This window comes from Eublepharis macularius, chromosome 1 (assembly GCF_028583425.1).
Source record: "Eublepharis macularius isolate TG4126 chromosome 1, MPM_Emac_v1.0, whole genome shotgun sequence".
Lineage (NCBI taxonomy): Eukaryota > Metazoa > Chordata > Lepidosauria > Squamata > Eublepharidae > Eublepharis > Eublepharis macularius.
The window spans coordinates 114756335-114888414 of record NC_072790.1 but is presented as its reverse complement, the minus strand read 5'-3'; the positions used below and the strand labels follow the sequence as shown (position 1 = coordinate 114888414).

Sequence of the window (132080 nt, the reverse complement as noted above, 5' to 3'; positions counted from 1 at the left end):
AGCCTCCGTTTGTCCTCTGTACAAGCTTTGCAGAAAAAAAATAATTTTCATGCAGCTATAAGTGTAATTTTTCTTGAAAGGAATGGAATAACGTGGCTCCAAAATAGACGTTGCAGGAAGGTGACGGGGTTTGTTTACACGCGAGAGTGAAGATTCAGTTTCCTCTGCAGTGTTCTTTGTGGAGGGCAAAATAAAACTCTTTTGCCTTCTTACTTATAGTAATTTCCCCAGAACTAACACCAGCCTCTTCGGTTCTAGGCTAAGGTGAAGCAAAAAACAAAAAAAACCCCAGTTGAACAGCTGAGAGGACTCATCAAGAAAATATTTTTGAGAACAATTAATTATTGCAAACCCATCCATAACTGAAATTTCAAAGCTACCTGTTACTTCTCCTTTCCCACAGACTTAACATAGTAGGAAGCCCACTGAATTAAGTAGGGCTTCTTTCTAAAGAACCATATTTAATATGCTTAGCATATGTATCTTCAACATACATATCCAAATAAAAGTTACTAAAATGGGCTTGCCAAACACCCTCCCTCCTTTAAAAAAACTGCCCCTTGACTAACACGTTCTTTGGATGTTTTCACTGTTGCTTTCCGATTATTCATTTTATTGCTATTTTGTTGCTGTCAAAGTTTGGATGTGGACCATGAAAGATTATCCTTTATGACAGTACTAACCACCACCAGCATCTAATGTAAAAGGGGGGAAAAAAGAAGTTCCCTTGCCTCTGCAGTTCTTCCATATCATCATCATTCTTGGTTCTCCTCCCCTGTGTATGGCTTCCTCCACATATACGCTTCCCATATAAGTGGATCCTTAGAACAGAATCATGTCTTACTGTGTAAAGGGCCATGTGTGTTGCTGGTGCTGCTGAATATATAGTTTAAAACAGTAAACTTTCTCATGTGTTAAATCATGTAGGCACCTATCAGCAGCCCATATTTAGAAGTGATACGCAGCAAACTCACTTTGTGGGAGGAAAACTAAAATAAGCCTGAGTAAGATGTTTTGTACCAGCTTTTATTAAAAGGACAGTTGGAAAGGGATACCTATCAATATCATCACCAGCGAGCTACAGTAACTTGTTTGAATTTCATATATTCAATCTACTCTTAGATTTAGAAATAGGATTGCCAACCTCCGGTGGCTGGAGATCTCTCAGAATTTCAGCTGATCTCCAGACTACAGAGATCAATTCGCCTGGAAAAAATGGTCACTTTGCAGGATGGATTCTATGGCATTATACCCTGCTGAGTTCCCTCCCTCCTTAAACCCCACACTCCCGAGACTCCACCCCAAAATCTTCAGGAATTTCCCAACCTGGAGTGGTAGCCCTATTTAGAAATCTGAAGTTGCAAAAACTAAAGCTTCTCCTTATTTTCCTTATCCACGCATGCAAATAGTTAATTGTAACTGATCTTTATTTATGGACAATGAATAGCTTTCATCATTGTGCACCTTACTCTTAGCAAACATGATTCTGTACGTAGCAGGGCCAGTAAGAATTAATATCATTTCGACACATTTTTATATTCTAAAGTTTGCATATTCAAAAAAGATAGCAAAGCAGAAAGCAAAAAGCTCCAGCAAACTGTGGCCCAGTTAAAGATTCAGAATTGTGGTTGTCAAAGGAAAATAGCTCTGAATTTTGTTCTCAGAGAGTAAAATAGTCAATTAACACTCTGTGGTGAGGAACACCACAAAAACTTCCGTTAATTTGTGATCTGAACATGCAATTTTATGTCAAATAGTTCTCGTGATGAGACATTTATGGAAACACATTGGATTCCTAGGAAAAGGCAGTTATCTATTTAAGCAAAAGAAACACGGGGGTTCAAAAACACATTTTATAGAAAAGAGTCCAGTAGCACCTTTAAGACTAACCAACTTTACTGTAGTATAAGCTTTCGAGAACCACAATTCTCTTTGTCAGTGGTTCTCGAAAGCTTATGCAACTGTAAAGTTGGTTAGTCTTAAAGGTGCTACTGGACTCTTTTCTATTTTGCTACTACAGACTAACACGGCTAACTCCTCTGGATCTATGAACATGTTTTTATGTATGCTATATAAAGAAGTGGTTCATTGCTAAGGACAAAACATGGATAGGTTGGAAAGGCATCTTTACATCTCGGACGTATGTTCTGAAGACACACGACACAGCAACCTTGTGGAAGCTAAACACATCTAGGTATGTTCATTATCTGAATGAGAGACCCCTTGAAAACCATAAACATGCTGCCAAATCAATGAAGACAAGATGGAGTTTCAATTAATAGTGCAAGTAATAGCATACTTCTAAATCAATTGAAGTCCATGAGCTTAGACAAACAATCAATTTGTTACAAATATAACCCTCCATCTGACAATGTGAGCCTTCTGGTCCTGCTTGTCTATAGCTATGCCTGTTTCCATGAAGATGAACCCTGCTATACTCATTCTGCCTACTGTTCTGGCACTGAATTCCCACTCTCTTCAAACACCAAATCTGACTCATTTATTTAAAGTAATGAATTACCACCCAACCTGATTTACCAGAACACGATGCTGCCATGTCAAATTATATAGTTAACTGCACATATTTTTTAAATACCAATATACAAGAGAAAAAGTTAACTTTCTTTAGTTCATAGGGGATGGACAAAGTACGTATGTATGTAAGTGCCATCAAGTCACAACCAACTTATGGTGACCCCATCAGGGGCTTTGAAGGCAGGTGAGAAGCAGAGGTGTTTTGGCATTCCCTTCTTCTGAAGAGTCTGCCCTGTTGGTGTCCCATCAATCCTGCTTAGCTTCCGAGATCTGACAAGATTGGGTTATACCATGCTGCCTTCCCTTCCATGGGAACAGTATTTAACAAAAAAAAGATTTATTATCTAGATACTAAAGCCTGATGTTCATGTTGTTATTACTTACTTAGATGGATACACACTTTCTCCCACATAATCCTTATAGCTAAGCTTTTTCTCTGCTGGCTCACTAGTCATGCTCTTTCCTCCCTCCCATAATGCAAGTTCTTTCTCCCTTCCCCTTGCCAAACCATTTGTCTGGTCTTGTTTTTCCTCACCACAGCTGCTAGCCACATCTCCCCTGCCCCCTTGCATCTCCTGTGGTTTCTCATCCCCTCATCTTCTCTCCGCTCCTCCTTTCTGCCCAAGTTTACCACACTGTGAATAGTAAATTACATTGAGCAGTCCCAAAGTCAGGGTAAAAAGAGAAGGGTGTCTCTTTAGTCTTTGGGCTCTGACGCACCTGAAGTTTGGTTGTGTTGCACACATCTCAAAGTCTCTCTTCCTCGCAAGCTCTGAAAAGCTACTTTCTCTCATAGTCAAATCAGGAGAGGTCCCACAACCACTGAGGATCAAAGGCCCATGCCAGAAAATAGCCACCTGCCCTTTTCACTCTCCAAGGGCTTTTATCCTCTGGAACTTCTTCAGAAATTTTCCACTCCCATGGGAGATAAACTTCTCAGTTTCTACCCTTTCTGTCACCATGCTGGAGAAAATATGTCACGATTTTATAAAATATAAATATTTTTACAAGGCTTACATCTCTACTCTGTGAAAAGCTTCAACAGCCTGTTTCCACCATAAAGGAGTATTTTCCATAGTGGTGGTGGAGATTAAATGGTTAGTGCAAAAACTCTGCTGCTTCCATTGCTAGTCTCCATGTGGTGAGTTTCATGGCTTAGTGGCCATTCCAAGAGAAGCTTTCCCACTGTCATGTTTCCGGCATCCAATGGTAAGCAACTCGGTGATGTGGCGAGGCTTTGCCATTAGTTGGGCACTACAAAGCAGGCTGGGATAGCAGCCCAAAGTCTAGGTGGGGAGGTGGGGAAAAGAACACACAGCTGAAGCCAGCAGATGCTGAGACAAGCCAAGATTTGCTGATCTTTTATGGACTCAATCTTGATTTCACTAACTAATCATAGCTAAAATAAGCCATGGTTTCAGGTTATGCCTGAACCAACACAGTGCAACTTTCTCCACACTTGACTGTCTTTCAGCAGAGACCAGAAAGAGGATGTTGAAGTAGTGGGGCTGGCTGGTAATATCACCTTTTGGTTAGAATTTGATAATACCTAAACCTAAGCCTAGTTCCAGCATGTGAGGTGTGTCAGTCTGGAAGCTTTTCTCTGGAACCTTTAAGCTGATGCTTAAAGTGGACATAGCAACATGCCTGTAATGTGTATTAAATGAAGCAGGACAAGAGTCCCAAATGATTACTAAAGTGCTTGAAAATTTACACATGATTTAAACTTGGCAGGATATATGCAGACTGCAAGACTGATGCTTCATGATCCTATCTGGAAAGAACTGAATAGAAATCCAACTTTCTAAAGACAGAAGGAGAAAATTCAATGTCACTATATTGGCAGTTTTCAAAAACAAAACTAAACCACACCCTTAAAAACAAATTTGTGTCACTAATAGATGTTCTTGATACTAGAAATAGCCTTTCTAAACTTTTGAACTGTATTTTTTATGATGTTCTATTTGACTGGTTGTAGCTAAAATTGTTTTAGTTGTGTTCTGTAAACCATTGCCAGTCTCCTAGAAAGAACACTTCTGGGCAAGGATGAAAACCACAGACAGTGGTACAAAAGCCAAGCAATACATATGCAAATTCCATTCATGAAATTTCAGTGAACCCTATCTAGAAAACTAAGAAACATGCAGCTTTCAGTATTTGCATCATAATAAGAAATTTCAAGAATTGTTAGTTTCATCATTTGAAGAAAGATGTAAAAATATATACACATTAAAATGCATTTAAGCATATTTAGTGATCACTATTTTATTTTGCTGCAATAGACTATTATAGCTATCCTGCAAGAATTATGGTCATCGGATTTTGGGCTCATCATTCATGGACCTGGGCTTCTCAAGTTATCTGAGTGGCAGGGTCAGGAGCTACCCTGTAGTAGCTTTTATGCTATAAACATAACGTAAACAGGGGCCCAAAATACATTTTTTTGTACTCAAGGTTTGCAGAAAGCCAGCTGTAATATGAAAGGTACATAACAGTATTCATTATTAATCACAGCCCTTTGCATAGCTCTTTCTGGAGGCAGGTAAACCATTGATGAGAGGCTACATGATTTAGACATTTTTTCTGCCTTTTCTGCTTGTGATAATGGACTGCTGCTTGTGTTTTTGATTTCATAATAATATTTTCATAGTTTTAACTGCTTTGAATATTTGTTAACTGCTATGAAAGCATGCATAAATCTGGATAGAGACATAAGATTCTAGTAAGATAATTGCTCTCTGAATAAATCCATATTTGTCTTGTAATACCATCCTATAACACTCAGCTGCCAAAACACCTGAGATTTTCTGAAAGTTTCTCTTTCCGTTATCAGGGAACAATTGGTTATATGTCAATTTCCTGACCCAGTTCTGGTGCAGCAACAACCAACAAGAGAGCTGGAATTTGCTCGATGCTTTCCCCTGCTGCTCTTGAATGCAATGGGGGAAACAGAAAGAAGTTACAGTCAGCAGTGGCCTTGATGCTGGTTAATATGGTCAAAGATCCAAACCCTCATTATATCTATGTGTATTTGTAATAAATGTGATCAGAATTCTTTCTTAGCTGTAGATGTACAGCTACTATTTGCTTACTTCTTACAAACTTCGTTCAGTGTACAGATATTTCACTTGGTGTGTACTAGAAAACTCATGTTTTATTTTATTGCAGGAACACTCATTGCTAATGGTTCGTGGTATTTCTTAAGTAAACATTAATATGACTCATTTTAATCCCATCATAACTCCTTGCAGATAAACTCTGCTGTGGATGAGAGCCCTACATGTTTAACATAGTCATGTTGGAGTTTTGATTACATTCTTGTCTTCAGCATTCCTCAGTGAGGCAAACAATATATTCAAACAGCATACTAACAGATAAGAAATATTTATATTAACATATACAGATTACTGCACAAATATTTCCATAATAGGAGTTTAGCCAATTAACCTATTTGGCTGGGAGCCTCTTTGACTAGTTAATAGGTACCAGATTCCAATGGAAGACTGTGATGGTTAAGATTCTCAGCAACATTTAAAGGATGCCTTTAGGAATATATTTCAAAAATGCAACCAATTTTAAGAACATTCATTGTGCTTACTTTTTTGCCGCTAAACTAAAGCAATGTTTAAAATGGAGTAATCTCCCCTCCCTTTATAAGAAAATCAATTGTGCTGTTGGCAGGCACAACTAATGTATAAAGCAGCACAACTGGTTATTTTATTTAGTTAGTCATCTATAGAATTTATATCCTTTCCTTTCTGCAAAAGTACAGAAGGAATTAATAGCCCAATACAGAGTGTGTTCGGGAGCCCCGTGGCACAGAGTGGTAAGCTGCAGTACTGCAGCCCAAGCTCTGTTCACACGACCTGAGTTCAATCCTGGCAGAAGCCGGGTTCAGGTAGCCGGCTCAAGGTTGACTCAGCCTTCCATCCTTCCGAGGTTGGTAAAATGAGTACCCAGTTTCCTGGGGATAAAGTGTAGATGACTGAGGAAGGCAATGGCAAACCACCCCATAAAAAGTCTGCCAAGAAAACGTCGTGATGTGACATCCCCCTATGGGTCAGAAATGACTCGGTGCTGTGTGTTACAGTAGTACATTCTGGATTTTACTATGGCATGTGCAGCAGTGAATAGGTATAACAAGACATTTATAAGACATGAATTGTTTTACATTTCTGAAATATATATGAGGAAGTTAGACTTGAATAAGAAAGACGCATGATTCACACTGGTATTAAAGAAATTATTCTGCTTTATCCTAAGGCTCACCTGATCCTTCCCCCTCCTTCCTTCTCCCAGATGCAGCTTGAAAATTAAACACTTCTAATTTCATTGTTTATATCTAAAACACAATGTTTATTCTCTGTTTTCCAAATCATGATTTAATTCTAGTTGAAATCCTAGTTTGGAGAGAAGTGCACAAGGCAGTTTTCAGTTTGAATAAAGTAACAATCTGTGTTTAGTCATGAATGCAGAAGTGATTAATTAATGGCCAGTCAAGGTGGGGAGTGGGCACCTGGGCCCCAGGATAAACCAGTATTTTCCTTTAACAGCAAACTGTGTGAATCAAGCACTGTACAATATACACATTTGTGTGACCAAAGCCTATTGAGGTTGTCAGTTCCAGGTTGGGAAATTCCTGGAGATTTTGGGTGATGGAGTCTGAAAAAGATATGGTTTGGAGAGGGGCGGGTCTTCAGTGGGGTATAATGCCATAGTCTACCCTCCATAGCAGGTATTTTCTTAAGAGTAATTGTTCTCTATGGTCTGGAGATCAGTTGTAATTTCAGGAGATGGGAGATCTCCAGCCACCACCTTCAGGCTGGCAACCGTAATTGAGCCAATAAACTTTTTAAAAGAGATAACAATGAAGCTTTATTTGTCCTTTTTTCAAAAAAATTATATATTAGTGTAAAAACATTAAAAATATATTAAAAAGCAAACAAGAGAAAAGGGGGGGGAAGAATACCATGCTGGCTACAAAAACACTATTGACAAATCTATACACAGGTATCTCTAAAAAAGTTCCAAATATCTTAATATAAGTTCATGCACAGTTGCCTTCAATATGCAATGCATTCAAATGTTGATAAGTTTATAAGGTCTTCAATTCAGTGATTTACAGGAGGTGAACTTTTGTCTTTCTAATGTTGAAGTATAAGTCTTTTAGCAACTGTAATGGAGCTGTAATTTCCATAGACCGCTGGTTAGATTTCAAGAGACAGGCAAGTAGTTTAACAGTGCATTAACATCCTAAAAAATTAATGAGTTTTCTAACACACAATTAGTATGACTAACAACTTCCTCCCAAAATGGCTGAATGACTGAACATGACCAAAGCATATGCTTTGGAAATGCATTTTGTGAATGCCAAAAGTTAGACACTGTACTTAAACCTTTAGTAAAAAGACACTGTGGAATCCAGTATACCTTAAACATAATTTGTTGCTGTGTATCTGTGTATCATATTTATTAACCAAACACAAATATTTATATACAAATATTGTAGATTTCACTTTCTGTATTGATTCAATAAGAATCTTCAAAAGTGGAGGAGCTTCTGAAGCATTCAAAGCTGCAGGTCCATATTTGGACACCAGCAAATGTTGTAAATACTGCCATTCAGCAGAAGTTGGCAAATCGTATTTAGATCTCAGTTGGAAAAATGACAAGAACTCATCATCATTACCTATCAATTGATCTAAAGTAAACATTCCCTTATCTACCTAAACCTTCCATAAGACAAATTTCTTCCCAATTTTTAAAGTGGAATTTGTCCATAATGTTAATTTAGCATGTGAGAACGGGTCGAATTGATATTGTCATGATATTATGTGCCATACTTCTCTAGCTGCAGAGATTGTTGGAGGAACAAAACCCATTTTAACATAGGTAGACGCTAATGCATTCCACTTTAAAAAGTGTTTCCAAAAAAGAGGCCTCTAAAAGAGCCCAAAATGGATTCTCCAAGTGATGGGAGGGATTCCAGTAATGTCTACAGGCTAATAAATATGCCTGATGGTAAGTACTGAGATCTGAAAGACCAACTCCTTTAATTTATTAATTGCTTATTGCATCCTCTTTAAAGAAATCTTGGGTAGTATTGAGCCCCACATAAATTTACAAAACTATTAATTTTATGACTATATCTACAAGGTATCTAAAAAGGGATTACATGCATAACATATATAATTCGAGATATAATATTCATAGTGACAGGTTTAAAGTTGCCCATCTATCCAAATCCAAGGATATATCCAATAACTTATTACAATTCAGTGAATCATATCCTTAATATTCCCTGGAATCAATATTCCAAGATAATTAATAACATCTGGGCACCATAAAAAATGTTCCTCAGTAATTACACTCTGTGATATATTGTCTCCCAATGGCATCAATTCTGATTTTGTCCAATTAATTGAATAACCAGACAGATCACCAAAATTATTAATCAAATTCATTAATTCAGGTTCATAAGTCACTAATAAAAATAATCTGCATATCAAATAATTTTATGTTCTAAAGAATTATGTATAAAGCCATGTATATTATTACTTTGTCTAATATCACATGCCAGAGATTCTAAACATAGAAAAATGAGAGGCGAAAGAAGACAACCTTGCCTAGTACCTCTTTCTAGAGGGAATGATACAGAAAAATACCATTGGTCAGTGCCCTAGATTTAGGGAATGAATGCAGAATTCTAATCCATTTCAAAAAATTCATGAGGGAAGCCAAATTTAATCAATGTAGAGAAAATAAATTTCCAATGTATTTTGTTTAATGCTTTTTCAGCATCAAGTGAAAGAATAGCAACTTGATCAGATCTGTTTCTATTTAATGCATTAGGATCAGTGACCAATCTAAGATTATCAGTTCCTTGCCTACTTTGTATAAATCCTACCTGGTGTATATGCACCAAGGTTCTAATCACCTTTTGAAGTCTGTTAGCAAGAATGGCCATTTATATCTTAGTGTCCACATTCATCAAAGAAATAGGTCGAAAATGTACACATTGAGTGTCATCTTTGCCTGTCTTTGGAATGACAGTAGTATAATCATCCTGCCTATAAACTTGTTTCTAATAGGTAGTAAATAAAAATATATTTTAAAATTCAGCTGTAATAAGTGTTACGAGTAGAGCCCTTCCAAACTACAAAGAGGGGGCTTTGGAAGGTAGTTTTTTTTAAAAAAAAAACTAATACTTTTATTTATTACAAGTAGAAAAATACAACACACCAAAAAAAACAAACCCACAACCCAAAGTTAACAAAAAGAACATCCAAGATACAGCCAATGACACAACACAACATGACCACATCAATACTGGTAAGTAATAACTCTAAAAATATATCATATCTTGGTAAAATGAATCTTTAGGAGAAGGTCAGCTTCTGTCATATAGCTTATTAAAGGGTGCCATGTTTCTACAAAGGTAGATTTATAGTTGCTACACACTGGACTCCGCATTTTCTCTGACAATTCCCCTAAAATAAAATAATCCCATAATCTACTTTGCCAAAGTTCAACTGAGGGAGGTAGTTTGCTTTTCCAACGAAAAGCTAGAATAGATTTTGCTATTGATAGTAAAATAGAAACTAACTATTTGGTTAGGAGTTCCTAATAACCCAAAGTTTAATCAAACTGCCTGAGGAGAAAAAGGCACTTCATAACCTGTTATCTTTTAAATCTGTTGTATTATTTTCTCCCAATAATTCTGAATAAAGCCACAAGACCATCAACAATGTATAAAATCACCACGATGGCCATAACCCTTCCAGCATTTAACCGCAGAAGAACCAGTTATCCATTCGATCCTAACTGGAGGTAAATAACGAGTTACAATTTTTATCGACTGAAAATGGACATTAATAATATTGGAATTAAATGCTGGAGAAGTCCAAATAGAGTCCCAGTCATCTATACTGACTCTGTTTTCACAGTCTTTTTGCCACTGAACTTGATATTTTGCCAAATGAATGCAGTCAATACTAAGTAATATCTTATAAATATTAGATACCAGTCCAGCGAGTTTTGATGAAGCAGCTTTGATAAGTGATTCAAAATCTGTCAAAGGCCTATGAAGAAATTCTTTTAAGCTCGGAGCATTAAACAAATGCCTAAACTGTGCATAATATAACCAAGGTATTGAATAGCCTAACTTTTGTTCCAAAATTACTTTATCCAACAATTTCCCAGCTTTAACAATATCGAAAACTCTATACAGACCCATTTCATGCCATAGTTGAAAAAAAATGTATTCAGAACCAGGCAAAAACCACACTTGGTTTAAAAAAGATGAACATGGAGATATTTCTGGTGCTAATTTCAACCTCCGTCTATCCACGATTTCAATAAAAGAATCTGCAAAAGGATTATAATTAATATAATGAGGTCTAAATTTAGATCTTCGCCAAAGCATGTCAATCAAGGGGGAAGAAAAAATACTGATATTCTCTATTTTAATCCAAGCCACCAGAGAGCAACCTTACCATATTTGCTAGTGACGTGGCTTCATAATATAATTTAAGATTGGGAACTCCAAGACCTCCTTAGGTTTATATAAAACTATCGATGAAAATCTTGGGCGCTTATAGGCCCAAATAAAATCGTTTAATATTCGCTGCCATTTGGCCAGTAATGAAAATGGAATTTTAATCAGTAAGGATTGAAAAAGAAACAATAGTTTTGGAAATATAAAGCTTTTAATCAAATTTAAACAATCTGGCCAGGAAAGTGTTTTAGCATCCCATGATTTTAATTGTGTCTTAATTTTTTCAATAACAGGGCTAAAATTAAATTTTATTAAGTCTTTTAACTCTAAAGGAATAATAACACCTAAGCGTCTCCATGAATTTGTGACCAGTTTATAAGGAAAATTACTGTTTATAGTGTCTAAAGTGTCTGAATTCAAAAAGGATATACCTCAGATTTTAGAGAGTTTACACATAATCCTGAAATTTGACTAAATTCGGAGAATAAAAGTTGAGCCCTTGATAAAGAGTTCATAGGATCCATTAAGTAAATAACTAAGTTGTCGGCATATAAACTTATCTTTTGCTCTGTGCTTCCTATTTTCATTCCACAAATTAATTTATCGTGATGAACCATTTCAGTTAGTGGTTCCATGGCAACTGCAAATAACAAAGGCGAGAGAGGGTTGCCCTGCCTAGTACCCCTAGTAATATTAAATTTATATGAAGTGATGTTATTAACTCAAACTTGTGCTTCTGAACTACTATAAATGGCTCTGATTGCATTGAAAAAATGCTGGCCAAAACCCATTGCTTGCAAAAGCGTAGACAAATATGAGGCTTCTAATGTATCAAACGCTTTTTCAATATCAGCCGAAAGGATGACTGTGGACTTTATTTAGTTTTCCATAGTGGATAACATTTAGAGTACGACGTATGTTATCTGCAAGACTCCTACCTGGAATAAACCTTGTTTGATCTATTTCATTATAGGAAGAGATAATACCCTGCAAACAATTTGTTAACACTTTAGTGAAAATTTTTGCATCTGTATTCAATAAAGTAATTGGCCTATAAGAGGTTGGATTCAAATGATCTTTTTGTTCTTTGGGGATCACTACTATTGTGAACTGGGACCAAGTATGTGGCAGTTATCCAAAGATATTGCTACAGTATTTGATAAATTTTATGAAGATATATATTTCTCTAACAAGCCTGACCCAAAATTAATTTCTGATTATTTATTATCATACAAACCATATAAAACTTTACCAGCTGAACACAGGAACTATCTGGATAAAAAAATCTCCCCTCAGGAAGTGCAAGAGGCTATTAAGCAATTAAAAGGGAATTCATCTCCAGGAAATGATGGATTTCCAAATGTAAAGTATATAAAGTATGTAAAATATAAAGTATTCTCTAAAGACCTAGTGGAACCCTTAACCATTGTTTCAAATTATATTCTTGAGACTGGAAGGTAGTTTTGAGGGGACTTGTGTAACATCAATAAGCTAAACTTTAGAGATAAGCAAAACAGATCTGGAAAATGTCAATGGTCAATCAAACCTTTTTTTTTTTTTGCTTCCCTAAAAACTCTTCAGGTTTTTCACTTGCATAGGAACCCCACATTTGATTCAAATTGCACTTAAGTAATATTTTGGTAGCAACTCTCCACCTCAACTAACATAAGAGCCCCTATTTTTGGCTGGAGGATGTTAGAAGGTATGTTTAAATAATTTGAGAATTGCAGTTCTGCTCTCCTAGCCTACTATTCAACAAATGTTACTGAAATAAGGAAAAATGAAAAGTGCTACAAATTCAGAACAGATTTTGCTTTTGGGCTTTTATGAAGTGAAGAAATAAGATCTGGAATTACTGGGGTTTCCTATGTCATTGTTTCTTTTCTCCAAGGACATCAAAAGTTGTGAAATTGTACAGAGACAAAGTTCTTGTGGTATTGCTGGGACATTTTGTACTTTTAGTCAGTGACGACTATATGAGTTGGTGAGGATATAATTGATATTCTTTTTAACAAGAATGCAGGAGAGTATTGTCGAAGGCTTTCACGGCCGGAGAACGATGGTTGTTGTGGGTTTTCCGGGCTGTATTGCCGTGGTCTTGGCATTGTAGTTCCTGACGTTTCGCCAGCAGCTGTGGCTGGCATCTTCAGAGGTGTAGCACCAAAAGACAGAGATCTCTCAGTGTCACATCTTTTCCACACTGTGACACTGAGAGATCTCTGTCTTTTGGTGCTACACCTCTGAAGATGCCAGCCACAGCTGCTGGCGAAACGTCAGGAACTACAATGCCAAGACCACGGCAATACAGCCCAGAAAACCCACAACAACCAATGCAGGAGAGTGTTCATATGTATCTGACTTCTTTTACACCAGATGTAGAAGATTTGCCTTCTTCCTGGCACAGGAGATTTAAAAATGGATGGAATGGAAAGCATGAATGAATGGAATGTCTATCCTCATTTAAGATTTTTCACGTACTTTGTATATTCTTCAGAAAGTCTTTCTTTATGAAGAATTTTCCATGCAACTAGCATTCTGAATTACTGAAATATCAAATTATTAGAACATTAAAGGCAGCCCCACATAATGCATGTTGCAGTAATCTAATGTAGATGTTACTAAAGCATGCTAACTGTGGCCTGATCATCTTTCTCTAGAAATGAGCGCATTTGGTCTGTCAGCCTAAATGCCCAGAAAGATTTCAAAACTGCAAACACAGTGTTTCAAAAGGAGTACAATCCACAGCACTTCCATCATATCTGGATGGGTTTGTCCCATCCAGCTCTCACTACTTCTTAACACCAGGCTAGGATTTGCACTGTCCCTGGAACTGGATGAAAAGAAGAGCTAACATATTGATGACACCATATTCCAGATTCCTCATCTAGCAGTTTCATGGAGAAATAGCATGGGACACAATAGAGCATCCTGTCAGCCAATGGCAAAATGCAGGAGCAAATAAATTGGATTAGGTCTGTATCAGATCTTCATTTGACCATTTGCAATATGAAAAGTATGCTTTGGACATGCAAAAGGTTTCTTAAAAACTTGATATACCAATACACTTCAGTAATCCCAATTTATTGCAGACTAAAAGATGAATATAATAACATCCTAACAACCATCCTACATGTCAACACCTTTAGAGCAAACAAAGCCAATCATATTGTCCTTAGTGCTGAAGTGGAAAAGGAAAGGAATGCATCATCCCCATTACAGAAGAAACTGGATCAAAGCTCCCTGCTTGTATATTGTCTTTTTTTCAAATTGCCCATCTTTGCTGTTGCTGGTGCAATGCACCATTGTAGCTAGCCTACTTGTCTTTACAACCAGGACAAATTCTCTTTAGTCCAGACTCACACAATGACAGTGTCTGTTTTCTTTCATAGAGCTCAGTGATTAATTTCCAGGAGAACCACTTTGGCAGGGAGAAAAAAAATCACACACATTTTCTCTCCTTGCCAAAAGTTCCCCTGCTAGCACCACATTCCCACCCAGCCCCAAATTCAATTTTACGGCCACTAAATTCCTTCAAGCTCCACATTTCAGTGATTCAATACCACTTATAGCTGTCTAGCTGTCGAATAACCAATCCCATGTGGATTCCTGAACAGATTTGAAGACTGCAGCAACATCCAATCTACATTCAGAGAACTAATGGAACATTGGGGAAAGTGCAGGGAGTTGACAGTTGGAGATCTGACTGAGAGAGACTAGATGAAATACAGTTAAGGCCTATTTCTGGGGGAGTGCAGACAGATTATAAAAAGAGCCTGTTTCATGAGTGGAACAGACTGGGTAGATTAGAACTTCCAGGTAGAAGCAGATCTAATCTGTTACAAGTTAGTCCTTCAGAAAGAGGGAGCCTGGAAACTGTTAAGACCGTGGGAGTCTGAGAGAAATTAACTGATTAAAGAGGAAGCCTCAAAATAATTCTTGACTGAAAAATTATCATTCAGTGGTACAACATCAATAGAGGCTTTGTAAGCTATTGAGTTAAATTGTATATAAAGCTTTCTGATACTATAAACTGTGAAGACAAAAATGTTTCCATCAGCCCAGGCTGTAATATTACTTTGGTTTTTGACTAGTTCACCATGCCTGTGACAACTTAAGCATTTGAACCATTCAGAGAAGAAAAATAAAATACAGTTGTTGTTTTTAAAGCTAGGCTCAGGACAGGAGTCACAGTGTCCTGAAAGAAAATAAAACCTACTTCACGTTAGGCAACCCAGTATTCAATCGGGGGGAGGGGGGAGCTTTAAACACACAATCATAGAATACCACCTTGGAATAGGTGGGATCAGGTTCATAACAACACACACAAATCCTCCTAAAGTTGTAGGAAGCTGTCACACATGCCTTTGGATCAGAATGTAAACACAGAGTTGTAAACTCAAAGAGTTTGTTTCAGGCAACAAGGTTCACAGGGTTAGCAATGTGCATGGGAGCAGCTTGGCAGGCTAGCTAGCAAGGTTCCATACAAAATCATAACACTAGATCCTGCCTCACTGCAGGCTTATATACAGGGAGCTTCCCTACAGATGATGCTGGGTCCAGTTAGGCTCAGCTCACAAACAGAGTCAGTTCATCGACTCATGAGAAGTGATGGGCTTAGATCCTACAGTGACTCTTTAGTCTTTCCTGTTGCTTCCTCAGCGAGGGGAGCTTTGGGCTGTCAGGTGTCCACTCCTGCACCAGCCCTGGCTCTTCGCCTTCTCTGCTCCTCTGGGAGAACATGGTGGGTCTGGCTGTTGGCAGGCCTATGATGGAGCCTCTTGGCTTGAGGGCCTGCTGGCTGAGGGAGCAATGTTGGTGCCAGCTAAGGGCCCCTTCAGGAAGGCACTGGGGAATTCATCTTGCAAGGAGTGTCTGCCAGGGCACGGCTCAGGGGCAGGTCCTCCTCCACTGATGAGGATTCATCATCCCACACTAAGCCAGGGTGGACTATGATAGCAATGCACAGGGAGAAGAGGCCTGCCCTTTTTCTGTACAGTGTTTTCCTGACCAAAAATATCCCCAGGAACTGCTCTTTGGAAGCTGTGTGTGTACTGATTGCTTGTAAGCTGCACATTATGCTTCCCAAATGGGGCAAATAATGACTCCCTGGGGCCAGGTCAGGAAAATGACACAGTAGAAAGATCTATCTCCCTATGCACCATGGTCCTGATCTGACTCAGGTTCACACACGTGTGGAAAGAAATGGACTCCAGAACACGTTTCTCAACCAGATACTCCCCAAAATGAACCGAGATAGTCTACATGTTGGAAATACTAGCCCTTGTTATTCTTTTTCTTTGTATAGAAAATAAAATCCTCCACTACGACAGCATGTAAAATATAAAAAGCTTTGAGGAACTTCATTTGGAAAAGCTATCATTCGAGTAGCTGGAGGCTGTAATGAATCTGGAGTTAGCAATCCTAGTCTGGGCCCTGGGCAGGTGCCTTTCTTGTCCTGCCCTAGTTGCCCTATCCATATTGGTTTTCAGGTCCCTAAGACATGAGGGCTACCTTATGGCAGTCAGGGAAGGTATTTAAAGAAAAGCTGTTTACAGACTTTCTGTCTGATCCAACCAGACATGTCTAATGTCACTCATGATGACTAGACTTGCTTGTTGAATTTAGTAGGGAGGAAACTTTCCCAGGATGGATCAGTGAAAACAGAAGGAAAATATTGTGGTTTTGAGGAAGTATATGGGCAGTATGAAAAGCATTAAAAATACAAATAAAAATCTTGAAAAATATTATTGGGGTAAATGTCAGTACACTTTATTGGAAGTAGGCAGACTAAAACTGCAAGAATACTTAAAGACTTACTAAGAAATTTTTTACTAACTCCATTACCAGACGACACAGAAGCTATCCCTCACTTAAAGTTTTGTTCTACGCAACTCCTTCAGAAAGCACCTCAGTGACTGAAACACAAGGCTTTTATGACCAACGGGTAGAATTTGATGGACCATCTGGAAGTAATTTAAGAGGCAATCCTTGACAAGATAAGTTTGACTTGGCCTTGGAAACCATTTTACTCAGTATATTTAGCCCCAACCAATTATTAAAAATAGTTGCCTGTTCACTGCATATGGCTGTGTTTCTGATTGCTTCATGCTTGTGTTCTGGGAATAGTTAAAACTTTCAAATTTTACTAACTCCACTATTCACATAAAGTTATTTTTGAAAGATTAAGCACCAGCTCTCTAAATCTACTGACCAATATAAAATTGTCCATTGAGATATTTTACATATCTGTTTGAGGTATTTGAAGTATATGCAGTAGTAGGTAGTTACTAAACATTTCTCTTCTAGAAACTAGGATTTACCATATTCATTCACATTCCCAGAAAAAGCAACTCCTTGCCAGAACCGAACTCAATTGAATTGGCAGATAGCTGGACAAGTATGTTAAGTAATGAGCACTTCTGCCCTAAAATGTGACTAAACGGCTGGGACTGTCCCAATTAGGAAATGCACAAATCTTCCATCCTGACGAATCAGATTAACCATGCAAATGGTTCAAATGCAAACTGCTTTGCCAGTGCTAATGGAACAACAAAGCTACTGTTATACACCAATTCCTTTTACATAAACTCAAAGAGTGTTAACTGGAAACTCCCAACTTTCAGCTTAAGGCCCTGGGCCTAAAACATAGTAGCTATTCCATTCTATATGGTCATAAACTCAATTACATCCATCTGTTAGTAGATGAAATTGAGATATTCAGGAATATCAGATGTTTTGTGAATTCTTGAACACCATATTATTTACAAAAATAGATTTTGTTTATGAAACTAATTTTGTGCTCTGACATGATCTTTATTTTAATCCCCAAATCAGTGAAGTCAAAGATTAAACACAAAACACTTTTAAAAATGTGATCCTACTATCTTCAGTAGAAGATGCCACCTATACTGATGACAAATAAATAAATAAACAGAAGTCTAATGACACCTTAAAGACCAACAGCATTTTAACATGAGCTTTCATGGGCTTGACTCCACTTCCTCTAATGCCCTTTTAACAGAAGGCTAAATATGGAAATGCAGCTGAAGTAGGGTTACCAGGTCCCTTTACCCTCCCACCAGGAGAGGGGGAGACCTGGCTCTGACCTCTTTCTTCCCTTCTTTCTTCTTGTTCAAGCTGTGCGCACGCGGTCCCTCGGCTGCGCATTGATATCACTTCCAATGATATCACTGCACAGGCAAAGGGGTGCATGCCCACTTTACAGCAGGGGTGCACGCCCACTTCATAGCAGGCCAATGTAGCCCATTTGGGGCTCAAATTGGCCTGCAGCAAAGTGCAGGAGTGCTCCCTGGGCAGTACAATGATGTCAATGACATTGTCACGCCCCCAGGAGCACACCCAGGAGGACCGTTCCCATGCCTTCCTCCCCCGCTGGCCAGGTTAGTGGAAGTGGGGAGCAGAGGATGAAAATGGGGGATTCCTTACCCCCAACGGGGGAATGGGATCCCTAAGCTGAAAGTTTTGTGACATGGAGGTAAAGGACATCACCTGGTATTTACCGATATTAAAAGGACAGCTAGAAGGACCAGTTTAAAAGTTGACAACCCTATCTAATGTAACATTTCTTACAGGTAGAGCTTTTATGTTGGAGGTGTCAGAATAAACAACAAACACCAGAGACCATGAAATGCTGGAAGTACAAGTTGAAATGTTATTATACTAAATCCAAATCTTGTCAAGAAAAGTATAGAGATCATTCATTAGCTTTTCTAATTAGTAGAGTGTCCTAAGTTTTCCTAAGCTATTTAACACCTATAGCGAGTAAGAAATCCCAAGTCTTTGTTCAGCTTGTCAGGAGAATCTGGTCTTTTCCGCATGGTCAAAATACCCCGATTTGGATTCCATTCTGCTTCTCTTGACCTACAGAGTTCTGCATGTGAAAAGAAGGCATGAGAGGCAGAATAAATTTTCCTCTGGCTTTTCCCTAACTTTTTCTCTGCACACACACTGAGACTTTTTTTAAAGCCCATGTTAAGCTGGTGTTAAAGCATCTTATCTGTGGGCAGAACTCTTACTCTGGTAGGGTTTGTCTTCTCTCTTCTTCCTTTCCCCTTTGCACTGACTGGTTGACCACCAATTGGAAACCACTCTTACCATCCCCTTCTCTCTGTGCCCCTCCCCCTTATTGTTTAAAAAAATGGTTGTAATGCTGGGACTTTTAAAAAATTGTAAATATAGCCATATTGTGAATAGAGATGGGCACAAATCGAATTATGACCCAAAAAACCACACGTACCTGGCTGGTTCATGGTTCACGAACCAGTGGTTCATGGAAGCTCATTTCCAAGAACTTCCATGAACTGGTCTATTGATTCGTTTGGGTCATATTAAAGGGGCAGTTTAAATGTCCATTTCCCCAGGGAAATGGCCATATAAACTTTTCCTGCCACTTGCAAGCAGCAGGGCCCTTTAAACTATCAGCTGGCAGGCAGCAGAGTGGAATCCGCTTGTAAGCGGCAGGGCCCTTTAAACTGCCCAAACCCACAGCGGCGGCTATTTGAGGGGCGGGAAGGCTGTTTTCGGCTTCCTCTGCCGCCCTGCGGGCCCACACAAGGGCAGAAGAAGCCAAAAATGGCCTTCCCGCCCCTCATGACAGGAGGGAGACGGCACTGTGAGCCACAGGGCAAGGTAAGTGTGGGGCTGGGGCAGTTTAAAGGGCCCTGCCATTCGCAAGTGGCAGGTCCATTTAAACTATCAGCTGGCAGGCAGCAAGGGGGGATTCCCCCCCTGATGCCTGCCAACTGATAATTTAAAGGGACCTGCCACTTGCAAGGCAGGAAAGGGCCTTTTAAACTGTCAAACGCCATTTTCCCTGCCGCTGCTAAGCGGCCAGAAAGGGGCATTTAAACCCAACGAACCACAAACTGGTTCGTAAACCTGCCCCAGTTCGTGGTTCCTGGCTCGTGAAAACTCACGAACCACAAACCTCATGGTTCGGGTTTTTTTGTGGTTCACGCCCATCTCTAATTGTGACTACATCTGTCTTCAAATGAGGAACTCAGTAATCTGCCAACAATATCCACAGAATTATTTGTATGTTTCATTCATTAGTGTCCAGAGAAACCATCCAAGCACCTCCTTTTTTTCACAAAAGGGTTGTAATGCTGTAATGTTTATGCATTAAATGCTTTTAATAAACTGTCCATTCCTGTTGTGATGTCGATACGCATTCATCACTTCAATCACTTTATTTTTTCCATTTCTTTGGGTTCAGTCTAAAGGCTTATGTAAAGGTAAGTGGGAAATGGAAGGCTGTCTAGGGAAGCAGCCAATGAAAATGCTGTTTGTAAAGGTTTGAACTGGCAGAGAGGTGCCATTTCCCACTGCACCTTCAAACAAGCAAGAACTCTTCCAAGATGGCTGCTCAAAAAGCTGCTGGTGGCCAACGCATTTCCTGGTGTGAGTGGGAGACACTGGATCTCCTGGATGTATGGGGAGAGGAAAAGGTGGAGGAGGCTCTGGCTGTCTCTCACAAGGGAGCATGTTAGGATGACCTTGGAGTGCAGGACTAAAACAAAAGCCGTGCAGCAGGAGTACAATTGGTGGTTGCACACAATGGCCAATCTGGAAACTCTCCTGTATCCTGTCCCTTTCCCCACCATCTGCTCCTCATTCTGAGAGGAGATGTGAGCATCAAACCACATCAGGTAGTCAGGAGCCTTTCCTTTCAAACTGTGGATGAGGCGCAAGGACAACTAGTAACTGTTATGAAGCAGATAATTCAAAACACACCAGAGTAATAGCAAACAACTGCAGTGGCTGCCAGAAAAGTCTTCAACTGAATTAAGACAGAGCATCATTTATGCCCGGGTGGAAGAGGGGGAGGAAACAGGATGATGCTGGGCAATTTTGGGCCCAGCATTGGCTGGCCTATCAGCCAGGTGGTCTTCAAGCATCTTCTGACAGCCCTGCCACCCACAAGCCAGCAGGGAATGGGGGAGGGGATCATCTGATTCAAGGGCTTCAGATTTCAATCTTGTCAGTGGCTCTTGTTGAAAAGGAAGAGGCAGCAGATTCGCTGGGCATTCTAGAGCTCTCTCCCGGCAAAGGCAATCATCCAAGCTGCCCCTCTATTCTCAGGTGATCTGAGCAAGCTTTTCTGCTGCCTCCTTTCCTGTCACTTGTCAAAGCAAGAGGTAAGGTACAGGTGCCTCACTCACAACTGAGCTGTGTTTTGGTGGTACATTCAAAAGGAGACAGAGCCCTTGCTTCACTAACTCAGGCTTTATTGTAAGCAAGTCTGGTACTACTGGTACTACTTCAAACTGTGATACTGGATTTAACTGTTTATTAGTTGATGTTTGGAAAATTTGTGACGGCGTATGGCTATAGACAATAAACTCTTTGGTACTTGGTACTGGCTGCAACAACAACTCCTCCCTTAGTTCTCTGACCACTGAGTAGAAGCTGCATTTCCAGTTCCTTTCTTACTAGATGTGGTCTTTGTTGCAGCACCCTCAGGATATCTATCTATTCTAACAGGCCGTATTCCTTATTTGGTTGCTGGAGAGAGCCATATGGTGATATTGGGGGGGGGGGTTAAGTGATGCTGCAGCCCCCCTGTTCTAGTTTTGTCTCCTTTTCTTGCCTGGAGGTATGGTTGTGTGGCCTAGCAGGGTAAAGGAAGGCAGTTCTATTTGTTTCCTTTGCTGTCCTCTTTTGTTACTGATAGTTTACTGAGATGCACTCCTGACCAATGGAATTCCCCTCCCCCCACCCCCACACACACTGTGAAGAAACAAGGCTCAGCGCATTAGGCCCAATGCATCTAGAAGACTAAGTATCCCCAGGGGGTCGGTTGGGGGTGTGTGTGCGGAATTCTGTGGCATTGGTTAACAAACAAGAGCCAACTGCTGTCCAGGAATGGAGTTTTTAAGGCAGGAGCTCTTGCTCCACAGCAGCAAGAGTTGATTTGACTGGGGCTGGGGGAGTGGGAAGGCAGCCACTTGTCACAACATGCATGAGGAGAGTGTGACTGTGCCTCTCCAGCTTCTTACGACAATATTGTTGAACTTTGGCAGCAAGCACCACACTGGAGATTGGGGGGGGGGCGTGCTTTGACCCCAAGCACTAAATTACAGAGAGGGGAAATTCAAGGGCACAACTGGAAATTGAAATGGCCTTGAAATAGTTGGCTGAAAGGCCTCCATGCAGAGCCTTGGTAAGGTCTATAAGTTCAGGCAGATCTCCTAAGAAGAAGTGAGTCAGAGAGCAAGTTTCAATTACTGGCAGATCCACCCAATGATCTAAGTCAAAACATGACTTAGGGAAAATGAAGGGGTGAGAGATGAGATACAGTCAAGATGCTTGGAAACCAGCCCCCTCCTCAAAGAAACTAAGAGAGGGAGAACATAGCATTCCCTTTTGAACTCCATGAAAAAATGCAAGGGAGTTTCTGGTGGCTGGGGTTGTAAATGGGCGGGCTAAATTACTACTCCCCCCACCCTCTCCCCCAGATTTGTTTGCACCTTTGATGGGCTGTTTCTGATTCCCCTTTTGGGGGATAATGCCTAATGGTAGCAAATTGAGTTTAGGGAAGAAGTTGGGTGTGCGACTCCCACCTAATTTGGCAGGGCTTGAGAGGAAGAAAGCAGCAAAATAAACTCAGCCCCTCTGGACAGCTTCTCCCCCTGCAAGGAGAATTAATATCACTCAGGCAGATTACGGAAAAATAGGGGAATTGTGGGGTACGTGATGGTGGTCATGTCGCCTCTCTGCTAGACTGACAAAATTGGAGGATTATTAGTCCAGGAATCTTTTTGTTGGTGGGGGCTACATACAAGTGAAATTCTATATTTAATCTCTATAAACAAGAAGACACATTGCATTATACAGACAAGTGCATAAAAGAAATCAAATGTAAATTCAGGGATACGTCAAGTAGCAAGTAGTTCCATAGCTGCCATTCTTTATATAATCCATAATCAGGTACTTTCTACAATATGAAACCACAAGGAAGAGTTCAGTGCAGTGGCTGAGAGTTCCCTACAGTAAACTTCAACTTGTTGGAATATAATGACAAACCAAAAGTAACCTGAAATCACAATTAAGCTTTCAAGTCACTCTAATGGTGTAGTAGTAGTGCTCCTCACCAGCAGATGGCTACATATAAGGGAAGTAGTTACAGACAAGGGAAGTTAACTAGTACTGTCGAAGGCTTTCACGGCCGGAGAACGATGGTTGTTGCGGATTTTCCAGGCTGTATAGCCGTGGTCTTGGCATTGTAGTTAACTACGCCAAGACCACGGCTATACAGCCTGGAAAATCCGCATTAACTAGTACTATTTATATTTTCTATGGACATAATAAACACATCATATGGACAAGCACACAAAAATGCAAATTCAAGTTGATACATCATGTTGAAAGTAGTTCCATAGACAAACTATTAGTCCAGGAGCACTCCTTATTGGGGGGAGGGGCGCTATATGCAAGGGAAGTTCTATGTATCATCTCTATAAACACAAAGAACATATTCTGTGATACAGACAAGCACACGAAAGGGGAAAAATGCAAATCCAGGGGATGCATCATGTAGAAAGTAGTTCTATAGCCATATAGTCCATAATCGAGTACTGGCTACAACTGGACAGCCTTTTTTTGCATGGGCAGTTTTTGACACTTTGGGCCCCATGCCTCTTCAGGTTTTCTTCTGAATTCCAAACACTTAACTCCCCCTTCAGATTTCAATACAGAGTTCAAAAAACAGAGGCGGAAAACTAGGAAAAGAACCTTTGAAACACCACATTGAAATTTAAAGGGGGAGTTACACATCTGGAATTAGGAAGAAAACAAAAGAAGCATGGGACCAACAGCGGCAAAATCACTCGTGCAAAAAAAAAGCCAACATTTGGAAACCACAAGGAAGATATCAGTGCAGTAGCAGAGAGTTCCTTAGCGCCCCCCCCCCCCAGTACAATTCCACCTGCTAGAATTTGGGTGTCAAATGAAAGTAACCAGAAATTACAAAAGCACTCAAGTCACATAAAAAATGCTACCAATATCAATGTGTAATTATGGGGCGGGGGGGGGGGAGTAGCAATACAAGTGACATGCAAAGGATTACATAACTCCAAATATACACTTTTATGAGATTCTCTTGCATGCCCCTTTTTCTTATTAATAAGGGTGGGATTAAACACAAACCGCAACTACCAGACAAAAATTGGTCAGATCTAACATTCCAAGTCCATGAATCTTATGGCACCCAGAAAGAAGCACAAGAAGGTGCCGGGCGGGGGGGGGGGGGGTGCGCATGGCAGCCAACTTAGGGGCTGACACATTGAGTGCCCCAAGGAGGATGGAGATGGGTAGGAATAGCTGTTTCTGCTGCATCCAGCCCTAACACCAGCCCTCTTCCCATGATTAACCCAACAGGCAGGTTGGGGAATGTGCTGCTGATACAGCAGTTGGGCTGTCAGTTATGCATACTGGTATTGCTGGCAGCAGTTGAGCTGTTAGCTGTGTCCATTGGAGGTACTGTGAGCAGTTGGGCTCTCAGCTACACTCATTGCCCCCAGCCTATGCTGCACCAAGACCTGAGGAACTTGTAATCAATAAAGTTGTGGCCTGATTTTCCCCAGCACAGTGTGTCTGTGTCATCTTTTCCCTCCCAACACCCCCATGGTAGGTCCTACTCCAGGCACAAGGGGAATGCTCCACCGTATGGCTTTCAAATACACTCAGAATGATGAAACTACATGTCAGTTATCAAACCCACAAAACATTCCTCCAGTAATATTTATAAAGCCCAGAATTTTAAAAAAATAATAATAACAATGCACGATGCTTTACATTTACATACATTCATTTTACATGATAAAAGTTCATTACTCATAATTCCTGATGTACTGTTTTAGTATTCAGAACCACTTACAATCATGTGTTATTTGGTGAAAGCTTACATTTAGAAGTTTGGTGCAACCTGAATTCCAGATAACACCAAAATCAATAATACCAAAATCAGACTTATTTCAGTAGATGTTCCTTTATTATCAATTGACACACACTCAGTAAATAATAGTTTCAAACGTTGGCAGAAATGTCTTTAATTGTAGAATATCAGGAAGTGACTGGTTTCTCCCATGATAGAAATCTAGACCCGTCAAAAGCTCCACATCACGGACACGTCCAACATGAGCCTGCATTCTTTTTTCAACCCACAGGATCTCTGGGAGGCCATTCATCTGAAGCAAACAAGCACAAAACTCAAACTTAAATAATTTCCTATTTCTATATACAACATGGCTGTAGCATGGGTGATGGATCTTTGCTCCTGGAACTTGTTTGCTCTTTAAATAGTTAATTTCCTTGCAGCCACCATGATATATGAGTATTTACCCAAAGGGTTTATCCTGTTTTCTATCTTTGAGAAGAGGGCTGGGAGGCAAATACTGCAATCAAACAGTGCAGAGAAATCAGAGCACTATTGTTAGGCTATGTCTGTATTTCAAGTACTGCCACTGCAAAGCAGAAGAAGGCAATGGTAAACCACAGCTTACTTAGTGTTAACTGTAGACCTGGTGCTTTACAGATTCTCAGGGCTGATATTACATGTGTATTTTCAAGCATTTTAATAATGATCGATTTAGTTAATAAACATCAACCACTGATTGAAAGTTGTGTTTTCCTCCTTTTAACGGTGACATCCTAAGCAGGGTTACACCCTTCTCACTCCATCAATGTCAAAGGTCTTCTTTTTTTTTTTTTTTTTGTAAAATTTTTATTGGGTTAGAACATTAATATTTTTACATTACATTGCATTCAATTACCCTAATTTTTCGTTTCTAACCCCCTCCCTTTCCCCCCCTTTTGTTGACTTCCAACAGCTTTCCCACCCTCTGTCCCTTTTCCCTTACTTCTATTAATTTCCTCTATCTAAAACAAATATATATTCTCCATTATATTAAGCAGTACATCTTTAACTCTTTTACTTACTAAACATCCAAACTATACTTCTTTAGATAAACAATTTATCCCATTTTCCAGTTTTGAATATTTCTGTATGTCATAAACCATAAAAATTTCCCACATTTAAATCAAACAATTTGATTTGTTCTCTCTATATTAATCATTTCTTCTTTTTATAGTATTTCTATATAACTCATCACATAGTCAGTCATTTTAACTCTTCTATACATTCAGTTTGGTGCATATAAGTCTTATCAAGTAAAAAAAAATATTGTTAATTACTCAATCCTCATGTTTAAACCGTTAATTATTCTCTATCAATATTCTATCAATTAACCTTTACATATCTATATATATCTCAATCAATTAATTAATCTAACTGCTTATAAATTCACATTTCTCTTCCTCCCCCGGTAAAGTCACCCCTCTCTTTTATACTTTTATTGTACTTCAGTAGTTCTCAAACTGCCACAGTTTTCCTCCCACCTCCCACTTCTTCTCCAGATATTGTTTCAGCTTCTCCCAGTCTGTGTTAAACTGCCCTGAGTCCAGATCTCTCAGTTTTCTTGTCATCTTGTCCATTTCAGCCATATACAGCAATTTGTAGATCCAATCTTCAATAGTTGGCACTTCTTGTACTTCAAGCTTCCGAGATCTCTGGAAGTTTGGTTTTCTCCAAATATGATGCTATTGATTCTTTGGTTACTTCTTTTTTATTATACAGCTTAGCATAAAATTTATAAAAGGCTCTACTAATGGTAGTCTGCTCCAGGTACGTTTTATTTTCTTCACAGATTTTATTTATTATTTTCTTTTCCCTTTTCTTCTTCAATTGCCATGCCAAATATTTCCCAGGTTTATTAGCACCCTCAAAAGCTTTTTGATTCAGTCTTTTAAGGTTCCACTCCAATTCTTTATTACTCATTGCTGTTAACTGTTCTTGAAGAATTTTAATTTCCTGATGTATTTTCTTTTTCCCTGGTCTCTTTTTTAACTGTATTTCTTTGGCCTTTATTTTCTCCTCAATCTCTTGTCTTTTCTCCTCTTTCTTTTTCCTTGCTCTGCCATTTAAGTCCATTAGTATGCCCCTTACAACCGCCTTGTACGCGTCCCAAACTTTACTGGTTGGTACTTCTTTATTCACGTTATATTGTATAAAAAACTTTGTCTCTCTTCTCAATATTTCCATATTTTCACTTTCCTGTAGCAAGTCCTCATTTATTCTCCAGGCTTTCCTTTTTCTCCTTTTTCCAAATTTCCACATAATTGGATTGTGATCTGAGCCTACCATCGGCATTATTTCTACCTCCTTAGTCCATAACGCTAAGTCCTTTGAGGCCCAGATCATATCAATTCTTGATAATGTAAGATGCCTTGCAGAATAAAAAGTAAACTGTTTGGTTTTAGGATATTCTCTCCTCCATACATCTTCGAGAGTCTCTTGTTGAATCAACTCAAAAAAAAGCTTTGGCAATAGTCCTCTTTTCTTTTGTGCTGTTGTAGTCTTTTTATCTAGTTCCAAATCTGTCACTCCATTAAAATCTCCAGCAAGAATTATCTGGTCATATACAAGATCGTCTAAATGCTTCCTTAAATCCTCAAAGAAGCTTTCCTTTGCACCGTTAGGTGCATAAAGTCCGACTACCAACACTCTCTTTAAATTCCAATTACATTCCACCGCTACAAATCTAGCTTCCACATCTCTCATAACAAATTTTGGCTGCAGCTCCTCTTTTATGTACAACACCACTCCTCTTTTTTTCTTGTTAGAGGCCGCTACAAATTCTTTGCCCAATTTTCCAGATTTTAAATATTTTACATCCTGTTTTCTAATATGGGTCTCCTGCAAACAAACAATATCACATTTTTGTTTTAGTAGCCAATGAAAAATATTTTTCCTCTTATTCGGTGAGTTTAGTCCATTTACATTCCAAGATAATACATTACACTCCATATTCATGGTTTTGTTGGTAAGTCTTTTTCATTGTCCTTGATAAATCTCTCCATCTCCCGCTCAGATCTGATGCGTTTTTTTGCCCCTCCAAACTCAAAGGACACTCCTTCCGGTAACTCCCATCTGTATCTGATATTCATGTCCTTCAAAGTTTGAATTAGCACTCTATATTTTTTCCTGTCCAGTAACACTGATCTGGGCAGTTCCTTCATTATGATAATCGTCTTGCCATCAATCTCCAATGGATCTTGAAATTGTTTTGTCACAATCCTCTCTTTCATGTTTCTAGTTGTAAACTGCACAATCACATCCCTTGGTAGTTTCCTCTGGGTTGCAATTCTCGAGTTCACACGGTACGCCACATCTAGGATAGCCACAATTTCCTCCTCCTCCTTCCCCAGGTAATCAGCCAACACCTCAGTCATCTGTTCTTGCGCTGACTTCCCTTCCACTTCTGGCAGACCACGAAAACGAAGCTGCTTCTCCATGTGTTTAGTTTCTGCAACTGACATCCTCCCCTTCACCAGTCTCATCTCTGTTTGTTGCGTTTCTATTAAATTCTCCATCGCGTCTTCTACTGTTTTAACTCTCTGCTGCGTTCCTTGTAATTCACTACTAATCGTTTCCACGCCTTTTTTCACTTCTGACAGCTCCGACTTTACTGTCTGTGTAACTTCTTTGACCTCTTTAATAAGCTCCAATTTCGTGTCCTTAAGTTCTTTCATCATGTCTATAAGCTTTTTGTCCAAATTTTCTATTGCCGATTGCCACTCTTTTTTCAACATCGTGGGGCTTGCTTTAGCTCGCTCCCACGAATCTGCTCTCTTCCTTAGCTCCGTGGCATATGTTTAAACGTTTTCCTTTTTTTCAAATGTCCCAATCTTTGCCAAAATTAATTTTTTGTATCCAAAATGTCGGGCGTCTTTTCTCTATGGTTTCTCTATGTTATTGTAATCCAAGATGGCCTACTTCCTCTTCCGCTGAAGCCGCGACCCTTCCCTTTTCAAAAATGGCGATTCCCTACTTCCTGTCCGTCGGCAAGGGCCGCTTCCCTCCAGCCACTCTATTGTTGTTACGCACTTCCTGTCTCCCGTCTTCCCACAGCAGGTCTCGCGATGGTGTCTTTTTCCCACAGCTCCAAAACCACAGGTATTCAAAACAATAGTCCGATTTTTGCAATAACTTCTTTAAATTTAGTCTCTTTTAAAATACAACTCCTGCCGAGTCTTCACCTCCTTTTCACTAGTCTGTTGCAGTTTAAAAATCTACTTTCTTTCCTCTCTGTTTTTATCAATCTGTCCCGTTTCAAGAGATAGCGATCTTTACCTTCTCTTCAACTTTCTCGGGTTGTAATCGCTGTTTCGATCTTAAATTCTCCTCTCGACTTCCCTCCCCGATCGAAGCTTGGGTATGTAGGTCTTATGCCAGCCGAATTGGCCCCAGAACTGCCGCAGAGATTATAGCCGACCCGTCGCAAGGTGGGACCTCAAGGATTGGGGGGGAGACTCCTTGAGTAGAGCCCCCCCTCATCCGAGATCTAGCTCACCCTAGGGTCTTGAGCGTTCTTTGCCTGCTCCCCGCCTGAGAGCAGTCGGCCGCGGGTTATTTTCACCCCTCCGGCCGGTTAAAACGGCAGTCCGGTCAGCTCCGCAAATGGAGCTGCGTTAGACCTCCATGAATCCCAAACCGGAAGTCAATGTCAAAGGTCTTATAAGGGTCTGCCGCTCTGCATAGGATGTGACTATAAATGTTTTCCTACCCACTCCAGGTAGTGCAGAAGACACTTCCTCACTTGCCTGTCTTGATTCATATTTCTCTGCAACTTGGACACACTTGCAGGATGTAACTTCCCTTTTCCCATTGCCCAGCTGCCCCACTGCAACTTATTTTACTGGGGATTTATTCCACTTTGGTCTTGGGCAAAATAGATAAGGCTGGAGAAAAACCTTGCAAATTCTCTGATGTGGATTTCCTTCATCTTATTCCATTGAAACTGATGAGGCTGGAGAGAAAGACTTCTCATTTTCATCAATGCTGTATTTTTTCATGTGTTACTTGCAGGGTGGAAAAGACACCAGTGACACTGGCAAGACTTTACCCTGTCTTTTTCACTAGTGACTGGAATGGTCATACCCCAGATAACCACTATCATGGACAAGGAGGAGGAACATGGCAATGGAGCGTCGTCTGATACAATAGTGACCAAAAAGTCACTTCCATTCAGACTAGATAGGTAATGTGTGCAAATGTCATTCTTAGATCTGCACAATTCTGTGGAACAGTACGTGAAAGGCTAAGCGTGCCCTTCAGATACCCTGCATCCATTTACAAGTGACACAAAAAGCTCAGTAAGGCTGAAATAGTACCATAAATCTACTTTGTTTCATAACCATAGTTATAAAGTGATACAAATGCATTTAAAACAACATGTGTCTTTCATACATGCACCCCACTAGTAACAATAAAGCACCCTCCACACCACTCGAGATCCCCGCCCCCCGCCGACCAGCTGAAGCGCAGAAAAGGCTATCCCCTTCCCATGGGCCAGCTGAAGTGTGGAAAGTTTGGAAAGGGACCTTTACACTTTAGCTGGCCCACAGGGGAAATTCCCTTCCTGCAGGGTTAGCTCAAGCACGGAAAGGGCCCTTTAAACTTCAGTTGGCCCGCGGGGGGGGATCCTCCTCTGCCAGTCAGCTGGAGCCAGCCGTGGGGTTTGAAAGTGCCCCGAAGCTTCCTGAAGCTACTCGAATCGCTTCGAGAAGCTTTGATTCGGCATTTCCAAATCAGGGCCAGCATGCTGGGCCTGATTTGGAAATCCCAAATCTTTAGAAATCATATCCGATTTGGGTATTTATCCCGAATCGCACACCCCTTCATATAATATCATCAAGCCAACCGCTAGTTAAAAAGAGAAGGAATAGTAGCTAAATACTAACAACAAACTCAGTGTTTACACAGTACTTTAAAGTGGTCAATGCATGCAAGAAATATATTTGCTGTAATCCTCATGAATCAGTAAAGTATATCATGTCTGTATTATTTGCCCAGTATCCGACCTAGGGAGCTGAGACTGTGGAATTGTGCTTTCCTTAAGAGTAGCTGCTGAGTTCATGGTAGAGGTGAGATTTGAACCAGGGACATTCAGCATTGACAGGACAATCTTAAGCAACTTTACATACTTTTGCACCCCTTAATAGACTTTAAAGGGTGTAACTTTGCTTATGTTTGCAGTGTTAGTCTTGTAACCACTACCATATTTACTTGAAAGGAAGATAACTCTGAATGTAACATGAGGTTGTACATAAAATCAAATGACTCTGAATTTAAATCAACCCCTCCTTTAAAAAGGTTGCAGTATGAACAATTTTTTTATTACACAGTAATCAATATACAATAAATAATATAGATTACAGAAGAAAATGTTATTTTCACTTTTTACATCTCTTTGCACTTAATTGTTCACAAGCAGTATTGGATCACACTGGTTCAAATTTTAAAAGGTAAGAGATCGGCTTTTTAACCACAATTTCAAGCAAAAGCTTGGATAAATTGACCAACTGGCAGTGCAGTCCTAAGCATAATTGCACCCTTCCAAATCTATTGAAATCAAAGGGCTTAGAAGGAATGCCTGGTTTTCTCCTCCACCCCAGTTCACAAGGCTTTCCATAGGCTAGGAAGTCACACTTTTCCAACAGAAGGTGTCATATCTCCAGTCCAGCAGGACATTTAAAATAAACTACTTGTCCTTGGACCAGCAGTTGAATATGGTTGCTGGCTCTTGGCCATTTTGTTCTGGGGCTAGGCTGGAAAGCTAGCCCCTGGTGTTTTGTTCTGTTTGGACTTTGTGACTTGACTTTACAAGGTAACATCTGGTTTACTGGGAACAGGATTCTACTAAGTGATTTAGGCTTTAGTTAAATATTCTTTATTGTTTTACTATTCTGCTTTTGCACACTTTTCTATATATGTAATCTTTTGCTCAACTCTTATTATTGGGTTATTGGGTTTTGGGTTTCAATCTGAAACCAGCACCTTGGTCTATTTAGCTCAGCTACCAGTTAACTGTTTTATTTATTTATATATTTTATGTTACATATAGTTTGGCTTTCTCATTGAGACTCAAGATAGATTACAAGTGTGAGTCAGCACAGTCAATTTCAAAGATATTTCAATAAACAACATAAAAGGGTATACTGAGTGGAACACAGTATACAGGTGGCCTATCTTGCTGGCATGACTTATTGACACCCAGTAGAGCTGGAGACTCTATTTTCTCAGTATCTGAGCTTAGCATTAGTCAGAGGAAATTGGTGGCAGCGGTCTACCCTGGGGTCTGCCCCCAGAGTGTGTTTGTTCTTGCAAACTCACCCCTGGGGACGTAGGAGCAGTGACAACAAACTCATCACAGCTATAGCTCATGCTGTGCCAATTTACTGTAAACCCACTGAAGGCCTGAGTTTCTCTCTCATGGGGGAAAAACTGGCACTACTAGGCAACTTTGGCCTGAAGTACAGGAAAGAAGCAAAAGCTGGTGTGGAGTACTATTCGGAGCCATAAACATGGGTCAGTAAAGGAGCAAACCACCCCCACTGTTCATACCTATTCTTACCATTTGCTAGGCAAGGAGCTGTAATTTCTAAAGTTAGCCAGCAAGTCCACCTAACATCTCCTCTCTCCCCATGAAACTCAAAGCAGCTTGAAAGGCAGTATTTGCAGACTTTCACTGCCTCTCCTCTCTGCTGGTGAATGAGTTGGCCCACTTTCTCCAAAGCTCTTCCTTCATGCACAGTGAATCACCTCTCACACTTAGTGGATCTTTACACCTGAGCAGAAGACAACCCCTCTATTTTAGGAAGCAAAAAAAAGTTTTTAAAAACTCATCTTCTCTTCAAGTAAATAGGATAGTTGCACTGGCTCAATTACTGTATTTAAGAAATGAGTGCAGTGAATAGTAGAAGAGATATTTGCCTTCTTACTTGGTTTCATATACATCTCTTCCAAAATATTTGCCTCTGAATACACCGTACATTCAGGATGTTGTAGCTCTGCTTTTTCCGCATCTGCCAGCAAACAGGTTATAAACACTTAATGTCCTCCAAGTAGTGCATACTTACAGCACAGCTCTCACTGTTGTCAGGACGATGAGGAAGAATAAAAGACAGGACATCCAGGGAGCTGGAGCAGTTCAGTGGAGTGCTAGATTGATTCATACAGCTGGTCAGCACAATAAAGTAATGGGTCGGAATAGGAATCTGTGTGCTGGTTACGTACCTACAAAAGAACACCAATTAATGGCTGTGTACCAAATCTAGACATTTGAAAATTATTTTCTACCATTTCACTGAATAAAATTTCATGTACCTGCCTCATTAAAAAAATCGTTTTAATATTTTCAAGGTATTTCTTCCTCATCTTGTAGCACAAATTATTGCATTTACTCTCTTAGTCTTGTATTATTAATAGGTGCAAAAATGATTAGAGGTCTTTAAATTCTCTAATCATGTAATGTTTGGATGCAACTCCCAGGTCACCCAAGTTAGTCAGATACACATTCTCGAAGAGTCCATTTCGCAACACAAAACTGACAATGGGTGTTTCAGTGATCAGCATGTTACATTAATAGTAGGAAAACAGAAAAGAGACATATACATTATTCTCACACATACATTAGGAAGAGAACTGCTGTAGCACAGTGGTTAAATTGTTCGGCTGCAAATCAGCCCTTTACTGGTTCAAATCCTACCTCTGCCATGAGCTCAGTAGGTGGCCTTGGGTAAGCCACTCCTCTCAGCCCCAGCTCCCCAGCTGCATTGTGGGGATAACAATAACACTAACTTGTTCACTGCTCCGGATGAGGCACTAATCTGTCTAGAAGAGTGGTATATAAGCGCAGTTGTTGTTGTTGTTGTTGTTGTTGTTGTTGTTGTTATGGATAAATACATTGTTACCACAGTGGGCATACAGTGACTACTGTTTCTTTTTATTTCTATCCAGGTGTAGATTCATGGGAATATTCTCTTCACCATATGGGCAGTTGTTCTCCTCCCCCTACCCATATGAGTACACATTTACCTCAGTACATTAGCTGGTGGTAAAACATTGCCTGTATTTATCCAATGCAACTATCTAGATTGATTCTCAGATATAAGATACATGCACCAAATTGATTGTGATCCTGAATTAGTTTATTCTCATTTTATTCTCATTTTATTTTGTTCATATGTAAAATAGCATTTAATCAGAAATAACATTTTAGAAAAATTGTGAGACTGAAATTCTGATACATCTGAGGGAAGGATTTATCCCTAATTGTTTTCTTGAAAGTGCTGCATATAAATATGTAAACCACACAAATCACTGCCTACCAGAAAAGTGTCACAGACATCCATACAAAGTTAAGTCCGGTGTTAATTCTCCATTCAATCAGCAAACAGGATTATCTTGCTATGACTAATTTTGTACACATCTTAACATGTCTGTGAAAACTTGTAAACAACGTTGTGTGGCTGACAGGATATTAAAGCCTTTGACTTGGGAGGAAGTTGTAGCCTGTCATCTTATCCTTCCTCCTACACTGTGGCAGAAATGTTCTCTCTCTCCAAACCATTTCTGACAAATGTGGCATCAATTCTAGCCTAGAAGACAGCATCTTGAGTAACATTAAGGCCACAAGCCTTCAGGCACTGCTTTACACAGCCAAATTGTTCAAGTCCTCTAAGCTTCTGTCCCTTAGTCATTATGTAACTAACATTTGATAGGCTTATGCCACAATAAACATGTTGATCTTCATGGTGCCCCAATACTACTTTTAAGTACTTTAAGCTAATTATTTCATTAGATTGGCTTTGCACATTATATACATTCAGAAGAGACTCCCAATTGATGAGAACTCCTTAGCAGTAGGTTTTAGAGGTACACTGTGACCAGTGATGCATTTTAGGGAGTCTTAGGGCCATGAAACTAGACATGAAAGTGTCCATGTGGTGGCCATGAGGATGCTGTTGCCATTTTAAAGTGATTTTAAAATCTTGCTAGGGCCTGAACCTTATCAGGCCTGCAGCACAGCACTCTCCGCCCTGCCTGCATCTTTTTAAGTGTTGGAACAGCAGCAGTGGGGGTGACCATTTTGGTACTTAATAAGATGCAGAGGGGAACAAGAGCCCCTCAGTCCACCATACTACATGCCCTTGTGGCATTTTAAATGGTGCTTAAAACAAAGGGTATCAAACCTTCCTGTGACCGTTATTTAACATAAAGAAATCAATCAATAAGAAGTCAGTATATGTTATTGTCTTATAATCTGTGATACATCCATCCAGGGGTCATTTCGTAGAAAAAGAACTGCAGGAACTCATTGGCATAACTCATTAGCATATCTCATTAGTATGTGTCATGCCCCTTGACATCACCGGAAGTGTGTCATTGGCATGACTGATTTGCATATGCCACACACCCCTGACATCACTGGAAGTGTGTCAGAAGGCAACACCCACCCCCTCAGGCCCCTTTCCCCAAAAATCTCCAGGTATTTCCTGAAAATAAAGCAGAATGAACTCAGAGCAGCTTACCCTCCTCTGGAGAGCCAGCCCCAGCAGCCCTGCTTGCACTCACTCACTCACTCACTCACAAGTCATGAATGAAAATAAAGCAGAATGAACTGATAGCAGCTTACCCTCCTCTGGAGAGCCAGCCCCAGCAGCTTGGCTTGCACTCACTCACTCACTCACGAGTCACGAATGAAAATAAAGGAGAATGAACTGAAAGCAGCTTATCCTCCTTTGGAGAGCCATCACCGTTTGCAGCTCCCCCGCCCCCCGCGCATGGCCGCCCTTGCCCTGGGTTCCTACCAGGGAATCCAGGAGGCAGTGAGGTGGATGGTGGGGGGGGGGGGTGCTGCTGCTGCTGCCTCTGCCTGCTGCTAAAGACACAGGCAGCAGGGAGGAAAAGGAATCATGTGGGCGGGGCCAAAACCCACATGATCTCTTTTCAGATGTTCTGGAACACTGTTCCGGCATGTTCCCCCTTCAAATGAGCCCTGCATCCATCCAATCAAAGTGCTAAAAGGCCCTAAAAGGGCAAATGACTATGTATTGCACATTAGCACTTCGATTAGATGGATGTATCACAGTTTATAAGACAATAACATATGCTGACTTCTTATTGACTGCTTTCTTTATGTTTAATGACTGTCACAGGAGGGTATGATACTCTGTTTAAGCTTCATTCATATCTGTGGACGCGTCTCTGTTTGGTTTGGGCATTTTAAATGGTGATGGCATGCTCATGGCCACCAAGAAGATTCCGACACACCCAGTTTGGCCCTTATTCTCTATGGCACTAAACCAGGCAGGGAAACTATAATAAGCACAGCAGTTTTCTCTGGGACTAAAAAATGGAAATGTATGCTATTCAAATCACAGTCTAAGCAAGTAGAACTGCTCATATCAGCTGATCAATATATGGCCAGTTGCTCTGTTTTATGTAACTCTATATATTTGTTGGCTTAGAGCCAATCTACACATTTATTTATTTACATTATGTATAGTCTATGTTTCTCACTGAGAGTCAAGGTGGATTGCACATGACAATAGAGTTCCAGGGCAGTAATTTGTTACTTGGTCTTAAAAGAAGCTGCAGAAAGGGGACCCTGACATGCCCTAGGATCATGAAGAAGGGGGGGGGGGTAACTCTTTCTGCCAACAGTGTTATAGTTCCCCTCACTGCTGGTTTAAGCCAGTCAATTTGGCTGTTATTTTTTAAATAATATAAGTTAAACAAATAATAAATAAATTTCCATTCCAGTTTCAAGTTCTGCTATAATGTGATTATATAATATTTTCAATACATAATATTTCCTGATTGCCAATTGAAAACCTTTGACAACAAATAAGTTATTTTGATGTAAATTATATAATTTTCTATTTATTTATGAAAATAAAATTGTCTAGAATGTTGTACAGAATTTGTAAATCACATAGAATAGTCCAAAGGCAGTTGATGCAACTTTATTGATGACGATAAATAATTTTGGTCCTGTAACATACAAGGAAGGAAAACCACTCTGAACCTCCTTGGCTTAGAGAGTGGAATTCAACTGTAAATCCAGAATCAAAAGGCATATCATGGTAATTAAAAAGAATTATCTTTTTAAAAAAACTTACTGTTTAATTTTGTCAAGGGAATCAAAGTGGCCATCACAATCATAATCAAAAATAGGCCCACTGATCACATTCAGTCCATTCCTCTCTTTAGCATATTTTGGGAGTAGTCTTTCATGGAAGTAATTCCATATTCCTGTAGTTAAGAAGACCATGAGTTAGAATTAGCCTCAAAGCTAATAAAGTGTTCTATAGAAAAATTCCAGTTACAGGTGATGAGAATGTAACTAAAATCTCAGGTTCACAATTTGGCCAAAAATTTATAATTTCATTACATGCCCACTAACATTTTAAGCCATCAGATGAACAACATATAGTACTGGGCTGGATAACCTCTAATGAATCCTAAATCTGACTGAAATTACTCCTGGTGCTCACGTTTGGAATGGCAATGGTAAACTCACGAATCTTGTGACTTTAATGCACAATATCTATTCCATGGGGATCAGAGACTCTCTCTACACAAGCCATCTTACATAGGGATGGTCAAGTGACTTACTTTCCGTGTGGTCTTATATTCAAGTGTACTTTGTCTCCCTAGCAATGCATGTGTATTCACAATGGGAGAAGAAGTGTAAGATCTTTCACTTGAGCATCTCTGTGTAAGATATCTTGTGTAGAGAGACTCAGAGTCAGGGCTCATTCTGAGGTTTCCCATAGTTTTTCCTCAAGGACACTCCCTGCCTATAAACCAAGAAGGATTCTCCTACCCCTATCAATGCCGCCATTTCTGGTTTTGGTGGAATAGAAATGCCCAGCAGTCTAGCTGTAGAAATACACTGTTCTCATTAATAGCCAGCTTGATAAAGTTACCACTGCACCATCTGGAGAAGCAAGCTTCCTGGAAGGCCCACCCAGAAAGTCATTAGAAGCAGAAATGTGGTTTTCTATCCCTTGACCACATAGGACAACAGAAGTTCAGGTTGACCAAGAGGTGAGAGGAGCAAACTGCCTTTTATATATGGGCGACAAGAAAGCAAATATTCTTTGGCATGCATTATGGAAGTGTAGATCAATTATATTAAAACTTACTTTTGAATTCTTCATACATGGGGACAATGTTGCTAGTGAGTAAAGCATCATATTGTTCAACATCAGTTGAATTCAAGTCTACAAAATTAATAGTATACAAAAGTTCAAATAAGACAAATTATGTATAGCTTTAAGCTGAACACAGTTTTGTATAAACCATTGAAGGATTTAGTTATTAATCTGATACACTTATGAAGACAGAAGATGTAGGCTCTGTGTTGATTCTGGGTTTGTGGGAAAAGCAACTTGCAAGATTTGATGGTGGAGCTCCACCCTCTAGCCTGGAGGAGTTCAGGATCAAGAACTGAACTGCTGAAGGAGGCAGGGTTGGCAAGCATATATCTAGAACACCAGGAGACTTTGGGAGCAAGGGATGAGAAAAAAGATATCATCAACACATCAACTTCACTTCTGGCTAAAACGAGGAAGTGACATCATCAATACTCTAGTATTTTGCTTGCCTCTATAGTAAAACCATAGATAGCAATAATATCCTAGAGTGGCAGCGATACTACTTCCAGGTTTTAGCTGGAAGTGATGTTGATGCATCAACTACATCCCCCCTCCCCATTTCCTCATGCTGCTTATTTGCGTACCAATGGGGAGTGGCTGTGATTTGGCGGAGTATTGCCCACCAAAAGCAAACAAATGGGACTTCTAAAGGAAACATTTATCAATCTTGCTGATAGTTGATATACTGTTAGCCAGAATTTTGGTCAATTATCTATTCATCTCCTCCATATTTTCTTATTCAGTATAAAACTAAATCTGCTGAACAAAAAATATTTAGATATGATAAAAGAGCCCTGCAAATGACAGTGACTATTGTAGCAAAGCTATTCTTTTTTCTATCATGAAACACCACTGAAATCCTCTCCTTTTTAAAAAAAATGCCACACATCCCTAGTGGGTCATTTCAGTGCTGTGTATGTTTAAACATGCAGCCACATCCAACTGATTAAAACTTTAAGGCTATTTCTATATAAAGAGCTTTACTAACTAGGAGGATAGAGGAAACCGTGGGTGATGTTCAGGTCTGGCTGGTAGTTGGAGCAGTTTTGGCTCTGAGCAGCAGGAATTCTAACATCTGGCCGCAGACAGTCTGTAGCATTGGAAGGAAGAGGAGGTGCATCTTCCAGCTAGAAGGGAAAAGGGTGGTAAAAGAGAAAGAGAGAGGGGGAGCATTACACCCACGGTTGTGGCTAACCTAATACCTTGTATGGTTTGTGACTTCCTAGCACAGCTTTCATTGATTCTTTCTTTTCCTATTTTTGTAATGAATCATGAGAATGCTAGAAATAGAAACTGACGTTTTTCTCCAGACTGTTTATTCTTTGTCCTTCAGCATGTTGATAATGCATGATTGGGGCAGAGCAAAAGAGGCTAGAAGGGATTTAGGCACCTTGTAAAGCAGCAAAATTATAGGACTTTGGACCAAATACGTAGTATGTTGTCTCCTGGAATTTTCCAAAAAGCAGCACATTTCTGACTGTAACAGACTAGTTAAGGGGTATGACTTGCACAAGGGGTTCTTTGAGATTACTTATTGTCACAAAATATGAATGTATTATTTTCCTGAAGGCAAAGGAACATATGAATAAAAAGTGGGGGTGCTCATGGGTGAGAGATGAAAGTATTAGTTTTCTGCTGCTGCAAAGCAATGGCCAGTGGGTGAAGAAAGTTCCTATTACCAGAGGGTTAGCTTGGCAGTGGTAGACAGAGAGACAAGCTTGGAGATTAGCTGAGTCCATTATGAATTGATGATATCATTGGTCAGCAGCCAGACATGAGCTACATAGTACATCTAAGAAGAATCGCTCTCTCCTTCTGTCTACCCGAGTTGCCCTATAGCAACCTTCTCCAGGTACTGATCTCAGTTCCCTCCACAAAACATCACTGTGCTTTGACATGAACAAATTTCAGCTAAACACAATCCCCTCCATACCGATGCAGCAGTGCTAATATACAATGTTTAAACATCTGCATTATAATCTTCTGAATGAGCATAAAGACACACACAATTTCATTGGTGTGCTTGCTGTGGAAATGCATTCTCTGTTCATCACTGCCAATTTTGCTTCAGTAAGCACAGCAAAGCTAAAGAGAGTAAGCTCTATTTAGTTTTTAACTTTTTGTCATGAGATCAATTACAAAAATCATCCAGGTTCATTAAAAATTTTTGCACTGGTTTATTTTTAACATGTATACATATCAATGTTACCTTATCCTATGTAATATAATATCCTGTTCCTAAAGGAGTCATTGAGATGGGAGAACAAAAGAACAGCCTTGGCAAGAAAAGTCAAAGTATCCAATATGGTTAAAAAAAATAGTCTGGAACAAACACATCCACTAACAAACCTTAAGAGGTAACTCAAGTTGTCACCTAATATGTCCTGAAGGGACCCTCTCTTGTATATGACCTATGATCCCATCATTTCAACCTAAAGACATTTAATGTTTACTCATTGCTAAAATGAAGAAAAATCTCAGTTATTCAGGACAGTATCCACTGTTTTTCATTCTAGCCTGCTGGTGATTTTTATCGAAATCAGTTTCATGTAATAAAGTTAAATAATTCTTAGATTTAAGACTATTTTGTAGTTCTGCTGACTGCTGGCCTTTTAATAGTATTGTTCTGTAGCAACATTTTGGACTTCTGTGATATGAAAAGTTATCAAAACAGCATGTTCCTATTTTAATCTTTAAATTAAAAACATGTGAGTACTAATTATTTGGATATCTGGGGAATTAAAATTGGGTATCTAAGGGATTCAAACATAACAAGCTACAAAACACCACTACTGCATCTGTTCATTTCAGCAGGAATTTTGATGGAAGGCTTCCTAGGAAGTGAATGAAGAATGTACAGTATCTGCTAGGTGGACAGAATCCTTGCTCAACAGTTTGGCAGAGAACTAGTATCAAGAGGCAAGGTTTACATTTAGCACTGAATCCTTTCTTCAGGGGGCAAAATCTGCCTGTAGCCAAGATTTCAGTAGATGTTACAAGAGGCAACAGAGCTGCCCCCATCCAGTAACGCCCCCCCCCCCGCCCATTCCTCCTAATGTCCATGCAAACACAGCACATTCCATGACATCATCATCCTTTATGAATTGTTCGGCCTACACAGCTAAAGATGGCAGGCAGCGGCAAGTCAATAGAGCAAGAACAGATCAGTGCCTCTCATAACAGTTTGGTTACGCCTGCACTGTTGATCAGAGGAAAAGTACAGTCGTTGTCTCTGGTAACCAGAACTTGCTTTAAAAAGGAGTCAGTAATCAATGTGTCAAGAGGCATAATTTATTTGCATTTTGTGGGACTTTAAATACAACATTTGGAAGCAGTAGCTGTGGTGTGGTAGGTCATGTCTCAGCCACTTCCAGGGTGTTTTTTTTTAAAGTGACAACAGGAAGAAAATAATATACATAAATAAACCACAAAAAGGACAGATCCTGTGAACTCACTGAACTGGTTGTGATAACTCTATTCAGTTCAAAAATTCTACCAAAATCTCAGTAGCCTTTTGATCTTGTTACAGTACAAGTTTAATTATGATACCAATTTCAAAAGCTCATCTAATGGACCTCATTTTTATACCAGATATATGTGTACATATAAGCTGCATACATTAACGCCCCAGCATTAATCAAATCTCAGAGACAGTTCATATTATCCAAAGCATTTCCAAATACAGTCTTTTCCACTGAAGTCAGTTTCCACATTCAGGTGCAAGTCATAAATTAGGTAAAAGATAAGAATCATCAAGTGTTAAGAAATAACTGGCATGCAAAACATGCATTTATGAATTGGTCCCTAGACCTTCTTGTGAAATAGCCGGCTGTGCACACCCACTACTGTACAAAGTAATCTCTGAATAGTCATGAGTGGACTCAGGAGCACTACACACTTGTTCTCCCAAGTAATGGATATGAAACCTCCCTCCCCAGTACCTTCTGTGTACACAGAGGTAGATGAATAAGGACAATATTTATAGTAAAATGGAATCCCCCTGGTATGGAATGGCTGAATATGAAATCTCTCCCCTCCATCTGCCCCAATTCCTATTCAGAATAATATGAGCAAAATGAGATAAAACACCAGAATTACAACATCTTCCACTTATGAGTATGTGAAAGAGGGTGGTTCCACACAGACATACAATTGTATGTAACTAAGCCCTAATGCTTTTTTTTTTTTAATGAAAAGCAGTTTTGATACAGGCGGACATAGAGCCAAAAAGTAGCAGTTGGGATGGGAGAATGCTAAAGAAAACAGTGTTTGTTTAGCAGGGGTCATTTTGTAGAAAAAGAGCAGGAGGAAGTCATTAGCATAACTCATTTGCATAACTCATTTGCATAAGCCACGCCCCTTGATATCACCCGAAATGTGTCATCGGCATAACTGAATTGCATATGCCACAACCCTTGACATCACCTATCCTGGCTGGTTTGGACCCAATTTTGGCCATTCAGGGCTGAAATTGGGCCCAAAATAGCAAAAAAAGGGCTGAAAATGGCCAGAAACGGGCCCCAAATGGTCAGGATTGGGCCACTGATGAGCGGGAGAGTGATCCACCACCCATCAGAGGCCCGATCTGGGCCGTTTCGGCCCCAATCCAGGACGAAATGGGCCCAAAATGGCCGAGTCAGGTGGGTGGGGCCACCTGACATGTGTCCTCTTTGGAGAACTGCCGGAACTGCGTTCCTGCGCGTTCCCCCTCGAAATGGGCCCTGTTGTTTAGTATGTTGACTGTAAACTGGTGTTGGATCCCATGATGCACAAGGGAAACAAACTGACCAAACAAACTGACCTACAATGAAATCCTAAGCAGAGTTACTCCGATCTAAACCCATAGAAATCAATGGGCTTAGACTGGAATACCTCTGCTTAGGATTTCACTGTTAGAGCAGTTCCACTGTGCAACACCTATTGCTTTCTTCCCTATATACTATAGTGTCCAGAAATTAGTTGCACAAGACCATGCACAAACAGACATGCAAGTAGGAATACTGGGGTCTCTTCCTTACATTTCTGCTTGTGCAAGAACTCTAACACAAGCAAAACTTTTGCATTGGATCAACCCTGGGAGACTAAGGATCAAAGTACCCATGAAGCTCACTAGGTAACCTAAGGCTAGTAACACTATCTGTATGTCTAACCTACCTCACAGGGTGGTTGCAAGGATAAGACAGAACAGGAAGTGCCATTTTTGAGCCCTATGGAGGAAAGGTGGGGTTAAAATGTAATAGACTTGTCTTTCGAGCCATGCAGTGGTCATTTGGAGAAGAGAAATGGCAGGCAGCAAGCCAGCGACTCATCTCCTTTGTCCTACCCAACCATCTCAATTTCTTTGCTGTAAATTTCCCTGACAGATCTTGCATCAGTTATACACAGCTGCAAGTAACATCTTGAAGTTAGCTCCCCAGTATAAAGGATAAAGTCCAAACTTCTGCAACACAACTGAGTAAACATTGCAGATGTTTGTGTTCTTTTTAATGGCAGTGGAGAAAGAATGTGTGTATGTGTGTGTGATTATGTTTGTGCATGTTTGTGTGAGTGTGTGTGTATAAAAGAGTCAGAGGGAGGGACAAGGCGAGGAAGAGAGGTGGGTGGCTTAATGTTACCAAATCCTTCCTCTGTAGGAGATGAATGTTTTTCCTTATAAATGTCACCAAACACCCAGAGGTGAAATCTTAGTTTTTCCTCTCAGTCATGGTTGTATGTCCCAGAAAATCTGCCTGCTGCCTCTACTGTTGTATGTCTGAGTCATGATAAATTGCTTGAGGGAGACTTTTACAAAGAGGAGTGTTTGTTCAGACTATGGCTGGGCTTACAAAATAATAAAATCACATGGAAAACCATTTGGTGATTTATGGTTTACACCGTCCTTTTGACACTTATTATTGACAACATTTATTACTGATACCATCACTGACACCTTAAAAACTCTGTTCAGCTGAGAAGCAATACATTTAGCTAACTATCTGTTTTAAGCTTGGTTTGCTCTGCTGTGTTCTTTCACGCAATGTGCATTTGGATAAATGAATAAACACAGAAATACTGGGCTATAAAGGTAGTGAGTGAGTAGCTGCCTTTTTGATGAGGAGTAGGAAAATGGAAGTGCATTTAGAATGACATGGTAACATTTTGGACACTTACAACTTGTTTGCACAGTTTTGATGCTATTGAGAAGCAACTTTTTCCTATTTCCCTGCAGCATCATGGTGTCTGTTTACTTCCCAGGATTCCGCCTCCTTTCAAAAAATCTTTTCCAAACATACTTTGCTGTGATGTTTGAGATAGATTGTAGCAAATCCAGAGTGGTACCTGTTGTGTACTCGGCTGAGCAAGGCCTCTAAAGTATTTACTGTATTGATTGCAATGCACTATACTGTGCTGAGCTTAAGGTTCAGTCAAGGCTCCCAATGCCTGGATTCTCATTGGTCCTTAATCCCTGCAATATCACAGGTTACTTTCTCAAGGCAGCAGCCAATCGGTCCTCTATAATAAAGACCAATCAGTGGCCTGCCTACTTCAAACATTGTATATAGTTTATGCAAATGATGGTATTGTAAAGTATGTATTCTCATTGGTTATAAGTTATTCTGGGGGTGGAGCTGCTGTATATATATTGAGGGCTTCTGTTCAGTCTGTCAGTATGTGTTGTGTTCCTGCTAAATAAAAAGCTGTTGGTTTACCTCAAGTCTGAACCCACTATTTAACAGTACCCATGTGTGTGAGAAAGTCTGGATCTTCCAGATGCTATCCAAATTCACATCTTATTTTCCCCTTCCCCAGTTCCCTGAAACAGTCATTTCATCCTGCCACCAAAAAGTTTTCCTTTTTTTAAGAAAATGGCAGTTGACATCATTACAGCATTATAATGTGTCTATCTGGTTCTATAAATTCCGTTTTTGTTGTAAAAAAGGTAAATCTCTAGCTCCTTTTGCTATGGAGAAAGATATATCTCGGCAATGAAAAGGAACCTGAAAACGTTATCTAGATAGTCTTCTACAAAGAAGATAGTATTATCTCTGGAGGCTATTGCTCTTCCAAACTTGGTTCAAAGATAACAAAGGCAGAAAGGCGCTTCTGGCATCTACCACAGTCTACTATCTGAATTAATAGCATTTATTCTTAAGTTTCTCACTTTGAAAGCTCTTCATATTCCCAAACAGCTATGTTGGCTTATTATGCTGATGTATTAGAACATTTATATTGCACATTCCCAGAATCTTGAGGCAAATCACACTCAGGTAGCAATTTTCCCTAGGACAGTTCTCCTAGGGATCCTGACAGTGTTTTACCATCTTCTGGGCATGGAAGAAGGGTCACTGTGTGTGGTGATGGGGTGGGGGGAAGGGGAAGTAGTTGTGAATTTCCTGTATTGTGCAAGGGGTTGGACAAAATGACCCTGGAGGTGCCTTCCAACCCTATGATTCTATTATTCTATTTTATAATCACATAACTAAAAGGCACACAATAATATTTTTTTTTAAAAGCCAAGAAAAAGATACAATCAAAGCATTAATTTTCTTGTAAACAAGGACTCCTCAGTCAATTGATTGTCAAAGCTTACTGGCCAAAAGCTTTCCTAACAAGTTGGTATTACAGCCTCTGGCAGCTGGGGGGCTGGATTCAAATGAACCACTTCTGAGAAGTTTCCTAGGCTTTCACTGACTTTTCAGTGAAAAGTTTGAAAACTATTCTGGGAGGGGGTTCTTGAGCAGAATGGGAGAAAAAGGCTTCTGCTCTCAGCTCATTTTTTCTCTTTCACTCCCAGGCATTTCTCTTCTGCTTTCCACCAAAGTGTTACTTTTGCAAATACATGAGGGTTGGGGGGGAACAATTCAAGAGTGAACAGCTGGATCTGCAAAGTAGCAAAGGGATAATGAACCATGTTTGAGAGTGACGTGCAGTTTCCCTTGACAAAACTATCCCTGAGGATCTACTATGTTAGGCAAGTTAGACTATAGTGAGCATTCTTCACCACAGACTATAATTCCATAAATTCTGGCATCCATTTCATTTTCCACTTATCCCAACCTGTCAGCCAGAGCTTAAAAAATCCTTTATTGCTCATTGGTTAAAATAGGGGAAAGGATGGTTAGAACATGTTAGAGCTTCCCCTACCAGGAAGGACCATCTCTCTTGCTTTACAGTGCAATCCTAAACAGAGTTACTCCAGTCTAAGCCCATTGAAATAAATGGGCTTAGATGGGAGTTGCTCTGTTTAGGATTGCACTGCCTGTCTATTCCTCTGGATGTGTTTGAGATACAAAATGATGACGACTGATTTTCTATGACTTTTCAACCCTCCCATGAGCTTTGCTGTTTTAAATCCCACCATAGTTTCCCTAACACAAGACAATGAATTATTTATGCTTTGGCACTGCTCTTCTGTCTACCCACTTACTGATGTCAGAAATCCTCCTCCTCAATGAAAGTCAAGTATCTTTCCCCCTAGTTTTGAGACTATGCAGTGCCTCTAAGAGCGAAACTTCATGATTCACCTGACACGTATTGGGTTCCCACAAGATTACCTGGGGAATGTAGTTGGACCAGCAGCAGGGCCAGAAGGATGGGAGGGAAAGAGTCAGCAAGGGGAGCTCAAAGCTGGCAGACAGCTAGCAATGGCAGAAGGAGTTGCTGAGGCTGCCAACGCCGCTGCAGCTGCTATACTCAACCATCCCTTCTCCCTTCTAATTAATGTAACTTATGAACAAAGTGAGAAAGGAGACATGACATATTTGTATTCTAAGTTATGTATATGTGTATATACACTTACACAAATTAGAACACAAGATATGTCACATTCAATATATTTATTTTCAAAATGTATACCCCACCTTTCTGCCCACATCAGAGCCACCAAGACAGATAATGGATTAAAACATACATAAGAAAAACACATCTTAAAAAAACATTAAAACAAAACAAAAATGCATAATTCAAACAATTAAAACCAAGTTAAAATAAATATACAATACAATAAATACACATACACAAAACTGACTAAGAACAAGGAAAGAAGAAGAGATCACTGAGGGAACACCAGATGAAACAAAAAAGTCTTCACTCACATAAGTGGGCGAGCAAACCTCCCTGGAGAGAGAGTTCCAGAGTTTCAGTGCCACAAATGAGAGGCTCTCTCCCCGTTTGCTACCTTCCTAATCTCAGAAGACGGAGGCATCCAAGGCATGGCCTCAGATGATGACCATAGCAGGTAGGCAGGTTCATAAGGGAGTCAAGGTCCTTCAAATATGCTAGTCCCAAGCTTTAAAGGCCAACACCAACACCCTGAATTGTGCCCAGAAGCAAACTGGGAGCCACTATAGATGGACCAAGACTGGATTGATATGGTCCCTATAACCTATTCCAGTCAACATCCTGACTGCAGCATTCTGCACCAACTGAACTCTTTTCAAGGGTTTCAGTTGGCTAACCAGTTGAAGCTGATAAAATGCATCCCTGGCCACAGCTGCCACCTGTTTATTCTGCTGTAGGCTTGGGTCCAAGAACACCCCCAAACTATGGGCCTGTCTCTTTAAGAGGAGCACAGTCCCATCTTGAATAGGTGACACCTTACATCTGAGGTGTCCATATATGTACCTATATGTCCACAATACTCTGATTTGTAAAGGTTTTTTTAAAAAATACTGTGGGTTTTGTAACAGTTCATGGAGGATGTAGGGTATGGGACAGGGAGCAGATGTGACATCACATGACATGACAACATCATATCTGAGTGAAAATCTAGATATGACATCAGTGTGTCAGCTAGTGTTCTAGAAACTCCAGAAGATGCGCTGATGTCATATCCAGGTTTTTACCCATATGTGACAATGACACATTGTACTAAGTAATTTCTCCCCCCCCCCATTTCTCTCACCAGTCTGAAGCCAAGGGTAAGCAGGAGGACCTAGCTTGCAGGAACATGCCCACCAGAAGTGGACAAATGGCAAATGATAGCACATTGCATTTAATATATGTATAAGTTATAAACTCATACTGTCATCAGATTAATTCTTAAGTGCCAGCAGGATGAGATCCCTGGCAAGATAAAAAAAAAGATGTGATAAATGCACAGGCTGCAGTACAATGAAATTCAGCTGCTACTATGTGCCACTTCAAGTGTGAGGTGCAATTTCTTTGCCAGTTTCCAACGTACTGAGTGAATCAGGGCTTGGGAAATGTCATCTACCCAGGGCTTTTTTTCAGCACGAACACGATGGAACGGAGTTCCGGCACCTCTTGAAAATGGTCACATGGGTGGTGCCCCCCCCCCGATCTCCAGACAGAGGGGAGTTGAGATTGCCTTCCGCACCACTGGAGCGAAGGGCAATCTAAACTCCCCTCTGTCTGGAGATCAGGGGGCGGGGCCACCAGCCATGTGACCATTTTCACCAAGGGTAATTTAAACTTTAAAAAACTCCCCCCTTGTTCCAGCTGACCCAAAGTGACATCATTGTGTGGTCCTGAGTTCCACCACCTCTTTTCCCAAAAAAAAAGCCCTGCATCTACCTACAGTAATATGTCCAAATGATAAAAGCTAGTATGATGCAGTTGATAAAGTATTTGACTTCAGCCAGGAAGATCCAAACTAAATCCTCTTTTGGCTACTAGGTTATACTGGGTGGCCTTGTGCTACCAATCATATCTTAAACTATTTAACTTACGGCACTTTGGGCATACAAATGATTTAAATATACTTGTATCATAGTTTTTTGACTGGTGGCCAGATTTACAATTATGTTTCAAACTCCCTACAGTTTTGGTCTATCCAAAGTATATTTCTAGCCCTTCCCCAGCCATTTTCCCCATCATGTTTTTATATTATTAATCATTCCTCCACGTAGGGAAGGGCCTCTTTAGTCATTGATTTAAGAGTATCATATTTTGAAAGTTTTTAAAAGTGCCACCAAAGGAGCAGGGGTAGGGCAGAAGACTGAAAGTTCAGCAAAGAAAAAGAAACACAGAAGCAGCTGTAGTCACATGAGCTTATTGATTCTGTATTTCCTTATCCTTTTGGCCTCCTTCTATGTCCACAGTCCTCAGACTTTGGAAGGCTTTTTTTTAAAAAAAGAATGGGTTGTACACCAGTATACCTAATAATATTTTACATTATATATATCATTTGTCTCTGTCTGTCCGTCTGTCTGTCTATAAAATAATGTACATACACATAATATAATACTTATTTTTTTACAGATACTTAAAAGTCACTGAAGAATGAAAACTGAGAAGAATAGTTCTGTTGTACATAAACAGAATGGACAAGGATGCTTGCCAGTGCTGTGTATAGGGCAATTGCATTGTGATTTCAGCTAGGGGCAGAAGAGATGGGGAACTAATGAAGAAAGGCAAGGTTATAACTCTAGTTGCACAGCACTACAGGCCACCACTGGAGTAAACATGAGGCTTCTTGCTCACGGGGCAGCAATATTTAAACCTGACAACGCATAGCTTTTGAAGTGTGGTAATGCGCATTAAGCGAAAGGAGGAAAATTTTCAAGTAATCATTACAGTGCTTTAAATTCTTGCCTACTTGAGAAGACTTCTGTGAAGATAAAAGGGAGGTGAACATGCCAAAGTCCTAGGAGAATCCCAGTACACCCCATCCCTCAAGTGCAGCCACATGTCTTATGGCAAAGTCAGTAGCAGAGAATCCCCATTTATCCTGGAACACAGTTTAAAACCGCTGTTCTAGAAACTGGCCTCTACAAGGTCGGTCAGCCCTCCACTGTACTAAAAGTATTTACAGATCATGACATTTAGCAAGCATCTCAGTACGGAAAGTCCAGCAGCATAAACAGTACGTCAGATGTGTTTGGATATAATGCAAACATGTCAGAGATACTATCTAGAGAAATGTGTGCAAAGAAAACTGCCCACGCACCTGGAATTTCACTTGTTTTTCTTCTCTGCAACAAACCCTACAGTAAACAGTAATAGGATCCAACCCCCATACAAGGTACGGGGGTTGCCCCAACACACATCACTTCCTGCAGGAAACCAGAAGCAACATCATCATGTTGCGGCAATGTTTTAGGATTCACCCAATTTTCACACGATGACATTACTTCTACTTTTCCACTGAAAGTGACATTCTACGATGGTGTGATGCCAACCCTTCCAACACACACACTTTTGTCCTGCTGCCCTGTTAAGCAGTGGTGAGGAACACCCCTACTTTGAGACCTCAGACTAACTGTTCTCTTGGTTGCCAAAAGGAAATACTATATTGTAGGCCGGAGTAGGCATGCCACACAGCCTCCATTAATTGCTCTTTACATTTCTACATTCCTGATCTCCTGGTCAGTTGGCATGCCACACGGGAAGACTCAGGACGTAGTTTAAATGTGTAACAATAACTCTCTCATCTTTCACAGAGCACAATATTTCCATACACTCTAAGTAATAATTCTTACATGTCTTAAGGTCCACTGTGTTCCTTTCGCTATGCTTCATAGATAAGACAAAGGCTGATCACAGCATACTTGCCCATCTGCCTGTGACTGGTTTAGAAATGTGTAACTGTTGCTATAGACATATTTGGGCATTGCTCTTTTCCGGGTTCCTGAAAGCTTTCTCAATAAAACTCTCGCCTCCATGTTGGAGGGACAGACTTTGCATCCAGATCGGTCTCATGTCGTTACTACACTATATATAATCAGCCCCCAAGCCTACATGATTTATAAATTCTAGACTTCTTACACTGTCTTTAGCTTTGGCTTTGAAACAGGTCTGTAGTGACTCACTCATACATATTCCAGCCATCTGTGGCATCCCACCACAATTTTTCATGTCTGCCGTGGAAGGAAAAACTTGGGAAAGGAGTGTATTTGTCAGTGCACAGATTAATGAGTCACAATTAGTTCAGACATGTTTTACAAACACTTTATCTTATCGTGTTTGGGGTATATCTTTCATAAACATCGGTCTTGAAAAAGTTTGCAGGCACTGTTGAGAGCACTCCCTATATACTTGATATTAAACAACATTGATATTGCCTGTTGCTACTATAATAATCCAGGATGCTGAAAGATAACACGGAAATAGTATCTGTTCAGGACTAAATAAAGGAAGGATAGAAACAATACACTGAAAAAACTATACAGAAGAGATGGATGGATGACAGACACTTTCAAAGAAGAATCTTTTGACAAAGAACTAGAAATCTTATAAAGGGAAGTAAAAGCTGAGCTCAAAGCAATTGAGAGAAACAAAGCCCCTGGAGTAAATGGAATTCCAATAGAGCTATTTGAAGCTACAGAAAGTGAGTCCATCAAAATCTTAACAAGAATCTGTCAACAAATATGGAAAACAAAACAATGGCCTAAAGACTGGAAACACTCTGTCTACATTCCCATTCTCAAACAAGGGGATGCCAAAGAGTACAGCAACTATCAGACTATAGTGTTAATTTCCCATGCAAGCTAAGTGATGCTCAAAATTCTACAGCAAAGAAACTTACCATATATGGAACACGAAATACCAGATGTTCAAGATGAATTCAGAAAAGGAAGAGGCACTATAGATCACATTGCAAATTTATGATGGCTTAACTCAATAAAAGAAGCTACGTCCTCTAGTTTGCAAGATTTGAGCAAGTCTGTAAACAATAGTACATTTTGGAGGTCTTTCATTCATAGGGTTGCCATAGGTCAGAGGTGACTTGATGGTACATAATACACACACAATCCAGATTTGCTAACAAACCTTGATCTTTTCTTTTATAGCCTGCCATTATACTACGAAAGGTAAATATATCTGAAAACTTACCAGTCTGTCAACACTGTACGAACTCCATAGTGGCATCCAGATATTGTAGCTGTATCCACTTATGTATTTATTATGATGAAGAAGACAATAGGTATTCTGGTTCTGTAGAACATAGGGCCTACCATAAGGCAAATTATAAACCTCTGTCTCCTTTTCTAGAATATAAAGCATAATTACTGAGCTTCACATTTCTGAGATTACAACCAAAAAGTATTGTGCAGAACTGGAAAATAAATACAAAAAAAGATGCAATACAATTGTTTACAAACATATTATGATATGTTTGCTTTTCAGAACATTGGAAAATTAGGGGAAACTACTGTGTATTGTTCTTCATATACAGTGGAATATGAGGTAACAAAATGGAACGTACCACATCAGACTGCAAGTGAGGAATTACACTGTTCACAATTTTACTATATTAATAACTAAGTGGGAAACCCTTGGGGAGAACTCCAGGCCCCACCTGTAAACTGATAACTCTAATTCTGCTACATATTCAGACTAGGCCCAAGACTGGGGTTCCTTTAGACAATGCCCCCTCCCCCGTGACTCTCTGCATAGGCATTCACAGAATTATTCCAGTGACGGTTTTCACAGAAACTATTTAGATGCAAGGTAGAATGTGAATACAAGAAAGAGGTATACATCTTTTAACTTCCAGGTATTTCCATCCTAATCCAAAATATGTAAATACCTTTCCCTTAATTTCATGGAATTTTAGAACACTATCCTTCACCATTGAGAAGCATCTGCAACTTAAAACCTGCTTTTTACTTTCTATGATCTATGCCCTTTTTCTTCCTCCTCCTCAATCTCCTCCTCCCTCCAGATCTTTTAATAAGTCCTCAACACAAAAACCATAAAATGATTGTGATGTGCTGGTGCAAAGATCAGGCATGGTCTATTTATGAGCCAATACCCCTCTGATGAATACCAATGTTGTAGATGCAGTGGGAAAGTAGACAAAAATGTATTATGATGTTCTCCTCCCTAACAACTTACCTCAGTGTTTCCCATATGCAGTAACTACACTTTCTTTTTCACCTCTACTAGGAGAAGGACAGGGAGAAGGCTATGCAGAGAAATAAAGCAAAGCCTCATAAGGGGAGCAGGCCTAGCTCAGCAAGCATCCATCCTTGGCCAGCCTTTTCTCTGTCTATTACTTCTCTTACATATTCTCCTTCCCCACTCCCTCTATCATTCTCCTTCCTGTTGTGCTTCCGTACCTGAGGTCATAATAGAGCCCCAATGCATGCTGGATGGATCCCTCTAGCTGTGCTACAAGTGGACAGATAAGCAATACACACAATTTAATCTATTTAATCTACAATTTATCTATTGTAATTTATTTATTGTAATTGTAATTTATTTATGATTGTAACCTGCCCTGAGCCTGCTTGCAGGGAGGGCGGGCTAAAAATATAATCAATCAATCAATCAATCAATCAATTTTTGTAGAATTCCCTTCCCACAAAAACATTCACTTGGGTTTGTTCTATGACATAAGTTTAGACAAGTTCATATCATGGTGGATTTTTCTGAAAAACTGATATTAAAGTTTCGCTCCCCTCCTTTTAATTTCTGTACTTACTTGCTTCACGGCTGAGATTTAATCTTCGATTCATTGCTTCTAAATCTGTTATCTAAAAAAAGTCAGGACAATTATCAGGCACAAATAGACTAGCTCAAATTAAATGCAAAAACATATCTGAATCTGTCAGGACTTACTGAATCACAGAGACATCCTGAGGTATTTAGGAGTGAAGGGGAGTTGAAGGAACAGTTAGAAGGAGATGACTGCTCCATTGCTGGTAATGGATGGTAGTAAGGAGACTTCAAAAGGTGGTTTAAGCTGCCGTGTGTTCCATTATTTGGTGCTGGCTGAATTTTAAGTAGATCTGTTTAGAAGAAAAAGTAATTGTTTTTCACTGTGCACTAAACATCCAAGATTTATTTTGGGCTCTCTCCAAGATATAATTTGAGCCAGGGTCATATAAAGTTAGCTTTTAATAAAGTATAGACATTTCCAAATATCATTTTCCAATCATACATTAGCATCTTTTCTAGATACCACTACTCTTATTTTAGGGGGACACAGATTTATAGAATTAAAATTATTTATGGTCATATTGATTGGGTACTGGGTAAGAATCTTACTGCTGCAGAAGAGGCAAAAAAGGTGACTTTACTGCCAGCACAGTTCCACTGACAGAAGAAGTATGAGAAGGCAATTTCATCCTCTTCCCCTGCCCCAATGACCCCCCCCCCTGAACCCATGTGACTATTAATCCATGTGGGTTCCACAACCTTGGGAATAAACTTTCCCAGGATTGGAAACAACTGCTGGCTGGGGAGGAAATGTGGGACAGACCAATGATATTTGAGTCTGTTGGATTCCATCCATTAGTTTAGGAGAACAGAAGGGCTACCTATTTCACTTCGCTGTTGTGATTGATGCTGCATGTGCAACGAGATCTCCGGGCCTAGTGCAGTAAGATTCCAATAAAGTTTTCCCTGTCCCGTAGGCAGAACAGTGGATCTGCCTCATCTGATCCTGTGAGAGATGCAAATGAAAAGCCATTGTCCTGCTATACCGCTCCCACCTAGGGTTATTAAGAGAAATTCTCTTGATTCCTTCTTAGCCCATTTCTCCTTGATATCCAACAATCCTTCCCCCCCCCTCTTTTTAAGAATTTGTTGTCAGTTTCTAATCAACTCCATTTTTATCAAAGAGAAATGTGAAGAGAGGAAGGGCAGGAAGGGAGGGTCTGCAAAATTTCAGAATTTCACTCTGTAAATGCTCAGAGGCAGGCAGTGTCTTTCCAAGCCTTCCTATCTTCCTGCTAGAGCACTACCCTGGGGTATACAATATAAAAGAACGGCAAAAGGATGCTCTGATTTCTCTTCAAAGAGAAAAGAAACAGAAATTCCCTCATTTAAAAGAGAAAAAAGAGAAAGTGGAATCAGGGGCTGTATCTAAAATGTAGATTTCAGAAAAAGAAATCTCCATCCCCATAAAAACCCTTAACCCACCCACCCCACACACAGAAGGGCTGCTAGATCAAATAATCTTTGTGTATTCTATTATACATGTTTGCATAATGCCGTTAATTTGGATAATATACTTCATTTGCATGACATGGAAACCAAATGTTATATTTCTACTCGCTGAATTTGCTTTCCTTGTTACAAAATTGGAAAGTAATTGATACTAAACACACAAGGATTGAATAATACTTACCACACATTAAGTTGTAAACTTCAATGTTTTCAAAAGGCTGCACCTCAGTTTTTTCTTTAAATCCTGGACCATGTGCTACAAAGATGGCCTAGATAGTCGTAACAAAATGATGTTACTGAAGTGAGTTACTGGAAAAAAATAATGAAATCAGTGCAGCAGAATTTTAACTCACGACAGGTGTAGTGGAAGCTATTTGAGACAAGAATTTGAGACCATACCCCATAACAGTCCTGTTAAGCATACTTTCAGTCTGTATATGAGCTTATTAAAACAGTTCTCAGCAGATTCCTTTTGCTCACAAAGACTTCACAATGTATTCATTCCATAATTTCAGTTGTGTTAATGATGCATGCCTACCTTTTGTATAGTCTATATTATTAATAATATAGACCATACAAAAGGTAGGCATGCATCAGAGTAAATACATGCCACAGACCATAAGAAGTATTTGCTTATATACATACTCAAACTAGAACATGTTAATATACATTTTTCTTTGGGGTGGGGGACCTTCTTACCTCCATACTTTTGAATTCATTGTCATAGCCATGGTTACCACCATTACAATATTTATAACTTCTAGACCTAAAATAGACATATAATAAATGATAATGAATGAGAAAATAATTCTCAACGAGAATATTTATTATTGAAAATTAGACCTGAGCAAAAGACGGGGCTGTTTCAATAGCATCTTCATCATGGTCAAAAAGCACATGATTTTCAGCTATTTTGTTGTTGCTGATTGCCCCAAAAGGCAATGAAATGTTTCACCTGTCAGGAAGCATGCCCCCCATATACTTTATTTGCTCCTAGATATGTCAGTGCATAGCCAATCTAATTGTACTTCCTGACATCATTGTATTCACCAGATGAGCCCAGGTTGGCCGGGATCATTCTAGGAAGGAAAGGTTTTCGCCAGTAAAAAAAATAGCACTAAAGCATCAAGTACTGACCCTGCTTAGTTCCTGAGATCTAGCAAGACTGGGTTATACCATACCATCTTCCCTCTCCAAAACATTTTAGCTAATTGTCACTGTGAAACAATGAAATTGACTAAGTTGAACTCGACCTTTCTCTCCAAGAGGGACTCAAAGCAGCTTAAATAGTTCACTTCCATCTTATCCTCACAACAACCCTGTGAAGTAGGTCAGTCTGAGAGTGTGTGACTGGTGTGACTATTAGGAGTGTGTGACTATTAGGAGTGATGTTTGCTGCTGGTGAATACAGATGTTTAATAAACTACATTTGATGTTCACATTACAAATTTGCTGTAGGAAATTCTACACTATGCATCTCATAAAGCCTGGGGCTGCTCACTCTCTTCCTGGAATACATCCAGTACTGACTGTAAGTAATATAGTTGTAGAAAGGAAGGTTTGTTTGCTTATTTTAAAACTAATTTTTTACAAATTGTCATTTATTTTTTACTCTTGTTCTTGCCTTGGATATATCAAAGGAATTTCATTATTTTTGACTAACAATGACTACATTTCCCTGAAAGTCCACATTTAGATTATTCACTGGTTTGGCATTTGGAAAGCACAGATGGAATAAGCATAACTGCCAAATAAAGACAGTGATTTATTGATAATATTTTCTGTTTAGTCATATATTTTGAATAGTGATCCTGAAACTAGGCTCACTTCACTAATTAATATCAGCTGTATTTTTTTCATAACTACAAGTACTTCATAAAAATTTACTATGTATTACAAAATAAAACTGAATAATGAATCTACAATAGAATAGATAATGTTTTTCTTCAATCTCCTATTATAGTTTCATGCTACAGGTGCTGGCAGCAGATTCGTGTCTTTAACCCTGGATTGGCCCTTATCACATAGAAAGTGGGAGTGGAGTTTGATTTTAAGAATAAAAATGGCAAGCAAATGGGAATGTTAAAACTCCAGCATTTATATCTTACCTCCAAGCAAAACTGATTTTCTTTTAAAACAGCTCCAGTTTTATAAGTGAGCCTGACTGAAGGCCAAGCTACAAGTGACACTTGACACAGGTTGGACACTTGTCAGCTTCCCTCAAGTTTTGATGGGAAATGTAGGCATCCTTGTCTTGCAGCTTGGCTCTCTGACTGCTGTACAATGGACTTTTCAATTGTCACTTGTCCAACATTCCACCAAGCTGCCTACATTTCCCATCAAAACTTGAGGGAAGCTGACAAATGTTCAACCTGTGTCATTCGTCACTTGTAGTTTGGCCCTGATGCTGCATTCACATATCACTGAATACTGTACTATTGTTGCTTTATAGCAATTATTCATAAGACTATCCATTAGCAAATTATTCCTATAGCCCAACAATTGCACAAGGTTGAAGAATAACCACTTCCCACATTCAGTATCCCACACTAGTACAGGATAATCACTGAGTTAATTAAGAGCATATAGGGTGACTCTAATATTGCCTTCACACTGATGTTTTGTTCCACCTTGCCTCCCAAACTGGAGCACTGCTTTGCTTGCATTATTGACCTGACATCATTATGTAATCACCCACCTTCCAGATTTTCCATTGTTTCACTGCAATCTTTCCTAAACCTGCTTTGGAAGAATCTTTCCTGAAAGTCAGTAGACACAACAGTTTTCCCACCATATGAGCAGGAAGTAATGTTACAAAGGCCATGTGTGGCAACCTGTAGGAGCTTGGGGGATGGGATCATGAGGGATGCTAGCATCACATGTGTCATGACATCACTTCTGGGTAAAACCATAGAGTTCCTGGCAATTCCTAGAGCAACGTGGCATCACTTCCAGGTTTTCCCTGGATGTGACATCATGTCATGAACAATGCTGCTATTTTTTCCCTTCTACAACTGCCTAGAGTGGCAGCATGCAACAATGGTTCCCAGCAGAAAGCCTCCCATCATAGTAAGAGGCCTGGTGACACTAGCAGTAAGGTGCTCCCTGCCCATGTCACTGACATTTTCTCTTGGTATCCCCCTAATGCCACATACATGCTAGCAAAGGATTTTTTGCTGGCTTCTTAAAAAATATTGTCCATTGATGTATCGATATAGCATCATAATGCTATAGGGATATGGCTTCTTCCATTGATATAAAGCCCTCCTGTGGCACAGGGCCAGGGAGAGAATGGCAGGCACAAAGATATACTGTGGGAGGTACAGAGAATATTGCCATGTGCATTCAAAGTGACAATAATCTCACAGCAGGGAATGTGGCTTCAGCCTAAGTGTGAAAGGTTATAAGTGAATGCTGATAAGGAAAAGGATTCCTCTGACAAACCCCTTTATACTGAGCCTGACCTTCAGCCCAGCATATGAATCTTTTTTTTGGAAAAAAATGTCATTCCAGCTGGGTGGGAAAAGAAAAATAATAATCATAATCATGCTGCTGTATGAACCTATGATCTCATCTCGTTTCTGTAAAAATTACATGATCAGATATGCTCTTTTATTTGCAAATGAGATAAGGGTAAGAGATGCCAACTCTGCATAATTATCTGTACGTGTCTTCCTGGGATACTTTAGTGGAATTCTCAAGAAACTCATTAATACAGCTGCTGGCCAAGCATTCTTTTGTGAGTATGAGTCAGCAGTGTTTCATCAATGGGAGCAGATGATTAGGAATTGCCTGGTCATTGGGAATCTCTCTGTGTTTTTGAATAAGAGGCTAAAGAAGCTGATACCCCTCCAGCTGAAAGGAAAGAGCAGAGAGAGCAGGCAGGTTGGCAGCTTTCAAAACTAGAGAGACAATAGCAGCAGCAGAGAAGATGGGGAAGAGAGGTGAGTTTCTAGATGGGGTTAGCTGGAATAGATGGAGCATGTTTGGGGGCTGCCTATGTTGTGTGTGTGTATCACATGCAATCAAGTCACCTCCAACCTATGGTGACCTTATGAATTAACAACTTCCAAAAAATTAATAGCCTTGCTCAGGTTTTGTGTTGCTTCCTATCATTGTAGGACTCCAACACTCTCTTGTTTGATGGAAACTAACTCTTGTACCATTTCCCCAAGGATTTCTCACTGCTTATAGAAGCTGAGTTAGTGAACTTGGATTGAACAAAATCCATTGAAAGTATTTACTTCCGCTTGACATCAATCAATCCAGAATCCTAATAATGGATTAGATAAAGATTACAAACCTTACAAGACATGAGCCTTCCAAATGACCACAATAATACAATTTACCTTTTACACAATTCATCTCATGATGGATATTAATCATTTTAATGGTCTGGGAAAAGTGTGTTTAGAAAAAAAATCTTCACAACCTAACTACAACAACAATAATGTACAATACTATCAATAAAATGAGGGAAGATTATTGAATTGGATGGAATACAGCTTGTGGATGGAAATAGAATAAAAAGCTTAGACTATGAGGAAAATTACAAATATTTGGGTATATTGCAAACGAATAATATTCAGCATACAATAGTGAAAAAGAAGACTCATGCTGAATACATAAAAATGGTTCAAAAATACTTAAGTCAAAATTAAATGGTGGAAATACAATTCATGCTATTAATGTCTGGTCCATCCCAGTACTTTGATACACTGCTTGAATTGTAGATTGGACACAAATCAAACTGGATGCAATAAATTTCAAAATGAGGGAACTCACAACAGCCATTCATGCCCTACATCCTTGAAGTAACATGGATCGATTTTATTTACCATGAAGTAATGGTGGCTGAGAATTGTTACAAGTAAAACAAACAGCCGTAGAAGAAAAAGAGCACCAAATTATTACATCAAGAGCAAGACAGAGAGGATGCTGGCTGATGTTTACAGAGAAGGAATAATTAGAGTTAAGGGTACAAAAGACCAATATATGAAAGAAGTACTGAAAAACCACACAGAAACATGGCAAAGTAAAACACTTCATGGCCAGTACATGAAGAATATTCAGGGTAATGTCAACTGGAGTTTCAAAACACCTATCAGGAAAAGTATATAAAATCTTATTTCAATATGCCACAGAATCAGAACAAGTAAAAAAACTGTATGATAAAATGGATGCAAAATTTTGGGGAAAATATATCTATGAGTCAGTGAGAAAACTTATGGATTAAAGAAATCAGATTTACAGTGTCAAATATTAAGGGAGAATTGGTATAAAATATTTGTTAGATAGCATATTACCCCTAAGGACATAGCAAAAGCTAATAAGGATTATAGTGGAAAGTACTGGTGTGATGGAATTCTCTTTAATGAAAGGTTTCCAGAGTGCAGCACTCAGAAAGTGGAAAGGGAGGAGTTAATAACTTCCTGGAAGGAGAGACTGATTGACAAGCTGCTTCCTCCTCTCTCTGATTGGCTAGTCAAAATGACAGTTGGTGCTGACAGGATTTTTCAGTTATTAGGATTCTGAGTTCAGTTCAAAGATCCAGAGGAGTTAGCCGTGTTAGTCTGTAGTAGCAAAATCAAAAAGAGTCCAGTAGCACCTTTAAGACTAACCGATTTTATTGCAGCATAAGCTTTCGAGAATCAAGTTCTCTTCGTCAGATGCATGATACAAACTGGTCAAATACAGAAGAGGAGGGGGGAGAGGGGAGAGAAGGAGAGGAGGGACAAGATTCTTTTTATTAAAAAGAATTTTTAATAAAAAAGAAAAAAAAATATTCTTTTGCGTAGAGGTTGGCTGGTTTGTCCAATGTACAGGGCAGAAGGACATTGTTGGCACATGAGGGCATATATCAGATTGGAGGATGAGCAGCTGTAAGAGCCAGAGACAGTGTAGTTGATGCCATTGGGTCCTGTAATTGTATTCCCTGGGTAGATATAAGGGCAGAGCTGGCATCTGGGTCTGTTGCAGGGCCTGGTACCTGTGCTGGTGACTCTGCTGGCCAATTCATGATTGTGTGTGAGAAGTCGTTTAAGGTTGGGGGGCTGTCTGTAGGCAAGGAAAGGTCTTCCACCCAGGGCTTCTGAGAGAGAGGTATCATTTTCCAGGATGGGTTGTAGCTCACTGATGATACGTTGGATGGGTTTGAGCTGGGAGCTATAGGTGACAACCAGTGGTGTTCTGTTGTTAGTTCCTTTAGGTTTGTCCTGGAGCAGACTGTTTCTGCTCTGTTTCCTCTACGCAAAAGAATAAATGGACACAAATCTGACATTAGAAATGGAAACGTCCAAAAACCAGTGGGAGAACACTTCAATCTACCAGGACATTCCACCAAAGACTTAAAGGTCGCTGTGGTTCAACAGAAACCTTTCAAAAACAAAATCCAACGGGAGGCTGCTGAATTGGAATTCATATGCAAATTTGACGCTGTCAAGCTGGGACTGAATAGAGACTATGAATGGTTATCACATTATCACAGGTAACAGATTTCCTTTACAGCGGCGTGGTCTGGGGGAGCCCAGTGACGCCTGGTGTGGGCTTTCGGGGACCACAGTTCTCTTTGTCAGATGCATCTGGCAGGGAGAGCTGTGGTTATCAAGGGCTTATAATACATAGAAATTGGATGCTTTTACTGCTGCAAACTAACACGGCCAACTGACTACACACCAAAAGGAGATGTTTACATTTACTAGCAAAGGAATGTTTTGGTTGCCTCCCCCCTAATTGTATCTTGTCCCTCCTCTCCTTCTCTCCCCTCTCCCCCCTCCTCTTCTGTATTTGACCAGTTTGTATCATGCATCTGACGAAGAGAACTTGATTCTCGAAAGCTTATGCTGCAATAAAATTGGTTAGTCTTAAAGGTGCTACTGGACTCTTTTTGAGTTCAGTTCAGAGTGTGGAGTCAGACAAGGAAGGTAAGACTGGTACCTCTCTGAAGTGAGGAAAAAGAGAACCTTTGCCCTAACAGTGACAACATTGTCTTAAGGAGGACTTTCAGTTAATAAGTTCAAATATAAAAGCCAGCACAAATTGAAATCCGTTTACATAGGCAAAATAGAACTGGGTGGGGTAAGGTGTTTTTTTTTTTTTGGCAAAGTGAGTGGGTAGTAACTGGAGACTCTCATTCAGCCAAGTGAACAGGTTTATATATATAACAACAACAACAACAACAACCCCACCAGGGGTGCCACCTTGTACTGGTGGTGGAACTTGTGTGCTTCAATGAGGCTGAGAGCTATGCTGGTGGTAGCATTGCTACCAGCAAGATCACCCAAACCAGACAGGTCTCAACTGAGAAGCCAGACTAAGTGCACCCAACAACCATCAATTATGATGACACAAATAAACTGATATCCATACCGCATTGGTCATCGCCCAGGTCAAAAAGGACCACGGCAGGTGCTATGGCTCCTGGACACCATTTGATTAGTGGGCTACAGGGCTCAGCAGACTCTGTTGAGGAATCAGGACAGGCTGCTGTAGTGCTACTGGAACAAAATAAGCGCACAACTTGGACAACTGCCAAAAATCGAGAAATAATGAAATGTTATAATAAGGCAAATCCATCTGCCTGTGGTTTCCAGAAAATAATGATGCAAATTTGGAAAGAAAATCACCCAAACTATGGCATAACAGAGCATAATGAATCAAAGATGGTTCATTATTCAGAATAAAGTTTTCACAGAACTGGAATTGCAAGAACTGGAAAAACTGGGGGAAAAGAAACAACAAAAAATAATGACCAAAGAATGGAAAGCATCGGGGCTGAACAGACTAAAGCCGCAACAGAAGAACATGCTTTACCAGAAGTACAAGCTATGGTTCAGTCTGATAATAATGATCTGAATGAACAGCAAAGTGTTCTGAAACAAAAAAAATTGAGTCATGTCAGCCAAGGCAGTGAACAACAGACTGCCTATAATACAAAGAAAACAAGTGGAAAATTTACTGAATGTAGCCAATGCTGTCATGAATACAATTCCAACCAACACATTAAAAGAAACAAATCAACTTATGTACAATACAGCTGCTATAATAGCAGCAGAACTCGGTTACAAATTGCCAAAAATAGAAAGCCTGGCACACCAAAATGGAAAATCTGACTGGAAAAGAAGATTAATAAACTACATGAAGGTATCAGTAACCTGAAATACCTGAAAGATAGAAAATTGAAAAATGAGAAGATAAAAGATAAACTATGCCGAAGGTATGATTTGGAAAAGAATTGCTGAAATTATAGAAGAACTAAAACAACAGGTAACAGCAGCAGCAAAGAAAATAGAAAGATACGGTAGGCAAATGAAGCAGTATAAAGAAAATTTGCAATTTTGAAGCAATCAGCGACTATTCTATAAGTCACTGGGAGAAAATGCAGTGCAGAAGAACATTAGAAGATGTCCTGAAATTTTGGCAAGAAATTTGGGAAAGCTCAGTAGAACATAACAGAAGTGCCCCATGGATTAAAGGCATTAGTAAAGAATTTAAAGGGAAATGGATGAATGATCTGGTAATAACAACTGAAATGGTTGCCAGACAAGCGAAGAATGTGAAGAACTGGAGTACACCTGGGCCAGATGAATTGCATGGGTTTTGGTTAAAGCATCTAATAAGTTTTCATCAACACATGGCAGTGCAATTCAATGAAATGCTTCAAAATTCCGCCAGTGAAGAATGGCTCACAAAAGGCTGTACGTTTCTGATTGTGAAGGATGAAGGAAAAGGTAATGAACCAGGCAACTACCGCCCAATCACATGCCTTTCAACAACCTTCAAACTTTTCACAAAGATATTAGCAACATCAGTATATGATTATTTAATGGAGAACAATATGTACCCTGTTGAGCAGAAAGGCAGTTTTTAAAAGTCAATTCGCACTAAAGATCAACTGCTAATTGACAAAATGGTACTGAAAAATTCAAGAAGAAAAATGAATTGGAATGTGGTATGGATTGACTACAAAAAAACATTTGATTCATTGCCACACAGTTGGATTAATACCTGCCTGGAAATTTTTAGAATTAGCAAAAACATCAGGCTGTTCCTTAAGGAAACTATGTGAAAATGGAAAACCATGCTAATGGCCTATGATGAAGAAATTGGGGAAGTTTATGTCAAAAGGTATATTTCAAGGGGATTCTTTGTCGCCTTTATTATTTAACATCTCATTAATCCCCTTGACAATGGTCCTAGAGAAAACTAAAATAGGCTATTATATTTTGTGATCAGGCTGGGAAAATAAACCATCTCCTGTACATGGATGATTTGAAATTATATGCAAAGAGTCCCACCGAACTTGAATCATTGCTTAATATAGTGAAAATGTACTGTGATGATATTCAAATAAAATTTGGCTTAGACATGGAACATGGAAAAGTAAAAAATATTGACGGAATAGAACTTGAAAATGGTGACATTATGAAATCATCAAATAATGAAAATTATAAAATCTTGGAATATTAGAATTAGATAACATCCTGCATGTGAAAGTAAAAGAAATTACTCAGAAAGAATATATTAAGAGAGTATGAAAAATTCTGAAATCAAAATTAAATGGTAGAAATACAATCAAGGCCATAAATACATGGGCAATTCCAGTGATCAGACATCCAGCTGGAATAATAGATTGAACTCAAAGCGATTTAGAAAAATTGGATCGAAAAACGCGAAAACTAATGAACATGCATCACTATTTACAGCCAAAAAGTGATATTGACAGGCTATATTTACCACAAAAAATTGGTGGAAGAGGACTGTTACAAGTACATCAGGTAGTGGAAGAAGAAAAGAGAGACCTGAATAATTGCATTAGTAGAAGTACAAAAAAATTACTTCAGGCTGTGAAAACAGAGAACATATTAAAAACAACCAAAACAAAGGCTGAATACAAGAAGAAACAGTTTGAAAATAGATTAAATGGGTGGAAAAACAAACCCTTACATGGGCAACATCTAAAAAAAACTGAAGGAAAAAGTGACAACAGCCTAACTTGAGCATGGTTGAAGACGGGTACAATCAAGAAAGAAACTGAAGGTCTGATCTTCACAGCACAAGAACAAGCATTGCAAATGAATGTTATGAAAGCCAAAATCCAGAAAACCAGTGAAAATCTAAAATGTCGACTTTGCCAGGAAAAAGATGAACTTGTGTCCCACCTTATTTGTGAATGCAGCAAAATTGCACAGATGGATTACAAAACTAGACATGACAGGGTCGCAAAGCTGATTCATTGGTCATTGAGTAAAAAGTATAATCTGCCAGTATCAAAGAATTCATGGGAACTTCAGGTGGAAAAGGTGCTAGAAAATGATCAAAGTCAAGATCTTATGGGGTTTTAGAATACAAACTGATCGACACCTTGAACATAATACACCAGACATAACAGTTGTGGGAAAAAATCAAAAAGTTTGGATAATTGACATTGCAATTCTGGGGGATGCCAGAGTCGAAGAAAAAGAACAAGAAAAGATTATTAAATATAGAGATCTGACAATAGAAACCACCTGACTATGGATGAAGAATACAACAGTAGTTCTCATTAGCATCGGCACTGGGAACTATTTTGAAAAACTTCGCAACTTACATGGAAAAGCTGCAGCTTTTTGATATAACACCTACAGAACTGCAAAAGACGGTGTTACTTGAAGCAGCGTAAATATTAAACCGACAGCTGGCTGATACTTAGGTCTCTGGTGGAAATTTGTTTCAGCTCAGCAAGGCCAATCAATGATAACATGTGATCTTTATTTATTATTGATTGTGTTGTGTGAAATTCTAATTCTAATAACAACAACAACAACAACAACAACAACTGTGCTTATATACTGCTCTTCTAGACAGATTAGTGCCTCACCCAGAGCGGTGAACAAGTTAGTGTTATTATTATTCCCACAAGACAGCTGGGGAGCTGGAGTTCAGAGGAAAGGCTTGCCCAAGGCCCCCTGTTGAGTTCATGGCAGTAGTGGGATTCAAACCAGTAGAGTGCTGATTCGCAGCTGAACCACTTAACCACTGTGCTACAGCTATGACAAATAATAATTGGCCAGTATCTAGAAAGGGGGTTTGGCTCTAAGGAGGACCCCAGGTCTGTTGTAAAGGAAAAACTGTGTTGAACTAACGTCTGGAAACCTAAGTTTAAAAGAGGAACTCTGGAAAGAAACATTGTTACTGTAACCAAAGGAATAAACAAAACACCTCTCACTATCAAGATATAAGAATAAGAAACTAAGCTTAAAGACACTTATTTTGCCTGTTACTTTTAAAGTGTTTTATTCTACCAACAAATTTTACCTCAGCAATTTCATCCCGTGACTGCCCATGTTCCATCCCTACCTGTTCAATAAAGTTGCTGTTTCTTTTGAGTGTTATTCAGCATCTAGTGCCATTTCATATAAAGAGGAAGAGGGCTCTTGCTTTTCCCCCTGTCAAGTTCCTGGGCTGGGCTAAAAAGCCTAAAATATAACCGCTTATCAGGGTGGGACGGAAGGAATTTTACAACTTTAAAATCACTAACACTAGTAACACTACTTGAGGCTGCTCAGCCAAAGCAGGCAAACTTAGATTTTGGTGGAAAATCTGCCTCAGAGGGGGAGAGTGAAGGGGGGTGGTCTGTTATAGCTGGAAATGTCAATACACAGATGCAACATTCTATCACATGTGGTGGACATGTAAGAAAGCAAGGAAATATTGGATAAAAATACATGAAGAGATGCAAAGGATACTAAAGTTTTGCTTTGTGTTGAATCCTAAAAATATATTATATATCTTACAAAATAACATTGTAAAAATACACAGTGAACAATTTAAATATATGGTGACAGCAGCAAGAGTAGTATATGCAACAAAATGGAAGGCAGAATCTTGTCCAGGTTTGACAGAATGGATGAATAAACTATATGAGTATGTATCAATATCAAAATTAATATCTTATATACATAATAGGCCAATCCTAGAATTTCAGAAAAAATGGAAAGCTTTTTATGATTATGTAGCTGAAAATTAAGAGAAACTAAGAATAATTATCAGTAAAATGGATTATCAAATCAGTAATGTCAAATGTTGAATATAAAATGTCAAATATAATGAACTCTAATAAAAGTAACTAAGGGGATGGAGGGGAGAAACACTATAGTTTATATATTCTGTTATATATAGTTATCTCTGATTCATGCATCTATGTTATATAATTCTTTGTTTTCTTTTTATACCATTTCCTATTACTATTTTGTTTTTCAAAATAAAATATATTACATTGAGGGGGAAAAGTATGTGATAGGTTCCATACCGCACAGCCAACCACTGTCGATCCACCATAAGATGAACTTTATCGATACGAATGTTGTTAACATAATGAAATCTTTTTGGTAAGTTTGAAGTCAAATAGGCCTTGAAGTGTTGATCTGGTTTTCTACACTGAAAATGTCAAAGAAGATTTGTGAGATTTTCATAGGACAGATTAAAAATACCAACAATGAAATCCTGTGAGAGTCTTATGCCTTGTGAGATATCAGTATTCTCAGATATCCATATCTAACAGGCTTCAGAAGAGGCCATTGAACGACAGATCACTGTCAAACACTTCTCCAGCTAGTTTATGCAGGTATGAATGACCCAACCAAAGCCTTATACGTGGCATTTGTCAATCTGGTCACAGCTTTTGATTTGATATTTATTTATTGCATTTCTAGACCACCCTCCCCATCAGACGGGCTCAGGGCAGTGAAACAGCATACAATTTGTAACATGCAGTTTAAAAATAATAAAAACATTATAAATAAATATTAAAACACTATTCCATATACAATAAAAATTCTCAATTGGCAGATATAAATATTAAAATACAGCATTTTAGGTGCAGGGCTTGGCTCTTACATCATGCCCTGCGCCACACTTATGAGCTCCTGCATGGGTAGTGGACGGTCTTCAGTGCTATGGCCAGCAAGAGGACAGCCTAGCTCCCACCAAATGCCTGGCGGAACATCTCCGTCTTGCAGGCCCGGCGGAAAGATAACAAATCCCACCGGGCCCTAGTTTCCTCAGACAGAGAGTTCCACCAGGTTGGAGCCAAGACCGAAAAGGCCCTGGCTCTGGCAGAGGCCAGGCGGGCCTCCCTGGGGCCAGGGACCATCAGAAACTGCTTATTAGCTGATCGAAGCGACCTCCAGGGAACATATGGGGAGAGGCGGTCCCGAAGGTATGCTGGGCCCAGTCTGCATAAGGCTTTGTAGGTCAAAACCAGAACCCTGAACCGGACCCGGTACTCAACTGGTAAGCAGTGCAGCCAACGGAGGATGGGTGTTATATGTGCCATGATTGGAGCTCTGGCAACCACTCATGCAGCTGCATTCTGAACCAGCTGCAGTTTCTGGATCAAGCCCAAGGGAAGCCCTGCATAGTGCAAGTTACAGTAGTCTAATCTGGAGGTGACCGTTGCCTGGATCACTGTCGTAAGGTCATGGGTCGATAAGTAGGGGACAATTTGTCGAGCCTGTCTCAGGTAGAAAAATGAGGATTGAACTACCGCTGCGACCTGTGCCTCCATAGACAGGAAAGCATCCAGGACCACCCCCAGGCTCCTCACTCTCGACACCGGCATAAGTGGCACTCCATCGAGAGCAGGGAGCCAGAGTCCCGCACCCATGGACCCTAGACCCACATGCAGGACCTCCATCTTCAAGGGATTCAGTCTCAGCCAGCTCTGCTTCAACCATCCAGTCACAGTTTTGAAGGCATGTTCCAGGACATGCGGGGCAGAGTCGGGCCAACCATCCATCATCAGATACAATTGGGTGTCATCTGCATATTGATGGCACCCAAGTCGGAAACTCCATGCCAGCTGGGCAAGGGGGTGCATATATACGTTAAATAGCAAGGGGGAGAGTATTGCCCCTTGAGGGACACCACACACCAATGTGTGGCGGGATGACAACTTTTCCCCTAGTGCCACCCTCTGTCCCCGACCATGGAGAAAAGAGACAAACCACTGCAAGGCCGTTCCTCAAATCCCCACATCGGCAAGGCGGTGGATCAACAGGTCATGATCGACCATGTCGAATGCTGCTGATAGATCTAACAATATCAGCAGCGCCGACCCGCCTTGATCCAGCTGCCTACGGAGATCATCCATCAGGGTGACTAGTAATGTCTCCGTCCAATGCCCTGGACGGAAGCCAGACTGGAAAGGATATAGGGATGAGGAATCATTCAGGAAGATCTGCAGCTGCTCTACCACTGCCCGCTCAATCACCTTACCCTGGAACGGGAGGTTCAAAACTGGGCGGTAGATAGGGGACAGCTATGGGAGAAGCTTGCCCAGACTAATATAGATAGCAGATTGTTGTTTCTTATACACGAGCTATATACAGATACATTCGCAAGAATCAGGGTGGGTTTATCAGAAATCCAACAGAGAAGGAATCAAGAGAAGTTAACTAAGGAAATCTCAACAGAGGAGGGAGTAAAGCAAGGGTGTGTCCTAGCCCCTCTACTCTTTAATCTATTTATAAATGATACTGTTATGAAATTATCTGTACCAGAATTTGTTGCGCCAACCGTAGGCCACCAGAAAATGTCAGTATTGTTATATGCTGGCAACACGGTCCTAATTAACAATTAATTACACAAAAATTAAAATAATGGTATTTAGGAAGAGACCGAAAAAGTATCATTGGAATATACAAGGCACTCCAATTGAACAGTGTAGGACCTATAAGTATCTAGGTTTAACTTTAGTGAGACCCTGAAATGGGATGCCCATTTAAAGCTTATAAAAGCTTCAGTGCTCAAGACAACAGGAGCAATAATGAGATTCTGTTACTCTAGGGGTAGTTTTCTGATAGCAGTGGCTAAAAAGCATTTTGTTTCCAATGTCATTACTCATTTACTGTATGGAATTGAGATCTGAGGATGGAAAGAACCAATACTTAGCAATCTGGAAATAATCCAGATTTTTTTTAATGATACATGTTCTGGCCCTTCCAAAAGGGACACCAGCGGCCTTGTTATGGGCAGAACTTGGTCTCCCTTCGATCAGAGCACGTGCCCATTTAGCGATTCTCAAATTGTGGAAAAAATATCAACTAGCAGACACTGGTTCCTTCAGTAATTTGAGTTAGTTGAGCTATCAACTGCTGCAAAGTAAGGACAAAACTCGGTGAGCCTTCCTTAATGATATTGCATCTTGATATACCTACCATTCCAGATGAATTACTTCAACCTTTGGGAAGCAGTGTTGATTTAAGGGAATGGATTTATAAAGAAGATGCCCTATTTGATAAATTTTTAATCAATAAAACAAAATCTGCTCCATGGTACAAAACCATACAAAAAGACCACACTAGAGCTCGTTGCCTGACTGATATTACAATTTATAAGCTCAGGGTAGCATTTACATCATTACGCTTCCTGTCTATGCCAACTGAGATGCTACTCAGGCGATTCCAAAAAAAACCCCCATCAATCAGCGTATACATATATCTGTGGAACATCAACTGAGGACTTGCCACACTATGTTTTAAACTGTCCCTTATACTAGGAATCAAGGGGAAAATTCCTCGCCAATATTTTATCTGGTCTCCATCTTCTGCCTGATTTTGATAAATTACATTTTATACTCTCAGACACAGATCCTTTTATTTCCAACAAGGTGGCACTCTATGCCCTGGCTTCTAGGAAAATAAGGGCAAATGTAGCAACTAGAAAAGTAAACAACTGATACACATTGTTGCCTTTTATTTGCTAGAAACCATTTAATTTTAAAGTTGTTTATATTTTATAGTTTAGGTAAAATGCATTTAATTATATTTGTATTTATTTATTTATTGTATGTAATTATATTTATATTTGTACCCTCAGATAGTAGGTCATACCTCTTGCACAAACAACTTGTAAAGGAGCCAGGAAGATATTTTATCCTGGCATCAAGAATCAGACTCTGTTTACCTGTCTGAGTCAACATTTTTCTCACTGTGCCAAAAATTGTAATGTATATAGAGGAAGTACAGTTAATAGCTCTCTTATCTTGGCACTTTCTGAGTGTATTCTCCCTGAAAGAAGACACTGGTAAAAGATACCATAGGAAGATCAGCCTAACCCCAGCCAGAAGATCACCAGCTCCTGTGTGCCTTGCTTCCAAACAGAATTCTTTTTACTGTGCATGCAGCATTACTTACCCATTTTAGGGACTTTAAAATATATGTGTTTAATACTTTTAAATAAAACTACTCTTTATTTGGAAAACACCCGTCTCTCGTTAGTTTCCTTGGGGATGGGACCTGTAAAAATTGGTGGAAGATCTCGCTTGTTACCCCTTCTGTTTGCTGCTAATTCCCCCAACTTGCAAGGAGACCAATTCCGGCAACAGCACAGGTGAAGTACTTTACATAAAGTCTGCATTAACATACAAAACCCTACCAGGCTTTGCCTGCTTTCTATAAACACTTGGCAGGCACAAGGAAAGGTGCCAGTGAGTACCATGGTGCCTATATAGGTGCCATATTGGAGACCCCTGATATAGTGGAAGCCTTACCTAAACAATATAGGAAATAAAACTATGATTTATTCAAGCACATATATTACATTAGCAGTAACAGGGACAGATGGTGCCAGGGATATTTTTCAGCAAATTCAGTCTGAGAGTGTGAACATGCTCCTTGGAGGTTTGAGAGCTCTACCACCTGCTTGTATGACCCGGGGGGGGGGGTCTTACTGTATCTGAGAGGAAGTTAATGCCTCCTTGAGAGATGTGTTGGTCATCTCAGCCTTGAATTAGGCTGTGGTGCACCCATTACTGAAAACTGTTAACCTAGACCCATGAGATTTCAACATCTATTGGCCAGTCTGAAATGTTCCATTCTTGAGCAAGTTGCTTGAGTGGGAGGCAACTGAACAACTTCGAGCATAAAGCAGATTGTCTGGATCCTTTCCTGTTAGGTTTCAGGCCTGGTGATGGGACTGAAACACCCTTGGTTGCCATGATGGATAACCTTCACTGAAATATAGACAGAGGGAGGACAATTCTGTTGATTCTTCTGGCATTTTCAATGGCTTTTGATACCATGAATCATGGTATCCTTGTGGACCACCTTTCCAGGCTGGGACTTTGAGGCACCATTTTGCTGTGGTTCAAGTCCTATCTGGAGGGTAGGTTTCAGAAGGTGGTGATCAAGTACTGCTACTCATCCCCTTGGCCTTTGACCTATGGAGTCCTATAAGGCTCAAATTTATCTGCTATGCTTTTCAACATCTACACGAAACCACTGGATGATATCATCTGGAAACTTGGCCTGGCTTCTCACCAATATGCAGAGGACACGCAGCTCTATCTTGCACATCCAGCCAATCCCAGGGAAGCTGTAGAAACCCTAAACTAGTGTATGGAGGCAGTTTTGGAGCAGATGCCAGTTGATGATGTGAAGCTTAATCCTGACAAAACAGAAGTGCTACTGGTGAGTGGAAAGTCCAATTCAGAACTTAAGGCGTCACCCATTCCGGATGAAGTTGTACTCTCCTTGAAGGAACAGGTCCATAATTTGAGGGTGCTCCAGGACCCATACCTACTTCTGAATAAGCACATGATAGCTGTGGCTAGGAGTACCTTTTACAGCCAACTGCAGCCTTTTCCTGGGCAGAAAAGATCTGGCCACTGTGTTGCATGCCCTGGTTAAATCTAGATTAGATTATTGGGATGCACTTTATGTGAATGTATTCAAGATGTATTCAGAAACTTCAACTGGTACAGAATGGAACAGGTTATAGAGATCAAATTGCTCTTGTCCTGGCCCATCTATGCTGGCTCCCAGTCTGTTCCTGGGCACAATTCAAGGTGCTAGTGTTGACTTTAAAGCCCTACATGGATTAGGACCAGCATACATCAAGGACCACCTATTCCTTTATGAAACTACCAGGCAACTATAGCCTTCTTTCAAGGATTTCCTTCAGGTGCCCTTGGAAAAGGGCTAGGAGAGCTCAGAGAAGGTTATTGTAGAGCAGAACCACAAGTGACAAAAGGCACAGGTTGGACACTTGTCAGCTTCCCTCAAGTTTTGATGGGAAATGTAGGCATCCTAGTCTTGCAGCTTGGCTCTCTGACTGCTGTCCAATGGACTTTTCAACTGTCACTTGTCCAACATTCCGCCAAGCTGCCTACATTTCCCATCAAAACTTGAGGGAAGCTGACAAGTGTCCAATCTGTGCCTTTTGTCACTTGTAGTTCCGCTCGTAGTCATGGCACCAAAACTCTGGAATTGTCTCCCCAGGGAGTCTGTCCCTTATCTGTCCCCTTCTGTTGCCATCTTCTGGCAGAGGATGAAGACTTTTTTGTTTCATCTGGCTTCCCTTAGTGATCTCTCTTTACTTTCCTATGTTTTAATTGCCATTTTTAATGTTTTTATGCAGGTACTTTAGCTTTGGTTTTAAGGATACATTTTGGTTTGCGTTTAATGGTTTTTAGGACATGTTTTTTATATATGTTTTTAATTTGTTAGCCGCCATGGTGACCCTGATGAGGGCAGAAAGGTGGGTAAATATATAAATATTTGGTGGTCTGCTTCTCCTCAAAGGATTTCAGGATGACCCACATGGGTGTTTTCCCTCATTTTATCATCCCAACAATCTTGTGAGATAGATTATGCTGAGAGATACTGATTGATTTAACATCACCCACCAGGAGAGTTGAGTGGGAATCTACATTCAGATTTCTCTTGTCAGGGAGGGATAGCCATATTGTTCCCTTCCTGATGCAAGAAAGTCTACATAGAGACCTATTAAGGCCACTTCTAACTTTATAATGAGGAGAATCTATTCTTCACTTGACATGAAGTTGCTTAGTCCTTTTATAATTATACTTTTAGGTAAGATTCCTATTTCTGGCAGTTTTACAGTTCCTTTACAGTATCATGTATGGTATTCAGTGCACAGAGTTAAGTAAAACAACATTTTATCTTAAACTAAACTAGATGGCCTCAGAGTGGATAATTAAAGAAGCACAGTGTAGCCACTCATAGGCAAAGTATGGATCTTTTTCTTTGTGGGAGATTCCCAAGGAATGAAAAAGAAAAAATGACATGCCTTGGATGGGTCAAAATGCTAAGTACAGCTGAGTATCAGTCTCATACCACTTCCATCCATATAGCTATTTGGATGGGCAAATACTAAAAGAAAAATAGGCAGTACCTGAAAAACTAAAGTTTGATTCAAATAAAGGAGAGTGTAAATTAGCAATCTGCATAGAGGCTCATTCTTCAAGGGTCAGGAAGACCTCTAGTGGTAGATTATTAAATAGCGCTTTTTAACTTCATAATCAGAATATTCTGTGGTATTGGTTATTGCACAGGGTTGAGTTCTCTAGATTTTCCTACATGAAATGGTTCTTGGAACATATGCCACTCAAGCTTATTATCCTATAGCTAAAATTTCAAGATAGGCTTTTTCCTAAGAGGCCCCGCAAGTCTGACTCATGAGATTTTCTCTGTTCACAGGGTCTTTTAACATCATGGAAGCAGCATGGAATAAACTTGCGCCCCCTCGCCCAGCTGGTGCAGAGTTTTGGACTTGGGTGTCATCAATATGCTGACACCCAACTATATCTGATGATGGACGGACGGCCCGACTCTGCCCCAGCTGTCTTGGGGCGTGTCTTTGAAGCTGTGACTGGGTGGTTGAAGCAGAGTCAGTTGAAATTAAATCCCACAAAGATGGAGGTCCTGCATGTGGGTCTGGGGGCCATAGGCACGGGACTCTGGCTCCCCGCTCTTGATGGAGTGCTACTTGCGCCAGTTTCGAGAGCTAGGAGCCTGGGGGTGATCCTGGATGCCTCCCTGACTATGGAGGCACAGGTCGCAGCAGTTGCCCAGTCTTCATTTTTCTATCTAAGACAGGCCTTGCAGCTTGTCCCCTACCTATAAACCCATGACTTAACTGCAGTGATCCAAGCAATGGTCACCTCTAGATTAGACCACTGCAACTCACTCTATGCAGGGCTATGCAGGGCTACAGCTGGTCCAAAATGCAGCTGTGTGAGTAACTGCAAGGGTCCCAATTAGGGAACAACACCTATACTACGCCAGCTGCAATGGTTACCAGTTGAGTACCGGGTCCGGTTCAAGGTTTTGGTGTTGACCTATAAAGCCCTATGCGGCCTGGGCCCAGCATATCTGCAGGATGGCCTCTCCCCATATGTACTCCAGAGGATGCTTCGTCCAACAAATAAACAACTGTTGGTGGTCTCTGGCCCAAGGGAGGCCTGTCTGGCCTCGACCAGAGCCAGGGCCTTTTTGGTCCTGGCACCAACCTAGTGGAACTCTCTGTCTGAGGAAACCAGGGCCCGACAGGATTTGTTATCTTTCCGCCGGGCCTGTAAGACAAAGACGTTCTGCCAGGCATATGGTGGAGGCTAGGTTGGGCACCCACTGGCCACACTAAAGATCTGTCCAGCACCCTACATATGAGCCAGGGCCTGAAAAGCAGTATTTTATCATTGCCATCTGAAGAGAAGCTGTATTGTATAAAGTTGTTTTAATGTTACTTGTATATTGTTTTATCTGTTTTTAACTGTATTTATGTACATTGAAATGTTGTACTCCACTCTGAGCCCTCCTGGTGGGGAGGGCGGACTAAAAATCTAATATAATAAATAAATAAATAAATAAATAAATAAATAATAAACTTGTGACTAAACAGCTCCTGTACTGCTGCTGTAATGTCTAAAGGCACCTGTGCCTAAATTACAAGGGGATTCAACAGGTAATTCAATATCCTTATTCCTCTTGATGAAATATTATTGAACTCTATTCAGAATTCTATTGCCTTATTAGTATTACCAACTTGTGTGTGTGTGTGTGTTATGTGCTGTCAAGTTGCCTCTGACCTATGGCAAATCTATGAAGGAAGGTTCCCCCCAAACGTCCTATCATTAACAGACTTGCTCAGATCTTGCAAACTGGAGGATATGGCTTCTTTTATTAAGTCAAACCATCTTATTTTAGGTCTTCTTCTTTTCCTACTGCCTTCCACTTTTCTAAGCATTATTGACTTTCCCAGAAAATCTGGTCTTCTCATGATGTGACGAAAGTATGATTTGTCATTTTAGCTTCTAGGGAGAATTCACACTTCTAGACTTGATCTAGAAGCCCACTTATTTGTCTTTTTGGCTGTCCATGGTATCTGTAAAACTTTCTTCATTGCAGTCTCCTTTTTGGTTGATGATTGAGCTAAGGAATAAAAAAATGTTGAACAATTTCAATTTCCTCATCATCAACTTTAAAATTGTGTGATTCCTCAGTAGTCATTATTTTTTGTCTTCTTGCTGTAATCCTGCTTTGGCATTTTCTCCTGTAACCTTCATCAGTAGTCATTTCAAGTTTTCACAATTTTCTGCCAGTGACGTGGTGTCATCTGCATAGCTCAAATTTTTGATATTCCTTCCACCAATTTTCACTCCATCTTCTTCTAAATCTGTTCCAGCTTTCCTTATGGTATGCTCTGCATAGAGGTTGAACAGGTAGGGAGATAATATGCATCCTTTTTTGACACCTTTGCCAACTGGAAACCATTATTTCCTCCCATATTCTGTCCTAACAGAAGCTCTTGTCCAGAGTACAGGTTGCGCATCAAAACAACCAGATATTGTGGCACCTCCATTTCTTTTAACAATATTCTTTTAACAATATTTATAGCTTTTTATGATCCACACAGTCAAAAGCTTTGCTGTAATATATAAAACAGGCTGATTTTCTTCTTAAATTCCCTGGTATGTTCCATTAGCCATCTTAAATTTGCAATGTGATCTCTAGTCCCTTTTCCTTTTCTGAATCCAGCTTGAACATCTGGCACTTCTCATTCCATATATAATAAGAATCTTTGCTATATAATTTTGAGCATCGCTCTTCTTGCATGTGAAATTAACGCAATAGTTCGATAGTTGCAGCACTCTTTGGCATCCCCTGTTTTGGAGAATTGGAATTAGACTGCGCATTTCCAGTCAGTGGGCCATTGTTTTGTTTTCCATACCTGTTGACAGATTTTTGTTAAGATTTTGATGGACTCAATTTCTGTAGCTTGAAATAGCTCTATTGGAAGCTCTATTCTGTAACTTGAAATAGCTCTGTTCCATCTACTCCAGGTGCTTTCTTTCTATCAATTGCTTTGACCGCAGCTTTTATTTCAATTTATAAGATTTCTGGTTCTTTGCCCAAAGATTCTTCTTTAAAGGTATCTGTCATCCATTCATCTTCTCTGTACAGTTCTTCAGTGTATTTCCCTCATTCCTTTATTTTGTCCTGATCTGATATCTCTTTCCTGCTCTTCTGTATTTGGCCAGTATCTGTATCAGGCATCTGACGAAGAGAACTTGATTCTCGAAAGCTTATGCTACAATAAAATTGGTTAGTCTTAAAGGTGCTACTGGACTCTTTTTGATTTTGCTACCACAGACTAACACGGCTAACTCCTCTGCATTTATTTCTGTGTTGATCTTCCAGCATCCCAAGCTATGGCTTGAATCTCCCATTGATTTTCCAGTTCTTGTTGAACAGGTCACTTGTTCTTCCTTTTTGTCGTTCTCTTTTATTTCTTTGCATTGGTTATTATAATAGATTTATTTGTGTCTGCGTGCAAGTCACTGAAAAGCTGCATTTAGGATTCTAACTCTATTTCTGTCAACTTTTGCTTTTGCTTCTCATCTGTCTTTAGCAATTTTAAGAGTTTCCTCAGTCATCCATTTAGGCTTCTCCTTTCTTTTGGCTACAGGAATAGCCTTTGCACATTCTTCCTTGACAATATATCCAGTTTCAGCCCATAGTTCTTGTGGTTCGTGATCAATTAAACTAAATTGTCCAAATCTGTTCTTTACATGGTCTTTAAATTCTTCAGGAATATTATTAAGATTATATTTTAGCACTATTATTCTTTTAGTGTTTCTCTTCAGCTTTATTCTAAGTTTTGATATTAGCAACTCAGAATTTTTATCGCAATCAGCTCCTGGTCTTGTTTTAGCAGAGAAAATAGAGCTTCTCCATCTTCTGCTTCCAATTATGTAATCTATTTGATTCCTGTATTGGTCACCTGGTGATTCCTATGTAAATAATTGTTTTTTTAGTTGCCTGAAGCATGTGTTAGCAATGAACAGGCTGTTGGCTTCACCAAATTCTATGAGTCACCCTCCTGCTTCATTTTGTACCAACAATACTTGATTCTGCTTTGTCTCCTACTTTTGCATTCCAGTCACCTATGATTATCAGCATATTTTGTTTAGGTGTAGGATCAATTTCATCTTGGATGCTTGCATAAAACTTTTCAATTTCTTCCTCCACAGCATCTGCAGTTGGGGCAGAAACTTGAATAACGGTTATGTTAACAGGCCTTCCATGAAGTCCTTACCGAGGTCATATGTTGCAAACTCCCAGAGACATTAATATGCTTCAGAAATTTGGCTTCAGAAAAAAGTACCTCAAAGACAAGCTTGGCACTAAAATACTATTAATACTGCTGAAGCGTAAAAGAGATTTCAAAAAAATATTTACTTACCGTAAGATTTTTAACAATTCCTTCTGAATCAACTGTTTTGAAGAAAATAAAATAAATTAGATTCTAGATAAGACATTACTGCAATGTCCCCACAAAACACACACATATGTGAAGATATACACAGTTAGGAAATCCATTCTTATAGACTGCTAAACAATATTGAGTCCAAGATGTGCCACCCATCCCTTTGTGCAAAATCTGTCTCTATCCACTGAGTCATGTCATTATGATCCAATCCTATGCTACACTTAGTAGGAGCAGTACAGTGCCATACAATCTGTATCGTACAGTTGAGTAAATCTTGTTTCACACAAGGTTAAAACTGGATACCTTACTTGGCATGGTGGTTTCTGTTATTCATTACTGTAATATTACTTGCATTATAGAAACAGCTCAAAAGGTGTAAAATGAGCCATCCCAATGCGGCATTTGTGCTATATGAATTGTATTAATCTATGCCATGGTAATGCGGCAGTCAGATTATAGATGGCTTTGCAACCTTTATATGGTCAACTGCAAAACAGAATAAAAACAATTGTGTGTACATGCTATGACTACCTAGCTCCATCACTGCAAATATTACTAAGGGCATTGTTGAATGTGAGGCTTAAACACAACTGTGAGCTGTTTGAGTCTCAGGATGCCTATAAACATTGCAAAAGCATGACAAAATAGGGAGGACAGGCTGAATTACACTTCCATTTTCACAGACCAGAAGTTAATAGAAGCCTATTGTATGATATTGCCCAATAAACAAGCAAATACTATGTAACTCTGCTTGGGATGGTGTTGCCAATTATGTATTCTTGAAATCTGAACATAGGACTGTAATACAAGCTCTGAAATAAGAGCTGTTTTCCCAGAGAGATTGACACAATCATTAAAACTGCAGCATCTAAATTCTCAAAATTACCAAGGTATCAAGTAGCTAAAACAAGAATGGACTCATTGAAGATGAGTCCAGCTGGCAATATGATCCCCTGACTGAATCCACGTGTGAAAGCTCCACCATACCTGTGGTCCAGACCCAGCCATATGGGTCATCCCATTAATTTCAATAGAAGAGGTAGGCCTATGTGTGTTTCCATTTCAGTAAAGTGAATGGGCAGACTGTGAGGCTTCTATGAATGAAACTGAGAGCCCATAAAGATCTATTTATTATACATGCTACTTCTGGATGGACCACAATCATTCAAGCTTACATGTGTTGAAGTCCTTCGGAACATTCTTTGCTCGGATACGTGGTGCTGGCCCTTCATACATAAAAAAATCAATTTTATTAAAATAGTCTGTCATGTACTCCATTTTGTTGCAGGAAGTCTTATCCATTCCTGCAAAAAAGAGAGAGATTATGTAGTTTAACAAACACTGAATTTACAAGATCAAAAAAGCACTTTACTGAGGGCAAATTAGCACTGTAAACCAAGGCTGCAGAGATACAAAAGAATAAACATTCATACCATGATCAGCCAGAACAATCAGATTGACACAGTTGTGCAGATTTCTTTGTTTTAGGCCTTCCATTAACATTCCCAAAGCTTTATCTGCCAATTGTAAGGCTTTAATAGTCTAAACAGAAGAAGGAAAGGTATCATTAGCATTTCCACCCCCATTCATTGAAATCACAACCAAGTCTATCACAATATTTATAAATTATTTATTTAAAACATTTATATCCCCAATTATATCTTTACAGTCAAAGCTATGAATATATAATAGAATAAAATAGCATAACAACAGTTTTTTAAAGGCAGAGTTTTTTTTTAAGCATTTTTAACTGGATTCCCATTCTACCGATTAACCAATTAACTGTATTAATGGAAACTCTCATGTATTATATTCAGAGCAATATTTATATTCCTTGTTATTAGACAATTCCTTTACAATGTACCCTGTAACATGAGTAGGTACCAGAAGTGTCTTAATCACTGATGCTGTAAAAAGGTAAACAGAGAGATTTGCTTGAGGAACAATATATAGACTAATGCAGATGTTATTGTGAACAACAGTTAAGAGGAAGGGGCTGATCCACAGACCATGCACTTCTCCAACCAGTCCTGAACCTCAGTTTTAAGGGTGGCAGGGGGTATAAGGATTCATGCAAGAGACAAGAAGATCCAAGAAAATTACAGAGCTATCTCATGGCCTCTGCTTCTGATCCTTTGTGGTAAAGGATTATGTCTGCACCAACCTGCTCTCTCCAGCTGGAACTCACATCAGCTTAGGAGCTTCCACACTACAACTTTTTTCAAGCAATAAGTTGACAGTTGTCCAATGTTGAAAGGGATCCCAGATGTCTAACCATCAGTTAGCACTTCATTTATAGGGATATAACAATATCTTAACACTGAAATTTAACTCTTTTCATCTTACCAGCTATCACCTCTGCACTGAACACAACAGGGTTATGCATGACAATACAATACAAGTACCTACTAACATCGAGGGAAGGCATAAAAATAAAAAAACATACTCCACCACTAAGTGGTCCAAATGAGTGTCCCGATGTGTCAGGTTCCTCAATGTATAGTGTATAGAAATTGGGCCTAGAATTCAAAAGAAAAAGTGCATTGTGACTGCTTGAAGGGGAATTTCTCCATTCCCTTCCTAATTATGGCGCAAAAATATGAACTATCAAACAAATTTAAAGATTAGATTTAGATTAGTAGAATCAGAGTTTAAGATAATCACACAGTCAGGGAGAATGTGAAAAAAAGACTATTGGAAAATCTTTATTAAAATTTAGAGAGAGAAGCAAATGTTATCTTGTTTCTACATATTCCCATATTTATCCATAGCCTCTCATGAAGTACTTACCCATAATCTCACATAAAAGAAGTAAACCACATATAGCCACATATAAATTTAATTTTTTGTTTCTCTGTTTGCGTACATAATTCCTAAAATAATTATTTAATTTATCTGTGTAGAACGAAAAATGCCAGATGTTCAAGCTGGATTCAGAAAAGCAAGAGGCACCAGAGATCACATTGCAAATTTACAATGGCTAATGGAACATACCAAGGAATTTCAGGAAGAAATCAGCCTGTGTTTTATACGTAACAGCAAAGCTTTTGACTGTGTGCATCATGAAAAGTTATGGAGACTCTTAAAATAAATGGAGGTGCCACAACATCTGATTGTTTTGATGCACAACTGGTATTCTGGACAAGAGGCTACTGTTGGGACAGAATATTGGGAAACAGAATGGTTTCCAGTTGGCAAGGGTGTCAGACAAGGATGCATATTATCTCCCTACCTGTTCAACCTCTATGTAGAGTATGTCATAAGGAAAGCTGGATTAGATTTAGAAGAAGACGGAGTGAAAATTGGTGGAAGGAACATTAAAAATTTGAGATATGCAGATGATACCATGTTACTGGCAGAAAATAGTAAAGACTTGAAATGACTATTGATGAAGGTTACAGGAGAAAGCGCCAAAGCAGGATTGCAGCTGAACATCAAGAAGACAAAAGTAATGAGTACTGAGGAATTACACAATTTTAAAGCTGACAATGAAAAAATTGAATTTGTGTAATTTGGCCCTAAAAAGCAGCCAGAGAGTTCCTTTTCCCCCATATGAACTGGGTTCATGGTAATACAGAAAGGGTGTGAATTATTATGAGAGAATATATTTTTTAAAAAGAGCAAATAGTGGGATTGAATGAAAAGAATAATGAGGAGTAATCCAGAGGTGTAGGAGAATAAAGGCAGTGGGAAATTTTCAGGACACATTTCAGTGTTAATATTCTCCATAAAACATTCAGTTAAACACTTCATAGGAAGAGAAAAGCAGTTTGAGTAGTCTTTTATAGATGCATTGGTTACCTCTCAGCTTTGGGAAGATCAAGCCATTCCAGCAATTTTGTTATTCTTTCCCCATATGTAATTGATCTACAAGGAATAATAGTAATATTTACACATTAAGAAGATATAAGAGATGATATTTTATTTAAAGCAAGGCAAACCTAATTTGGGTAACTAATTCCACATTTCGGTCTCAAAAGTTATAGTAATTATATTGTTTGTGCACAGCAGAGAGAAGATCCAAGACCCTAAGTTCATGGGCTAAAATAGATTTTATTTACAACTAATCTACATCACCAAATCATCATCTAAACTCCTCAGTGCAAGCTGCTAACAGGCAAAATGTAACAGATGCCAACGTTGTGGGCAACTCCCCCTCTCCCTCCAAACATGGCCAGCATTACCATAGTCATTATTTATCATAGCTTGCACATCAGTAATAATGAGTGCTTATATACTGCTCTTCTAGACCGATTAGAGTCCCAATCAGAGCGGTGAACAAAGTCAGTGTTATTATTATCCCCACAATACAGCTGGGGAACTAGGGATGAGAGGAGTGGCTTACCCAAGGCCACCTGCTGAGCTCATGGCAGTAGTGGGATCCAAACTAGCAGAGTGCTGACTCACAACCTAGCCATTTAACCACCATGCTACAGCAGCTCTCAGAAGTATGCTATAAAGGTATTAAACTTCATCTGCCTCCACACCACATGCACTCAAGCAGATGCAGCTCAGCAGCAAAGGAGTCCCCCCCCCTCAATCCATCTGGCATACGTATATAGGTGAGAGGGGTTAGCTCTTCATCCTCCATTTAGTTTGCTAAACCACCACCATGCTATGCACTTTTATTGGCACTTTAAAGGAAAAACACAGCTCCTTTTATGCTGTAAAGTGCCAGTACAGCATCTGGGGTGGTGGGGTTGAGTAGTGAAACTAAGCACATGTTGAATGGTTGAACCATTTTTCACTTCCTACATAACTTCAATCAGAATAGGACCTGTTCCTTGTTGCTTTTTGCCTTTTGCAGACAAGTGGTAGTATACAATCTTTGTCATACTATTTTGGCTCTAGCACTAATGGAGCTAAGCAGAGTCTCCCATATCTCAGACAGTGGAAAATGTATTCATGACATGGATTTTCCTAAATAATATTCCTGTTTAAAAGTGGGGATGATCAGAAGACATGAGCAGACCAGTCAGAACATCTAAATTCCAGCCTCTGTGGTGTTTTGGATGGTCCTGGCTTTGCCCTCGTCTGTTGGTTTTTTGGACAACCTCTTCCTTGTAAAAAATAGGAATGAATAGATCATTCCAGCTCCATCCTGATTAGGATCCATTCTACCCTTAATCCAAGGGTTTTGCTCTTATAATCTCCCATCAATTTCATGGGATACTAAGGAACAGAATTCCACAATTAAAGAGAAAATGTTCTCTCTCATTTCCTCAGAGTCTGTGCAAATGATGTACGGTGGTAGGGATAGGGAGATAAAATCACATGGGTCCAAACTACCACATTCCTGAAAATCAGGGATCCTGTAACACACAACAACACCCACACACACCCAAATAGCAGCAAAAGTTAGTTAAAATTAGAAAGCTAAAAACATTTTTGACATGCAAAGAGCTAAATTTCAAGGTATTTCCAGGGAGGAGAATCTTGGGAACATGTCTGCCAGCTGTAGAAGATCAGCACTGAGCTTCTATTTCTCCTCCTGTTTCAGGTATTAAAGCCTTGGCATGCCCAGAGGCACAAGACTTTTGGCAAAATAGAAAGATCTCTTGGTCCTTGACTCACAGTCTTTGGTCTTAAGTGAGCTGGACAAGTGGGATCCCAGACCAGTAGTACTGAATTTTCTTTTTGTTGCTGTCTATTGAAGGAAGGTTTGTAGGATTGGATCCTCAGAAGAACGTTATTGTTCTCTTGTAAATAATAAAAACAACACCATAACAGAATCCCATTCAAAACCAGCCTATTTTATGCTGCAAGACTAAACTTGTTAAAAACGTTTCTGCACATAAAAATATTGAAGGGGCTATACTTTTTTGGTTCTATGATATAGAACAGATCTGTCAAGAACTTCTGCAACACAGAAACAAATAAGCAAAATGCTTTCTGATTACAAGTACTGATCCATAAAGTGCAGTTTCAAGATCTAAGACAAGTAATGATGGGCACAAACTGAAATACAACCCAAAATTCGTGATGAACCAGACCGGTTCATGATTTGTGAAACAGTGGTTCGTCGGATCCCATTTCTGACAAACCGCCACGAACTTTAGGATGGTTCGTTTGGTTCATTTTTCAGTTCATCACTGCAGACAGCCTGATGCTGATCAATCAGTTTCCTAGGCAACAGGGGATGGACTTCCTGCAGACCTTCTGCTGACCCAGAAGTTGTGATTTGCTGGCCCAGAAATGACATGTTAACAAACCAAAATGAACCAATTCGTGAACCAGGGCAGGTTTGTGAAAGTTCATGGTTCATGAAACATGATGAACCATGAACCGCATAGTTCGGTTTTTTTCTGGTTCGTGCCCATCTCTAATTACAAGATTCCAGTATTAAAAGAAGGCTCTCTAAGAGCTGAACTAAACGAGGTGAATTACATGAGGCTATGCAAGTGTATAGAATCATGTCTGTTCTTACTTGCCTGTGTCCATTTTACCCCGGGTGAACACGTGTCCTGCAGCCCTAGTCCATGCATGTGTCGCAGTTGCAAGTGTTCATGGTCATAATCAGTGAGTTGCCATTGCAGAGCGTTGATTTTGGGTGGCTTCCTCTTCCCTCTCCCCTCTTTTTGCCCTAAGATCCAGCTTACACTCAAACTGTTTTGCTTTTCATCTGGCATGTTTTAAATTCTCCCATTTTCTAGTTTATGCCACCTCCTCCCTACTCCTCCTTCCTGCACCCTCCTCCCCCCTTAACTTGCTCCTCCTCCTCCTCTCTATGCAGCGTCTTTGGTTGGGATAAGGAGGAGGTGGAAAGAAAGATTGTGGCAACATAATTAAGCATCTGAGTAAAGTTCAGAAACATGTCTGATGCATGAACCTGAAAAGGATGCAATGGGGGGTACTTATTTTCCAGTTTGGCTCGGCAAAACAGAGCAAATTGGGTAAAATTTAGCCATTGTTTCCTATGGGAAATGCGATTGGGGCTTTCCGGGTGACTGGGGAGGGGGCATTTTAGGACAGAATTTTATCAAATTTGCTGGAGACCAACTCCTAGCTGTTCTCTAAAGAACAGTTTCCCCAAGTTTCATGAAGATTGGACTTCGGGGGGGGGGCTTTTATGGGCCCCCAAAGAAGGTGCCCTCAACCACCTCCAATTTCCATTATTCCCTATGGGAAAAATGAGAGGTGCTATCTAGGGGGTTGGGGTAGCATTCTGCAAGCAAAATCCACAGAATTTGCAGGGGACCTACTCCTATGTGTCCTCTAAAGATATCCCAAGATTGGATCCTGGGAAGGCATGATCTATGTGCTTCTGCAGTTGTTGTCAGTTTTTCCCTGCAATAGGGACAAATGGGGTGGCTGGGAGCACCTTTCTGGGGGGGGACATAAAATGGCTCCCTAAGGCCCAATCTCCCTGAAACTTGGGGGGTCTTTAGAGGACAGTTAGCAGTAAGTCCCCTAAAAAAATTGTAGATTTATTTTACAAAATGCCACTCCCATCCCCCCTGGATAGCCCCCATAGTTTTCCCCATAGGAAATACACGAGATTGGAGATGGCTGGGGATAAACAGGCAGGAAAGAGTTGATTCTGGCTGACAGCAAGAAATGCTGCCTTGGCTCCCAAAGTGGGGATTGCCCACCCCCTTTACATAGATGCCTCCCCTTCCTGGTGGGCTGAGCTGCAAGATCTCAGCAGAGGTGTGGAACCCCCATTTTTAGCGCCCCCCCCAGGAAACCCCTTTTTTTCCCCTTCTACATTCAATTGAGTAAAAAAGTCTCCCTCTCAGAAAAGTTGTAAAGGAAGGTTTGAGCATGTGCGAAGAGAAGTTGCATCACAGGATACCATCTTTCGTCTGGGAGGAATGGGGTAGAAACACATTCCAGTCCAAGCACAGGATCGAGTGCAGATCAAGTGCAGTGTGATCGTGGCGTGTGAGCGAACAGGAAAGCAACAGGGAAACGTGTAAGTGCGTTCACATGTCGTATGCTTGTAACTCATCTCATGTAGTTTGGCTCCAAGTATCAGAATTGAGCCTCAGAGCACTATTCCGGGCTCTGAGATTCAATTCTGGCATCACTAGACACACTAGGAACACAGTTGTGGGGGTCCATTAAAGTGTGGTTCCACAAGTGTAATCCTCTGACACTTGGAATTTTCTCCAAGCATCCTCTTTCTCAAACTGTAGAGACAGGGATTGGTTAAACAACCAAATTTGGTTAGTCTTGATCAAATGATGGGATTGTAACAGGCAGGGCTCATTTCAAGGGGGAACGTGCAGGAATGCAGTTCTGGCAGTTCTCCAAACAGGTCAAATGTCAGGTGGCCCCACCCAACTGACTTTCAGCCATTTTGGGCCCGTCTCGACCTGGATTGGGGCCAAAACAGCCTGGATTGGATCAGTGCCGGGTGGGGGAACCCTCCCCTGCCCAGCACTGACCCGATCTGGGCCATTTCAGCCCCAAACCAGGCCCAAAGGGGCCCAAAATGGCCACTTTCCGTCATTTAGGGCCCCCTTTTGCCATTTTGAGCCCAATTTCGGCCCTGAATGGCCAGGATTGGGTTCAAAACAGTCAGGATAGGTGATGTCAGGGGGTGTGGCATATGCAAATCAGTCATGCTAATGACACACTTCTGGTGATGTCAAGGGGTGGGGCATCTGCTAATGAGTTATGCTCATGAGTTCATCCAGCTCTTTTTCTACGAAATGACCCCTAGTAACAGGATACAGTCTAACGACCAGTGCAAGGGAGAAAGGACCCTGATGTGCTTTCAAAAACTGCTCTAATCATAAAGCTCGGAGGAAACAAAAAATCAAATCCCATTCACCCACCTAATCCCATTCACCCTTCTCCGCCCCATCTCCCTAAGCAATTTATATTGCACTATGCCATAAAGCAGAAGTCTGATCCAGAGAATGAGTGAAATGCATCCATCAAATTCAATTGCCCAAAGGGAGCTGAGTGCATCTTCACATCACTCAACATCTTGTCCCTGGTTATGACAGTTCCAGATGCTTCAGAGGAAACAGGTAGGACCACAATTGCATGCAGGGCCAAAAAATAAAACCTTATTTGACCCCCATGGGCCACTATGGACATTAAGGACTTCTATAACTGAAGCAGCTGTTTGTCAAGCAAGATATCCAGAAAATACAATGTCTCTTGCCAATGTACTAGCATGATGAAAGCAGCTGCATTTTACAAATGTCTTCTTAAATATTTTAAAAGAAAATAAACTCTTCAAATGCTAGAACTGGCCAGCTAAGAAGTGACTACTCTATTCCTGCTAACTGGTTTGTGAATGGGATAGTATGTAATGACTCTGTAACTGTACAGTGAAATATAAACATGAACTCAGTGCCAGTTTTCCAGAGATATAATAGAAGCTTCATCTTCTTTAGACACATTATTAGTTAAATAGTGTGACATCGGCATCAATTTCTTTAACCTGGCATGTTTAACTTACTTTTTGTACAATACATATAAATTAGGGAACGATCCATTGATTTTTACATCAGATCCAGGCCAAAAGAAGGTGCCAGCTTTCAAACCTTGGTACATGGCTGTATTCCAAATCTGCAACAAAGGAACAGACTTTAAATATTTTAATTAAACACATATCCTGAGATCTTCTCATGAAGACTTGCTTAGAGTAGCTGTGGCTCTTTAAAGATACTGCTGCTGAAATTCAACATTATTGCTACTCAAACTGCTCCCATTCAAACGCAGTTGTGCAAAATCTACCAGGGGCACTATAGACTGGGAACTTCTTTAAAAATGTTTTCTTACCACAAACACTGTGTACGTGAGGGAGCTGGATATAGGGGCAGAAGTCCAGGGCCTTGGATCATGGGCTCAGAAGGGGGTCTCAAAAGCAGGCTATAGCTTTGTACTTGAGGCACGCACCGCCTTCTAAAGGGGGACCCCATACGACCATTAAATCCTAAAATTACCTAATAGTACCTCTGATAATAGCCAATATATTACGTTATTATTATTATGTCCATTTTGCACCCCTGTCCAGGTTATGTTCAGAGGAGGTGCCTCATGCTAAACCAGTTAGACAGGTGCACTACTGTTTTTTTGGCCTGGCACGTCATCACAAATCCACTGTGACTATTCAGAGTATCACAGGTGGGGACTATAAACTGAAGTACAGATTTCAGGTATTGAAGGAAGGAGCCATCAAGCTCCAAGTATAGAGCACAGACACTCTTAGTTACGCTAATGTCTCTGTCCAAAGTACAGCAATGGTTTAGCATCCCACATCCATCTAGTATGTTGCACCCAAAAGGGACGGACAAATTGCTACAATGTAAATGCTTCCTTTGGGGTAGGAAGGGACTTGAAAGTCATCCCTATTGGGTTTTAGTTAAGGCATGTTAACTAAACAAACTGCACACAGAAAGCTCTCATCCAAGTTACAGAACCAATAACTGTTCATTTATCTAAAGAAATATATTTACATTATTTTAGTGGAGAGAAAGAACTAGTAACTGATCTAACTAGCTAAGATAGCTTTTGATTGAAAGTAGGCCATCTCTTGCAGGAGGAGACACCATGCTGCCTCTCCTGGTGCATGCAGGGAAGAAGAGAGAGGAGGGGGAGAGAAGGGAAGGAAGGAAGTTCCCCTGCCAGGAAGGAGACTGATAGCAGCCTATCTATCTAACTGACTCTATGGTTGTTGCCTTCCTTCTTCTCTGCTGGCAGTCCTAAAGGCCTGAGCAAGAGACATCGCCAGTCCCTTCTTCTAACAATCCCAAGGAGGGGAGGAGAAAGAAAATGTTTATTTATACTCAGGACATGAGGAAGAAGGTCTCTTTTCTATGACCTCTGACCAGGAAGCCAGCCACATGGCATGCAGAACAAAACTTTTTACTTCAGACTCCATTTTGTTCCCAAGGCAAGGTACAATGGAGAGAAGCACCCAACCATTAGAACTAAGGTAATTATGAAATTTGATCTAGTGCAACATCAAGTAAAGCTAGCTTGTCTTAATTAAGCATCTTTTAGGATAAGTTCTAAGTGTAGGAAAAAAGGGAATGCATGTTTTCATCTTTTTTTCTTCCCTTGCTCAGCCCCAATGCTTAAACCGAACATGAGTATTCTTTTTATCCATTTATTAAACCTTCTTATATTATGAAGGTTCAAGTCTGGTTTCTGGGGGAAAAACACACTTATTTGGTCATGCTACCTGAAGTGTGGTACTGGGAAGTGGCAGCAGGGAAGCTCTTCATCCCTGGACCACGAGAGCTCAAAACTGTAAAGCTGTGATATGTCACCTGTGTACTTGCTTGTAGGAGCATAGTAGGAGGTGAAGCAATTAGGTGGCATCTCTAAATGGCAATGCAAGTACAGAGTGCTAGACATACAACTGTTTAGTAGGAAACATGCTCTGTGTTTTGGTGGGCAGCCAGGATAACCCAGTTTGTTTCTAGCACACCTGGGGAACAAGGATAAGGGGTACTGCTCCTAAACAGAGATGGTGGGGGGGGGGAGGTCAGTCTCCCAGAGAGCCAACTAGAAGGAGCAGGAAGGGCTGTTCCTTCACAAGCTATAAAGTACACTACAGACGTTTAAGAACACATACAGGCTGTCCGCTCCACCAGGCTGGATTTGACTTGGCACTCCCAGAAAGTGAGAAATTCTCATTTAAATTAACATCATACATATTGTTATCGATGATGCCATGGGATTCTGGGTACAATCCCTGAAGAGAAAAACAACACAATCAGTTATCCCAAATTTAAAGTAAATATGTACTGTATTTTATATTAACCTGCATCACTGCAGATATTAGTGATACAGAACAGTTGAGAGTATTTTTCAAACATTTTCCCTCCATACATTTCCAGTTTCCTTTTATTTCCACTACCTTCAGTTAACTGAGGTGCAACATGAATAGCTTAATTCTCCACTGTGGTTTTTGCCAAGAGAGGAGGTGATCTTAAACCCCGTTCACTCAAGAGTCTGCCCTATTGTGTTCACACAATGTGAGGTTGTAATTGTAAGACTGGGCAGGCTCAGCAGCGTATAGGAAAGTTAAAAGAAGTTTAAAAGAGGCATTGTGGCTTATGATGCACACACTTATTTTGTTACCTGTAATCAAAGATGCTTTTCAGGTTTTTAAAAATATCAAAACTCTACAAAACCTACTGGAGAAAAAGGGGATGGAGGTAAATATAAGCAGCAGTTCCCTCTGTCAAGGTCTCTTAAACACTCTGGAAAGAAAATAGCTTCTGAGGATTCAGCCTCTGCAAAGTTACAGAAAAGAATAGGCAAGAGTCCCTTTCTCAGGATGACCAACCCTTGCAAGGCACATGTGTAAAGATCACTAACAATCAGTACACAAGACTTAGCAGCTGCCTTTGGGAACGCAACCTACGTAACACAAACCCTTTTTTAAATGCTTCTACACATTGATACGTTGCTGCATTGTCAGTCCAGCGGTATCAATCCACCCTCCTCAAAAACATTTGCAGATTCCAGTGCTGTCCTAATCTGGGAAGTCCTTGCTGCAGGGAAACTTTCGTGAACATACAAATATCACTCCCCACCTGCAATCAAGAACACATTAATTTGCTTCAGCAATTTGACCTAATACACACAAGCTCAAGGAAACTTAACATAGGAGTGACTGGGGAAGCCACACACAGAGATACACAAAAAGATCAGTGCATTCATTGAACACTTGCAGGTGGGGGCATTCCTGGGAAGTCTGCAGATCACACCTAAATATAAGATTAAAAGCACATCACATTTCAAATAATTAGCAACAGTTATTGTCATTAATATAACAATAAAGGAGGGAGCTACTTACAGTAACTATTGTATAGTGGTTGGTGAAGGTTTTGGTTGGATAAACAGCTCTCATGTACTTTGAATGTGTCCCACATCGTTCTGCAACAGAACATGCTTGTCAATTATAAAAGTCCGGTTAAATAAAAAATGAAGCATATATGTCACTTTTTAAAAGCTGATTCGTGAATATAATTCACAAATCCATCTTCTTCTTAGGAAATTGGCTGGCAAGTATGCAGATATGCTGGGCACAAAAGCTGGCAGACAGAGACCAGGGTGAGGCACGCAGGAGTTGCTCTTCACTCGAGGGGGGGGGGAAGCATGCAGAATAACCTGGTAATGTCTGAAATGACCTCACTGGTCTGAGCCTCAAACTTGTCCCACCCTGACAGGTTGTGATGAATGAGAGTTATGTTTGCTGCCTTTCAACAGAGGGAATGCTTAGGCTGAAGTTTCTAGCCATCAGTTAGGATTAAAGGAAGCTAAGTCTGAGGCAAAAGAGGAAGCTTTGAGCCCATCTCTTCTCACACAGGATCTTTCAAACTGTGAGTCATTGCATCTACTCCCAGGTTTAAAGGAAGGGGGTAGGGGAGAGTTGTCTATACAGGCAACCAGAAATAATACGTAACAAATCCTTCTGCAGAATTGCTATAATTTCCTATTGTGTGGCTGTTTCATGCTTTGTCAGTCTAACTTTGTTTTAGAATCCTCATCCTAGAATTTCTTTTCATTTTTCATATATACTACTAAATCAAGATGCTGTAGACAGGACTTTATGTTAATAGGCTGACTTTATTTCTGGTACTTTTTGAAGGACGAAAACATGTTTAGGCTAATTTTTTTATTTACTTCATTACTGCCCCACTTTTCTCCCCAATGGGAACCAAATTGGCTTGCATCGTTCTCCGTTGCTCCATTTTATCCTCATCACAACTCTGTGAGGTAGGTCAGTCTGAGTGTGTGTAACTGGTCCAAGATCACTCACAACCTTCTGTGGCAGAGTGGAGATTAGAACCTTCATCTCCCAGATGCTAGCCCAGCACTCTAACCACCAACATTTTAAAAATTGTGGGGTCATTTAAAAAAAAAAACAGTACTCATAATACTGTCTTTGAACATTTGTCCTTCTTTAGAGATATGGGTTTTGGCTTACTTACTGAGTTTTTCAATATTTGGAAGTAAAGCACTCCACGTTTCTAAGTATTCTGCCCTGAACCCATCCATTGAAAAAAGAATAAGAGGTGGCAGATCAAAACTGAAAAGAAACATAAGATGATCAGTATTTACGAATCAGGAGATTTAATTACTTGCTGAACAATGTTCGTTGCTTGTCCTTGTAAAAAACAAGATTAAATTTTTAAAAAATGAACTTGGAAAAACACACAGCCCATTTTAACTTGACTGTCGGGGAGAAATTAATTGGAAAAGTAGATTGTCAAGAACATGCCATATTTCTTGTTGCTACCACTGTTACTTCAGCTTATGGGGGGAAACAGTCTCCTTGATATGCTAGGTCATGTCAACTGCAAATGAGAGTCTGACCTGACTCCTGTGTGGATGGCAGCAGTACAACTGCAACACTGATTGGTCAAAGCTGCTATTTCAGCTTCGATGTGGTGGTCCTAATTCAGAACTATGATAATATGGAACACAATTGGGCAATTATGCATCAGCCAAAAGTGAATGCAGAACTGTGTAAGTAAATAGCATCCATGAAAAAGCACCCTAAGTACATAGTCTACCAGGCACTGATCAAGCTCTCTCAATTTAAGCTCTGGAAGGACTTTGTCTCCCTGACCTGAATAGCCAAGGCAAGCCAGATTTCATCAGATTTCAAAAGCTAAGCAGGGTTGGCCTTGGTTTGTAATTGGATGGGAAACTTCCAGAGAAGACTAGGGCCTCTATGCAGAGGCAGGCAATGGGAAACCACCGCTTAATTAGTATCTTGCCTTGAAAAACACAGTATCCATAAGTCAGCTATGACTTGACAGCATTTCCCACCACCTCCAGGGCTTTCTTAGAACATCACTGAAATGAATGATGGGGGCATAGCATCAGTGCCTTTATAGACCACATTCCAAAATTAGCCACTTGATTGTTACTGAAGTGTACATGAAGGTATTAACAGCCTAATTATAAATCTTGCTGCACTGCTTATGGAGATAGCACAGCCTGACAATCTTTTCTGCAGAGAACTAGAGCAGCATAAATATTGTGCACATTTTTTATATATTTCAGTAAAGGCTTGCTTGCTTGCTTGCTAAATATTGTGCAAATATTTAGGATCAACGTGCTTAGAATGCATAGTTTTCATAATGGCTTATGGCCGCTTATTTTAAAAAGTCAGCACAAACCTGTTATCATCTGATACCTTTTGGCAGTTCAAGGTTTACAAACATGCTGAATGCAAAAAAAAAAAAAAACCCATGCCCTAACCCTCCAGTAAAGGAGCAGCCTTTTCATTGTTGCATTCCCACCTGGGAGGAGACATAATTTGGTAAATTACCTCTGGACTGTACAGCTGGTAAAATCAGCTAACGCTTCTTGTCCAAAGAAGTGGTTCCTCCCTGTCATTTAAATTAGATGGGCAATTTGCTGCAAAGGTTCTGTGTAGCCTTTAGTCTCTCTCTCTCTCTCTCTCTCTCTCTCTTTCTTCCCCCCTCCACCTTACAAATCAGTAGATTTAATTACACATTATCAGTACTTGTGTCATAAATGAATGTTATTCACAAAGGTATGCAATTGCTTTATCATTCAGGATCTTGCCTATAACAGATGATCAATCTCTTTCCACAGTAGCGTCTCGTAACTCATTAACCTGTTTAAAACTATTAATACAAGACAAGTATCAATTTAAAATATGGCCATTGGATTCTGACCCCTGGTTCAGGGTAACAATGCATTTATATAATCAAGGAAATATCTTAATGTATGTATTTAAAATATAACCCTCTTCACTTCACTTTACATCAAGAATAATTATGATGATGATCAGAACAGGTTATTGTGATAATGGGGTAGATGCAAGGAAAGGTAACTGAAAATATCACTAAGAAACAGGGATAACCTTTCCCTCACAAATAACTGTAATTCATGGACTTGACTGTAGCCTGAGCTCTCCTGTATTTCATATATGGTCTTATAAACTGTTTATGTCCGTTTGGAATAAAAGGAACATTTCCTTATGTGCATATTTATATAACCAAACTATGAAGACATACTTTTCAGTAACTTATGTGTTGACAAATCTGCATAATATAATCTTACCCTGCTGGGCACTGCGGACTGTTAAATGAGGCACATGAATCTTTCACCCAAGATGTTTCTCCTAAAAAGTATAGACACAGGGATACGAATATAAATAGTCATTTTTAAAGAGAGCCAAATCAAAAAGAGTCCAGTAGCACCTTTAAGACTAACCAATTTTATTTTAGCATAAGCTTTCGAGAATCAAGTTCTCTTCGTCAGATGCATTAAAGAGAGCCATATCTAAGCTTTTCCTCTAGTCATTATGAAAGCCTGCATGACTCTCCTAATAAAGTATTAACATGTGCTGATCAAGCACTGAATTCTTAAATAAATAATATGGCAGAAGGACTGAAACGAGGCAGAGATGCCTCTGAACCCTCCCACTGCCCTTTTCCCCTGTTAATCAATCTTTTTTACAAGTCCAGCTGTAAGGGACTAAATACCACAACAGACAACAGACTGCCAGTATGTTCTATTAAGTGAAATGTGTGATACCAACATGATCCAACATTAAAGAATCTATACAGGCCCCAGCATTCAACAGCAGGTGTCAACTGAAGCAGAGCCAGGCTGAACTTAAAATTTGTGTGTCAATTCATACTATATAAACATGCCTTTGAATGGTTCCCTTCACCTTTGCAAGTACTTCTGTAGTTTGTGCAGCAATCTTTATTCTCGAAACAGTCTTCAGAACAAAAGCAGAGGGCTCCGGGCATGCGCGTCTCACCACAACGAGATTTAGTGCAAGACCAGCTCTCAGCTACAAAAAGTAAATTGCTTTTAATACCCTGGTATTAAACTGAAGATTTACTGGAAACAGAATTACTCCCACGGAAAGCATGAATTCTTACAGAAATATTTCCTCAAGAAAATGGTGAGATAGGCGTATGTACTTTTTCTTATACTGTAAATGTGCTGATGTGATCTTCTTTGATACTAATGTTCTCATAGGCGGCAACAACTGGATGTACTGATATACTGGCAAGTATATTTAGGGTTGCCAACCTCCAGATACAGCCTTGAGATCTCCCAGAAGTACAACTGACATCTAAGTTACAGATATCAGCCCCCCAGAGAAAATGGCTGTTTAAGAGGGTATACTCTATGGCATTATATCCCGCTGAGGTCTCTTCCCTCCTCAGATTCCACCCCAGATCTTAGGAATTTCCCCACCTAGAGTTGGCAATCCTAGGTATCTTGCTTTCTTTTAAAAAAATAGTGATGCTTTTCAGCAAATCTGCACAGTGCAGACTTTCATGTTCTGTCACTTGGATGGGCTTGCTGGTGCAATAGCGGGCAATCTCCTGGCAATCTATTGACTGGCAGGAGGAGACAGGCTGGTGGGAATAGGTGCGCGTGTGCCCACAGCCCCAGTTAATGATGTCACTTCAGTTCAAAACAAGAAAGTTAAGGCCCTTACAAATCTGCTTGTGTGTCCCAAAACACAGTAATTGTAAATGAGGCTGCCACTTCTGTGCCCTGAGAGAAATATAGATGTTCAGGCTTTTTTTCTGGGAAAAGAGGTGGTGGAACTCAGTGGGTTGCCCTCGGAGAAAATGGTCACATGGCTGGTGGCCCTGTCCCCTGATCTCCAGACAGAGGGCAATTTAGATTGCTCTCCGCACCGCTCCAGCGGTGCAGAGGGCAACCTAAACTCCCCTCTGTCTGGAGATCAGGGGGCGGGGCCACAAGCCATGTGACCATGTTCAAGAGGTTCCAGAACTCTGCTCCACCACGTTCCAGCTGAAAAAAAGCCCTGTAGATGTTGCAGTTTAACATTTCATACTCAAAACAACAAAAGTAACATTCCATGCCTTACTTTCATTTGCATCCCTCTTCATCCATGGTGGAGTCTGTCCTCTGCTGCATTGCTCCCCTCTCTGCTGCTAGGTGCTTTTTGGCTCATTAGAAGATGCTAACCTTGCAGGAGTAAAAGCTTCTGACAGTGGGGGAACATGCTGGGCAGAACATGCTTTACAATGCAGTGCAAGGGAAAGCAAGGCATAGGATACAAGCTAAGGAATGCCTACTGAACGGAGCAGACATACAGTAACAGCAGTTGGAATTTGGAAAGAAATCTCCAGCAAGGAAAAGCATATCTGCACAGAGGCTTCATTATAAGCAAGCATGAAAGGCTGAGCTGTTCAATGGGCTGGATCTAAGCGAAATTGGATCCAAGCTAAATTGGCAGTTTCCACTGATTTTCTCTTCCTGCGGCAGACCCCCCACCCCCCCCGCCTACGTCAGTCTTCAGGGTCCCCTGTCTCACAGGGGCAGCAGTGGGCTGTAGTGGGAGAGGGGATTCAGGACAGTTTCTTTTCCACTGATGGAAAATTTAGTCTTGGCCAAGCCCCATGTTTGTATTCTTCACAAGATCCGGACATTGAACTGGCAGCTTTCGCTTACAGTTTTAAAATATTTCCAGTAAGGATTACTCATTGTGGAGAGGCTGGTTTTGGCATTCTTGTTTGTTTGTTTTGGCCCTTACTGCAATAAGCTCTGTGGAAGCTATTGACCCAAGTCAGGTCTGAATCTGGAGAGGAACACTATTTCACTGTATTGCATCCAGGCTTATCTGGAAAAGATAACTTGTCTGGAACTAAATGCAATAACAAAGCCACATGTGAACAGTTAGATGCCTTTGCTGTACCATATAGCAACCTGGATCATTTTGATTTGGAATGAAGTGAGCAAGCATACAAACCTGTGCTGACACTTAACCCAATCAAGACATTCTCAAAATCCATGCTATGAAAAGTTTCTGCTTCTCTAGCCTCAAGTATTGATATCACTAACAGGTGGCCCACTTAATTCACTGAGCACTGTAGTTCAGTTGACAAAAAAATCGTTTATGAAGGGAAGAAAGACCTACTTGGTTCAATACAGGTAGTTTCATAATCCAAGCAGCAGGCTTGATGTTCTATGCAGTTCTTATCACATCTACAGCCAGTCATTTTTTCACTGAATGTCTCATTACAACTATTTCTGCAACTGACTGAAAAGAAAACCCAAAATAATTAATGGTGACTAAACATGGGAAGATATTTTCATGCAGAGAGAAATGCCCTTGCACAAGCAGACCACATCTCTCTCTCTCGCTAATGAAAGTTATACCTAATGGTCTGTGAAGGTGACTTGTACATTCATAGGTGCAGTAATAAAGGATGACAAGTGGATTGTTTCCAAACACATCTTCCATGGAGTGAGATGCATGAGTTCCAAATGTGTGGAACTCACATTTATCACCACAGAAAAGATATGCATGAGATTGGCTTGAATGCAACACCAGAAGGATTGTTTCCTTTCCTTGCACCTACATATTTACTAATGGGGCCTTTGGCAGAATGTGTTCAGAACACAACATTCTATGGCTAACTTGTGTAGGCTTCCCTAAATCACTGGGTCAGATCCTACCTGCCCATTGTTCTGGCACTAGCATGTTCCGTTGGACTGCAGCGCAAGAAACTTTCTGCCAACACAAAAGGCTCTTTCAACAGCAGAGGAGGCTTTATCAGTGGAACACGGTGTCAACAGAACAGACTGGAAGGCTCCAACCCATGTATTAAAGCACCATTATGATAGAAACATGAATGAAAGTGTTGCATATGTCGTAACTACTTTTGGCAACTGACAGTCACTGAATAGGGTCATAGTTTACAAATCATTCTTTTCTGGGGGGGAGCACCCACTGCTCTCTGTTATCTGTCATAATTTAAACTAGCCACAGCTGAACTAATAAACAGGCTCATGTATTTCCATAACTTGTAAATTTTGCCCTTGTATTAGGCTCTCTTCAAAAATAAATGGAAAATGTCCCAAAAGGTACACTTTTGCCTGGCTTCATGTTCCATTTATAAAAACAACATGGCACCCACAGAAATGTAAACAAATAAAAAAATCACTTTTTTCCTTGGATTATAAATTATGTAGTTGGGCCAAACAATATTCACATAGACATCAAAAATATGACCAATATTCTTTTATCTGGCTTCAACATTCCCATGTATAAACAGAAGGTGACATCCACATAAAGTTACATGTGTCTCAGTTCCTTTTTAATAAGCTCTGAACAATGGATTTTACCTCAATTCACTGCTAAGTAAACCTAGTGTTCACAAACTGCTAGGCTGAACTGCCAGGCTGAATGAGATCAAAAGTTCATCTACTCCAGTATTCCAGATGCTTCTAAAAGTTCATAAACAGGAAGTGTTTGTTCCCAGACTCTGATATCCAGAAGCATGAAAGTTCCATTTAGCTATTATTATCAGTAATGACTGTGTTATTTTTGCAATAATGCCCTCTTTTTCATATGGGAACTAGAAAAACAGAAAAATTAAAATAAAATTATTTCAAGTATTTGGAGAATGATGTGGACCTGGTATGTGTGACTGAAACCTGGGTGAGGGAGGGTGAGACGGTTGCCCTGAACGAACTAGTCCCACCTGGGTTCTCAGTCCTTCATCAGTCCTGAACAGGAGGCCGGGGGGGAGGGGTGGCAATTTTTGTCCGAGAGTCTTTCTCCTTCAGGCCGCTCCCCATCCCGGAGATCTCCAGCATTGACAGTGTAGGTCTAGTGTGGGGTGCTGAGGAAAGTTTGGCCATCTGTGTGGTATACCGGCCACCCAGCACACCAGCAGATGCCCTGCCACATCTGCTAGAGGTGGTGACTGGATGGGCCTTGGAGCACTCAAAACTATTGGTATTGGGTGATTTCAACGTCCATGCTGATGATGACGCCGCTAGTCAGGCTGTGGACCTGGTGTCCTCCATAGCTGCACTTGGACTTTCCCAGATTGTTTCGGCCCCTACACATCAAGCAGGCCACACGCTGGATTTGATCTTTGGGATGGGGATGGATGTGGTGCTAGAAACAACTGAGTTGGTGCCATGGTCAGACCACATGGTCCTGAAGGCTCGGCTGGATATCCCACCTCCCCCCTGCAAGGGCGGTGAGCTTATTTATGCTCGCCCGCGGAGACTTATGGATCCAATTGGTTTCCAGAATGCTCTGTGGGATCCGATGCTCTCTGGCGGTTCATTGGATGAGCTGGTGGAAGATTGGCAAGTCTGTCTTTCCAAAGCCATCGATGAAATTGCCCCGTCGCCCTCTCCGCCCCCGTACCAAACTAGCTCCCTGGTATACAGAGGAGCTATGTCGGAAGAAGCGGGAGCTGAGACAGCTAGAGCAAGTATGGCGGTGAACTCGTGATGAAGAGGCAAGAGCATCTTATAGGACGTTTATGAAGGCCTATGAGATGGCAGTGAAGGCTACAAAGAAAGAGTTTTATGCAGCCTCCATTGCATCAGCTAGCTCATGCCCAGCAAAACTGTTCAATGTGGTTCGGTCTTTGGTCTCCTTATCAGGAGGGGACCATCAAAATTCAAATTTGGATATTAGCTGTGAGGCTATTGGGAGCTTTTTTGCTGATAAAGTCTTGTCTGTCCACCGTGATCTCCCAGCCACAGTTGATACAGTGTGTGAACTGGAGGCCCCTTGGCCGCCTTCTGAGATGATATTAGACCATTCCAGTCCACTCTTTGGGGATGAGATTGACAGGATCCTGCGAGCAGTTAGGCCTACCACATGCTCCTTGGACCTGTGCCCTTTGTGCCTGGTGAAGACCAGCGTAAATGGGCTATGGGATATCCTGGAGGCCATTGTCAACATGTCTCTGAGCTCCGGGATCTTTCCGGAAGCGTTGAAGGAAGCTGCGGTTAGGCCTCTCCTGAAAAAACCAACTTTAGACCCTACCGACCCGGTCAGTTACCACCCAGTTTCGAACCTCCCGTTCCTGGGTAAGGTGATTGAGCGAGTGGTGGTAGAGCAGCTGCAGGTTTTCCTGAATGATTCCTCATCCCTATATCCTTTCCAGTCTGGATTCCGTCCAGGGCATTGGACGGAGACATTGCTGGTCGCCCTGATGGATGATCTCCGTAGACAGCTGGATCAAGGCGGGTCAGCGCTGCTGATATTGTTAGATCTATCAGCAGCATTCGACATGGTCAATCATGACCTGTTGATCCACCGCCTTGCCGATGTGGGGATTTGAGGAACGGCCTTGCAGTGGTTTGTCTCTTTTCTCCATGGTCGGGGACAGAGGGTGGCACTAGGGGAGAAGTTGTCATCCCGCCACCCATTGGTGTGTGGTGTCCCTCAAGGGGCAATACTCTCCCCCTTGCTATTTAATGTATATATGCATCCCCTCGCCCAGCTGGTATGGAGTTTCCGACTTGGGTGCCATCAATATGCAGATGACACCCAATTGTATCTGATGATGGATGGTTGGCCCGACTCTGCTCCAGATGTCCTGGGACATGCCTTCAAAGCTGTGACTGGATGGTTGAAGCAGAGCTGGCTGAGACTGAATCCCTTGAAGATGGAGGTCCTGCATGTGGGTCTAGGGTCCATGGGTGCAGGACTCTGGCTCCCTGCTCTCGATGGAGCGCCACTCCATTACGCCAGTGTCGAGAGTTAGGAGCCTGGGGGTGGTCCTGGATGCTTCCTTGTCTATGGAGGCACAGGTCGCAGCAGTTGTTCGATCCTCTTTCTTCTATCTAAGACAGGCTCGACAACTTGTCCCCTACTTATCGACCCATGACCTTACGACAGTGATCCAGGCAACAGTCACCTCCAGATTAGACTACTGCAACTTGCTCTACACAGGGCTTCCCTTGGGCTTGATCCGGAAACTGCAGCTGGTTCAGAATGCAGCTGCACGGGTGGTTGCCAGAGCACCAATCATGGCTCATATAACACCTATCCTAATCAGCTGCACTGGTTACCAGTTGAGTACCGGGTCCGGTTCAAGGTTTTGGTGTTGACCTATAAAGCCCTATGCGGACTGGGCCCAGCATACCTTCGGGACCGCCTCTCCCCATATGTTCTCCAGAGGTCGCTTCGATTAGCCGCTAACAACTTGCTGATGGTCCCTGGCCCCAGGGAGTTCCGCCTGGCCTCTACCAGAGCCAGGGCCTTTTCGGTCCTGGCTACAACCTGGTGGAACTCTCTGTCTGAGGAAACTAGGGCCCGGCAGGATTTGTTATCTTTCTGCCGGGCCTGCAAGACGGAGGTGTTCCGCAAGGCATTTGGTAGGGACTAGGCTGTCCTCTCGCCGGCCATACCACTGAAGACCTTCCACCACCCATGCAGGAAAATGCTGTATTTTAATATTTTATACCCGCCAATTTTAATTGTTTTGATATAATGTTTTAATGTTTTTACTGTTTTAAACTGTTGTTAAACTGCCCTGAGCCCATCTGACGGGGAGGGCGGTCTAGTAATGTCATAAAATAAAATAAAAATAAAATAAATATTTAATGAATGCTTGGTGGCTCAGTTTTATGAGCTCAAAAACCTGAAAGATACCTGTAGTCTCCTTTTTCACAAGTTAATTTGTGGCCAAGTTTTCACTTAAGTGGAAAACCTGTGTCTTGGGTTATGTAGCACTTCCAGCTACAGATGGGGCTCACTTTAGTAAATATCCCTCCATCCAAACAAATTCCTTCAATTTATTTATTTAATTTTATTTATTTTCCTTATTTATAATCTACCTAAAGTCTCACTGGGACTCAAGGTGGATTATAACATTATAACAGTGCAATCAAAAAACTTAAGACTAGAGATGGGCACGAACCCAAATATGAACCCAAAAACCCTATGAACCAGCCTGGTTCGTGGTTCGCGAACCAGTGTTTCATGGAAGCTCATTTCCACGAACTTCCATGAACTGGTCTACTGGTTCATTTGGTTCGTATTAAAGGGGCAGTTTAAATGGCCATTTCCCCAGGGAAATGGCCATATAAACTTTTCCTGCCGCTTGCAAGTGGCAGGGCCTTTTAAACTATCAGCTGGAAGGCAGCAGGGGGGATCCCCCCTCGCCGCCTGCCAGCTGATAGTTTAAAGGGACCTGCCACTTGCAAGCAGCAGGGACTTTTAAATGGCCCAACCCAAGCCCCAGCCCCACACTTACCTTGCCCAGCTGCCCTGCGGGCCTGTGGCCTCCCCCTCCTCCCATGAGGGGTGGTGGCAATTTGATGGGTGGGAAGGCCAAAAACAGCCTCCTCCGCTGCCCTGCGGGCTCGCGGGGCAGTGGAGGAGGCCCAAAACAGCCTTCACGCCCCTCAAATGGCAGCTGGAGTGTCCATTTGATGGGTGGGAAGGCTTTTTTGGGCCTCGGCCGCCGCTCTGCGGGCCCACGCAGCAGCAGAGACCAAAAATGGCCTTCATGCCCCTTGTGGGAGGAGGGAGAGGATGCCACAAGTCCGCAGGGTGACTGTGCAAGGTAAGTGGGGGGCTGGGGTTTGGCCATTTAAAGGGCCCTGCCACTTGCAAGTGTCAGGGCCCTTTAAACTATCAGCTGGCAGGCAGAGGGGGGATTTCCCCCTGCTTGCCAGCTGATAGTTTAAAGGGACCTGCCCCTTGCAAGGCAGGAAAGGGTCCTTTAAACTGTCGAATGCCCCTTTCTCTGCCACTGCTAAGCAGCTGGAAAGGGGCATTTAAACCCCACAAACCACAAACTGGTTCGTGAACTTGCCCCAATTTGTGCCACTTTGTGTTTCCTGGTTCGTGAAAACCCACGAACCTCGTGGTTCGGATTTTTTGTGGTTCGTGCCCATCTCTAAGACAACAAATGAACAATGATTACAGAGAACAATGAGAACAATAGACTGTCTAAGGCAAGGTATACAAACAATACAGAAAGTGGATTACAAGGTGAAGATAATGTAGTAAAAGCAGGTGATTCCTGCATTAATCTTTGCAATCAATCCTATTGCATTATAAAGGTGCCCTCCTGCGTTTACAAACTAGATGTCAGAGAAAACAACTTGTGTGTCACAGCATTCAGTCAAGGAATGCCCCACCTGCATTCAAATACAGGTCCAAATACAGGTCTACTTTCTTAATTCGACTCAAGATATAACTTTGTAAGAGTTTTGACAACATTATGTAAAACTAAGACTACAGTAAATATACCTTGCGGTTGTGCTGATTTCCTCAGTCCAAGTCCCAAACCTAGTCCAAGTGATACAATCACCAAAGAAGCTAAAAGAACCTGTTGCAAAAGCCAAATACAATAAAACAAAAGTTATACATCATCCAAATGGAAGCAATATATTCTCTCCAGTATGGAGGCTACTACAAAACTACTCATGGTGGAGGTTTTTGTTGTCACCAAGAACATTCATACTGCATTTTATTTATTAAAAAATTTGTATTCTCCCTTCTTTCCTTCAATTTAAGGTAGTTAACAATGCAAAACCAGATTGCTAGGCCTCAAAAAATAATAGTACATTAACAAGATTTTGAAATCACAGATTTTTTTTAAAAAAGAACATTTAAAAAGTAGAGATTAAAGATTTAAAATCCCACAGAATTAAAAAGAATGCAGCGAAATTTGCCAAGATGGTTCACCCTCTGCCACATGCTGTTGGGAATAAAACTGCCTCATGCTTTATAAAGATCAATATTGTCTGTGTTGGATGGCACAGGCTGTAGGATACTGTTCTGCACAATTGTTTTACGTAGTGAAATGTTCTGCCTTGCAAGCTGCATATGATGTGTATAGGCTTATCATAATTATGGTTTCTACCTTTGTTTACTTTATGTTGAGAGTTATTCCTTGTGATTAATAATATTCATTCACACAACATTCAAGACTTTATTTGTTTGTTTCCTCTGGTTGTCAGGCTATGGATGATAGGCTATGGCAGATAGACCCCTGTACCATTACAGCAAGAATCCAGGCTCTTGTTAAAAGGTTTTATTCAGGAATCAGATCATTTCCACAGATATGTCCATAGGATTACTCAGAAGCAAGGTAAGCAACTAAGCAGTAAAAACAGGTTGACAGGAATGGCAACATGTGGAAAAACCATTCCTCTTAAAGAACACAATTACTTCTTTCCCCCCTCCCATCAGCAAAACATAACTTTTGGCGCGAACCCATCTTGGGAACTTCTCACATATTTTAACTATCATGTCTAGACACTGAGAAAGCAGGAGATTAAAGTTAAAACACAGTAATTCATGGGAGTGGACAGTGTACAAAGTCAGAAGCACTGAAAGCTTCAAAGCCTTTAGATAAGACACCTGCAACATCAGTAAGCCTGTGAAAGCAAAGTAGTTATGGCATTGGCAATATGGCATCAAGGTACAGCATGAAACACTGGTTCAGAATAACAGGTCAGCATGGATGGGGCACAGACATGACACTGGTATTACATATGTTCTGCCCTTGGTTTGTCCAAAGTTTCAAACAGATGTTTTTCACATCACCTGCTCCTTTTAACTGGTAACGGGAGAGATTGAACCTGGCACCCTCTTCATGTAAAGCCAGTGCTCTACCTCTGAACAACAACTTCTCCCCAAATTGGGACACCTAATTTCTTAAGGATTGCACTGAAATCCTCTTTGGTTTGGACTGTACCAATTTGTTCCGTTCATGCCTGCATGATTCTCTGACGCAAAGTGCCTCATCCTGATATAAGGCTCTTGCATTGATATAAGAGCATCTTGTGCTCCCCTGCTTCAAGGCACCTTCAGCTGACATAATGGAACAATATTGTAAGATCAAACCCACAGTTACGTTCAAGGGTGTAGTCAGATGCAGACAAGTTAGGGGTAGTTAAAAAACAACTAGATAACTAGTAGTAGAAAAGAGCAAGAGTCCAGTAGCAACCATACGACTAACAAAATTTGTGGTAGGGTATGAGCTTTTGTGATTCACAGTTCGTTTCTTCAGATACCAGACTAACATGGCTACCCATCTTGAATTAGATAACTAGAATATCACAAGTTGACTCTTTTTCAACCTGGATAAATATATAATCAATAAAACGGGCAAAGAAGTCAGCATGGATGTAGATGGAGTTCAATGCACCCTTTCAGCAACATGACCCAATCTGAGCATGGGATTTTGTCCCCACAGGAATGAAGTTTGTTGATTCTGATTTTCCTGATCATATTTGACCCTTATGATGCATTTAAAAGCTAAATGTCCATCAGTTGTGTCATTATAGAAATAAACCTCAATACATTTGTCTTCCAATAGGCATTAACTGGGCATTACCAATAGAGGCATTTATATATTATATAAGCAGTCAAAGCAAATGTCATTATAAAAACATAATCAATTAATGAATCAATGAACAATTAATTCCTTCAGCATGCCAGCTTCAAACTTGTTCTTCATGTTAGCCTCTAATATAGGGGACTACAACTAGATCATGTACCTGAACAAAGCAGACTTTAATCAAACTATGCAAAATGACACCTTAAATATAGACCATGCTTATAGTTTCCATATACCGACCTGGGTGAATATTGCTTGAATTCTAGGCATGCCACCCATGAGCAGAGAATGATTATTTGACTTGGTAGTGCAGCAGAAAATGTTACGCTGCATTGTGGCTCAGTCCTCCCCAAAATGGGATATTTAGTTTGTTCCTTGGGGAGAATTGGTGTCCACGCCTGCTAGGCTGCCACTGAGTGGTGGCTTTGAAGTTAAGAGCAGGTGTTGGATGCAGAGTGTGTGTGGGAACAAGCTAGAGACAGAAATACTAAAATAACATGAAGTTCTTAGTTATCTGCTTGATAATATGCTCTTGAATTTATTGAAGACTGCTTTGCAAAGAAAAAAGAGCATTTGTATTGGTAATCTTTTAAACCTCATAAGAAAAACTTGCAAAGCACCCTAAACAGAGTTAAATCCACATAAGTTAATAGGCTTAGAAGAGTGTGACTTAGGGTTGCCAGTTCTGGGATGGGAAATTCCTGGAGATTTGGGAGTGGAGACTGTGAAGAATGGGATTTGGGGAGGGGAAGGACCTCAGCAGGGTATAATGCCATAGAGACCTCCCTCCAAAGCAGCCGTTTTCTCCAGGGGACCTGATCTCTGAGGCCTGGAGATGAGCTGTAATTCCAGGAGAGCTCCAGGCCCCATCTGAAGATTGGCTGCCCTAGTGTAACTCCACTTAGGATGGCACTGTTAGTGAACTCACCAGAAATGCACATACTCCTGATGAATAATCATCTGAACCATGGGGGAGGGGTGCTCCTTAAGATTATAAAATGCTAAAATTGTCTGTCATGCTAATCTTTCAAATCTCTCTTCCTGAAAGAGCTCCCTTTTTTCCTGACTAAGTTTCTGCACTAACTATTCTGACTAAGTGTTGGCACCAATTCTTCTTCCTGGTACTGGGGCAGAATTTTTGGTGGGGCTTACCGATTACCAAAGCACATTTATTTAACTAGAACAAACAATACAAATTAAGTTTACTTAAGCTTAGGTGTTGTATTTCTAGATTTGCTGCATTTATTTGAAAGGGGAATTTTGTGTAATATAAGCCTACTCTGGTTGTTGGGGGTTTTCCGGGCTGTATTGCCGTGGTCTTGGCATTGTAGTTCCTGACGTTTCGCCAGCAGCTGTGGCTGGCATCTTCAGAGGTGTAGCACCAAAAGACAGAGATCTCTCAGTGTCTCTGAGAGACACTGAGAGATCTCTGTCTTTTGGTGCTACACCTCTGAAGATGCCAGCCACAGCTGCTGGCGAAACGTCAGGAACTACAATGCCAAGACCACGGCAATACAGCCCGGAAAACCCCCAACAACCATCGTTCTCCGGCCGTGAAAGCCTTCGACAATACATAAGCCTACTCTCTTTAAAATAAGTAACATTTCCATATTATCTTTACTATGGTAATGTGCAGAGTAAAACTACTAAACATTTGATAACTGTAAATGTAAAAAATTGTAAGTCAGCTTTCCTACAGGAATGTGCAAAAAAAAATTTGGAATATGATCATACGTTATTTTAAATACTTGACTGGACTGTTTGTTTACATACAATGAGAAGACAAGACTCACTGGAAAAGACAATGCTAGGAAAGGAGGGAAGCAGTAGGAAAAGAGGAGGCCCCAGTACGAGATGGGTTGACTCAGTAATGGAATCCAGTAAAGGAATCCACAGCCTTCAGTTTGCAAGACCTGAGCAAGGCTGTCAATAGGACATTTTGGAGGTCATCAATTCATAGGGTTGCCATAAGTCAGAAGTCACTTAAGGCACATAATACACACAAAGACCATCAATGGATCACCTTGATGCTTTTGTTCAAAGTTTGACCCTGAACATGATTATCAAGCACCTTTGTGTCTGCGTACTAGCTGCTTCTACAAACTTTCTGACATAATTTGCTGTGCTACAAGCATGTGAAATCAGCCAATCAGAAAAGATCTTTGTGGTGACACAGGGCAAGAGTCACAAAGTTGCTTAAACCTCTGCAAAATGACTACGGCTTTCATGTGTTAATTATTCCTAATGTAAACAGTGTATCTGCCTGTCTTATTAAGAATGACTGGGTTATCAGGTACGATAGGCCAGGAATACAATGGGAAAAAGCCTCAAAGCCCCAAGACACTTTTGTTAACCATATAAATGTTATCAAGAAGAATTTGGCGGACATTGGGTGAAGCAATGCAAGAAAGTGTGTGTGTAAATCACGCCTTCTCTGAGATCCAGAGAGACCTGGGCCCAGCTTTTGAGGTCCCTTGCCATAATAATATGGAAAAATGATAACACATGATTTGTGTGACATAAGCTGTGTACTTATCAAAAGCCCCCCTCCCATCCAAATGTTATGCCCAGACCAAATGGCCCTCCTGCCTAGAGTTGCCAACTCATGCTTGGGAAACACCTGGAGATGTAGAGGTGAAGCCTGGAGAGGGTGGGGTTTGGGGAGGGACCTCAGCATGGTATAATACCATAGAGTCCACCCTGAAAAGCAGACATTTTCTCCAGGAGAACTGCTCTCTGGTGGCTGGAGATCAGTTGTAATTTCAGGAGATTTCAGACTCCCATCTCCCTTACAAGTGAACATCAACTGTGAAATGTTAATATTTCAGCAGAGGAGAAAGTGGTGGTAAGAGCAAATAGGAAAGCCATGGGAAAGTAGCCTGCCATCATGCATGCACAATTGGGTGGTGGTTGGCATGGTCAAACACATGTGAACAGTTCAGGAAGGTGCCAAATGTTTGCCTGTGCTGGTTTCTACAGCAAACAGACTACAAGCTGAACCGGTGCCTGATCAATCATCTTTGGGGGAATCTGAGTTTTTAGGGAAATGGAGAACAAAGCCAAAGGTAGCAAAACCCTTATCTTACCTATTTATTATTTATTTACTTGCTTCATACCCTGCCTTGCATCTCATTGAGACCCCAGACTAGCTTACAACGTTCTCCTTTCCTTCATTTTATCCCTACAGCTACTCTGTGAGCTAGGTTAGGCCAACGTTGTAGAATTGGCCCAAGGTTGCCAAGCAAGCTTCCGTGACAGAGTGGGGATCCCAACATAGATGTCGCAGATCCTAGTCCAACACTCTAACCACTACACCATGCTGGTTTGCCATGTTCCATTTCTTACAGCAGTTTTCTTCCAACTCAGCTGACTTCTGATATCAGATATCAGATTTTGGCAAGAGAAAAATATTTCAAGCACCAGAGAACATAGGCACAAGTCTCATTTAATTGCCAACCTCCAGATGGTAGCTGGAGATCTCTGGAATTACAACTGGTCTCTGAGTCCAGACTGCAGAGATCAGTTCCGCTGGAGAAAATGGCTGCTTTGGAGGATAGACTCTATGGCATTATATCCCACTGAGGTCATTTCCATCCCCAAGCCACATCCTCTGTAGGCTCCACCCCAAATCTCCAGGAATTTCCCAACCTGGAGCAAGCAACCCTAAGAGGGTGGAAGATTTTCCACCGCCACTTTTCCCTCCATGTCTTCAGAAGCCTACTGGAGAAATAAACATTTTAAAAATAAATTGCCATCAAGGATAGCATGACATAACTTCTGTGGAAACCCAGAAGCGATGTCACACCTTTCTAGGATTGCTGGAAACAAAGCCATAGATTATGGCGATGCTTAGAGAGGCGTGATGTCACTACTGGGTTTCCCCTGAAGTGACATCATACTGATGCTGATGCCCCCCCCCCGCCATATCCCTGCCCCACTCAGTCTCCCTCTGGTTGCCAGGCTGGGCCTGGCAACCCTAGGATTGAGCTAAATTGTGTAGGTGCTCTCAGGTGGGCCAATTAATGTGGGTGATGAGTCTCTGGTAGTACCCACTATGCCTGTCTCCAATGAGTCCTCTTCCATCAGGGGACATGACAGAGGAGGGGGAGGGACTAGGGTTGCAATTCTTCCAGTGGGGGGCAGGGAATCCCATGCTCCCACCCGCCACCTCCTGCTACAATTCACCTGGCTGGTGGGGGGGGAGGTGAGGAAACAGGCCTCCTGAGTGTGCTCCCCCAATGGTCAAGTGAGCAGGGTTGGAGGGCAAAAGTTGTGGGCTGGTGATCTCTTGCCTCCCCCAGGGGGCTGGCATCCCTACATCAGGGCTATGCCAAAAATAAAATCAGTGGCAGCCTAAGCAGTGCAGTCACAATAATCAGTAGAAGTTGTGACAATCAGACGCCAACCATCACAACCCCCATCAGTTCTCAGTTCCATTTTAAGGATATATTAAGCCATACTCTGTGGTCAAGTTTGTAATTAGATATATGTGGTTGAGTTTGTAATTAGATATATGATACATCTAATTCTCAACCTGGCCCATGTTCAGATACTTAAATCTGTGGATTGGGGCCATGTAGAGAGAAAACAGACATTTTAAAAACTTGATGTACCCCAAGGTTTACAAAAAATCTTTTAGTTTTAAAAAATGGAAGGGGGCATAAATTTCCCATAGAGGATTGTTATCTGCACTTGCTCATAAAACATACCTCAGTCAGCTTCAGTGGAACAAGATGGAGAATGTGGAGGGGAGCTGCTCTTGCCAACTAAGCAAGATGGTTGGAGGAGGGGTGGGGGAGAGTAGGAGTCCCTAACACCCTTTCTCACCTGCTGCCAAGATGGTAGTGATACAGGTAGTGGGGGGGGGGGGAGCTGCTGCCGCTGCTGCCCCATCCCCTCTGTTGCTGAGGCTGCTGATGGCAGTCCAGCCACCTCCCACCTCTCCTTTGCAGGTGGGCAAGGAGGAACAAGAGTCATCCTTGCTTACTCACTTTGTCACTGAGGTTACTGATACCAGCACCACCATCACCATCTTTCCTCTGCAAATGGGTAGGGAGAGGGTCGGGAGCCATTCCTTCCTGCTCTGTGAATTTCAGTGGTCCTCACTTTAGATATTTGTGGCCTTTTTTGAAATATAAAAAGTAGATATTCCAAATACTCTTAAAACATGCCACTTTTTGGATATTTAATCTTGCATATATCCAAAAACAGGCCTAAGAAACTTGTTCTGAATCGTTGCCCCTGCACTGAAATAACTTCATTATTGGTCCCCCTCCCTTCTGAAGTTGTAATGGTGTTGCTAGAAGGATTTTGGTGCCGGATCAGATTGCATAGTTTCTCCCATCATTGCCCTACATATGGTGGGGAATGAACACAGACCTTTCCACCCATTCAGCATGCCTGCTTGCTTCCTAACATCCACCTGGCTTAACTATCAAGTTGGAGTTACGCATAAGCAACTTTGGACCCAAGTTGGCCAACTTCAACCCTGATAAAAGATCCTGGGATACTAAAAGATAATCGATCCGAGTATGCTTACGGACCGCTCCTGGATTCACTGTTCTATGTATTGGAGGGAGGAAAGCCTTTCAGATAAGTCATGGTCATTTAATACAATATTTTTGAACAGACCTTAGGGACCAGATTGTCCATGAATTGAAATTTTACTTTGAATCAAATAAGTCTGCAGATATTTCAGATGCTATTTATTGGGATACAATGAAGGCAACTATTTGAGGGAGGCTGATATCAATGGTATCCCACTTAAAAAAAAACAAAGAACAAAAATTAGAGAACAAATGATTGCTAATATAACTGGGTTAGAACAGGAACACAAATTAAAAGGGGGGGAACATCAAAAATTGTTCGCTGAATTCATTGCTTGATATCTTTGACTCACAATGGGTTCAAAAACAACTCATTTTTACGAAACAAATACTGAACGTGCTCTCCAAAGTCGCTAAAGCTTTCAGCCTGGAGAGCCAAGAAAGAGAGGAAATCCTGTCATATTCAGGGCTTGTTAGATTCTAAGAAAGTTTAAAAAAACAATTCTTCCAGGGAGATAGTGAATATCTTTGCAGAGTACTATACAAAATTATATTCATCCTTGAGTCCCAAGGAACAAGCAATTGAGAATTTTTTTTCTTCTAGTAGTTTCTTCTCCACTTTATCTGACTCGAATAGAAGTCTTATGGACAATCCCATAACCCCACAGGAAATCTTAGATTTTATGAAAAATTTGAAGGCCAATTCAGCCTCCAGAACTGATGGCTTTAGGACCGAATGTTATAAAGCCTTTTCTGCCTGTTTATTAGTCCCTTTGACCAATGTATGTAAGGAGATCCTTCAGAATGGGAATGTTCCTCCCTCATGGAGAACAACTTCTATTGTTCCCATTCCAAAGGAAGGTAAAGATGCTTTAGATCCAGCATTATACCGCCCAATAGCATTGTTAAATACAGATTATAAAATCTTTACCTCTGTACTGGCCAATCGTTTAAAGAAAATTGTCGAGAAGTTAATTAAACCAGATCAAATGGGTTTTATGCCCAATAGAAATCTAACGGATAATGTCAGGAGGAGGATGAATATTATAAATTTTTGTAATACTCAACCATTAGAAGCAGTTGTATTGAGTCTCGATATGGCCAAAGCTTTCGATTCTATAGAAAAGTCCTATTTTCTTTTCCTTTTTCATCATATGGGATTTGGTCCTAGGTTTCTCTGTACTCTGCAAGCTCTTTATTTGCCCACTCAAGTCCAAGTTAAGGCTAACAATCTGAAATTTGGTTTATTTAATATAAATAGAAGTACCCGTTGGGGTTGTTCACTTTCTCCCCTCCTTTTTGCACTTGCTGTGGAGCCGCTGGCAGAAGCCCTTAGGCAAAATCCTCAGATCCATGGTATTAATGAACATAAGATTTCACTTTACTCTGACGATATTTTAATTTTTACTTCTTTACCAGTTGATTCTTTAGAATCAATCTTGCAAACCCTACACTTGTTTAGTTTAATTTCTGGTTTAACAGTTAATCAATTGAAATCAGAGCTGTTTCCCATTAATTTGACCCCTAGTTCAGTAGCTAGGTTACGAACATGATTTACATTCAAATGGGTTACTAAGAAGATGAGATATCTAGGAGTTTATATCCCCATACTCTTGAATGATGTCGTTTGGGTAAATTTTGATGAACTTTTCAAATCTGTGCTGATCCTTTTTTCTAAAAGGAAAAAACAAAGTTACTCATGGTTTGATAGGATTTCACTGGTTAAATCTTTCATTCTCCCTAAGTTTATGTTTCTGTTCCAATCCCTCCCAGTTAAAATACTTCCAAGAAAAATACAGATTTGGCAAACGGCTCTCATTAGTTTGGTCTGGTCGCAAACCAAGAGTTGAGTTTCAGACATTGTGTCAGCCATCAAGTTTAGGTGGTCTGAATGTCCCAGACCTGTCTTTATATCATGCTGCCTCTTCTTTGGCTCATTGATTCATGCTTTAAGATTGAACCCAACAGAAGCCTGGATCTCTGTAGAAAGTTTATTTTCTTCACCACTTTCCTTACCAGTAACCATCTGGTCCTCAGCTAAAAACAGGCCAGTTATGACTTCCTCCAATTCCCTATTAGACAACATGCTGAAACCCTTGGATAAATATAGGAAAATCTTAGCTCCAGGCATTTCTCCCCTAACACCTTTCATTTACCAAGATTGGTTTCCCCCAGGAAAAGATTTAAGTGAATTTAGGGAATAGAAAGACTCTGGATTATTGTTGATTATTAATTGGATTAAAAATGGGACAATTCTGGATAAATCTATAGTGGAAGAAAGATTCGGAATTAGGATATCTTGGTTTAGATATCCTCAGCTGAAACATCCATTCACCAAGCTGATCAGGTCCAAGGATTTGTTTTGGCCCCTAACTCCTTTTTAGGAAATGATTTGGAGTGGGAATGATGGTAAACAGGGTATGATTTCAACCCTCTACAAATTATTATTAAGGGTGACACATAAAAACCCTCTGCCATACCAAAAAAATGGTCTGATTCTTTAAAATGGGTTTTCTCGGAATCTGATTGGAAACAGATCTGGAACTCTCCTTCCAATAAATCTAGTTGTTGGAATATTAAACTCCAATTTTACAAGCTGTTGTCCAATTGGTATTTAACACCACATAAATTGAATTGGATGAATAGGTCGTTGAGCCCTCTATGCTGGAGATCTTGTAAGCAGGAAGGCACGACCCTACATATGTGGTGGGAATGCCATCTCGTTCAGGAATTTTGCAGAGTGGTTCACAAAAAGATATACAACATGGTGGGTCTTTCATTGCCATACTCCCCAGAATTTCTCCTATTGGATTTTTGGCCCAAGTCTTTGCTAGATAGGAATACGAGATCTGTTGTTTTGACATTGGTGGCCTCTGCTCGTTTGGTTATCGCTACGAATTGGAAATCCCTCATAGGCCCATTGCTAAAAAATGGTATCAGAAAATCTGGGAGCAATATTTGATGGGTAGGATTATGCATAATCCGTTTTTTGGGAACTTGCATATGATAGCCCCTTTATTCAAGTATGATAAAATATGGAAACCAGTTTTAGATGTTTTAAATGCCAAAGATGTAATCCCTTCATTGCAACAAAGTTTAAATGCTTGTTTATTGGAATTCTTGGGTTTTTAACAATTTACCAAGAGCTGTTTTGATTATTTCTTTTATGGTTTAATTTTAATTCTTTTCTTGTTTGTATTTTATGATTTTATCATTTCTTGTATTAAGTCTTTAATTTTAAAAAAAATTGGAGTTATGCATAAAGAATCCTTGTGCATGGGCTCAAATTGCATGGTTAATTCCTGGATTGCGTCATATAAATCAGTTATGCGGTCTCAGTTTAACACTCATTGGATTGCATGCACATAGCAATTAAAACATTAAGTACCTCAAGACACCACAGCTGAAATGGTCTTTTTCTTAGTTTCTATCTTTCTGTTCCCACATAATCTGTTTAAGACGGATTGGGAACCTTAGAAGAGAGGAGCTCATCTATTGACGAACCCACTGTGAGCCACTACATTACAAGAAGTTATGAAAGAAAATAACACATAGTACTAATTAAAGTCTACATTTTATTTTAAAACATAAACAACAAAGTACATTGCCCTGCCTACAGGCTGATGTAAAGAAGAAAATGATGATAATGATTTATATACTACCCTTCAGGACAACTTAATACCCATTCAGAGCGGTTTACAAAGTGTACAGAGTCTGAGGCTCAGCCCCCAGACTTACCAGGAAGAGGGGATGGGAGACAGCTGGGGGACAACTACCTAGCCATCCCAATGGACACCCAGGGCCAGCGCAGACCAGCAATAGAAGAGGAGAAAGAGGCACCCCAGCCACAGGAGGGCGGAGCAGCTCCCAAGCCCCAGAAGGTCAAGCAGGGCAGGTAGAAGCCAGCTAGCCCCACCCTCTGATAGGAGACCAGGGGGCCAGGCAGGGAGAGTGAGGAGGACCGTCAAGAGGGAAATAGACCTGAGGGAGAAGGTACAGGGAGCAAGGGCAGCCAGCCAACAAGCCAGCCAGCAACCTTACCGGCAGGGGAGGAAAAGCAGCAGCAAAGACAGCTCAGGACCGTGCCCCAGCCTCCAGGCAAGCTAGAGGGTATTAGCCAGGACCAGGAAAAGCTGGGAGCAAAGCCACCCCAGGTGTGGCAACCTGAGGCACTCAGCAGGGAAAGCTTGGCAGCCAGCCAGGAAAGCACAGCTATGGCCAGCAGAGAAAGCTAGCAGAGAAAACCCAGGTGTGGCTGCCTGAGATGAGGGTGTGGCTGCCTAAGACAAGGGCTGTGGCTAGAGTGTAGAGGGGGGCATGGCTGGCAGGTGGAGCTGGGAATAGGGGAAAGGATATAAGGAGAATCCACCCACAGGGCATGGTGGGTTGTGTAGGAGGCAAGCAGCGGAGAGGAGGTGGAGGGAGGAAGAGGAGGAGTAAGACTGACAACTGGATGGAGACAGCTGTCATGGAAGGCAGCCGGGACTATGTCAGGTTGAAGGGACCTGCGGGTGGACTGAGAGAGTGTGGTATACCTTCCCTCCTTCCACAGAGCAGGATCCCGCATATTCCCTGAAGGTTCTTTAAGGCTGAAGTCAGGCATGCCAGCATCTCACAGGGTGGCACCCATGGCAGAACCTGACACAAAGTATCTGATTAGTATCCCCACAACTATCACACTGTGAGGTTGGAGTTGCTGAGAGCACTCCAAGAAGCTGTGACTGACACAAAGTCACCCAGCTGGCTTCAAGTGGAAGGGTGGGGAATAGGGGTGTGCAAGCCAAAAATTTTCGGCTATAGCCGAAAGTAGAAAGCCGAAAGAAAATTCTCTATCGTTAAAGCTGAAAGCCGAAACAAGAATCTCTTTCGGGATTCGGGATTCGGGATTCTTTCGGCATTATTTCGGCATTCTTTCGGCTTTTTTCTATGGGAAAATGCCTCCGTCTTCCAGGACGCCTGGAGGAGGCATTTTCCCACCGAATAAGCCCAAAATTGGTGGGGACCTTCCTCTAACCCTTCTCTAACAACCACCCAAGTTTCAGACAGATTGGACTTTGGGGGGCCATGTTATGGCCCCCCAAAGCAGGTCCCCCCATCCTCCCATAAAGGAGCATCTTCTTCATTATTTCCTATGGGGAAAAAATGAAGAAGCAGGCTTCCTTTGCCAGGGGTGGCATTTTGCATGCAAAATGCCCCCTTACCCTCAGGGGCCCTTCTCCCACCCCTCCTCCCACCCCCCACCAAGGCTCAGCCTGCTCCCACTTGGGGGGGCCATTTCATGGCCTCCCCAAGTAGGTGCTCTAATCTCTACCACTGACAGCTGGGGGAGGCTTGTGTTGCCAGGGGTGGCATTTTGCATGCAAAATGCCCCCCAACCCTCTGGGGCCCTTCTCCCACCCCTCCTCCCACCCCCCACCAAGGCTCAGCCTGCTCCCACTTGGGGGGGCCATTTCATGGCCTCCCCAAGTAGGTGCTCTAATCTCTACCACTGACAGCTGGGGGAGGCTTGTGTTGCCAGGGGTGGCATTTTGCATGCAAAATGCCCCCCAGCCCTCTGGGGCCCTTCTCCCACCCTTCCTCCCACCCCACACCAAGGCTCAGACTGCTCCCACTTGGGGGGGCCATTTCATGGCCTCCCCAAGTAGGTCCTCTCAGCCCCTAAAGTCCACCCCTTACAGCCCCACACAAACCCAATTCCCCCCCAGCTGCCGCACACAGACCCAAATCCCCACATTAGCCCCTCACAGACCCAAATCCACCCCCACCTGCCCCACACCCATAACCCCAGGAACAGGCTGGCAAAGGCCAGCCCTCTCCCTTTGTTCCCTATGCTGGGAACTTCTAAACTCTCTTTCCCTGGGCAATTCTGCACAGCCCAGGGGTGCCACAATGGTGGGCACACTTCTGAGTGCCAGCTGGTCCCTGTGAAAGAACACCTGAACCACAGACACCCTCCCTCAAATTCCCCCACCACCTACAGAGATAGCTGGCCAGCCAGCCCCATTGTTCCCTATGATGGGAACCAACTGCACAACAAAGAATAAAACAAGAACAACACAAAATAAAGTTTTTAAAAAATTATTTTCTCCCTTCCAAAGTACAAGTAGGCAAAGCATTATGACACATTACACCAGCAGTCCCCCACACAGAAAAATAACACAACTCACTTAACATCAGAGAATCACAAAGCACGATTCCTGTCAAAAACACTTTATTTCTTGAACAGCTTTAGGTTACACAGCAGGGGGGAACACCAAAGGGCTTGGCAGCAGTATCTTACACAAAAATAACACAACTCACTTAACATCAGAGAATCACAAAAGCACAATTCCTGTCAAAAACACTTTATTTCTTGAACAGCTTTAGGCTACACAGCAGGGGGGGGACACCAAAGGGCATGGAAGCAGTATCTTACACAAAAATAACACAACTCACTTCACATTAAAGAATCACCCCAAAAAATTGCTGTCAAAAGCACTTTATTTCTGTAACTGCTTTAGGTTACACAGTAGGAAGGCACCACAGAGCAGGAAAGCAGTGTACTACACAAAAATAACACAACTCACTTCACATCAGAGAATCACACAAACACAATTGCTGTCAAAAACGGTGAAGTGGGTTGTATTATTTTTTGTAGTACATTGCTATCATGCCCTTTTCTGCCCTCCTACTGTGTAACCTAAAGCTGTTCAAGAAATAAAGTGTTTTTGCCAGGAATTGTGTTTTTGTGATTCTCTGATGTTAAGTGAGTTGTGTTATTTTTGTGTAAGATACTGCTTCCATGCCCTTTGGTGTTCCCCCCCTGCTGTGTAGCCTAAAGCTGTTCAAGAAATAAAGTGTTTTTGCCAGGAATTGTGTTTTTGTGATTCTCTGATGTTAAGTGAGTTGTGTTATTTTTGTGTAAGATACTGCTTCCATGCCCTTTGGTGTTCCCCCCCTGCTGTGTAGCCTAAAGCTGTTCAAGAAATAAAGTGTTTTTGCCAGGAATTGTGTTTTTGTGATTCTCTGATGTTAAGTGAGTTGTGTTATTTTTGTGTAAGATACTGCTTCCATGCCCTTTGGTGTTCCCCCCCTGCTGTGTAGCCTAAAGCTGTTCAAGAAATAAAGTGTTTTTGACAGGAATTGTGCTTTTGTGATTCTCTGATGTTAAGTGAGTTGTGTTATTTTTGTGTAAGATACTGCTGCCATGCCCTTTGGTGTTCCCCCCCTGCTGTGTAGCCTAAAGCTGTTCAAGAAATAAAGTGTTTTTGACAGGAATCGTGCTTTGTGATTCTCTGATGTTAAGTGAGTTGTGTTATTTTTCTGTGTGGGGGACTGCTGGTGTTATGTGTCATAATGCTTTGCCTACTTGTACTTTGGAGGGAGAAAATAATTTTTAAAAAACTTTATTTTGTGTTGTTCTTGTTTTATTCTTTGTTGTGCAGTTGGTTCCCATCATAGGGAACAATGGGGCTGGCTGGCCAGCCATCTCTGTAGGTGGTGGGGGAATTTGAGGGAGGGTGTCTGTGGTTCAGGTGCTCTTTCACAGGGACCAGCTGGCACTCAGAAGTGTGCCCACCATTGTGGCACCCCTGGGCTGTGCAGAATTGCCCAGGGAAAGAGAGTTTAGAAGTTCCCAGCATAGGGAACAAAGGGAGAGGGCTGGCCTTTGCCAGCCTGTTCCTGGGGTTATGGGTGTGGGGCAGGTGGGGGTGGATTTGGGTCTGTGAGGGGCTAATGTGGGGATTTGGGTCTGTGTGTGGCAGCTGGGGGGAATTGGGTTTGTGTGGAGCTGTAAGGGGTGGAATTTAGGGGCTGAGAGGACCTACTTGGGGAGGCCATGAAATGGCCCCCCCAAGTGGGAGCAGGCTGAGCCTTGGTGGGGGGTGGGAGGAGGGGTGGGAGAAGGGCCCCAGAGGGTTGGGGGGCATTTTGCATGCAAAATGCCACCCCTGGCAACACAAGCCTCCCCCAGCTGTCAGTGGTAGAGATTAGAGCACCTACTTGGGGAGGCCATGAAATGGCCCCCCCAAGTGGGAGCAGGCTGAGCCTTGGTGGGGGGTGGGAGGAGGGGTGGGAGAAGGGCCCCAGAGGGTTGGGGGGCATTTTGCATGCAAAATGCCACCCCTGGCAACACAAGCCTCCCCCAGCTGTCAGTGGTAGAGATTAGAGCACCTACTTGGGGAGGCCATGAAATGGCCCCCCCAAGTGGGAGCAGGCTGAGCCTTGGTGGGGGGTGGGAGGAGGGGTGGGAGAAGGGCCCCTGAGGGTAAGGGGGCATTTTGCATGCAAAATGCCACCCCTGGCAAAGGAAGCCTGCTTCTTCATTTTTTCCCCATAGGAAATAATGAAGAAGATGCTCCTTTATGGGAGGATGGGGGGACCTGCTTTGGGGGGCCATAACATGGCCCCCCAAAGTCCAATCTGTCTGAAACTTGGGTGGTTGTTAGAGAAGGGTTAGAGGAAGGTCCCCACCAATTTTGGGCTTATTCGGTGGGAAGATGCCTCCCCCAGACGTCCGGGAAGACGGAGGCATTTTCCCATTGAAAAGCCGAATGAAAGACGAAAGAATCCCGAAACGTTTCGGCTTTTTTCTTTCGGCTACCCGAAACGTTTCGGGATTCCCCGAAACGTTTCGGCATTCCCTGAAAGAAGCCGAAACACTTTTGTTTCGGCATTCTTTCGGCATTCTGAATGCCGAAACGCACATCCCTAGTGGGGAATCAAACCCAGTTCTCCAGATTTAAGTCCTATCACTCTTAACCAATACACCAAATTGGCTCTCCTAAGGAATTATTTTTTTTCAACCTTTGAAGCTTCAAGTTTTCCTATATTCCTTTTAGTGGAATACAAGACAAGAACATTACAAATGGGTATGTCTTTGTTTAGGCAGCATCCTAAATATGCTATGAAATAACTAAGCAGTTCAGAAGGCATATCAGCCAATAAATAACCTGAGGAAAGTCTGCAGACATCTACAGATATCTGCCAGGAAATGTCTAGATGGTAAAGAGAACGAATGAATATGTTTATTCTGCAATGAAATTTGAGCAAATACAGCAATGCAGTTACAATTAAAACTTTTTTTAAAGAAAAGAACAATACTTACAGCACAAAGTATCTTATATTTCCGAAGAGTATTTCTCTTAACAACTTCCTCTTTTTGTAAATTTATCAGCTCCATTTTGCTGCTTCGACTTAAGTTTTTTTCACTAGTAGATAACATTTCCATTATTTCTGTAATTAATTATAAACCTTTGCTTTTCTGAGGACTTCTGCTCTGCTTCAGTTCTGCTGCACTTTAGCACATAGTGAGCAGTTGTTTCTCTTCTCTTATGATATGTAAATGAGATCAGAGTCCTTGAGGGATGGGCATGAAGAAACTACTCAGACAATATCGGTCAGCAAGTCACAGAAATCAGTCAAAACTTGCTGAGCATTTTTGAAATCACAGTTCCTGCAGTGGTCTCCTCCTCCCTCCCCACCCCCCACCCCAAGTTCCAAGCTACAACAGAGAAAATCAGGTCTCTGGAAAGTTCTGTGGTGGCAAGCAGTTCAAATGAACATGTTTCATTTCATGAAAGCCAAGGAAAATAAGTGAGATCATAAACAAAAATGCTCAAAATCATTTTTAGATCACTGTTCCAGTAACAATATGGAAACATTTATTTTAAGGGTGGAAACTCTTCAAAACAGAGAAAATCCAGTCTTAGAAACAAGTGATTCTGCATGAATGGTTTTCCCTGCTTCAGCTTCTAAATGACCTCGATTTTTTCTTGTGTTTCCACACGTGGGAAGGCAATCCTAGCAGCAGATTCGAAGTCACTGCACGTTTTGTCCGTTTTTTTTCCATCCTGCTTTCCCCCGACTTATTTGTCCATGCGTAGCAGATTAGGGATTTTAATCATGCGGAATTCTTTATCCGATGTTCTCCCCACCCTTGCCCTTTTCTCTTGCCCTTCGAATCATCTTAATTTGATTGGCCAATCATGTTTTCTAAGCTACACCCACTACCCTTTCCCTTCCCCTCTTTTTTTAAAAAAAAAATGTTAAAAAACGTTGCAACGTTTCTACAAATCTATGCAGAAACATATCCTGTGTCACATGACCATAGCTGACCAATAACGGGTCCATTTTACAACACGCCAAATTTGTTACTTGTTGCTCTCTGACAGCTGACAGCTTCTGAGGTAGAGTGAAAGTGTGATGGAGGGACTTCAGCGTTCAACTAGTGGTCTAGGCATTTCATGGAGGGAGAAAGAGACCGTCCTCAACACAACACCTATCACTAAACCACATTGCTCACGAAGAAAGCGGGAAAGATAGACGCAGGATCATTGGTAACAATTTTCCCTCCAAATATCAATAGCCAATACTCTTCCACAATATCGGCGGGAAGTGCTCTGGCCTATCCAATATGTTTATTTGATGCAACGTTTATGTGTAGCAACGTTTTTTTGTGAGAATTTTTTTTCTAATGTGTTGGTTTGATGCAGTGTTTATGTGCACCAATGTTTTTTTGTGAGAAATTTTTTTCTAATGTGTTGGTTTGATGCAACGTTTATGTGTAGCAACATTTTTTGGGGGAAAAAAATAAAAAAAAATGAAGATGTGCATCATTCGACACTTCCCCCGGAAAAAGCGATGAGGAATCGATTTTTATCCTGTCAAAAATTCCGCACGATGGACTTTGAGCCGATGAAATGTGCGAAACAAAAGCCTAATGTGGAATCGGGGAGACGTGGATTCGTAGGACTCCGCGGCATGACTGCTCAGAAAGTCCGATCAAAATTGATCATGCAGAATCCCCCATTCTGTGGTAACAAGAACAAGAAATAAACAAATGCTAAAGAAATTCTGTGAAGTGATACCATAAAACAAAACACAAACTTTTTAAAATTAAAAGTGTAATGCATAATTTTTATGACTCCGGTGAAAAAGAGAAACTGTATAGGGAAAATGTGTTAGAGTTGTCAACTTCTAGGTAATGGCTAGAGATCTCCCAAAATTGCAATTGATCTCCAGGCCACAGAGATCAGTTCCCCTGGAGGAAATGCCTGCTTTGGAGGGTGGACTATATGATGTTATACCCCACTGAGGACCAACCCTTCTCCAAATGCTGTCTTCTTCTGGCTCCACCTCTAAAATCTCCAGGAATTTTCCAACCTGGAGCTGGTGACTACTTGTGCTCTGATCAGTGGCCTGGGGATTTATCAGCAGTTATATGTTCTCTGGGTAGTGGGAGGAAGTTAATGGGCTTGGGGCTGATTTTGTTTAAAACACTGTGTTTCGTTAGCATTGTGATAACAGAGAAGAAAAATAACAGAAAGAGAAGTGAGACCCTGCAAAGCAGCTGAAATAACTAAGCAGTCCATAAAGAATATCAGTCAATAAATAACCTGGGGAAAGCCTAAAGACATCAACCATCATTCCTTAGTATCAAGCCCTTGGATGGAGCACATTGCTGTTCCATCCTTAGAACTGAATGCAAACTTTCCTATCTCTCATCTAATAAGGAATGCAGTCCAAAGGTAGTGGTTCATCCCAGGAGGGTCAGAAGTAGTAATCACTACTATATGTTTTCTCTCACCCCACCCACCACATACACCTTGACTGCTAGGAAAATCCTCCTGATTTTGTGGAGAATCTCAAAGAATCTACCAAAGTAACCCAGCAGATTTACTTCCACAATAAGATCCATGAAGGGAAAACATTCCATCCCATCTAACGTAAGCTAAAGAGGCTTCTGGCTTTAAAGAATGCACCTAGTCACAGCAGTGAGCCAATGATTATCTTAGACAAAGTGGCAATTTATTTATTTAAATTATTTATAGCCTGCCTTTCTCACTGAGATTCTACACAGTGTGTCAGTACAGTCAATTTCACAGACATTTCAATAAACAATGCAATTGGATTTATAAATGCACATTTGGAAACTTTTAAAACTAGCAGGTATCTAAGACAGAGTCGAAGAAATGCTAAAAAGAGCATAAGCAATTCTAAGACTAACATATTAAACAACGTATAAACTATCCAGTAGGATCAAGTCTGTAGTCCCTGTCCCTTTATTTATGCAGCTCTCTGAGACTATGTCCCTACAGTACAGCCCTCCTATCCGAGTAAAAAGCCCTCTTGAATAATTCAGTTTGGCATTGTTTGCAGAAAGCTAGGAGATTGGGAGCTTTCCTGGCCTCTTCAGGTAGGCCACTCAAGACAAGAGTAAGGAAAGAAGCAAGGCTGAGCCAAGAGTTTTTGGCACTCTAGGTGAACTGACTTTGGTGCCCCTTCATTTAATATATTGAAAGCCAAGAAGTCTAGAATGACCATACATGACCATGCATACAGTGGTTGCCAGGTCTTCTTTTCCACTTGTGTCAGGTCAGGCAGCTTGTCCCTTAGCTTTTGACCCATGACCTACTGAGAGCGATCCAGGCAACAGTCACCTCCAGATTAGACTACTGTAACTCACTCTAAGCCGGGGTTCTCTTGGGTCTGGTCCGGAAATTGCAACAGGTCCAGAATGCAGCTGTGCACGTCCTTACGGGGATGCCACATAGGGTGCATATAACACCTGTTTTGTGTCAGCTGCACTGATTCCGAGTGGAGTCCATATTAGGTTCAAGGTTTTGGTTTAGCCTATAAAGCCCTTAGTGGGCTGGGACGAGCATATCTGTGGGACTGCCTCTCACCATATGTTCCCTGGAGGGTGCTTTGGTAGGCCAATAAACAACTGCTTGTGGTCCCTGTCCCCAAGGCTGCTTGCCTGGCCTCTACCAGGCCTTTTTGATCCTGGCATCAACCTGGTGGAACTCTCTGTCTGTGGAAACTAGGGCCTGGCAGGATTTGTTATCCTTCCGCCAGGCCTGTAAAACAGAGATGTTCTGCCAGGCATACGGTCGAGACTGAAACATGGGTAAACTTCTTTGTCATTCTCTTGTCCAGGGGGGGGGATCCTAACTCCCCCTACCCTTGGTTCTCCACCAAATCACCTAAAGCTGATTATCATCTTCCACCTCATGGGGATGTACTGGGTTGGGTTCAGCAATATGGGCTGCCATGTAGAATTGCTGTCTTCTTGTAATGAATTTTGTTTTAATATATTTGTAAGATAGATTTAAACATCAACAAAAGTTTATACATTTTAGAATTAACATGTTCATCACTTGTACAAAGGGCAATTTCAAATTCAGTTTTAGATTACACAAAGTCATAATGCCTCTTGTCTAACTTAAATCTATCCAAAATTTGCATATAAGAAAACCATTGGCAAACATGTCCTTCTCTTGATTTAATTTTAACTTGACTTTGAGAAAATTCTAACAAATCATGATAAGTTAACCATCTGACTGGACTCACCATTTCCCTTCTAAAATGAGCTGCTTGCGATGATAGCCACAGAGGTGTTTTCGAACAGAACCTAAATTAATATTTGTTCCATATTCTCAAAATACCATGCCTGATGTAATGATTATTAAGCTCTGCATTAGCCTTAGTCTTATCACACCATAAGTATCCATGTCACCCCTTCAAGATCCAATAATCTGTTTTTTAACAAAATCCATTCCTTCATCCAAACAAAACAGCAGCAAAATAAAATCTCAAAACTGGTAAACCCAAACCTCCCCTTTCCCTTGCATCCTGCAGAACCTTGAATTTAACCCTTGTTTTTTTGCCTTGCCATATAAATCTCGATATATCCTTCTGCAATTGTTTAAATGGTGCCTCAGTTGTCAAAACTGGAATTGTCTGAAATAAGAATAACATTCTAGGTTGAACATTCATTTTAATTGTAGCTATTCTTCCCAACAACGGAAATTGAATTTTATTCCACCTTTTAATTTCATTCCAGGTCTTAATATAATTATTTTGGAATAACATACAATTCATATTTGACAAAGTAATACCCAAATATTTTACCTTTTTCTCAATATTGAACCCTGATTTGTTCTCCAATTTCATTTGATCCTATATTTTCATATTTTCAGTTAACACTTTGGTCTTCTGCTTATGAACCTTAAAGCCAGCCACTATACCAAATTCTTTCAATTTTAACATTAGGGTTTCAGTTTCCTTTAGGGGGTCCTCCAAAACCAACACCAAGTCATCTGCAAAGGCTCTTAACTTGAAAGTCTCCTGTTTAACCTTTAAACCTCCAATTATTTCATCTTGTCTTATATCTGTGTTCAAAACTTCAAGCATCAGTATAAATAACAAGGGTGACAATGAACAACCTTGTCTTGTACCTCTTTGTATTCCACATGGTTTAGTTAACTCCCCATTAACAACTATTTGTGCTGACTGGGATGTATAAATCGATTTAGTCCATTTTATAAAATTTTCTCCAAAGTTAATATCTTCCAAAATCTTAAACAGAAATCTCCAGTTTAAATTGTCAAAGGCCTTCTCACCGTCTAGGAAAATCAAAGCAGCTTGTTTTTCATTGTTTTTCCAAATACTCCAAAATATCTAATACTATTATTACGTTGTCCTTCAGCTGTCTCTTAGGTAGGAATCCACTTTGATCTTCATCAATAATGTCCTGAAGTATACTTTTAAGTCTTCCAGCCAGTATCATTGCAAACAACTTGTAGTAATTATTTAGTAGTGATATTGGCCTATAGTTTCTTGTCAATGTCTGATCTTGTCCTTCTTTTGGTATAAGTGTTATATCGGCTTCCTTCCACGTTCCAGGCATTCTACCTCCCTCTAAAATAGTGTTCATCATCTTTTGTAGAGGTTGTAGAAGTTCATCCTCAAAACACTTATAGTAACTACTTGGGAGTCCATCTGTCCCAGGCTCTTTTCCCAGCTTACTCTTTTTTATAGCATCCCTCACTTCTCTTACTGTTATGGGTCTTCCATCTAATTTAACTAAGAGGCTCCAATTGGTGCAAAATGCTGCAGCTCGACTGTTAGCAGGTGCAAGCAGGAGCATGAACATCACTCCCATCCTGCAGTCACTCCATTGGCTACCTATCAGCTACTGTGCTCAATTCAAGGTACTGGTTATTACATACAAAGCTCTTCATGGCCTTGGCCCGACATACCTACGGGACCGCTTCACTCCCTATGTCCCTCCACAGCAGCTTAACTCATCTGAACAGGGTCTCTTGCAGGTGCTAGCCTGCACATGAGCAAAATCAACTGCAGCCCATACACGGGCCTTCTCTGTGGTGGCCCCTACCCTATGGAACAGCATGCCTGAGGAGGTCAGGAGAGCTCCCATGTTCTTGGCTTTCTGCAAACAATGAAAAACTGAATCATTCAAAAAGGCTTTTTTACTCAGATTGGAGGGTGGTATTATAGGGAGGGGGTCTTCGATGTTTTGCTAATAGGATGGCAGTAGTGTAGGGAGGGTCTTGGATGTTTCGCCAATGAGTTTTGGAACCATGGGCTCATGTTGCTTTACATATTATCTGTTGCTCGTATACTGCTTGTGCTTCATGTTGTCTAATGTCAATCCTAGAATTGATTGTTCTGTTCCAGCAATCCTTCAACCCTATATTGGATCCTTGCCAATGCTGTCTCTGTAAACTTGTATTCATCTACCCTATGACATTGTTTATGGAAATGTCCTTTGACACTGTATGGAAATGCCAACCCTTGTCCTTGCTACTGATTGTACTGATCTCACACTATGTAATCCGCCTTGAGTCTTAGTGGGAAAGGCGGACTATAAACAAACAAACAAACAAATTTTCTCCAGGAAATCTCTGGCTTTATGCACCGAGTTCAGTCTAAATCTTTGTTTTTTAAAGATCATACCCTCTGGGGTATCTCATCAAAAAGCAATACTTTTCGGTTTTAATTTTTCCACCAGAAAGTTGTATTCCTTTCTTTTGCGCAGAAATCAGATGGGGATTTCTTTTAAGACAATAATCTGGGCACCACCAATTTTTAATTTTGTATTATAATGTATTATAATGTGGTTTTATTACATGATGTTATCCACTCTGACCCTGCTTGTGGGGAAAGCAAATTATAAATTTAATAAATTTAAAACGTTTGAGAGCAGCTCTGCCAATTCAGAAAGGGAGCTTACTGGGGAACTAGGTCATCAGTAAACAATACCTAATCTGTCCTTAGTTCCCAGACAGTGTAAGGAACATACGATCAGTATAGCTATAGTTTGTACTGGGACTCTGTAGAAGTGAAAGGACTCATGAAGAATAATACCAACTCCTCCTCCCTGGCCAGCTGTACAGGGATGAAGGACTGTCTGTCCAGCAGAGTTAGTTGGGACAAGTTCACCACATAATTTTCTTCCAACCATATCTCTGTTACGCAAGCTAGGTCAATTCCCTCTTCCTGTAACACCCTAGTGAGCTGTGCAGCTTTGTGCCTCACTGAACTAGTGTTGCATGATATTAGCAAAGAGGCAGGTGAAATAAGGGATTCTTGCATTATCGCCTCTTAGGATGCTATGGAGATTAGCTAGGCAGAGAGCATCTTTGCCAGATACTGCCCATCTTTGATAAATCCCACCCCCCATATCTATCAGCTCCCATCTGCACTGGAATAAAGCATTCACCATATGTCCTGCTCCAGGTAAAGATTGTCTCCAGAACCACTACATGCCACAAATATCTTGCATTTAACATGCTAGCGTGCACAGAGAAAACATACAACATTCCGGGCCTTCAGTTATAATGTGTTGATGTAAGAGTTGTCAAACAGGTATTGTTTTATGCCAGCTGCTCCTGGTCCCCAAATATGTGACTGTAAGCTTTTGTTACTGTTAATCAGTTCAGTGTTCTGACTGCTGTTTAGGCACTCTGTTCCCGTGAAAAGATAATCAGGGGACCCAGGGGACTAGGAAGGGGGAAACGGTCTCCCTCCTCCCTTTTCTGTCAGCAGAGCTACAGTCACAAATAAAGCTTACAAACTCTTCTGCCAACTCTAACAACTGTATCTAGGTTTGCTTGCAGAAATTCCTGGTGGGTGGGCTCACCAATAGTGAAAGAATGAAAGGGAGCTATAATGTTTCTCCCTATCAGACTAGTTTATTCTGTTGTAGTGGAAGATATGAGCCCAGCATATATGTGGCACTGACATGAAAAAGACATGTTTTGTTGTATAGCATTTTATTACATATCTACTTATAATTTCATTTATAGGTTTTGTTTTGTTAAATTAGTTTTATATTTTTATGATGTTGTAATGTATATTTTATGTTGTAAGCCGCTCTGAGCCCTTTTGAAGGGAGGGCAGGGTATACATACATACATACATACATACATACATACATACATACATACATACATACATACATACATAGGTTGTTATATTTGCACCCATCTTAAAAAGTTTTGCCTGTACTTGCAGACGCTACCCTCTTTCCATCAAGCTGAACTTAATCCATGAACCAGACTCAATCAATATATTTGTTTGCTTAAAGATATACAGTGGAGACATTGCATATCTTTACCAATGTAAAGATATACAATATATAACTTTATCAATGAATTGTAATTATGTATACATAATTACAAATACATTATTACAATTCACTGGCCTCAACCTGAAGAAAATATTTTTGTACAGCCACAGTCTGTACTGTAAACAAGGTAAACGTATATCTGTCTTCTCCTATCCTGCATCAACCTTTCCCCACTTTTATTCAGGTTATATTATATAATAACCTACCAGTCTGGAAACACAAATAGCTTTTATTCAAAAGGAGGTGTTTATTCTGAAATGGTTGATTAATATGAAAACTTCAAGGGCAAAGATTAAACTATTTTTAAATGATGGAACAAAAGATTAATAATGACTACAAAAAGCCAGTTGAGTAACCACTTCTGCACTGCAAGTAAAAGATAAATTTACTTTGTTTAGACAGCAGAAACAATACAGAAGCACAAGCCAAGATTTTAAAGGTCAAGATGGCAATGTAACATTTTATGTTGAAGCATAATTATAAATACGGATAAATCAGATCCGTTTTCTTTGTCAATTTCTGGAAGAGTCATCTGGAAGTGTTAGTTTGGGGGAACTAGGAAAATTACAAAGGGTTCCCCCCAAAATATCACATACAGTACAATGATAATCAACAAAGAACCATTTACTCAAAAACGGTAATGGAAATCAACAATATGCAGAGTATAAACACAATCAGTCAATCATACACATCGTAGTGAGTAACACCAGATACCAGAGTCAAATGAACCTCTGAGCTGTTCAGTCAGCTTAAGGAGTATCTCACGAATAGCGATTCCACAAAGGAATAGGTTGAAATGAATGCTGAAAGTAGAAAAATGGCCAGCTGCAGACTCCGATCAGGATAAGGTGTAATGATAAGATGTGCAGGCGTCGGTCTGTTAAATCCGGTAAGTTCCTGAGGGTCACTGGCAAGTGTCTTAAGCCCGACACACAGCTAGCAAAGGAGTGTTTCGCCACAAGGCTTTCTCAGGGGCAACCATATAATAAATATACTCTTGTCAAACACTAAAGAGAATCTGGTCTGGTCTCATTTCGTCAGCAACAATGTGCCAGTAAGTTCCACAAGTTACTTACATACAACCTGAGATGTTGCAAAAAGCAGGCTCAGTGCATGTGTTAATGCCAACTGTACATATTAACAAGGGCAAACAGGTACAGTTCCACTTCTTCTGATGCATATTCACTGTATACAACAAAGTAACATCTGTGTAGGGTTAGTAACTACTAATGGTGTGTGTAATTCTGCTTCTTGTATTATATGAATTTAGTGTCTAAAGCTTGGCTGCTAAATATTTCTTTCAGTGGTACAGTGGTATAGCACATTTTGTGATATTATGTGCATGGTAAACTGCTCGGAGGCACTTAAATGCTTAAGCAGCAAACATGGAACCATTTCAAATATTTTATGTCACCTCATTTACAGAAATAACTGTTTGTGAGTTGTCTACCCATATAAGCATAAGTTGTCTATAGCCATATTTAAACATAACATAATTTAAGCAAATAGCAGCTTTACATCCCGAGGTAGGAAATTCTTCACAAAAGCTGTGTTGTTACAACTTGAACCAGTTGTTATTAGTACTGCCCTCTATAGTAACAATGGCTGATTAACCTTTGTATAATAATTTGGCAACTCTCATGCAGTCGAGAAGACCAGTGTGACTCATCAAGCCAAATACAACCCATCATTTATATATGGCAGTCCACCTGAGGTCGTAGCAGTCTCCTGTCTGGGACTATAAATTCAGGGGAATTACCCAATGGGTACAATACATGGCTGGAGTGTTGCATTTGGACTAGTGTATCATAAGAATCAGCTCGGAGAGATGCCTTGGTAGGGACAGTGACTATGTGCTATGCTGTTGGGTAATGTCTGCTAATATGTGCCAAAGAGGGAGTTTTCATGTTGCTAAATATGCCATATTAATTCATTATGCTTTGTTTCAGAAATAAGCTGTGCTCGTTTTCAAATTTTCTGCTACCATGCCCTATTATATTTATTCACTTAATGTCCTAACTATTGTTCATTATTGTACTTTGCTCAGTGAACGTTCTAGCTGTTAATTATATTGTATTTTCACGTGTATTGTGTAGACTGCCTTGAATCTCAGCAAGAAAGGCAGGCTACAAATAAATAAATAAATAAGCAAGCAAGCTGGACAGGACTTCAGAAAATCAAGAATAACTATAATTGTAGGAATCTTTCAGGCTGAGCTTCTTGAACAAAGGAAAACATAAAATATATTATTTACTAGCATCAAGCCCATTGTGGCTCTAGAAAACTGCCTGAGGAGGGCTGAGCAGCCACTGCAGGGCTTCCCAGGGGTTAAGGACTGGGCCACCGCGGTGGAACTTCCCAGGCGTCCAGAGGGCTGTGTTGCCACAGTGGGCCTTCCTGGGCCTCTGGAGGGCAGGGCTATATGCACTTACTAACCAGCCATATAGAATGACTCCTCCCCCATATTGTTTTTTTTTAACATTCAGCTTGATTGTGAGTTCCGGAGAACTCAGAGCAGAACCACAAGTGACAAAAGGCACAGATTGGACACTTGTCTGCTTCCCTCAAGTTTTGATGGGAAATGTAGGCAGCTTGGCGGAATGTTGGACAAGTGACAGTTGAAAAGTCCATTGGACTGCAGTCATGGCAAAGTTTGTAACATCAGTAAACAAAATACAAGACTATGGAAGTAAGTTTTATTTTACTTAAAGGTATTAATAAGTTCCCTTTAGTGGTACTAAATACATTACATGATCGTATGGATTTTATGGATTTAAATGTCTTGATGGAGTTTGTCATTTTTGGTTTAAATTTATGATGTAGTAATTTGTATTAATAATTTTGTAATTTCCTTATTATTTGCTATGGCTGTGCTGAAGCAATAAAGATATATATATATATTAAGCAGACTCTGTAATGCAGGAGCAGAGGATAATAAATCTCTCGGACTGCAGTCAGAGAGCCAAGCTGCAAGACTAGGATGCCTACATTTCCCATCAAAACTTGAGGGAAGCAGACAAGCGTCCAATCTGTGCCTTTTGTCACTTGTGGTTCTTCTCTCAGAATCTTGCAGTTCGTTATTCCAGGTAGTCTTAATAAAAATTACTATAGTTTTTATCCCCCTGTGCTTTTTTTTCAAGCCAGCCTAAAGAGTTCTGGAGAACTAGAAAGTTTGCACAATATTTTGTGGTTTTGGCTGCTCTTAATAAAAGAATGCGGGGGTGGGGGGCGGCGGTTGATGATCAACAGATTGTAGACAGACCAAAGCACTTCTTTATTCAAGGCGTAATCAAATTGTGGAATTCACCACCAGAGGGCATAATGAGGGCCACAAGCATAGATGGCTTTAAAGGGGTACTGGATTCATGGAAGAGAGGTCCATCGGTGGCTACTAGCCATAGTGGCTAAGGGGGAATCTCCACATTCAGAGGCAGCAAACTTCTGAATCCCGGTGCTGGGGAAGCCTTTGCGAACCCTCCAGGTTGGCTGCTATACAAAAAACGGATACTGGACTAGATGGGCCAGTGGTC

At 40.8% G+C, this 132080-nt stretch overlaps 1 protein-coding gene across 2 annotated transcripts; it reads right to left on the bottom strand.

The window, feature by feature from the left end:
- Positions 1–25021: 25021 nt before the first annotated feature.
- ENPP3 (ectonucleotide pyrophosphatase/phosphodiesterase 3) lies at positions 25022–120398 on the bottom strand. Of its 2 annotated transcripts, XM_054991652.1 has the most exons (25): positions 120220–120398; positions 103488–103566; positions 97386–97508; positions 95148–95273; positions 94532–94592; positions 92422–92519; positions 91284–91363; positions 90054–90173; positions 87930–88039; positions 82313–82378; positions 80958–81030; positions 79945–80053; positions 79687–79815; positions 78485–78516; positions 67248–67375; positions 55658–55724; positions 55140–55227; positions 53627–53796; positions 53490–53541; positions 51896–52050; positions 39108–39246; positions 38108–38185; positions 37079–37211; positions 33032–33188; positions 25022–25239 (listed from the first exon to the last, which is right to left on the bottom strand). In XM_054991652.1, the coding sequence occupies exons 1-25, from the start codon at positions 120340–120342 to the stop codon at positions 25063–25065; spliced, it is 2673 nt and encodes an 890-aa protein (XP_054847627.1). In that variant the 5' UTR covers positions 120343–120398; the 3' UTR covers positions 25022–25062. The 2 variants fall into 2 exon arrangements, with proteins under 2 accessions (XP_054847627.1, XP_054847635.1); XM_054991660.1 differs by lacking the exon at positions 90054–90173.
- Between the last annotated feature and the right edge of the window lie 11682 nt (positions 120399–132080).

What these genes read in the sequence shown, in the direction of transcription:
- ENPP3 (XM_054991652.1), bottom strand. Translation starts at nt 120,342, where the DNA reads ATGGAAATGTTATCTACTAGTGAAAAAAACTTAAGTCGAAGCAGCAAA. An exon ending in ATGAATTCAAAAGTATGGAG is followed by an intron (nt 55,228 to 55,657) that starts GTAAGAAGGTCC and finishes ACGACTATCTAG; the next exon opens with GCCATCTTTGTAGCACATGG. An exon ending in CATGTATGAAGAATTCAAAA is followed by an intron (nt 37,212 to 38,107) that starts GTAAGTTTTAAT and finishes TCTTAACTACAG; the next exon opens with GAATATGGAATTACTTCCAT.